This window comes from Perissodus microlepis, chromosome 17 (genome assembly GCF_051167445.1).
Source record: "Perissodus microlepis isolate ML-2025 ecotype Zambia chromosome 17, ASM5116744v1, whole genome shotgun sequence".
In the NCBI taxonomy this organism is placed as follows: domain Eukaryota; kingdom Metazoa; phylum Chordata; class Actinopteri; order Cichliformes; family Cichlidae; genus Perissodus; species Perissodus microlepis.
Window position 1 is genome coordinate 37,772,835 of NC_140477.1, and position 128,328 is coordinate 37,901,162.

The following is a 128,328-nucleotide window of genomic DNA, read 5'->3' on the forward strand; positions in this document are numbered from 1 at the left end:
AGCACTTGGGAAAATATTAACAAAAACATCAAATTTCATACAGGCGCTAATAATTATGTCCTCATCTGTGACTGTAAAAAGCTAAGTCCACCTGAAGATACAGTCGCTTGGAGAAGGTCCTGTAGCTGGTATAACGTGAAGCAATCGTTTTCCGTATGACCTTATCAGTCGTATGACCATAGGGGTCGGCACATTTCACCCAACCCCTATGGTGCCTCCTGCGGGAAGATGGGCCCATGTCCCCTTTTCGGGCTGTGCCCGGCCGGGCCCCATGGACTAAGGCCCGGCCACCAGACTCTCGCCCTCGGGAACCCTCCCCGGGCCTGGCTCCAAGGCGAGGCCCCGGTAACCCTATCCTGGGCAGGGTGAACTGTTCCCTTGATGATCTTTTCATAGGGGTCTTCTGACTCACTCTTTGTGTGGTCCCTCACCCAGGACCAATTTGCCATGGGAGACCCTACCAGGGGACTACCCCCAGACAACATAGCCCCTGGAATCCCTGGGACACACAAACCCCTCCACCACGATAAGGTAGCGATTCGTGTCTCTCACATCATCATGGAGGAATTTTGTCCAACACCTTACAGTAGGTCCTGATATATCATTTAGTCAGGTTAAGGTCTGGACATTAACTGGACAGTAGCTACACTTAAGAAATATGCTGCTTAGGATCATTGTCATGTTGAATGTTGAGTTTCAACCAAGAGGCGGGATGAAAGGAGTCCACTTTGGACTCATCTGTCCAAAGAGCAATGATCTCTAAGTCTTGTGGTTCATTCAGATACAATGCTGTGCCCAAAGGTTTTCTCTTGGCAGTCGTTCCAAACAAGCCCTATTTGTTTAATATTTTTCCAATGTCATGAACACTTAGCATCCTAACCCAGGCCTGTATAGTCTCAGATGGAAGCTCTTGGGTGTTTGTGTTAATAAACAGCTGATTGTCACCGGGCTGCTACTCATTAACATGAATCACTGAATCAATAAACTGGATTTACCTTATTAGTCTACATTTTCTTTCTATTTAAAATACCAGTCTATTCGTTTCCTCAACACTACACAGTGATGTCTTTGCTCCTACCATGACCGACTAATTCTAAAAATAAGACACGCTGCAGAGAACATATTAACAAAGCAACAGAGATTTTTCTGTTTTGCCAACTCACAGGATTGTTAGTGAGCTGCAGCTGGGTAAATTCGTCAGCAACAGCTGTAGTTATAGTCAGTGAAATTAAGGATCAGAAAATAAACTTTTACACTGCTGATCATGATTAAAATTGCTGCTCTGGGGTTTTGGAAATTATACTTTTCTGAATTTAGACTCAAAAGTGTTTGCAACCCCAGAGCATTGGGAAACACTTGGTTTATCACATTATGGCTCATTAATTTGAATCACCAAAAATTATGAGGAAATTTCACCTGTAAGTAACTTTCATCTTAACACACACTGCTTCCTAATATATATTCAAGTGCTTTGATGAATATGCACATGATATTATAAATATCTCATCACTGCTTATTTTTATTGCCTGCATATGAACGCACATTAAGAGACACCTTCAATTTTTTTGTGCATAGTTTAACAACAATTGTAAACTTTGTGATAAATATCAACATTTTGATGGATGTTGTAGCTGCTATTATCATGAAGAACAATAAACACACACATTTATCCACACCCTCCCTGTCACTGCATAGCCTTTAGTTTGATTGTCTAATCTAGCTCCATTACAGTCTCCTGCTGTGGAAGTCATCTCAAGGTCTTCTTTAAATTTTTCCCCTTCATTAATTGTAGCGTCCATGTGAAGACCCGAGTCAAATCCCCAACAGTTCGTTTCACAACATTTAACAGCCGCTGTGTTCCAGTGGCTGATTCTGCTATTACGCCTCTTATGTTTTTGTCATTACAGCTGGAGCACTGCAGCGGGAGGACAGCAGGACTCTTGTTATGCTGCAGGTCTGGTAAATATAACATGTAATATTCCAAAAAGAATGGAACACATTTTTCATAGTGAAATGGACTGGTTCTTTTATAGGGCGTTTCTTCTCTATCTGAGCACTCAAAGCGCTTTATACAACTAATTATTCACCTTATCACTTTTTCTAAACTATTAAGTGCTTATTGTCTAACATTCATACATATTCACACTCCGATGGATCGGAGAGCAATATGGGGTTTTATTGCTGTGACAGCTTCAGTTCAATTCAATTTAATTTTATTTATACAGCGCCAAATCACAACAACAGTCGCCTCAAGGTACTTTATATTGTAAGGTAGACCCTACAATAATACATACAGAGAAAGCCCAACAATCATATGACCCCCTATGAGCAAGCACTTTGGTGACAGTGAGAAGGAAAAACTCCCTTTTAACAGGAAGAAACCTATTTGTTTGCTGTCTGTTTTTGTTGTAGTCAGTTATAAAATTTTGTAACCTTGTAATAAGCATTTCTTTCCATCCACAGAATTCTACCTGACTAAATAAATGGGAAAGAGACACTCTACTGAGTACAAAATGATATAAAAGCTTTTATATCAAGAGTGTTTAATAGTGTGCACCACCATCCTTAATATTCTGGCTTTTGCACTTGCCTGATGTGGTTTTCCACTTGGAGTTTGCCTCAGGTTGTGGTTGTGTGCAGTGGAATCCAGTCTAGGTTTATTCACTTCAAAAAACAAAATGGTCTTAAAAGTTAAAACTCAAATGAAGTAGCTTAGAATATTGAAGAAATGATCTGGAGGACCACACGGGGAGGACACCGTCACCCTGTCTGTCTCAGAGAGACCACCCCTTTTACATTCTGCGTTATCTTTACCATAATAGACCAGCATTTGTGCAGTGCATCACCGCTCACAAGTGCACAAATCCATCTGTTACAATGATCCCGAGGTCTCCAAGCACAGCACTGTCCACTTGGCTTCGCTCCCACAGAGAATTGAACCCCTAGGACACCTGCTGCACGTGGTGGGCCCACAACAGGGCGGGACTCTGTTGCCTCTCAGTTTGCTCCCACCAAGGCCCCATGAACTAAGGACCAGCCACCAGTGGGGCCTCAGTAACCTTCTTTCCCTAACCCTTCTTTTGCTCCTCATATGGCCTCTCCCAGAAATAAATGGCCTTTGAGATTCTACTTAACTCCATAAATAAATAAGATTGAACTGATTTGAATCACTAAGGCACACAAGCACATCCAACATGGTTAGGTGGATATTTGCAGTATATAAATATACAGAGATAATAGATCTAGCACTATTGTGACTGACTGTCATATTGGGACAGCATCACAGTAATCGTGACTATGTCTATGAGACAGCTGCCTGTGAAGCCCTGTGGTGGATTTACTATTTTCTACAAGGTCGACTATATAATCATACAAATGATGGCTATTTTCCTGATCATCATTTTAAAACCCTGTGAATAAGCTACTGCACACAGGAAGGATAAATGACAGGATGGAAAGTGCCATGAGGTAAAGACATCACTGCACTACACGGGAGCCGTGTCATTTGCATCATGCATCTCTATTGTTTGCTTCCAGTCAGCGTTCATCAGTCATTCCACAGCAGCCTTCAAGCTCAATAGAAAATGAAGGAAGCAGAGATTACTACAGAGTTTTGCAAGGTGCTGATAGGACGTAAACAATGTGGAGGGAAGAGGACTGAGGAGGAGGGACGGGGAGTCAAGGTCATCATCCTACCATGTGCTCATGTATGCTCAGATAATTGTTTCTATTCTGGGTGGAGTTTAATAAAACAATGAGTCTAAAAGTCTGATTATTTTTATCAGATGCATAAAGTAATATTTAAAGAATTGGTTCTCAAGTAGCACTTTTTGTATTCAACCACTCAAAGCGCTTCATACAACATGCCACATTCACTTTTGTTTCTACCTCTAAATGATCAAACCACCAAATTTCTGATTAGAAGATGACCTGCTCTACCTCCTGAGCCACAGCCAATGCTAAAAGATAAAAGTGAGTAACATTTCTTTCTTTTCCCAAGGTAGAACACTGCACAGGCACACTGGTGCATATAAACAAAGCTTAGCATGTCAGCATCTTCAGTCAGTCAGCCAACAACTTTTAGTAGTTCCGAATTAAACAGCTGACGAGGTTGCGTCATTGCTGCTCTGAAACTCTGGAACAGTCTTTTTTGGAAGCCCGTTTCCACCACTAAAAAAAAGTATCCATAATTCGAAATTTAAAGTTATTTTTCTCGAAATTTCAACTTATTAACTCAAAATTTCGAGAAAAGTAACTTGAAATTTCGAGTTAGCGCTGCTAATCAGTAATCTATGTGAATGACGTAATTTACTTGTTACCCGGAAGGATATGGCGCAGGGGAATGCACACTCAAAACCGGATCGTGAGCTACCAATGTATAGCAACAAAATGGAGAGTACGTTTGTTGAAAGTAACGCCATGTGATTCAGCTAGCAACACATGGATTTCAGCATTTGTGAAGCCATGCTGAAAATACTCAGCAATTTGTGCATTCACGACTGGCTGTAATACTGGTAGCTTAGCTGTAGCATTTGTAGCTGAGGGCTTCAGCTTCTGGGTAACAAAGAAATTACATCATTCACGTAGAACACTGATTGGCAGCGCCAATGGATACTTTTTTTTTGTGGTGGAAATGGGCTTCCAAAATCTTTCCTTATAGATCAGATCAGATTAGATTAGACCAGATTGGATTAGATGGCCACCTCACAGGCATCTCAAGTTCAATTGACGACTGCATCCTCTATAAACATGACTCCAGTATATCATTAAATAACTGTGAAACAAGCCCAACTCATCACCCCTCCTCCCCCATGTTTGGCAGTTGGTATGATGGATTTGTGCTGATAGGCTATAGTGCAGTGTGTGGGACCCAAAATAAAGTTTTCTTCGCTTGCAGGTGAGTGAATTTTGCTAGCAGTGTGAGCGTGGTTGACACTGGACTGGGACAAAAAATCGGCCCGGGCATTTTGACTAGAGACCGGCCCCCAGGTATTATAGGAAAAGCCATAAAGCCTTTGAAGTGATGTACAGTCTTGTTGGTACATGTATGAGCTCTATACATTTTACATCAGATAAAAACTTTGGTTGTAAGATTCAGATAATTATTTAATAAAAGCGAGACATTTTAAATGAGAATAACAAAGAAAAGTATTTCTTTGTGCCCCCCTTTCCCTGTTAATGCCCTTCCTGGCCCCCTGGCAACACTTTGCTAGACCCGCCCCTGCACAGTTACCAGCTGTCAGCTACTTAGAAAAGGATCCTGGTGTTATTTGTCTCTCAGAAACAGTTCATAACTTCAACTCATCCATGTCACCTAAAAGGTAAACCTGTTTCTCCATCACCTGTTCAGCTCTGATGATTCAGTAAGGACATCTCCTGGTTTCATCTTCATGTTTCCCTCTCACCACATATCCAAACCGACATCATGACCAGCAGCTTTACAGCTGTGGCTCCAGCAAACATCAGCTGATACTAGAAATTAATATTAAATAAATTCTAACAACAGCTGATCAAACGTGCTGCTGTTGTTTAGCGCGACATCAGCTGGTTTCCTCTTTCTGGCGCAAAGTGGGCGATAAACAAACAAGAGAGAAAAGCCGATCAGCTGATCATTGATCAGTTTCATGATTGAAGTAGAAACAGGAGAGGGAGGGGGAGAGAATGAGAGAAGAAGAGGCAGCTGACAGTGTAAAAACACAGAATAACTCCAGCTTTGTGTCTTTTTCATTGTAGCTGAAGTCCGGGACAAACTGTTCCTTTTCACCTCAATACGCAACACGTAATATTTTCTCTGAATACGGGACGATTCCATTTTTTACGGGACGGTTGGAAACTCTACTAACTAACCTTATGAATAAATAAAGTTCACTATCAGTAACATCATAGCACCCACCCAGTCATGCTAGCTAGCATGCAGTACGAGTTATTGTAACTGACTGTAAAAAGTCAGCACAATGAAAATAAACTCCACCTAAACTTGGTTTATATCTGACCAGATAGACTGCAGGTCATAACTTCTTACCTGAAGTTCAGTTCACCTGACACTCGGACCAGCGGCCGCCTCGGATCTCTACTCCTGCCTCACCTTTCCCTCATCCACCTGCTGGCCTCCACCACTTGCTAATGTTACTGAATCTGTGGAAGCTCTGCCATAGCCTCCGTCAAACAAATGAGTTATTTTTACACATCTGCTAGCATCTGGCCAATGCACAACCTTTCACTGTTTATACCGTTACAAAAAAACAAAATAACCCCATCAACCCACCAGGCAAATGCCCGGTATGCCCAATGGCCAGTCCAGCTATGGGTTGACATATGACCTGGTTGCTGGGTTTTTCCTGTTTCCCTGGACATTACATGTTCTGTCCTTGGGGTGAATTTGTTGGGACCCCTGGAAAGATTGTTTCCCACTTGTGAATAATCCTTCTCATTATTGGAAGATGGACCTTAAATTGTTTGGAAATGGCCCAAATTGATTTTCTGAAATCACTGCTAATGTTTTGTCCTTGGGATTGTGTTAACACGTCAAAATACTCCAGATCAGAAAACTGTTGTTACAGAGAGAGTCCGATTTACTGATTATCCCTGTTGTTATAACCTCAGGATAAAAATGCTCGGAAACTCAAGTGCCAGTTTTAGGACGTTTACTGACCACTTTTAGAAACAACCACAGCTAGTCGCACACATACAGGAAAACTGTCCCACACATAACATTCCGGCAGGGAGAACCCTGAAAATCCTCTGAAGGTTCCGGGGTGCAACGCCCCCAAACATACATTAACAACAACACTGTCTATAACACCTGTAAGGGTATATTCTGATACTACGTACAAGAGAATACGGTGTCCTTTCTGTTTACCATGACTGCAGTTTGAAGCACTGCCATTTTTTGCTTTCATAACAGCTTTGGATATTTTCCTAATCAAAAATACAAACAAACTTGACAAATAGGTGGATCCTTTATTACTTAATAATACCTATAATGAACGTATTACAGAATATGTAAAGGCCCCGCTGACTGGTAGTCTTGTTCTGCCTGGTAGTAGAGGTGGGAATCACCATACATCCCACGATACGATATTATCACAATACTTAACGCACGATAGGGCTGGGCGATATGGCCTAAAATTCATATCACGATATAATCTGAAGCATGTGCGGTAACGATATATATCACAATATATTCTTTTCTTCTGTATAACGTATTTTCCACACTATAAGGCACACTTAAAATCCTTTAATTTTCTCAAAAATCGAGAGTGTGCCTTATGTATGAATTCTGGTTGTGCTTACTGACCTCAAACCGATTTGGGCAGAAATCTGTTAAAAAATATTTTAGTACAACTTTGGTAAGCCGCACTGCTTGATGGATTGTCAGAGCATTACGGCTGCCGTAGTGAGGAGCTTCGCGGAGTAATCTGGGTCCAAAACTCCGTCAGCTTCAGGTCCCAAAGTCAAACGAACACTGAGAGTTAAAAACGGTCTAAATTCTTTCATCTTTAATTAAATCATCAGCGTTGCTGCTTTACCAGGTGTAACAATTAAGTTTAACATCCAGGCATCCATGAAAACAGAATTTATTAAATTTAACGGAGTTAGAAGTTAGCAGGAAGTTAGCTCGCCAGTTTCCGCCTAAACATTTCATACCATGTTCTGACAGAGAGATTTCTGAAACTAATTCAAACGTACAGCTCTGCTACCACTTCCAACATAAATGAAGACAGAAAACTAAACAGCAGTGGCGTTTGCAGGGTTACTGAAGTTGGACTACCTGGTATATAATGTTGTGCTACGTGATTGCTAGCGACACAGCTATGTTAGCATAACATTAGCACAGTGAAGCTGGAGGATGAACACCAACTTTTTTTCCACTCGATAAAAGTTAACGTGAGGGATTCTGGTGGTCAGGGACAAATGCAATCGCATAGCAGGATGCTATACACGGGCCAAACTTCAGTCAGGAGAACAACTGAGATTATTCATCCACAATACGAGGTTAGTTATTAATATACTGCAACAACGTGGGAATAGAGCAGCTGCAGAGAATTCAACATTAATGAATCAATGTTACGGAAGTGGAGGAAGCGCAGTTTTTGGCTTTCCCCATATTTCAAAAGTGCTTCATCTCTTTGCTATGACTGTCGCCCGCCATAATTTGCAGATGATAATGGTTGTAGCCGCTGCGATGCTTTCGACCAAAACAGGTGCAGCTTGATGACATCATCAACATGCACTATCGCGATAGAGCGATATAGTCAAAATCTCTATCGTTGGCCAAATTTATATCGTTTCTATTGTATATCATTTATATCGCCCACCTCTAATGCACGATACGATATTATTGCAATTTTTTTAAAATATTTTGCGATATTCAGATTCTGTACATAAAGGTAAACTTTATCAATATTCATTTTATCTAATATCAAAGTCTCACACTCAGTCTTTCTCTCATTTCAGTCAGTTTTATTGTTGACAAACTGAACGGTTTGTATTACAGTCTAGTCCAACTTAACTGAATGCAACCATCTGGTACAATTATAGCTATTCTGAACTATGCAATTTATGAAACCTATGCAGCCCATTCAGCAACTGAAGAATTTGAAAGTAAATTAAAACAAAATATAATTTTACATTAAATAAAAAAGTTTTAAACTTAATTAAAATAAAACATGTCTTAAATTAAAATAAGTAAACTGTCATGTTTATTGCTGCCATAAAAAAAGTTAAACACATTTGGACAGTGAAGGAATGTCAGGATTCTTGTTTAGAAAAAGGAGCTGATCAACATGCTCTGAAGTCAGAGCATGTTCCAGTCCACAAAAACTTTTTTTGTAACAAAATATCGATTTCTGCTGTCCCTGTATCGATACATTATTAGCAAACAAAATATCACGATACTACACAGTATCGCTTTTTCCCCCACCCCTACCTGGTAGCAGGTTGGGCAGGACAGAACAAGCCCCACGAGGCCTGCTTTTGGCCATTTCGAGTGATATTACATTTTAATGATTCATATTTTGCCACAGATATAATGACCACCTCTCCCATAGTGAACCCAGGGCAGTTGCCTTTTAGAATAGCATAACATAAGCAGACATTTTGGATAATTCATATAAGCCATGCCTGTAGCAAGAGAGTCATGCACAAGGTCAAAAATCTATTTAGATGTTTCCTAGCAACTGGGCTGCCATGAAAAAAAAAAAACATACACCCTGCAAGAGTTACCATTAGGCTAAATAATAAAAATGCTTTAAAATCTTATCTAGCTGCTAAAAGCTAAAAGAATTTCCAAGAGCTCTGTCTGTTTAGTTGGAGCTGGAGTGGAAATAATTTATAGTCTGTACGAGCAGACATGCTGATAAAAATCCCAGTCAGTGTTCTTAACGCTCCTCCAATACAGGAACGCGAGTCTAAAGCAACACGAGCAGCTTGTCAACACTCTTCATTTCTGCCTTTGATGTCTCCCAGTTGATGAGCGGCGCGCTCGTCGGCTGAGATGACCCTGTCTCTGCTAACCTCTAAATGACTCTGGCGATCGCTGAGCTTCATCTAAAACGCAGCAGCAGCTGCATTAACACTGAAGACATCCTGAACGGTAATCACAGAAACACAGAGCTTCTCACTGAGAACAGATGTCTGTTATTCACCTTGGTCAAGTGATTCATAATCAAACATCACTGTTTAAAGGATTTGTAATAACAAATACTAATCAAACATTATTTGCCATCACCACATTATTGACCATAATTAAATCTCAGACCACATAACATCAGGACCACTGACAATGAACAGCAAGGTCATGTGACAGGCTGTCTATAAAGACAGTATGTGCAAGTCTGCCAGAAGCAGGGAGACCAAGGAGAGGGCTGACTGAAGCCCTTTATGCCCTTGTCCCAGATTTTGCACCTTATTTTAAAGCGTTTTAATCAGACACAGATGGAAGGTGGGATAAACATGGATACAACTGCTTTCATACTCTATTCATAAATACTTCCTGTTTTATGCGACAGCAGAATAAGAGGATAGAGGTGGCTTTAACAAATACATCACATCTGTTTGTCTTTCAGATTCTCATTCATGTCATTTTACCGCACCTCCCTAAACACCAGCTGAATCTGAATTTGTCTTTCACGCCATTCTTGTTCCTCATTTTCTTCCATGAGGCAAAATTACTACAACTGTCTCAGGTGAATAATGATTTACTTATCACCATGGCAACGCTGACAAATCGCAACAGAGTGTTAAAAATACAAGTTGCATGTAGGTCACATGCTTCGACACGAGGATTTCCCAGATCCCAGTGGCCCACATCGACACACAGACGCTTTCCTGAGCAGCTCATGCTGCTTAGAAAAAACACCACAGACCTGAGTCACACATGATGGAAAAACTCAGACTGTTTGCACTCTCTGCATGTGTGCTGGTTGGAGATGTGATGAAAAAAACAAACATGTCAGCGGAAGATAAGAAAGTGAATTTCAAGGCAGCTGATGCCATCAGACAAGCAGGCAAATGCTAAAGCAGCATGAAAACAGGCTCGTAGTGCTGCTGATAGACAGGATAAGGGCAGCTGTGTGTGTGTGATTAGCCTGCTCAATCCACTCACCTCTCTGTCCCCACCAACAGCACATGCAAGACAATGAAGGGAGAATCTGGGGGCCAATGATGGCGCCCCGTTACCATGCCAACCGGAGGCGGTGCTTTTCTATAAAAAGCCAGTAGTTACTTTACATAATTCCAGTCACTTTGGGTTTTCCACCCTGCTCCTTGAGACTAAGGAGCTACGTTACCGAAGCAGGTTTAAGGAGACACGTCCAATTGCAGCAACCACGATGCCAGCGGCTCCAGCGTCAGCAGCTGTGTCATCTCCACAGGAATGGTAAATGCACTGATTCTTATACAGCACTTTTCTACTCTCCCGGAGTACTCAAAGCGCTGTATACAACATGCCTCATTCGCCCAATCACACCCATTCTCACAAGCACTTTATCTGTATGTAGTGCTTTCTAAGTACACACACATTCATACTCCGATGGATGCATCGGAAAGCAAGTTGGGGTTAGTGTCTTGCCCAAGGATACTTGACATGCAGACTGGAGGAGCCAGGCATCGAACCACCAACCTTCCGATCAGTAGGTGACCAGCTCTACCTCCTGAGCTACAGCCACCCCCAGGAGCCTTTTCATCTTCATTCTGTTTGTGGGTGATGACTGGAGACATAGCGCTCTGATATCACATCGTACCCACCTCAGAAACCACAGGTCAAACGTTACCGTATGGCTACACGATGTACGATTTGGGGCAGGCGGTCACAATTTATTCACTTCTGAGTTCGAGTTGACCACATCTGCATTTTACTTGTAAGACGGAGAGGCCTCAAACAGAGAAACAGCTGTTCTTCACGGCGTTGTTTGTTGTGAGTCTTGTAAGTTTGCCTGCCTCCACGTGTTCAGTCATTCTATCAAACAGACCGTTTTTGATATTTACACTTTAATTTCCCTTACTTCATTTAATATCAAGAGGATTTAACTGCTTGAGCAACTTTGTGTGTCCAGAGGCAACATGCAAGCTGTTACCATTCAGGTCATATGTGGAGAGAGAATGATGCTGCTAGTCTTTGCTGTAGGAGCGACCATGACTTAGTTTCACTTTTACAATCACAGCCTGATTATTCTTTGAGTCACAAGACAAATTTTAGTCTTTATAGTTTTTACTTTAAAAACACTAAAAATTCCTACAAAGTATTTAAATGTTTCAAATCCATTCAGGATGGGTCTGTGGTCTTTTGAGTTCTCAGAATCGGCTGTTTGGGCAAAAGAATGAAAACACCAGCAAGTTTGATACCATCATCGGGAAGCTCGCGGTTCTCCAACAGGAGATTGAGAGACCAGCGTCGGAGTGTTAAAGAACAGCTTTGAAATTCTCATGAGTTGTCACAAAGAAAGAAAAATTACCATCATAATCCGGCTACCCCTTCGGCGCCAGCTGTGGGCTCAAGGCTGGAGCCGAACAAAAACTCCCTGATAACGACTGTGTTGAGTCTGTTCTTCCCATTCCATGCAAGACCACCTGGGTTGGCTGGAAGACTGTTTCAGCTGAACTATGGACACGCACACACATACATATACTGATACTGATAAGCACTCACTGACGCATCACCCTCCCTACCCCGGATCCAACGCCACCTCCAACGCTTACCTCCCCTCTGATGTGGACATCGGGTCAGTTGGAGGCGCAGTCGAAGATCCCAGAAGGTCCCAGATCAGATGTACACACTGGAACTCTTTCCCATGTTGCTGTCTGTGTTTATTGTGCTATGGTGTGTTGATATCTGTGCATTCCTGTATTATCCTTTTGTGTTACAATGTTTTTTTCCTCGCTACCTAGCCTGACCTGTCTCCCCAATGTGATGTTTGTGTATTGTATGTACGGTCGGCAAGGTCTGTCATCTCGTTGTGCGCAAAAGACCTGCAACTGACAAATAAAGGCTATCTCATCATCTCATCATCATCACATCACTGTGACGATTTTCATGCCAATGCTACTATTTTCATCTACATAGATGACATGTCACTAAGGCTACGTTCACTCTGCAGGTCTTCATGCTCAATTCTGATTTTTTGATCAAATCCGATTTTTTTGTCTGCTCGTTCACACTACAAATAAAATGTGACAGCAAACGCGCTCTAGTGTGAACGCTCAAAGCGCCCGCATGCGCAAAAGAAGACGTCACACACAACGCGCTCTGTTTAGACCCAGACCAACAGTATTGTTTGACTGATGGCCTTAATATAAAGACTTCGGACTTTACGTTTCCCAATTTTGCTTTAAGTTACAAAGTTATTTTGTTATTTTGTTATTTACATTTGGCCTAATAATGATCCTTATTGCTGTTTTAGAGGAGCGGTGCTTCAAAGGATAGCTGCAGATTTCTGTCAGAATCTCGGGTGGGTTCCTCCGGGGTTTTCACACAGCTGAATAAACGTCAAACAGAAAATGATTAAACAGAAGAGTTTACGTCAGCGCCCGGTTATATTTTAGATAGCAAGGAGCAGACGGCAGTTTCACTCCACCGAGGGAGCCTGTGACGTACTACCCGGCTTTCTTTACACCGCGAAGGCCGTGTCCTCAGGTGGAAGCAGCCTCTGAATTTGGACACCCCCGCTGTTTCCGGGCCGGCCAATAATAACGGTGACATTTAACGTATTTTATCCGATAAATAAACCCTGTAAAATATATTTACCCCCCCCTCAAACAGCCTTTTTGAATGTCTCCCTAGTACGGCCACAACACCTCACTCTTGGAGCACTTTTGTGCCACATGTATCGCAAACCACGTCTCAGCTGTTTGTGGAGGTAAAATACGTCGGCACAATTATGCTCAGCCATTGTTGTGCGTGCGCACGCCAAGGGGCTGCGAGACATTTATACAGCCGTATTTTGCACATGACTATGAAAGGCGGAAGAGGAAGTAGTTCCTTTGAATGTAGACAATCCGAATGTTATAGTTTCTTTCCACTGTGTTCCTGTTAATGATAAACTACAAATTAACCCTAAATTACTAAAATATCGATATTTTAATGTGAGAATTGATTCTAGAACATAAATGACTGGTATCGGAGGAATCGATATTTCAGGATCGATCCGCACATCACTAACGGGTAGGCTCTCACTTGACCTCAGAGTGTCGGAGTTTATAGTAATATAGTTTGCCGGTGTTCTGGGAATCCATCCTACCTGACAAGCCATCCTACCCGTTTTTTCTGCGCATGCGCACAACACGAAATTAAGTGGCGAACCGTCCTACCTTTGTTAATCTGAGCTAGAAGCATACTCTGACGGGTGAAATTAAGTGCCAAACCATCCTGGCTTAAAGAATATAAGCTACAAGCATACTCTGATGGGCAACGTTAAGTGGCAAACCGTCATACCTACTTTAATTTGTGCTGGAATTACTCTGTGACAGCAGAAATGTGCAGAAACTACCTACGGTAGGACGTTTTGCCAAAGTAGGATGGTTTGTCAGAACACCGGCCCCGTTGTAGCGCGGCCGTTTCTTTTTCACTCCAGTGTCGCAGAGAGAGCTGCTCGAATTATTTCCACCGGTGCAGTATAGCGCCTCCGGTGCTGGGGTAAGCTGTTCAAACTATTTTTATTAGCACTCACAATTAGAGGAGGCTAAGGTTATATTTATCCTTTGTTTTAGGGTTTGATTGTCGCCTTCACCTCTCCGTGGCGAATCGTCCGACCTTTTATTGGAGAATTGAGACGCCTGCCTAGTCACTGTTTGAGGGCTCCTCCTCAGTGGAGCTGCTGTCTTGGCCAGTTTCCAGTTTCGTTTATTGCCGGGTGAACTGTTGTGTTATTTTGCTCCTGCTGTTTTTGCCTTGCCTCGTTGGGGCGTTGGATTTTTTTTTTATTGTTGTTTAGGGCTTACGTTTCTTGGTTTGCCTGGTTTTATTTAGCCCATTCTGGACTATTGTCTGCACCCCTGCTTCTGTGGCTGGCTAGAGTGATCTTCAAATATTGCCTCCGCTGGCTTCTCCCAGTTTGCGGGGAACTACACCGGACTGATCCAGGCTTGGACAATTATAGCCAGCAAAAGCTGTGGTTTGATTCAAGGGGAGTCTCCAGTTTGCGTTATGTGTGTGTGCGTAGTTTCTTTTATTAAAGCTATTAAAGATTGAAGAGTTAGGTTTTTATTTAGTTTTGTTTTTTATGTAGCAAGCTTGACGCTCAGTGTCCTTTTATTCTTTTAACGTGTTGTTCTGTGTTTTATTTCAGTGAACAGAGGACGTGCCAGCGGCCCTGGAACCTCACGTGGTGGGTCGTTTTCACACTTTCCTTTGTACAGCACTGGGTGCCGGCTGTAGTGATTTTCTTTTTCTGTGGTTTTTCTTTTGGGTCCATGGCTGCTGGTAAGTCAAAGTTCCATGATTGTTTTATTGTACCTTTAGGACACTGTCTACAATAATGCTACATTTCTTTTTCTTAATATTTTACTCTTTATTTCTTCAGCTATAAATAAAACTGTATTAATATTGGAGCCAACCTGCCTCAGTGTGCATCCTTGAATCTGTGCGGCCTCTTTTATTTGCGTTAATCTATTTTTCTTAATTATATATTTCCTGGGGGTGAAGTTCCCCTCGGTGGCGTTGTCGTCTTTATTAGTTTTTATCCAACCCCACCGACCACTTGGTCACAACTGCACAACACAAGGTCCATAAAGACATGGATGAGCAAGTATGGAAGAACCTGACTGGCCTTGTGTCCAACATTAGTATCTGACCTGATATTATAATTATTATAGTATAATTATTGCATTTAATCAGGTAAACTGGCAGAAAAGCTACCACGGGAAAACGGTAAACAACCAGAACGGTCAAAGTTGTATCTGAGTCAGTCAGGCAGTCCTATAAAATTGCAGAAACTCGAACACACTTTTTGAAAGCTGTTTGCTTTGGGTCAGTAGTACGTATCATGAAATGAAGGAAACTGATACGAATAAAAACCTTAAAGCATAAGCAGCAATTCTTTTTGGGGACCTAGGCAACTTCACATGTTTCCCAGTGCTGTCTGACAGAGCTGTAAAACCTAATGTCATGAAATTAGTATTTTATCCTTTGCATGAAAAGAATGACAGTTTAACACAGTGAAGCTCAGCTTCCTCTCCAAGTCACGTTGTGCAGCTCTGTAAAGTCTTACAGTATTCCCACTCAGTGTTTTGGGCTTTTAGTAATTTTCTGGGGGAGGAAACAAAAGCAATCAGTGGTACTTGTGGGACTGTAGTGGGAACCAATGACTAATATAGCACATAATCCGTCTTTCTTCCAGACTAATATGCTTGCTCTACAGACTATTTTTAGCCCAGCACAATGATTCATTGGTGAATAAAAGAATAATATTTCTCAATATTTCTTTGACCTCACACTTCTAATTCAGATTAACTGAGGACGAGTGCGCTGTAAAGTTTAATCGGGAGGCGTTCTTACCTGCATTCTTCATCAACGGCCAAACTGCAGCTCCATTGAAGCCGTGAGGATTTCTTCACATCACAGCTTATTAATCTCACACTGGTGTTAGCCTGCTGGCACTGACTTAATGAGCCAATTAATGTTAAACAGAGAACTCGAACAGATTAGGGGCAATTCATATAAATGATTCCTTAATTGTGTTGAACATGTAGATATACTGTACACGCTCCATTCTTTCATTACAGTCAAACTTCTTTGGATGTTTTATATCTTTTGGATATAAAGGTTTATGCTCTAAACGAGGAAAAGATTATATTTCCTGGCAGTGCTTCTACATAAGTAAGAAAAACATACTGACTGAGCTTATGGGATGTCTCAGCTACTGGTCAAAGTTGCTGAAATGACAATGTTGGAATATTGTTACTAAGAAACGGAACATCAACAGATTGTGATAAAAGAAAATGTAGCTCTTGTTTTAACACATAGTGTATATTACAAGGAGCTTAATAATATAAGATGGAAAAAAAAGACAAATTTAAACCAAGAAATGCGAAACTCGGTTTGCAAATATAACTAAAGGCTTAATACAGAGAGCAGAAAATAAATCTTTACAGCGTCCTCTGGGTCTGGGATTCGGTTCCCTCTGGCACAGCTGGCTGCCGGCAGAGCCCGCGGGCACGCCACTGCAGCCCCCTCTGGCTTCTGCTCCATGGCTGCTGGGTGACCCCTCGTCTGGGGCTCACCTCAGCCCTTCCCAGGAGGGTGGCACGGATGCCCCTCCAGTGGTCCTCCTTGGGCTCTTGCACTCTGGGGTCTCTGGATGTCTGGGGCCTGGATCTCCTCCATAGCTGCTTCATGCCCTGGGGGACGGGGCTATGGCTCCCCACATCCTCTAGCAGATTGTTACATGGAGAAACCTTTGGAATACAAGCGCGCTGATGCACACAGGTGTGCACACAGGAGTTCACAGACACAAACTACACCTTTCTTAGTTGCTACCTCAAAGCGCTGTCGGTCCTGCGTGCTGCACAACAACATTCAATATTTAGTATTTACTGTTAGTTACATTTATTTAGGTTATTGCAATGATTTTGTGTGTAATATGTTGCTCTCTTTTTTTGATTTTTTTTTCTCTCAACAGGTGATCCCGCAGATTTGTTTTTTAAATTCTCTCGCTCTCTCGCTCCCTCTCCCCCCCCCCTTTCCGATACCCCAGTCATGGCTGTCCCGTCTGTAATACCTTAAAATAAATAAATAATAATAACAAAGGTGAATCAAATGGACCGATACGGCAAGGCCGTGATGATCCACTTTGTAACGTTGGGTTGTGTTGCGTGGTTGAGAGGAGGCGGCAAAACACCTAGCAGGCTAGTCGGAAGAACACACACCCACGCTGGTATCGGTAATCCACGGTGGTTCTTTAATACGCCTTCTTCAACAACCATATAAAAGCCCGGCTGAACGGCTGCGGCTCAACAACATAACGCCCAGCGTCCATACAACCCAAGCGTTGCAAACAAAACAAAACAAAAGGTCTGGAGAAGAAAACATAAATCCGTCCCTCGTTAAGCACAAGCGTGCAGGCACGTGTCCTCATAATCCCAGAGAGAGAGAGCAGTGGCACAAACTGATGACACCATCAACCCTCGACTTGGGTGTCTTAAAGGGACACCACACCATTGTGACTGTTACAACTTGGTAAAGTAAATCCGTTGGGTATCTTTGTTGGCCTTCATTAAACAATTCTGACGGCTAAAGAACCAAACGGTACAGGCAAAAGAATTACAACGTCCAAATCTTTTTCTCTAAATATAAATATATTATTTATGGAATTCATTTTGTACTCACATTTTTGTACAGGGCTCTAGACTAACTTTTTGCCACGCACCCATATTTTTCTACCGCATTGCTTAAAACGCAGGTTTACATGTGCACTTTTTGGGGTGGAAAATTGCTGTCCATAAAGACAATATTGATTTGTAAATGATTAACTAACAATCTTGTGAACACAAAGTTTTTTATTTGGAGCACATTTCTACAAGGAAGTCAAGTTACTGAAAAAGTGCTTGTGCTTAAAGTGCTTTGCACTCTTTGGTAATATTGTAGACAATGTTAAACGTAATCATCACATCAGCCTCCTCTGACGACCTGTTTGCTGCTGTCTGTTGCTGAAAGGCAGTGGGGAGAGGGGACACTTGGGCAGTGCATTTATAGCAGCATATAATGTGTTTTCTGGATACACTGCTGCTTTTTCAGCATTCAGAGATTGATAGCTCTGGCTATGAATTTCAGACGGATCAGGCCTTAACTCAAGAGCCTTAACAAATAATGTATCAATAGTTCTTTTCATCTTTTCTTATTACCCACAGCTACATCCACTTCTGTCGGGCCTAGGCTGCTCACTAGGGCTGGGTATCATCACTGATTTCTATAATCCATTCGATTCCGATTCACGAGATCCCAATTTGATACAATTTCACCTCAGACAGTCAGAAATATTATAATTCTGATCATTTATCAGTACTGACACATGTGAGACTTCATCAGAGGTGTGAGCATCATGGCAGATGCCTTTGTGTCAAAGTAACTGAGGATAAAACATAGAAAAACATGAAGGAAAATTTCCTGGCCTGGCTTTTTATAGCAGGTAACCTTAAAAATATTCTGCAATATTGCATAATTTTAAAAAGTATACATTTCTTCAGTATTGAACAGCAGAAATTAGCCTGTCTTGTCTGAGGACATTTACGTGTAAAAAAAAAAAAAAAAAGACAGTGGCCAACAGCGCTGTAAACAACGGATGACTGGTAAACTGTTCTTGAAGTACACGCAGAGAGAGAGAGAGCTATGCAGGAAGTGTGATTTTAACGTGGTGGAAGCAAAACAGTAAAAGTCAGAGTGAATTCATGACAACATTTATCAAATGTGAATTGTAGTTTGGATCTTCTTTTGCTGCTGGTTCAGTGAATTTTGGTGAGAGACAAAACCTGCAGCTCAGAATCTGGCACAAAAAAGACGTAAACACAAAGCGCGGACCCGCCAACGCATCAAAATCAGTGAGCTGTCAGCTCTCAGCCCCAACGGTGTGTCCGTGTACGGGCCGTCGGGTGAGAAAGCCGAGAAAGAGAAAGCTGATTCTGATAAGTCGGGTCCGCGCTCTGTGTTTACGTCTTGGTGTGGAATCCGTGCACCTGCTCTCATTTACTGTTTTAGCTGTTTCTTGAAATAGTTTTGTCCTTTGGCTCTTGATGAACACGGTCGCACTTTTATCCTCTCCCTTTCCCTTATCTTTCCTGCTTGGCTTCTCATGTCCTGTCATGTTCTCATGATGGACAGATGTCATAACTGGAGGGTCATGTGCCTGGCGGGACTGTCGAAACTGTGAAGGAAACCGTGACCTAAGGCAAGCTGATGGCATAAGATGTAAGTACAGCTCCTCCGGTTTCGTATGCAAAAAAAATTTATTGCACTAGCTTACGTGGTTGCAGTTCTACGGGGGTTTAAAACTAGTTACGCAAAACGGAGCATGCCCGCTCCAACTGATTTTGAAGGTTTAATCCCACTGGCACGTCTTCCATGGAGGAAGCAGAGTCTGGGGACGAAGGGGATGACCCACCAATCTCTGGGGGCGCCTCTACAATGTTGCGTGGAGATCAGGGGCAGTACCCCTGGACTGGCAGACTGGGGTGGTGGTCCCCATCTTTAAGAAAAGGGAACAGAGGGTGTGTTCCAACTACAGGGAATTCACACTCCTCAGCCTCCCTGGGAAAGTCTATGCCAGAGTGCTGGAGAGGAGAGTCCGTCCATCCGTCGAACTTTGGATACAGGAGGAACAATGCGGTTTTCGTCCTGGTCGTGGAACACTGGACCAGCTCTTCATCCTCTCAAGGATACTTGAGGGTGCATGGGAGTTTGCCCAACCAGTCTACATGTGTTTTGTGGACTTAGAGAAGGCATTCGACCGTGTCCCTCAGGGGGTCCTGTGGGGGGTCCTGTGGGATTGTGGGGTGTTTGGCCCATTGCTACGGGCCATTCAGTCCTTATACAACAGTTGCAAGAGCTTGGTCCGGATAGCCGGCAATAAGTCGGACTTGTTGCTGGTGGGTGATGGACTCCGCCAAGGCTGCCCTTTGTCACCGATTCTGTTCATAATTTTTATGGACAGAATATCTAGGCGCAGCCAAGTGGCGGAAGGCTTTCACTTGGCTGGTCTCAGGATCTCATCTCTGCTTTTTGCAGATAATGTGATTCTGTTGGCTTCATCGGATGATGGCCTCCACCTGGAACGGTTTGCAGCCGAGCTGTGGGAATGAGAATCAGCACCTCCAAATCTGAGGCCATGGTACTCAGCCGGAAAAGGGTGGAGTGCCCACTCCGGGTCAGGGACGAGTTCCTGCCCCAAGTGGAGGAGTTTAAGTATCTCGGGGTCTTGTTCACAAGTGATGGGAGAAGGGAGCCGGAGATCGACAGACGGATTGGTGCGGTGGCTGCAGTGACGCGGACGCTGTTCCGGTCTGTTGTGGTGAAGAGAAAGCTGAATGTAAAAGCGAAGCTCTCAATTTACCGGTCGATCTACGTCCCTACCCTCACCTACGGTCACGAGCTGTGGGTAGTGACCGAAAGAACGAGATTGCAGATACAAGCGGCGGAAATGAGCTTCCTAAGAGGGTGGCTGGCCTCTCCCTTAGAGATAGGGTGAGAAGTTCGGCCATTCGTGAGGGGCTCAGAGTAGAGCCGCTGCTCCTCCACATCGAAATTAGCCAGCTGAGGTGGTTCGGGCATCTGACAAGAATGCCTCCTGGGTGAGTTATTCCGGGCTTGTCCCACCGGGAGGAGGCCCAGGGGCAGACCCAGGACATGCTGGAGAGATCTTACGGCTGGTCTGGGAACAAGCCGGAGGAGGTGGCTGGGGAGAGGGCGGTCTGGGCTTCTCTGCCTGGGCTGCTGCCCCCCTGACCCGGCTCCGGATAAGTGGAAGAAAATGGATGGATGGATGTTTGTGTGTGTGTACATTGTATACACATTGTATATATATATATATATATATATATATACAATGTGCGCAATTTTGTATGTTTTTGGGGCGGGGGGTTACCTCCGATGGGTGCTCTTTTTCGCTTTTGTTGCACTCGCCTTGCGTGCCGGTCCGAGTCTGACCGCTGCAATCCAAGCCTGACGTCTTTGTTTAATAATATCGGATGAAATACCTCCCGTTGCCTCCAGGAGGGGAAGCGATGAAAAGAGAGCCCATTTTCCAGCTTCTTGCCTTCCCTATCATGTGACCTAACGTTGCAACACAGCACGTACGAACCATAGCTGAGGCTTCTGTGTGCTTCATTTGTCCTACTGTCATGGCGGGAGGGGGCGCCCTATATATATATATATATATATATATATATATGAAAAAAAAATATGATGACAACATAACAAGAGTTACAACACTGCCAAGTTTTCATATCTGCATCTTAAAGGAGCACACAGAGTTGTGGTGAAATGTATTCCTGACGTTCAGGTTAATGCTGATTGTCTACATGTGAGTCCAGCATGAAGGTGGACAGCAGCTGTTTCGTAGTAACTTCTGCTTTACCTTCACCAATTTTTTGTAAACCATTTCAGGGTTTCATTCATAAACAACCATGATACCTACTTTAGTTGTAGAACTGAAGTAAATAGAATAATGTACGCATAAATTATGTTTACCTTTTTAAAAGCTTTTAAAAAAAAATGTATGTATAAACACAATTACTGTGAACAGCTGTCTAATAACTGACCGAAACCAAGCCAAACCTCTCCACCTTAACACAGACTGTCTGCTGACATCATCTCTCAGGGACGTATTTCAATGGTTCGTGTCAAGAACCTACGTCAACAACTTTCTTCATATTTACTCAAAGACAGATGCATGGACAAAAACAAAGAGACTTCTATCAAACCAGCAAACTTTTAGAATTGCAAGCTTTGAGAATCTTAATGTAGCTAAATAAGAGATGATGATGGTTTTAATGATGATGGTGATGATCTTAAGTCATCACACATGATGCTAAATGATGCTTTGTGACTTTTTGTACATAAACAGTAGGGCTGCCACAAACGATTATTTTGATAGTCGACTAGTCACCGATTATTTTTGCGATTAGTCGACTAATCAGATCATCATCCATTGGACGTAAAACGTACAGCTTATTGCACCAGCAGCATCTGCTCTTATATAACTATCATTAGCTTACAGCTTTAAGTGTTTAAGGTGCTAACTAAAAATAAAGACAAGATGATAGTTTATTAAATTTTAATGAAATCTGCAGATTGTTTTGGTGAAGTTTAATAAACTCCTTGCTATCTAAAATATAACTGGACACCGGAGTAAATTCTGAAGCATCTGACACTTCTGATGATCAGCTGTCTGCTTGACGTTTATTCAGCTGTGTAAAAACTATAACTTTAATCTCAGCCAAACCGATTTACTCAGGAACAAATAAAATACTGAAAAAAGCCAAACAATAAAATATTTAAGTTATCTAAGTGAGTTATATATGTTTAACCTGAGTAGCGAAAGACGGCGGTGGGTTTGAAAACGATTTGCCGGGAGTCCGGTGTTCTCACGGCTCTAGTGAGCCTTGCCCCCGGCTAACTATCGAGCTAGTGGGTAACAGACGAATCCGAAAACGTCGGAGCGCTTTTGAAAATATGTGGTGTCTTGATAAACTGAGCAGATATTTGAGGTTTACGCAGCTACATTCTCGCCTGAAAATATGTTAAACGTTTATTTTGTGACCCAGAAAGAATAATAAGAGTAATATTAAAACTAACTAGCTGCCGCCATTGTTGGAAACTGAGCTGGGCCGCGCTGTGAATTCTGAGACACAGCTTCTTCTTCTTCTTCTTCGGGGTTTAACGGCACCTGGCATCCTTGTACATGCAGTGCTGCCATCTTCTGTTTCAGTCCGTTATTACACTCTTAAATCCTACTACTTATTCCTGCGTCTTTTGGGATCTTACAAAGCTTCAAACGATGCGTCGACTATTAAATTAGTCGTCGACGATTCTGATAGTCGACGTAATCGTGACTAGTCGACTAATCGTGGCAGCCCTAATAAACAGTGCCAGCTTTGCAGACTTAAACCCGTTTTCTGTTATTTGGATGTCATCTGGAAATTGCACACTGGCCTCCTACTGATACATCCACTGGTGTAAATTACAGTTTCAGGTGAGCAATTTTAGTTGTTTTAAAAAAGACAGAACTAAAATGTGCTTATTACTACAAGTGAGGGCACCATGCTTAAGGGTGGTATGGTGCAACAGTGGTTGGCGCAGCTGCCTCACAGGAAGAAGGTCCTGAGTTGAGTTTCACCACCAGGGTGGGTTCTCTCTGGGTACTCTGGCTTCCTCCCAGTCTAAAGACATGAAGTCAGTGGGGTTAGGGTAGTTGCCCCTAGGTGTGAATATGAATGGTTATCCATTTGACTGGTGCTTCTTGCCCTGTGATAGCTGAGATAGGCTGCAACTCTGATAAGTAGAAGAAGGTGGATGGATGTGATAAGTAAATAAAAATACAACTAAGAAATGATGTTTCTGGAGCTTTCATGTAAGCCATATAAAACTGTCATTCTGAGCAGTCTTAACTAAGACAGTAGTACATCTAACTTAAAATAAGTCCTCTATACAGTTTTATCTTGTACTTAAACTTGTGTGTACAAAAAACCCACAAAAAATCCTTTGTTAGTACAACATACAGTTCATATTCCAGGTTTTTAAGGAATCAGTTTGCATGTTTTTGTCTCAGTGACGTTGACTAGTTAGAATTCAGTGTCACATCAGAGTTGCTAGTTCCAGCTTTTATTTATGACTATATGCTTTTGTCTGACCGACTCAACTTGTTTCTCGTGTGCTGTCCCCCTCTGTCTCTTTTCATGCACACATGTGCTTTTGAAAGCCTCTTGCAGAGCTTACCTGAGGAGGTGGACAGTATCTTTTCACATATTTGTTAATCACTTGGAATTTGGTCCCCGGTCATGCTAAATGAAGGAAGTGAGCTTGAAAGGAAACTCACATAGGTAAAAACAGTCAGATAAGACAGATGGACCCTGGTAGGCATAGAAAATTTAAAAAAAAATCTACAAAACTCAAAGGGAAAAAAAATCATCATCATCATGTCATCTTTTCACACCACATAAACGTGCCATTAGTGAATACAAAACCAGCTTTGAACTTAACAGCTAAACTATGGGTGGTCCTTGTTTGTCTGGAGCCAGACCAGATAAAATTTCAGTTAGTCTTCTCCGGCTGTGGATTTAAAAGCAAAGTGATCCCTCTGTGGTCTTTTAATGCTGCCACCTTACAAACAAACATTACTGGGAAAAAAGAGACAACACCAATAAAAAGTCATCATTTTATAGGTCAGACACACTGGAAATGGAAACCATGAAGTTTACTTTCTGTGCCATCTCACAGCATGCATCACAGGCGACCTATATTCTCACTAATGCAGGAGACAAATGTGAGGCATGTGCACTGCCCAGAGCATTACACAAACCATGATGGACCCAAAGCAATTCTGTGAGTCTGGGCGATTACACACTGGTCCACATAATAGAAACCCATTATCAGAGGGCCAGAGAGGAATGACAGGGGAGGGCAAAGTGGCCCAGCAGATTAATGAGATTGCCATCCAGTTTGAGGACACCACCCTCTGGTCCAAGCACAAACATTTATCAGAGAGCAGAGAGGAAAGAGAGACGTCAACAGACTAATGGCAGAAAAAAACACTTTCAAAAGGTTTTATAGTTTAAAAACCTAGATCGATAGATAAAGCTACTGCTATGTTTGAGAATGCACTCTAAAACCAGTTTGTAAGACTTAAAGATCAAATAAGCAGACTCGTTTATCTCATGGTTAGAGATTCATTTGAAACTCTAACCACTTCAGAAAGCTCTGTTAGCTCCAGTTCTGCATTCTGCTTCTGAAATTCTGAGCAGCCCAAAAAGCTTTTCAAGTACATCCATCTTTGTTTCTGTCCTGAGCAACTTTCAATTCAATTTTCAATTCAATTTTAATTATACAGCACCAAATCACAACAACAGTCACCTCAAGGCGCTTTATATTATACAGTAGACCCTACAATAATACATGCAGAGAAAAACCCAACAATCATATGACCCCCTATGAGCAAGCACTTTGGCGACAGTGGGAAGGAAAAACTCCCTTTTAACAGGAAGAAACCTCCGGCAGAACCAGGCTCAGGGAGGGGCGGGGCCATCTGCTGTGATTGGTTGGGGTGAGAGAAGTAAGACAAGATAGACTATAATGTCTATAGAGTGTGCTGTAGCGTACAGTGTACGCTGTAAACTGACTGGTTTCCTTTGCATCAGTCTGCATCTCCCAGTTACTTTTTGTGTTTCCCATACATTTTTTCCCCAGGTGGCAAAAAATGTGCGTTCTCTTTGCAAGCTTGTAACCAGCGTGCTCTGCTGTCAAGAGTGAGTATTGGTTAATGCTCATCATGTGACTGATGCAAGGCGGCTCCTTCTATTTAGCCAAACTGTGATTAATATTTAAATGTTTTTGTTGAGGAGCGTCAAAAAAAGGCATTGGGGCTTCCATCAGGAAAGGAGCAGCTGCTTTTCTTTATCTATCTGCTCACATTCTTTGAACCAAACAGCTAATCGCTGTTCATACACGCACTGTGATCCGACTCTGCGTGTGACAAAGGATGATTATTTTCTTTGTTCCCTGATTGCCAAGACTCTGGAGAATAATCATTTAAAACCAAAGGTTATTCTAATAGCAAAGGGTTTGGCTTAGGCTGATCCCAGACAATGACTGAGTTGACATTTGTTGCTGGGGCTGTTTGAAAGAGTAACTCTTATTCTGGAAGAATAACGTGAGGTATGCTGGTTTCGTCTATGAGCATAGTTACCACAGGTTGTGACTAGGGGTGGGTTTTGATTATCGATTTATCGATTAAAATCAATTCTGGCTTGGATAATGTGATATCGATTCATTAAAATCCTGAATCGATTTTTTAATATAAATTTATTTTGCCCAAAACGCCAGAATCTCAGGTTAAACCTCACAAAATTTAAACAACCACCAAACATTTAAAACAGTAAATGAGAGCAGGAACACAGATTCTGCACAAAGACGTAAACACAAAGCGCGGACCCGCCGACGGATCAGAATCAGTGAGATGTCGCCTTTCTCACCGACGGCACAGACACGGTCGGGGCTGAAAGCGACAGCTCGCTGATTCTGATGTTTCGGCGGGTCCGCGCTTTGTGTTTACGCCCTTTTTGTGCTGATTCTAAAGCTGTTAGTTTGATCTCTCTCCAAACAATATTGACCAAACCAGCAGCAAAAGAAGATCCAAACTACGCTTCACATAAACATCGTCATGGATTCACTCTTAGTGATAGTAGTGATGTGTCGGTTGCGAACGAAACGGCTCTTAGAGCTGACTCTTTGAAGTGAACAATGCCGACTCCTTATTGGGAGCTGTGGGGTTTTTTTTCCTTTCTCACCCTCTCTCTCACTCTTGCACTTTTTTCCGCTTCACTCCTCACGCAGTCTTGTGCTTTGCTGGGCAGAGGGGGGAGGGGCGGTAGTTACACTCGCAGTAGCACAGGAACAGAGCGGGAGGGAGAGAGAAAGAGAGCCAGGGTCACATTAGAAAGGTATAGTAATCATCCACAACTACTTTCAGTTGCACATGATAAAGGATTCAGAAAGTTTATTCATGCAGGTCCATATGACAGAGAATGTGCATCTTCTTTTTGTTTTCATATTATAATTTATATTTAATTGTGTTGTGGTTTGCAGTGTTTTGTGTTGTTTCATTTTAAATTTGTTTAAAAGGAAAAAGCTGAAAATGTAAATAGTTAAAAGTTGAAATGTGACCAGTTGGTTTTTGTATTATATGATTTATTTATTGCCTAGTTCTTCCAACTGAGCAACACCCGCCCAAAACCACCAACTCAGATTTCCTTTGTTACACAAATCAAGAGAGATATTTTTGTCCTGTGAAATTGTAATTTAGGTCTTCCCATGACACAGCAGAAGTGTTGACCCACTGTATGTCTGAGTATTCAAGTCAAGCCTTTGATCGCAGTTATGTCATACATGTTTGAAGCTTTGTAATGAAACAGTCATAAATAGCACTGATATAGTTGGCTGCTTAAAAGAGGCCTCCCACGTCACCCCTGAGGAACATCACTGTAAGGAAATGCATCAGAAGATGCCAGTAACAGCTGATCAATGGCTGTATGAAAGGACATCAGTGACACTGGAGTTATATCCACACAAAGCGGCTTTGTACTCGCTCAAAAATATGTTCTCAGGCAACATTATTATTATTATTAAAATTATATGAAAAGTGATCCTCTTTAGTTTTTTGCTGGTTGCTGCTGATCCAAAAACAGACACTCACTCACTGTGGCCAGCTCAATCAACCTACAAAACTGGTCAAATTCACTTATGAGCTCCCAAAAATGCTTAAATACACTTAAAAATGCTTGTGACAATAACTAAAGATTATTGAGAAATAAGGAGCGTGAGTGTGAAGCATCTGCTTTTTCACAGAGATGTTTGCAGAGATAAAAGGATAACATTGCAAAGATCATATTGAATATTTCTGTATGCACTTGATTGGTTGTATACTCTAAAGGTATCGCAGCATTAACACATGAAAGCTGATGAGTCCAATAGCCTCTCTGTTCTAAACTAACCGCTAAACTGTGATGGTATTTGGAGTCTGCAGTCAGCTGACCACTGAAACCTGACTACTAAGTGTCTGACACTGCAGGCTGACCAAGACTTCACTCCACACTACCCATCAGCTGAGTCAATGGATCCACATGGATGAGACTGGATCCAGATTAGTTCGTGTCATTTACTCAAACAGCATCAGGGAATGTTTCCAATTTTCTTCTTCTATTATTTTGAATGTATTTTGTAAAGTTATGATGTCAAATGTGTGGTGGAACGAACCGGCAGCTTTTCCAATCTCACTATTGACTGAACATGCTTTAGACTACAGGCCACATCTACGTTCATACGGTGCCTGAAGTGCTTGTGTGCCTGGTATCTGTGGCCAGTTTGGGATCACCACGTAACCTAATGTGCGTGTTAGGTTACTGTGAGAGGAAATCAGAGAACCCAAAGGAGACCAGGAAGAAATTTCAAATTTCACACAGAAAAGTCGGAACCCTTGTTGCTGTGAGCTGACAAATATCGCCCTGTTCCAAGAGCTTGCTCAGATGGATCATTGGATTGTTGTTGTTGTTTTCTGTATTATTGTAAAATATAAAGTGCTTTGAGAAAACTGTTGCTGCAATTTGGCACTATATAAATAAAACTGAACTGAACTAAATGATGCTTTTCAAACTTATACTTTCATTGGTTTGATACATCAACACTAATTTTACAGCACTTCAGATAAAAACACGGAAATGTAACTTTGGTGACAAATCCACCTTTTTGGACAAACTATTATTTTCTCTCATGTGATGATGAAGTTATCAGTTTTTACGTGTATTATCTGCCTGTTCCTCTTTTTTCTGGCCACTGTGATCATGCTTAGTTTGACTGGACTGTCATATCATTACCACAATGTGGCTGTCCATTTGTCCTGTACAGTCAGGACTCTCTGATGCTAACATGCCTCCCTATAAATACAGCTCTGTGTAGGAGTTTAACTGCAGACAGACAGGTGGACATACAGATGGATCATAGCTAAGATTACAGAGTGGATTTTCAAAATAAAATTCACATTTAGAGGGAGGCAGGTTTCATGTAGGTTGAGCAAAGTCTTGGATGGACGAGGTTTGGGTTTCACATCAGGGCCCCTGATGTGGCACTGGATGAGGTTTTTAATAAGGAGGTGCATGGCAGGTTAAGCTTCTAGTATGGCTGTAGCAGGGTGTAGAACAGCTCATCTGCTCATCAGAAGGTTGGTGGTCCAGTCCCCAGCTGCTCCAGTCAGCTGCTCCAGGCAACATATAACAGGCAGGGAGCCATTCATTCATAGCACAGCTGGATGATTGTGGATGGAGCTCAAAGACATGCTAATATGCAGCACTCAACATTTCATTTGCTGGAGTGACAGTGCTGACATCACACAGCACTTCCACCCCAGCCTGTCCTGAGATACAGGTCTTTCAATCCCCGTCCTGTTTAATCCAGTGGAAACAGCGTGTTGTATCCAGGCAACAAGTTTGTTGCCAGGTGACAGATACAGAGGTCCTGAGACCAGAGACTGCATGTAACAATTCCATATGAGTAAGGCAGAGCATCAGTCACCTACTGCAGCTCACACATTTCTTTGAAAATCATGCTTTGATCAGCTTTACCCATTAAACCAAGCAATGCATTCACATGCTCCGGCCTGCCTGCGAGCAGAAGAAGTGGCAGTAAAAGTCAATGGCAGGAAGCTGATCTCTGCACCTTCTGTGAACCCTTATCTGCTTGCCTAATTGCCACATGGAATCGTGATGTTCGCAGTGACAGCTTATCAGAGGAGATATATCTGCCAGCAAATATGAAAACAGCCATAAGTGGTGGGATTATCAAACATGTTTCTGCCAACACACTGGGCCTTTCATGTGGCAGCCACAAGCAGAGATAATGATCATTTCCAAGAGCTTCAGCTGACAAATCCACCACCACCATTAAAGGCTTTCATTCTTGCCCAGAGCTGTGTGGGGAGACTGTATACTTTTACTTTGATTTAGATGCAGCCGCTTTAGCGGGGGCCATTTGTTTCCTCAGGCATGTTTATGTCAAGTAAGAACTCGGATTTGTTAGGCAAATATTGGAACTGCACGCTAGTTTACTGCTCCTTCTGTAGGTGAATCACCTGCTTTAATAAGCATATATTCTGTACACATATACACAGTACTATGGAACCTTTTAGACTCTTGTCTTATTGTTTTGGTTTTTCACATTTTTGCTTTCAGCCACCTATTTTTTCATTCCAATGAAAATCCCGTGTGCTGTCTGCAGACAAATCAAAAATTTAATTAGCTGGAAAATCCTCCAAAGAATCTGGGAATTGCTTTGAAAAAACAGGAAAGATAAACAGGAAAGACTAAGATTGATCATGACTTTGAATGAATGAGTACTAACATTTAAGCACAAGTGTTAAGAAAGCAAGACTCCTCACTCAGCAGCTACAGTCATGAAAAAGGAAGTTCTCACTGAAAAGCTACACTACTACCCAATTTTTCCACTTTTTTTAATTGAAAATGGTGCATTTTAATGTCTAATTGCACTCTGAAATGAAAGCATAGTACAAATAAGCAGTTGGCATTAAAATAGAAACCATGGAATCAATTTATAGGCCAAAGTGTACTCTAATCTTTGACTCATCAGTAGCAGTGTGTATATATATACACATATATACTAGGGGTGCAACGATACACAAAATTCACGGTTCGGTTCGATACTTTGGTGTCACGGTTCGATATTTCTTCAATACAAAAAAAAATGTTCATGCCTTTTTAATTTGTCATTTATTAAAATTATAAATATATATTTTAACTCAAAAGTACAGTTTTTAAATTTAATGTTGCTGAAACAACAAAGTAATAAAAAATAAATCTATCTGATTGAGGAATCCCTCATCTTTGGAAAAGAGTTTATTACAGAGAAATGGCTCTTTCCAAAATTAAAGCTATACTATAGAGGGTCACGTGGCCAAGCCTTAAGATGGCAGCTTAGCGGGGTCGCTCTCAAGACAGTGTACAAACTTTCCATAAAAAACCCTTGTATATGCTGTTACTGTGGTCTGGAATATACGGCACTGACATGTCAAAAGCTTCATCTGTGAAACAGTGTGAAATCTTTACCTGAAGACGCAAGACAGGCGCTATACCATCAACGTCCGACACAGATGCTAACATGGCTAGCATAGCCGAAGTTTTGGATGAACTCAAATCACTCCGGTCGGATTTTGGAGCCAAGTTGGACAGCATCGATATAAGACTGACTGGAATGGCGAGCGCAGTGACTGCACTGGAGGGTAAAGTCTCGGAGGTAAAGCAAGACATATTGAACCAGGGGGCTCATATCAAAGAGGCCGAAGCCCGAAGTTGAAAGCACACTTGAGAAAACAGAAATGTCACTGAACTCAGCTATCAAACGAATCGCACTTCTTGAAGCCAAAACAGATGATTTGGAAAACCGCGGACGACGAAAGAACCTGCGCATCTTCGGGATAAAAGAGGGAGCAGAGGGGCAACAATCACTCTTCGACTTTATTAACATCATGCTACCTAAGCAGGCACGTGCAGAGGGGGGGGCTAGAGGGGCTTGAGCCCTGGCCCCTTTCCTGATGGGTGCCCAAAGTGCCCTTTTGTTGAGGCAACTTTTTAAAAAACAATTATTTATTTATTTTTTATATGTGTGTGTGCGTGCGGAGTCCTGTCTGTGCCTCTCAACAATAATATTTAACTATTAGTCACAGTTTTGCTAAATAAAAGGATCTGGCTTGCATCAGTCACATGATCACATTTAACCAATGATCGCCCTTGACGGCAGAACGCGCTGGTTACGAGCCGGGAACGAGCTCACAAAGAGCACGCGCATTTTTTGCGGTCCGGAGCTGTAGGAGAAACACAAGTTAACTCAGAGACACAGACCTATGCGACAAAACCAGTAAGTAGGTGTACAGCGTACACTGTAGTGTGTAGCACACAGGAGTATTGGCTTATTATGTACACATTGGTAAGCTGTCTTGTTGCAACTGACGAACTGAAACAAACGAGCGTGCTGTGTGTGCAACAGCGTGACAAACATTACCTGTCCTTTTATTAACTGCACAAGTAGTGCTGGTCACAGCTGCTGGCTACCTGTGTAAGGCTGTCATGGGTCTGTAGCTCTGTCACCGTTTTAGGGAACATATTTAGTTTTAAAGTAAGTTTCTGGGCTTTTCCTGCCTTTCTGGAGGGATTATATTTCACTAAAAAACGATCTAATATGCATGACCACATAATTATGCATTATTATAATTATAATATATTAAAAAACACACGCTGTATTTTAAAGAACATACATTAAGAAGCAGATTATATTAGATTTATATTTTAAATAAGACAAAATTTGGATTTTACAGCAGTAAAATGATTGTATCTCTACAGTTTAAAAATGTAATAAGCTTTGCCTCTGCACAGGGTGGATAGTGAAACAAATGGAATCATCATAATGACATGATTTCATATTTATTACTTCCCCCTCCTCATTGCTTTATTATTGTAGCTCTAGTAATAAATAATAATGTAAGGATTCTGGATCAGCACCGTGATGGAAACTTGTGCCCACAGTATACACAGTATTCTGAAGAAGGTCTAAAATGTCACTGTGTGTGCATGTGTGTGTTTTATGTATATGGATTTTTAAATGATTACTCATGATATAACATCGTCCAGACATGCCTGGTAAGGACATGAGGAGGAAACAGTAGGAGCTGTGTGAGGCTACTAAAGGCAGGGCTATAACATTTTTCTGTCATCATTTTATTATAGATTAAGTGCAAGAGTTGTTAGGTGTGGATAATTAGATTATAGTTTATTGCAATAGCAAGTTGTGCCTTGTTCTCACATAGACAGCAAGTGGAGAGTGATTGCATTTTGTTATTATCTCATGACACTTGTTTAATCAGCTACCATCTCTCCTATGGACTTTTTAATGTCTACAGTCTCTGATCAGCACAGCCCCGCCCTCCAGCACTATCCACAGCAACCCCTCAACAGCAACATTGTACCCATCAGGTAAAACATCGGCTACGTTTGCTTTGCCTTGTTGCCCATATTAGATTCTTGATGAATATGTGCTGTTGTTATTCAGCCTGGTTCAATGTGCCCCTTTTTAACTTTGAGCACCCGCCCCTTTAAACCTCTCTGCACGGCCCTGTACCTAAGTGGCTGGGGCTAGCGCCCGACAAGTCATTCACACTGCAGCGAGTGCATCGCACGCTTGCCTCCGGGAAACCAAACCAGAGCAGAGCGGTGCTTATTCGTTTCTTAAAATTCCAAGAGAAGGAACTGGTATATCGGGAAGCAAGAAAACAACAAATTACACATGAAGGGGCCAAGATCACATTTGCACAGGATCTGTCTGCGGAGACTGTTTGGATCCGACTGGGATTTCACCCGGTTGTCAAACTGTTTATTGATATCAATGCCTTCCGTGGATTCCAGCACAACCCATGCAGACTCAGGATCCTGTACGGTGGAAAGATCCACCTCTTCTCAACACCTCAAGAAGCCGAAAAATTCTACAAGAATCTGCCGAAGGAAACAGCAGAGGATGCTCATCACCAGTGAGTCGGTTAAACAACAGGTTAACCATTAAGACACTCCATAAGACTGCTTCAACATAACCGACCAGTAATTGAGTCACTGATATGAGACAGATAAAATTTTGAGCTCGAATTTATGTGGGACTTATGTTAACATAACTGGGCGTTTTTAAGCGCATATTCGTTCTAAGTTTGATCGCAATCGTTTTTGGGTTGTATATTAACAGCTGAACCTCAACTAAGTCTTTTTGTTTTGTTTTGTCCTACCAAGGGTAAACTTTACTTTATTATGGGGGAAAAAATCAGTATCATTATATGGTTAGTGTACACTGTCTGATTTATGGGGTTTTGGAGAGGTCGCGTTGACTAGTTACTCCTCAGTGATGTGGATTAACGCCCTCCAAATAATTTGTTCAAGGGAGGGGGGAGACATTTCCAACAAGGAAATGCAAATGTTCAATCAGAAATTGTTTACAAGTTTTTTATCTGGTATGTGTGAGTGTGTGAATGTATGTGCAAACCTGCTTCTTCAATTTTTCCTTTACTTTGTTTTTTTAAGTAAACAGTCTGACAATATTTTATGGAGAGGACAACTAAAGAAAACATTTTGAATGTTAACATTACGACCTGGAACGTTAGGGGGATACGGAAGTTAGTTAAACTGAAACAAGTATTAAACCGACTAAAACAGTTTAACTCTAGAATTATTTTCCTACAAGAATCTCATCTTACTGCATCAGAGATACATTTATTAACCAAAAGATGGCAGGGTCAGGTATGTCACTCTTCCTTTACTAGACATGCCAGAGGAGTCATTACTCTTATACATAAGTCAATCCCATTTCAAACTACGAGGGTGATTACAGATCCAAACGGGAGATATGTAATTGTGCAGAGCCGTATCTCCATGTTAGAAATAAACCTGATAAATATCTATGGCCCCAACAAGGATAACCCATCCTTCTATGAAAATCTATTTCTCACAATATCAACCTTGGAGGGCCTTTATATCATAGGAGGGGACTTCAATTGCGCCCTGGACCCTAACCTGGATAGGTCATCTCAAGCTGACACTACTCATACCCAGACTAGAAAAATACTTTTTAACTATATGAAAGATTTGAGAATAAATGAGGTCTGGAGAACAAGGAATCCAAATAACAGGGAATTTTCATGTTATTCTAGTTCTTATCGAAGTCATTCGCGGATAGACTACTTTCTTATCTCTACAGAGTTACTACCTTGTGTTGGGAACTGATGGTATAACAGTATTGTGATTAGTGATCACGCAGCAGTATGTCTATCAGTTAGATTGGGTGAAGTTGATCAAGGTGTAAAGCGATGGAGGATGCAAACATTTTTGTTAAAGGACCCATCATTTGTCAAATTTATAGAAACTTGCATTGATCAATATTTTCAAATAAATAAAGATGAAACCACAGCTAGTTTTAGGTGGGAAGCATTTAAAGCTTACATAAGAGGGGAAATTATAAGCTACAGTAGCAACAAGAGTAAGCAATATAACCAAGAATTAAAATCGTTAGAAAGGCAAATTAAATCTAATGAAACAGAATTTTACCAGAGCAATGATCCCACTAAACTAAACAATCTGACTATTCTAAGAGCCAGGTATGATAAATTAACAGCAGAGAAAGTGGCAAAAAGTTTAATGTGGACCAAACAATTATTTTATGACCAAGGAGAGAAGGCAGGAAAATTATTGGCCTGGAGGATAAAAAAGATGCAAGCAGAAAAGGCCATCACCCACATAAAGTCCAAATCGGGTATTATAACAACAGACCCTTTAGAAATAAACGAAAATTTCAGAGAGTTTTATCAATCTTTATACCAATCTGAATATACAGGAAACAGAGAAACACAAGATGCATTTCTTGATCAGTTAAAATTTCAAACCCTCTCAGAAGAGGATAAAACAGCCCTTGATAGTCCTTTAACAATAAAAGACCTGTCAGAAGCCATAGACAACCTGAATAGCGGTAAAACGCCTGGCCCTGATGGACTTCCAATGGAACTCTATAAAACATTTAAAAATAAATTAATGCAGCCACTTCTTAACATGTATGAGGAGTCATATAAGTCCGGAATACTCCCAGACTCACTGAGATTAGCTACAGTAACCATTTTATTGAAGCCAAATAAGCCTCCGACTGAACGCTCCTCTTATAGGGGAATTAGTCTTATGGGATGTGATACAAAGATTTTGTGTAAAGCACTCTCTAGGAGACTAGATAAATATGTGCCTAATTTGATAACAGACGATCAACAAGTTTTTGTTAAAATGAGACAAGGCTATCATAATATAAGACGTGTCCTCAATGTACTTTATGAGAAAAACAATAGGGAGGACACTGCGCTGCTATCACTAGATGCGTGCAAAGCTTTCGATAGAATAGAATGGAATTATCTCTTACAAGTGCTCCCCAGATATGGACTAGGTGAAACATTCCTGAAATGGATCCGATTATTGTATACACATCCAACAGCACAAGTTTTAACTAATAATAACGTATCAAAACCCTTTAATTTACAGCAATCAACCAGGCAGGGCTGCCCTCTGTCACCAATTCTCTTTGTGTTAGCAATAGAACCTCTGGCCATAGCTGTGAGAGCAAATGCAGGAATATCAGGGACAAGAATTGGAGGAAGAGACCATCTAATTTCTTTATTTGCAGATGATATTGTATTTTTTGACTAATCTGAAAGATAGTATCCCTAATTTAGTAACATTAATAAAAACATTTGGAGAATTTTCAGGATACAAAATTAACAATTCTAATTCAGAATTAATGTTTCTTAATGAAGAAGAAAGAAGAAGCCCTGTGGTGGCCACCCCATTTAAAACAACTACAACAGGCTTTAAATATTTAGGCATTAGGATCACCCCAAGCCTCAAGGACATAACCTCAATAAATTATGATCCCCTTGTAGAAGAGGTCACGGAAACGCTAAACCGTTGGACAAACCTGCCTGTATCTATGATAGACCGGATAAATATCCTAAAAATGACAATTTTACCCAAATTTTTATATTACTTCCAAACACTTCCGTTGCCTCTACCAACTTCATTTTTTGACAGTTTAAACAAACTATTTAACCAATTTATTTGGAATAATAAGAAGGCAAGGCTCCGCTTACAACTACTTCACTTGCCCTATGAAAGAGGAAGTCTCCAAGTCCCCAGCCTCAGATGGTATTATATGGCTGCCCATCGGCCACCCATTATTTCTGCCCAACAACACCTCCAGCCTGGGTTGACATTGAGCAAAAATCTGTTCCAGATCTTCCTTTACACACTTTTCTATATTCTTCAGACACTAAGACATTAAAAAAGAACACAAAGAACCCTTTCTTGAAAAATACAATTATAATTTGGCATGCAGCTCATAAATATGTGGGCGATCCTCCATCGCTTTCGCAATTTACCCCTATTTGGGGAAATGAAAAGTTCACGCCTGGTAAAAGTGATGGAGGATTTAAAATATGGAAAAATAAAGGCATTCAAAAAATTAAAGACCTATATGCAGACGGCATGCTGCTCACATTTGATCAGTTATGTAAAAAATATTTAATACCCCCAAAGCACTTTTTTAAATATTTACAATTGAAAAACTATTTGTCATCAAAACTGCAAAGGATTGCTGAACTTCCACCATTAACAAAAATAGAGGAGTCATGCATTAAGAACACAAAAGGGAAAGGTTTTCTCTCTATATATTATAATTTACTGATGCTTTCCTCCAAAGACTCAGCAGCAGATAAGCTGGATGCTTGGAGAAGCGAGATCCAAGAGGACATAGATGAAAACGACTGGAACCAGGCTTGCTTAAAAGCACAAAAACAAACAATAAACACACGCTTTAAACTACTGCAATAAAAATGGCTCATGAGAACCTATATAACACCTGTCAAGCTTCATCATATGTCCAATGATATTCCGGACATCTGTACTACATGTTTAGTTGAAAAAGGAACTCTTCTTCATTGTCTATGGGAGTGTCCTAAAATCCAGGACTTTTAGAAAGATGTTATCAAATATCTGTCCGAAGTGTTTAAGGTAAAAATCCCTTTAAAAGGAAAACTCTGTGTACTTGGAATATATCCAAGGGAATTTAAGCAATCGGAAAACAAAACTAAATTACTGGACTATGGACTACTTCAAGCCAGAAGAGCCATTGCGCTATGTTGGAAGAGTATGGATGCTCCCTCCATGGGACTCTGGAAGAAGGAAATTGCAGTCTCTCTAGGCCTGGAAAGACTAACATATATTGCCAAGGGCAAACAATGGGACTTTGTGAACATGTGGAAGCCATATATGGATATTTTAGGGAGTGGAGGTGAAGGACATTTATGAAAAAGAAGGAAAAGAAGAAGGGAAGGAAGGGAAAATCTTGTCTATCCTAACCCATTGTATTTTTGTATTACTGTGAGAACTATGCTCATTTCTACATTTGAATGTGATGTAGGCAGGTTTGATGTATGGATGGGTGTGTGAATGTGAGGGTGTTCAACATTTGTTTGTATTGTACTATAAAAAATTTAAATAAAAATATATGGGAAGAAAAATAAAAGCTATACTATACGCTTCTTCTGGGCTATATTCTCAGCAGCATATTAAACATATCAGGTCCCCATGAGGAGAATCCTGTGCTAACGGCTGTCTAAATGACTCGGGTAAAGTTTGTAGCATGCGTGCTTGTTGTCTTTGTCTGCTTCCACTTGTCTTTGCACGAGGATGCTGTCGGAGTAAATGTGCAGTCATATTCGTTGTGTTCCCACTAGTGCTGTCAGCGTTAATCTGAAATGACGTTAACGCCACAACGCGGCAAATCTCCGTTAACGAGCTACCGCGGATCGCCCCGGGCGTGGGGCTGGACGACCAACACGTTAACAAGCTAACTGCGCTAACACACTAGCTCCCACCCATGTAATTGAGCATTGCGTGGCACATCTGACATACTGTTTTACTTTAGTCCATGACGCGCTTACCTTCAGGGTCATACGTCACATGAAGACCAAAATAGTTCCAAACGCCAGATCTGAATGAGGGTGGGGGAGGTTCAATTAGCCATGTTGCAAGGAGAGCTTAGCTTCTGTCTGCTAGCTTGCCCAGCGCTCAGTGAATCTGCGTTCGACTACTCCGCCTAGGCTGCACTGTCGAGCGCAGATCCACTGAGCGCTCAACACAGACAGCATCGTCAGAAGGAAAGTTGATAAAATAAATGAAAAATTTTGTATTGATCGATACATATGCGTACCGAACCGAAAGCACTGTATCGAACGGTTCAATATCGATACGAGTATCATTGCACCCCTTATATATATATGTGTGTGTGTGTGTGTGTGTGTGTATATATGTGTATATATATATACACATATATATATATATATATATATATATATATACACATTAGAGCAGGGCGATATGACCAAAAATATTTATCACGATATACATTTGAAAATTTGCGATAACGATATAATTGACACTAGACAAAATACTTTACAACTCCACAACTTTATTAGTGCAAAAAACCCCATCAATGTATTTTCACTTAAACAAGCAGCTGTTTTTTTTTATCAGAATCAGATCAGAATTGTGTTTATTGGCCAAGTATATGTGCAGACACATACAAGGAATTTGGTTCCGGTAGATGGTGGCTCTCAAGCACAGCAATGTAAATCACACACACACAAACACACACACACACGTGCCTATATATACATTACACATACATACACATACATACACAAAGCTGTGTAAACCAACTATAAATAACTAATCTAAACTTATATACATAAAATACAGAAATGAAATGAGGTGCAAGAAAGCAAGCAATTTATTTATATAGCACTTTCAGATCAGCCACCAGCTGAACACAAAGTGCTGTACACTTGACATGCCAAAAATGATACATTGAACATGTTAAAAAATAAGAAAAATAATAATAATAATAATAATATAAGATAAGTAAAATATATATTTAAAAAAAAAGGTTATTAAAATGACATTTAAAATAATAAAATTAGCACAAATAGCAAAAACAATAATAAAATAGTATAAAAAAAATGATGATGTGAATTACATTTAAAACAATAAAATCAGGGTCAGACTGTGTCATAAGCCAAGGAGTAAAAATGGGTTTTAAGACGTGTTTTAAAAGTGGACAGTGAAGGGGCCTCTCTAATGTGCTGGGAAAGATTGTTCCACAGATTAGGAGCAACAATAGAGAAGGCCCTGTCCCCTCTGAGCTTTCTCTTGGACCTGGGTACCTCCAGGAGCAGCTTGTCAGCTGACCTGAGAGACCTGGGGGGTGAGTAAGGATGCAGAAGCTCAGAGAGGTAAGTTGGGGCAAGACCGTTTAAACATTTAAACACAAACATGAGAATTTTAAAATGAACTCTAAGATATACAGGCAGCCAATGGAGTGAAGCCAGGATGGGAGTTATGTGCTCTCTTTTACGAGTTCTGGTTAAAAGTCGTGCAGCAGAATTTTGGACCAGCTGCAGACGAGAGAGAAGATGCTGACTAACTCCACAATATAGTGCATTACAGTAATCTAAACGACATGAAATAAAAGCATGGACTACCGTTTCAAGATGCGGCCTGGATAAAATAGGTCTTACCTTTGCCAAGCGCCTTAGATGATAAAAACTGGACTTGACAGTAGCCCTAATTTGACTGTCTAATTTAAAATCACTGTCCATCTTAAAACCCAGGTTTGTAACAACAGATTTAAAATACTCTGCCAGGGGTCCCAAATCAATAGCGGAGGGTTCACAAGGTCCACTAGGACCAAACAGAATCACCTCAGTTTTGCTGGAATTGCATCTTAGAAAGTTTAGGGACATCCAAGATTTAATGTCTTCCAGACATGCTAAAAGTGGCTTAATAGAGAAGGCCTCTTTCTGCTTCAGAGGCAGATAAATCTGACAGTCGTCAGCATAGCAGTGGAAGGATAATCCATGCCTTCTGAGGATGGTTCCCAGGGGCTGTAAATATAATGAAAAAAGCAGAGGCCCTAAAATTGAGCCCTGCGGGACCCCAGACTGAAAAGTGGCAGAGGAAGACTCATACCCTAAGAAGTTAACACTAAAAGTTCTGTCACAAAGATAAGACCTAAACCATTTCAAAGCAGTACCACGAATGCCTGCAAGATGGTGCAAGCGAGACAGTAAAATGTTGTGGTCAACAGTGTCAAAGGCAGCTGTTAGGTCAAGGAGGACAAGAACAACATGATTACCAGAATCACAGGAAAGGAGGATATCATTAAAAACCTTTAAGAGTGCTGACTCCGTGCTATGAAAGTTTTTAAAACCTGATTGAAAGACCTCCAGGATACCATTCTCATTTAAAAAATCCATTAATTGGCAATGTGCAATTTTCTCTAAGATTTTAGACATAAAAGACAACTTGGAGAGAGGTCTGTAGTTAGCCAATACAGTGTGGTCCAGGGCAGGTTTAAGCAAGGGTTGTACTACCGCATGCTTAAAATTAGCAGGGACTACACCAGATATTAAACTGCTGTTTATAACACTAAGAACAGCCTGGCCTATGCTAGGAAAAATCTCCTTAAAAAATTGTGGTGGGACAGCATCATTTGGGGAACCAGAGGGCCTCAGGTGGCCGACCACATCCTCTAAATAAGAAAGAGACACAGGCTCAAACTGGTTAAAAACAGCAGAGCAAGGGATCAAGACAGAGGGGTCAGACTCAGGGGAAGAAATGAGAGCCCGCGTGGCTGCAACCTTCTCAATGAAAAAACACATAAAATCATTAGTTTATGAGAGGCCTCCAAACAGCCACTTTGTGGAGCATTTAAGACTAAGTCAATAGATTTAAATAACACACGTGGATTGTGACTGTTGGAGGAAATGATCTTAGAGAAGTAGTTTCTTTTAGCCTCTTTGACTGCATCCTGATAGAGGCGCCAGCAGTCCTTTAGGATTTGAAGAGACACCTGCAGTTTGTCCCTCTTCCATCTGCGTTCAGCTCTACGACACTCCCTCCTCACAGTCCGAGTGGCGTCATTAAACCAAGGATCAGTTTTAGCCTTGGGCTTCCTGGTTTTTAATGGTGCCACAGAGTCCAGGATAGTAAGACAAGAATATTGAAACCAGGAGCTGAGGTTCTCTGTGTCCAAGGGAGTACGATCGGCAGGGATAGACAGCTGGTTAAAAGCAGAGGAGAACTGGGCAGCAGTGAAAGGGTTAATAATCCGACAGCGGCGAACAGGAGCGCTGGTTTGAACTGTAGTGCGTGAAAACACAGCATCAAATAATACAGCCATATGGTCAGAGAAAGCAGTGTCAGTCACTTCCACATTAGACACAGGTAGACTGTGTGACAAGACCAGGTCTAGTGTGTGTCCGTGTTCATGTGTGGGACCAGGTACGGACTGGACCGGATTAAAAGAGTCAATGAGGCTTAAAAACTCCTTCACCAGAGGTTTGTCAGGACAGCAGACATGGATATTAAAATCTCCCACAATAAGAACGTGATCGTAGTTGGGCAGAATCCCAGCTAGAAATTCTGAAAAGTCATTTATGAAATTCTTATTGTATTTAGGGGGACGATAAATAACAGCAAAGAGCACAGAGTTAGAGCGATTAACTTCAAAACACGTGAGCTCAAAGCTGGAAAACGAGGGCTGTAAAACACACTGTTTAGATTTAAAATCCTTTTTAAAAACAACCGCCGTACCTCCTCCTCTCCCTGATGTCCTTGGTGTGTTAAAATAGGAACAACCTGCTGGTAAAAGTTCAGATAAAGTACTGGACTCACCAGTATTAAGCCAAGTCTCCGTGACACACATGAAGTCTAGTTTCCAGGAGGTGAATAACTCATTCAGAATAAAAGATTTGTTCACCAGCGATCTAGTGTTTACCAGCCCAATCCTGACAGGAGCCGGGGATGAGGTAAAAGCCCCAGCGGCACAGGGAGTCCGACACAGCGGCCTCAGATTGCGGAGGTTCGCCCGGCGCACGTTGAGCCGAGGAGAACAGGGGTCACGGAGGAGCGGCGCATCATCCTGGCAGACCATGGGGATGAGGCAGGAACCCACGGGGTCCAGGAAACGTCGGTGCACAAAAACTCCAGGAAATAATCTCTGTATTCCTTTGACGGTAGTGGGATGGTGTGCTAAAGAGATCTTGAGTTCTTGATCTTGAGGTGGAATGAATACTACAGAATGTACATAAGGTGCAGCTGCAGTCTGGCAGTGGGAGCAGTGTGACAGTTCAACTGTTTAGAAGGGAGATGGCGAGGGGAAAGAAACTGTTCCTGTGTCGGGTGGTCCTGGTCTGCAGGCTTCTGTACCGTCTGCCAGAGGGCAGCAGATCAAAAAGTCTGTGTCCAGGGTGTGAGGGGTCTGTGATGATTTTCTCTGCCCGTTTCCTGGTTCTTGAGAGGTACAGGTCCTGGATGGAGAGCAGGGGGGCGCCGATGATCCTTTCTGCTGCCCGTACAGTCCGCTGCAGTCTGCTCCGGTGCTGTTTAGTGGCTGCTCCATACCAGACTGTGATGGAGGAGCACAGGACAGACTCAATGACTGCAGTGTAGAACTGGACCAGCAGCTCCTGTGGAAGACTGTACTTCCCCAGTGTTCCCCAGACTAATTACATGGTTTCATTATATTTACAAAAATCTTTAAAAAGCAATTTATATATATATATGTGTATACATATATATATATCAGATATATATATATTCAGTAAAATATGTTCTATCTATATAATCCTAATACATTCCTTAGAAGGCATAAGAAACATAGATAGTGTGTCGTCCATCCATAACCTGTTCAGGGTCACAGGGGGGCTGGAGCCTATCCCAGCTGTCTTAGGGCAGGAGGCGGGGTACACCCTGGGCTAACACACAGAGACAGACAACCATTCACACTTAGAAGCGAGACTTTGTAAAACAAAGTGTTAGCGAACCTCAACCAACATTTGTGTCTTCAGATTTCAGGTGTTTGGCCTTTGCAGATGTTGAAAGCACAGCACAGGTTTCAGAATTTCAAAAAAAACAAACATATATTTGATTCCTCTGAATCAAACGTGTTTGGTTTTTGCATAACTGTCAAACTAATTTTAATACTAGACAAAGATAACCTGAGTAAATATAAAGTGCAGTTTGTAAATGATGTATTCATTTATTAAAGGAAAAAATGCTATCCAAACCCACCTGGTCTTCTGTGAAAAACTAATTGCTGACGTGTGATCATTGTACTGATGCATGACCTAAATGTGCTTCAGCTTCAGGGCATGAGCCGATGGTGGAACATTCTCCTTCAGGATTTTCTTGTAGAAATCATCATTCTTCAGCTGACATTTAGGATTCCTGTTTAAGACACCACTCGTTGAGTAGTGGTGTCGCAAAAAAAACCAAACCCCAAACAAAAGCAGGAACTGACATTTTCATCAGTGCAGAGATGTTTAAGTTGTAGATGAGGATGTCATTTACGAGTACACTCTGTCCTAACCACCTGCATAATGAATGACAAATGTGAAAGGTCTAACGTGGTGGACGTTTATCATTTGTGGTGCTCAATGGATGAATATGTACCTATATTTATTTATTTTTCATTGTAAAAACAGAATTTCTCCTTTACATTTTCATAATCACGTGTGCCTGATTCTCGCCCTCAGGCCATATGTTTGACACGCCTGAGCCAGGCGGACTGTGTACATTTGTACCAGAGTTATACAAATTAAACAGGACACCTGTGACCTGGTAGTTTAACCTTTACTGTAGCAGGTAGCACTTCATATGCATGCAGTTTTGCATTTTTCAGTTTAATTCTTTTATATTATACGTTTTTATATATGCTGTACAGAACGGTTAAGGGTTCTTTTTATATACAGCCTTGGACTAAAAAGGCTCTCCACTCTTGCAGAAGTTGGAACATGGCTGCCATCTAGTGGACACTTCAGCACTTTTACATCTGCCATTCAATGCCTTTGTTTTCTTTGAGAAGCCCCACTTGGTATGAATGTCAGTACAGGAATCCTGATCCGATGATACTAAAACTCACCTTATATAACATTTGTGTTATTTTGTGTTTGGAAGCGAGTGCACAAAAAAAACCCTACAGTTTTTTAATTCTTTTACCTGAGTCACCACTTTTATTATTTTCCAGACCGAGGTGCATCCATGAAAATAATAACTCAAGACCTGTTTGTATAATGACACTTACAGCAACAAATGGTTATGAATTTGACTATCACAACATCATTTTGTTGAGAAGGACTGGTTTTAAAAGGCAAAACAACATTTGAACTGCAAAAGCTCCAATCAACATGTTCATGCTGTAACTATTAGTTAACAGAAGCGCTGCTTTTATTGCTAAGGTTTCAAACAAAAAACAAAAAAGGACACCAGTGTGGATTTTGAATCAATCACATATTCAGTGCTTTCAGTGTTTCATTAACATCGTTGTTCAGACAGCAGGCCGTTTTCAAAACACCTCCAGGTCTGCAGCGTTGTAGACCACTGCTGTCTCCTCAGTGCCCACAGCAGCTTCCTCTTGAGCCTCCTCGTCTTCTGCAGCTTCCTCCAGAGACTCCAAAGCCTCGTTGGTATCACTGGCAAAAGTCTCTCTGGAGACGTCATCATGCTCCTGCAGGTTTAGGGTGCCGATGGCCTGCTTCATCTTTTTGGCCACCAAATGCCGCCTCCTCTTCTGGGCAGCCTTCTTGCTCTTGTACTCCTTGACCTGTTCCTCAAAGAATATCTGCTTGATCTGGGCCTTGGTGATACTGGGGGTGTTCTTCAGCAGGTTGAGATACACCCCACCCGGTGTCCGGCGCCTGCTGCCGTCCACGGTGTACACACCACCACTCTCCTCCAGGGTGGCGGTCTCTCCGAGAAGTTCTATGGCTTTTTTCTTCCCAACTACTTTGACAACTCGAGTGATCAGCTCCTTTTTGGGCTCCTGCAGCCTGAACGCAATCTCCTCTATCACCTTATCATCTGGGTCACCTTCTGTGATCTCATAGCGGCCCTTGATGTCCATCTCTGCTCTGGGGCCCAGTCGCTCCTTTGCAGGTCTCTTTCTCTTTGCATCACCTCCTGTGTTCTCCTCTGACCCCCTACCCTTCATGTACTCCTCCAGCTCAGTATCCAGCATGCTCACTTCTCCTCCTTCCTTTGACTGCGCCTCCATCTCCCTCTCCTTCTCCATTATCTTCCGAGCTAGGACGAAATTATAAGTCTCCACATTCCTGGTGGACATGCCAACACCATCCATGCCAAATACGCCAAGTTCTGCAGTGATAGCGTCCTGGCACTGCTCTTGTACTACGGAGCCCCAAATGTTATTCACCTTGCGGCCACCCGTCGTCCCCTGGGCGGGCACAGGGCTCGGCCCTAGCCGGGCGCTGCATGCAGGCGCCTGTGGAGCACTGGACACTTTCTGGCGTTTCCGGCGCCAAACAGCCGCCTCCTCGTCAGAGGACTCCGGGTCACTGTCACTAGACTCTGCCGTCCTACCTGTGCTGCGATAAGCTGCGGCTGGAAGTGTCTGAGCATAGGCTCTGTTCTGGAAAGACTGGCCGCAGAAAGCCGGGGAAACCTGGGGTCGAGCTTCTTGTGCTGCTGTGGCTGGCCCCATCTCAGTATCCGAGCTGGACCCAGAGATCTCTCCATCTTCCAGGTCACCGTCCATGAGATCTCCGCCTCCCGCCATTTCTTGTCTGAAAGCCACACCGAAGCTAATGGCCATACACTCCTGTTTTATTACATCGGCTAAAGTTGAGGCCACTAATTAGCGTGAACAGCTAACGCTGCACCGTTAGCGGCTAACGACACCGTTGAACCCAACAGAGAATTAATTAAGTCCGGGTTACAGAAGAAATACCTCCAGTGCAGGCTACAGCAGCAGGCTTTCTGCTCTGTATACAGCTGGGCTTCAGCCTTGTTCTACTATTTCAGTCACACACTGAACTGCTAGGAAGAGGCTGACAGACCAACTTGAAACTCACAGAAAAAAAAATCCGCGCTAGGCTAAACCGACACTTCCGCCTTCAAATTCTGACACCCTTTCAAAATAAACAAAAGCGATTAAACGTTAGAATGTTCTTTATAAACGCTACAGAATCACGTCAAATATGGTTGAGAAGTATCCTAAATGTAAATATATATTACTTCAATACTTTATTTACAGCTAACGTGCAAACCAATAGGTCACATAGGCAGTTAGTCGTGTGGCAGCAATTTTCATATTTCCATATAATAGGTTGATCAATGTCTGAAATATAAAGCTATTTGTTCAGGTGTGTTTATCTTTATTTTTTATTGATTTAAGGAGAGTGTAAGAATAGATTTCTTTGTGCGGTTGTCATCAAATCCTGTGGTATTTTTTACCTACTATGAAAAAAGTAAGTCGTCATCTCCGGCGGATGTTGCGTCAGCAGAACGGCACTGTTACAGATAAACAATATGGCAATGTCCGTACAATGCCTCACGTCTGCTGGGAGATTTTTCTTACAAAGACATTTACTGAAGAAGAATTCGATAAGCAGGGTAAGAAGAATTGATTCATAGTCATGTTTGGAGTTTCTCATTTAATTGATATGCCCGTGACAGCTGCCAGTGCTCAGTGTTATAGAGGAAAAGCTCTGCGCATGGCCGGCGTGTTTGCGAACAGTTATTTAAGCTAGCTTAGCTATCACGTGATCAACTCTTACTGTGATGTTTGGATGTGCCCTGTGTAACAGAACCGCCAATGGGGCAGATTTATTCATTATCGCTGACTGGTAGCAGCAAACGTAACGCTCCAAGTTTTGAAGCGTCATGATGACTGGCTGTCCTTCTCCCGTAGTTCACTGCTGGACCGCACAGACTCTTGGCTACCCAAGCTGCTCACCAGGTGGCGCTAAATGTTCCTGAAACCAAGGTGACTGCTTTAGAGAACGGACTCCGGGTAGCATCTGAGGACTCGGGGCTCCCCACCTGCACAGTAAGCTGGAAGTAAACAGTTTAAAACAGGCTGCTTTAATACATGCACGTAAATATGTTGTTAAAATACCATAACCATTGTGAAGCAGCCAGCCAAATGTAATAGGCATGACAAAAAATGTTAGCATCTGCTAGCTTTGCCACTACAGGCTGAGATGTGGGGTTGTGGTACAGTAGCAGCAGTTTGTGGAAGCGGATATTAATTCCTGCTTTGTTCCAGGTGGGCTTGTGGATAGATGCCGGGAGTCGCTATGAGAACGAGAGAAATAACGGCACAGCGCACTTTCTGGAGCACATGGCATTTAAGGTGAGATGGCAGCTACGCAGCAAAGTTTTTAAAGCAGTGGTCTTTATTTGAATGTATCTGCCCTATGCAGAGAGGGAATAATGCATTCTAATAGTTCACAGCAGTATAATAACAAAATAATGACATAAATGTAATATTTCAGAGTTTCTTTATAAATGAAAATAACATTCAAGACTTTGTTCACTTTGTCTGTATAAATGTGTGACAGGGCACCAGGAAACGCTCTCAGCTTGATCTGGAGTTGGAGATCGAGAACATGGGGGCTCACCTGAATGCCTACACATCCCGCGAGCAGACTGTTTACTATGCCAAAGCTTTCTCCAAGGATCTTCCGAGAGGTACGGGAGGGCAGAGGGGCTGAATGTTACACGGCAACATCTCAAACGAAAAACCTGGAATGTGTTAAAGCACAATAAAATATCTCTCTGTGCCAAAGCTGTGGAGATTCTGGCTGACATCATCCAGAACAGCACGCTGGGAGAGGCGGAGATCGAGAGGGAGCGAGGGGTGATCCTTCGAGAGATGCAGGAAGTGGAGACCAATCTGCAAGAGGTGGTCTTTGATTATCTGCATGCTACAGCGTACCAGTCCACAGCGCTGGGAAGAACCATCCTGGGCCCCACTGAGAACATCAAGTGAGACCAAACACCTAAAAACACAAAGTACTCTGAGGTTTGCTGAAAGCATCCTGCACAGCTTAGCTTCCTGCTGTGTGTTTGTGACGCAGGACCATCAACAGAGGAGACCTGGTGGAGTATATCACCGCTCACTATAAAGGACCCAGAATAGTGTTGGCTGCTGCTGGAGGTTAGAGCTGTTTTCTGCTCACGTTTCGTTAACATTTTCTATAAACCTGCAACAAACACTCACTGATGCATGAGCACTGCTCAAAGTATGCAATAAATTCTGAACCAGAGTAAAGTTGATCTGATCTCCAGGACTCGCTCCCTCTCTGATCAGGTGTCTGTCATGACGAGCTCATCGATTTGGCCAAGTATCACTTTGGAAAACTTCCCAGCAGACATCAAGGCGAAGCCCCGGCTCTTCCTCTGTGCCATTTCACAGGAAGTGAGGTAAGGCTAACTTTAGTTTCTCACTACTGCATAACGGGGCGTCACATCAGCACAGAGCAGCTACTGTGTTATTTAAAGAATGAGATCGAGTGTATCAGAGTAACACGGTTGTCTCTAAGGTGGATGCAAATGAAGGGTGATGGCTCAGACCGGTCCACGTCTTGGAAAATGTTTAAAACACACATATTACTTAAGATGCCTTAAATCCAGTTCAGGTGGGTCTACAAGTGAATATGACTTTAGTCAGATGGCACGTGAGTTTTCTGCACACATTTTTTTTTTTAAATATATTTTTATTAGGATTTTTTTCATAGTAACAGACAATGACAAAAAGAACAAGTACACAAGAACCAGAACAGAACTTAGCTCAGGCAATACAAGATTCTGAGGCACATACAAACCACAACCTCTCCAGGAATCAAAACAAATCACGGTAAGATCGGTAAGGGAAAGCCTCTGCACACGGTTTAGATTTTCAGTCGGACTTGGATCATCCAGTGTGACTGCATCATGCAGGTTCATGCAGGCTGTGCTTTCTAGTTCACACGGCATCAGGCTTTCATTAATGGAAACCTTTTAGATGAAGAAGGCGATAGATGTGTCGGATATTCCCTGAAATGAACGATTATACTGCAGCTGGACATGCTCGGGGAGACGATGAGATATCGTTTAGAGGAGTAACCAGAACAAGTTTGCTTTCAGGTTGTATTTAAAGTGGTTTAAAAGACGTGTAAAAACAGTCATGAATTCAGTTTCTATATACACGTATGCATGCTGTCGTCTGCTGCTCGTCTCACAGATTAGATTTGCTCTTTAACCCAGCTCTGCCTTCAAAACAAAAGCGTTGACAGTTCCCCACTAACTCCTGCCGGCCTGTATCACAGCACTGAGAACTGTAGATGCTTCCAGTAGAGCTCAGTTAAGTATTTGTGTGCTTTCCATCATTCGTTGACTGTGAAACTGGTGCAGAGTTTCATTTCAAGTTATTAAAAAAGCTTTAATTTGGTGAATGCTTCAGGACTCTGTTACGGTTTCAGATCCGAGTGCGTGACGACAAAATGCCGCTTGCTCACATCGCCATCGCCGTGGAGGCCGTCGGATGGTCTCACCCCGACACAATCCCACTCATGGTAGCCAACACGCTCATTGGAAACTGGGACCGCTCGTTTGGTGGAGGCGTGGTGAGTACTGAGGAAACCTTGGATGCGGCACGTGTTGTTTTCTCTGTGCTGCTGCTAAATGCTCTTCCTCTTCTTCGCCATCTTTAAATAAAAACTGACCACACATACGTGCTCAGCATTTATTCAGCGAACCGTTTGTTTCTATGTCCTCTGAGTTTAGAACCTATCCAGTAAGCTGGCTCAGATGGCCTGTCAGGGGAACCTGTGCCATAGCTTCCAGTCCTTCAACACCTGCTACACAGACACAGGCCTCTGGGGACTCTACATGGTGTGTGAACCCGGCACCATCAACGACATGATGCACTTTACTCAAATGGAATGGTGAGCGCGCTCAGATCAGTTTAGTCGTCAAAGTTTTAAAGAAGGTTAAACCTGCTGACTGAACGTGTTTAACGCTTGTGTGTCGCTGCTTCCTGTCAGGATTTCTCTTTGTACCGGTGTGACGGAGAGCGAGGTAGCTCGGGCCAAGAACCTGCTCAAGACCAACATGCTGCTGCATCTGGACGGTAAGGCAGCGTGACTGTAGAGCGTGCAGTCGTGCGGTGCCTGGTTTCACGTGTTGATCTGCTTCCTCCAGGATCCACCCCAATCTGCGAGGACATCGGCAGACAGATGCTGTGCTACAGTCGCAGGATCCCTCTGCATGAGCTGGAAGCCCGCATTGATGTGAGTCGACAGATTCTTCTGCTCTGTCAGTGACTGTTACCGGAAATCCAACTGAGGGCTGCGTTTTGTACAAGTTCATTACTCCGTGTACTCTTAGTATCCAGCAGCTACGGTTGGCTCTGTTAGCTTTCATTTTTACAGTCGAACAGTCTGTTATTGCAGCTCAGACTGAGGCCTGTACTTCACTTTTTATTTACCTGGTAACCATGGTAACCTGTTTAGACAGATTATAGTGGCGAGACTGTGTCGTGTCTCCAACACCTCCACGTTGATGCGTCCTTAGCGCGTGGTGTCGCAGAACGTCGCAGCTGACTTCCACCTTTGTGACTGTTAAACGTAGAAAAACTGCAACCAGAGGAGGAAGTGAGATCCCAGGAACGTTGAGCTTTCTGGCACTCGTCACGTGTGCTTATTGCTGCTTCCATATTTAAAGTTAAATACATCATAAGAGTATATTTTTCATAAGGCCAGGTTTCTTTACATTTAAAGCAGTAAGACCAGAACAATAACAGAGTCACAGTGATAAACTGAGGTTTTCTTAGCCTTACACAAAGTAAATCTGCTAACGTCCCAGCCAGTGTCTTTAAGCATGACCTGAAATAATGTTTGAAAAGCTCTTTTTGCCCTGATCCTCCACCATGTTTGTCTCTGACTCTCCACAGGCCATCAACGCCAACACCATAAAGGACGTGTGCACCAAATACATCTACAACAGAGCTCCTGCCATCGCAGCTGTCGGTACGTTTTCAAACACGGGACGCCTGCAGAGGCTGAACTTAACGAAACTCAGTGTACGATGAAAGGAAGCCGGCGGCTCAGTGTGGGGAGTGAATCCCAGTTTGAACTCTGCTGTTGATGCAAGTGATCGTCACTGTGACGGCTGAACTATGCAGACTGATGTTTTAGCTTTCAGCCCTGATTTACAATTTTAATCAGTTTTCTGTCGCCTGTAAAGAAAAGAATGGTTTATCACAACTCTGGGTTTAAATCTTGAGCCAAAACAGGAAGTGAGCGTAGCTTCAAGTGTGACGATGCAGTCAGTCAAAGATCAGAGCGTCTCTGGAACTCAGTCTGTGTTCAAACTCGTGTTTCTGCCTGATGTTAAAGCAGATAAGCAATACGTTTGTTTGTTCTCAGGTCCAATCGAACAGCTGCCCGACTACAACCAGATCCGCAGTGGGATGTTCTGGATGAGAAGCTGAGCAGGACCACGCTGAGGAAGTGGACAAAAGAAAAATTTAAGTCGTGTCACGTTATTTTTTCCTTCTTTTTATTATAAAATAAAGACCAACACAATAATGTTAAAATAACAGATTCTATTAACGCGTGGTTCTTGTCATTTTTTATTTTTGGCTGCCACTTGTTCCTGAGCAGCTTTCTTGGCTTTGACCATCTCCACCAGTTCCTGTCAGAGGAGAAAGGAAACGTGTTAGCTCCTCAGTTTGTCGCTGCAGTAAAAACACCTTAATGCAAAACATGAGCCTTCTGAGCACAGACCACGGCAGCAGCATACCTTATACCTCTTCATACAGTCCTTCTTGCTTCGTCCACGCACAGCAGCTGCGATCTTCTCCCAGCGCTCAGGCGTGTTGACTGGGTAGGTCTTCAGGGCTTGTTCTAGAAGTTTCTGCTCCTCTGTGGTCCAGGGGGCAGCATTCCCATCACTGCCTGAGGCTGAGGGGCCACACGTGACAACACAATCGTCAGGAACTCTCAAAAGCTCACACCGCGGACGACTGAATGTTTTCATTACATCAGCTACTAAATAATGACTGGGACAAAAACGAGCCATCTACAGTAGCTGTGCCCCAAATAGAGACCAGCTCAGCTGCAGTAGGTGTGGTCTAGGGCTGCCACAAACTGTTATTTTGATAGTCGACTAGTCACCGATTATTTTTGCGATTAGTCGACTAATCAGATCATCATCCATTGGACGTAAAACGTACAGCTTATTGCACCAGCAGCATCTGCTCTTATATAACTATCATTAGCTTACAGCTTTAAGTGTTTAAGGTGCTAACTAAAAATAAAGACAAGATGATAGTTTATTAAATTTTAATGAAATTTGCAGATTGTTTTGGTGAAGTTTAATAAACTCCTTGCTATCTAAAATATAACGGGACACCGGAGTAAATTCTCGAGCATCTCACACTTCTGATGATCAGCTGTCTGCTTGACGTTTATTCAGCTGTGTAAAAACTATAACTTTAATCTCAGCCAAACCGATTTACTCAGGAACAAATAAAATACTGAAAAAAGCCAAACAATAACATTTTTAAGTTCTCTAAGTGACTTATATATGTTTAACCTGAGTAGCGAAAGACGGCGGTGGGTTTGAAAACGATTTGCCGGGAGTCCGGTGTTCTCACGGCTCTAGTGAGCCTTGCCCCCGGCTCGCTATCGAGCTAGTGGGTAACAGACGTCTCCGAAAACGTCGGAGCGGTTTTGAAAATATGTGGTGTCTTGATAAACTGAGCAGATATTTGAGGTTTACACAGCTACATTCTCGCCATGAAAATATGTTAAAAGTTTATTTTGTGACCCAGAAAGAATAATAAGAGTAACATTAAAACTAACTAGCTGCCGCCATTGTTGGAAACTGAGCTGGGCCGCGCTATGAATTCTGGGATAGGTTGGGCCACGAAGTATACACCCGACCCATCCTTCAAATCTGGGGAAATGAAGGACTCATTTGTCGGAGTCTTCGAATTTGTACAGTCTTCGTCGTGTCGCTGTAACGTAATCGGCCTACAAATGCGGGCACAGGAGGATGCGGTTCCTGAATTTGGACGCTGTCACTACCGGATCCGTACCGGAAACTTGATCGGTACCACGCGTGCGCAAATCTTACGTCACTTCCTCTCGTTGCCAACATTGCGAGAGTTAATGTATTTGAATGACTCGGTTAGCGCCCAGTTAGCTCTTAGCATTTCTCAACAGCTCTGCCTCCTTTTCGACTACCGGGACCTTTAAACAATGGAGAATCGTTTACAAACAAATTCATGCTTTTCTCGTCCCCCGATTGAACAACAGCGCCGTAAAATAGAAAGAATGGCGCCTACTTACAGACTTAATAATACTGACTTAGCAATATGTCACGTGAAGATTCATCAGCCAGATTAAGTGTTTACTGACAACTGACAGTGACAGCGGACATTATCATCACTATTCCAACAATCCTCTCCACACAGACGAGCATAAACACACTCGACAATCACTAAATCAAACTTAACACGCGTTTGTAATGACGCTAATTCAGTTTACAATAGGGTTCATTCGCTCGGTCAGCAGGTGGCGGTATCCTCGTACACTGTACTGTACGGTCCAACTTTGCACATGCGCAGTAAGGACCGGGGAGTCCTGATCCGTAACTATCGTTTTCGTTTTTGTCTACATTATATTGAAATGCTTCATTATTGCAAACAATTTAAGAGATACTTATTATTCTTAAAATCTTAAGAGATACTTTGACGGGTAACTATCGTAAAATTGGCTCTGATATGGTGCAGGAAAACGTACGGGCATATTTAAAGTTCAAAGGATGTTAGTAAGATCACCGACTCGTTACACTGTAACATCTGTGTGTTTGATCACAGCGAGCATCACTGGGATGTGTGGTAGCCTGTGTGCTTATGCAGTGAGCTAATGTGTTTCAGTCATTTCACAGAGAAGCGCTGAAGTGTGCGTGTAATCTATTACTGACACGATCAGCACAGGGAGGAGACGTACTTCATAACATTTGATCCACAGCAGTCTCTGACATTCTGCTTGGTGATGGAGCCAATCAGAATCGATCAGGTGTGTGTGTCTACCCCAGCCTCACTTACCATCAAACCTCTCTGAGGGCACAGCGTTGTCGATGGAGGGCGGCACTGATGTGTGCTCCTTCTTGAACTTTTCAAATGCTTTTCTATTTATTTCATCTTTCTGCACCGGATCTGTGGATGAGACCGTAAACAGCAGCAGGTCAAAGCATCCATGCGCCTACAGATAAAACCGCGGTAAGCTGAGGTTTCTTTGTGAGCTTACCGAGTCGTTGCAGGTTCTTGGCTTTGTTGATGACGTCTTTGGCCGTCCTCTTCATGCCGCTGGTGGAGTGCGTGTTCATATAGTCAGCAATAACCTCCCACCTAGGAAACACGAAACAAGCTTTATCGACACACAGTTCCCCGATTGACGCCGGCTGTAATTTCGAGCGCTCACCTGGCGTTGGTTCCAGCAGGGAACAGGTTCACTGCTTTTATGAGCAGCTGGAGGTCCTCTTCGTTCCAGCCCTTCCCCCCGCCTGCTCCCCCGCTAGCCTGCTCAGAGCTGCGAGCCGCCTGCCTGGCCTGGATCTCAGCCTCCCTCTCCTTCTGCAGCTGAGCATTCACCTCCTGCACCTGAGGAAACAGCAGCAACGTGTTTGTCGACGTGCTGGCTCCTGATGGTGTCCGGCTTCAAACCTGAGGCGCTACAAAGAAAAAGTTCCTCTACCTGCTTTTCCACTGCTGCCTTGTTCTCCTCCTTAGAGCCCGAAGCCAACTCTTCATTGAGGGACTGTAGGCTGGAAAGAAACAACACACATGCGTCACATCTCATCAAATGCACTGCTGAAGCTTTATGAAATAATAATCTTAATAAATCTTAATTTAAGCCTGTAGTTTGGCACATCGTGTCAAACCAGAAAGTTCTTCACAATGTAATGAACCCACAGGCTCTTCTGTGTGCCAGAGAACTGCTCCTGCCTGCAGCTACAACGGCAGAGTTCCTCTCCAACACTGAAAGCTTTCAGCTGCAGATGAGCAAACCTGACCGATGTTTCACAGATGATATCCCAGGTCGTTCCTTTCATTTACATGGTAAGCTGTTTAAATGTAACCAACATTATTAACAGCTTTACGCTCATCCAGGATCATCTCATGGTGGAAACCTGAATCCAGTTTGTTTCTTCAAAGTCGAGCAAGAAACCAAAAAGCATCATGCTCTTTGGCGACAGCGGCCCGTTGGCGACAACTTACTCGTACCTTGTTAGTTCCAGGCGGTCACAGAGTTTCTCCACTTCCTCCATCATTTTCACGCTGTCAGCCTCGTTGTTTGCAAAGTAGTTCCAGTTCTGTGGAGAGGAACAGCATCAGATAGTGAAAATGCACCAAGCAGCAGCACACAAACACGTCTGACACTGTAGGCGCTTACCTTGCACATGGTCCGGAGTTTCTGCCTCTCCTTCTTGATGGCCTTCTTCTGGATCTCCTTCTCTTTCTTGGCCTGCTGGGCGGCCTGCTTGGCTTCCTCTTCCTCCTTCTCCTTTGCCAGCCGAGCTGCCTCCAGCTCCGCCCGCCGGGCCTGTCAGACACACAGAACCTGAGCCTGTGACCAACTGAAGCTCAGCATCTTCTCACAGCATGAACTGAGCAGCTTTAAGAAGCTTCTTTGACTCCGAGCTGGGAAATATGTGTATTACCCACAGTGTGAAGCACTGAGTGGTGTTTTTGTCCAAACATGACAATAAGAAAACCAAACTGTCCAACACTGCTCACTGCTCAGATTCTGGTAAACAGAAGCGAACACTATCCACTCTTTAAATTTCATAACAGCTCCAGGTTAAGCTGCTCCTTTGTGATCCAGGTCACAGAGAGGATGGAGGAATTACAGCACCTGAACCAGGACAGGAGGCGATGCCTGTGTGAACATTTGTCCTGCAGTAACCCTCCTTCATTTATTGATTTATTTTCCCTTTGTCACGTCTGCACTGGCAGGAATAAACTCAGCATGGATTGTTTTAATCACCTCGTCTAACTAGAGGAGCAGCTAATGTAACACGAACGTCGCAGCTAACAGCACAAACCCAATGACATGATTCTATGCTGCTAGCTTTACCGTCGGACGTAACAGTCGCGCACCTTTAGGCCAATCGACCCTCGCCGCCGTGAGAGTGACACCTACCCTCTCCTTCTCTTCCTGCTCTCTCTTCTTGGCCTCAGCTTTGGCTTTCTTCTCAGACTCCTTCCTGGATTTTTCTTCTTCTTTGAATTTCTTTATTCTAGGGTCGCAGCCGTAGGCAGTATCTGCAGTGAAGCATGACAGACGATGAGTCACACTGCAGCCTCTTTTTACAGACCATCTCTGTACGTGCAGGAGCTATTTGCTCAATACTTCAGGGCTTTGTGTTGCTAATGAAGTGTGTGACTGTACCAACTAGTGTTCGTATTCTGTTCATCTCCTCCTTCTTCCTTTGAGCCCTCGAAGCTCGGTTCTGCTTTTCAATCCATCTCCTCTCATCACGACTACACGGGGGGAGAGTTGACGCGTTAGACGACAGAGGGCTAACACCTGCTTCATCAGGTGTTAGACGACAGAGGGCTAACACCTGCTTCATCAGGGCAGACGGGAGCTTACCATTCAGCCTTCTCCTTTTCCTCTTCATCCAAGTATGAAAATTCCCTCCAGGAGTCAAAGTTGTACCTTTAACCAAAAAGAAAAGAATGAACCATTACCCCGTGTTTGTCTTGTTTTTCATTCAAAGGAGCATCTCTCACTCTTCCACTTACCAAAAAGAGTAAAAATTATCCACTTCTTCAAAAGAGGACTCCACGGTTCCAAGTTTGGGCACATGTTTCTTGGAAGACCATCTGGCATTTCTCTCAAAAACGGGAGCAAATCCCTCAAAAAAGTTCTCTTTCCCTTCACTCTTGGAAGGCACAGAATTGTCGAAGGTAGGATCTACACTGTCGAAGGCTCTCCTCTTCACGGGGTCGGACAAGATTTCCACAGCTGAGGTTCAACAGGTGGGTCAGTTAGTTCAGGAGACTCCAGAAACAATGTCTGTGTTGACGATTAGTTGCAGCACTGCGTACCTTTAGTGATGCAGGTGAAGTAGTCATTGTCTCCTTCCACGATCTGCTCCCCTGCAGCTTTCCTTTTGTCGGGATGGTGCTTCAGCACAATCGATTTGTCTGCGGATAAACGGCAGAGACTTGGGATCAAACTGCGTCATTAGAACAAACCAGAAACATGAAACACGCGTGCAGGCGGGAACATACTCACGGGCAGCTTTGATCTGTTTCTGTGTCGCCTTGTACCTCAGGTGTGGGAGCCCAAGCACAGCATAGTGATCTTGATTCTGACAGGTTACAGGAGAGTATGCTGTGTCACATGACAGTAACGCTCAACGACATTATTACAGCTCTTAAACTCTGGAGTCCCTCAGGGTTCCTGTTCCACTGACTCTGTTAGCACCAACAGTTACACCTGTTATCAGATCACTGCTTCAAATAATCACTTAGTCCCAACATCGTACAGTAAATACGGGTTTACTTTAAAACATTACATCTGCACCGTCTTCTACAATCCACGTGCGGCCTTTTCGTTCCAGATAAACTCTAAAGTCAAAAGAAAAAACTCGCCTTCACATGAATCCCGTCTATTTGTAACTAATGCTCTATTTTTAATGTGGAATACATTTCACTACAGGAAGTGCTCACTGTCGTTTGTAGCGATGAACCAAAACCGTTTAAGTTTGCGAGGCATTTCAGAACTCACCTGTGATTGGGTTTTTCAGCTTCATCTTAATGCAGTGAATCGAAGTCTTAGTGGCACTGACTGCAGGATCTGGCACAGGTGTTAACACCTCACCATGAGATCATTAAACTAATGTTCTGTGACTCACAGATTAGATGCACTACTGCGCTCTAAGCACACGGCACCGTAACCACTGAAACGTCAGGTCGGACTGAGAAGCACAACCAGAGTCCCCGAAAAGCTTGAAATGGATAATTGTGTGTTTCAGAAACATGACTCAAAGGACTTCACGATGAACCACATTTTAATCTCAGACAATTAAATGAACGACACTGAAAACGCACGCTCCGCTAAGAGAACGAGGCAAAAGCAAGTCCAGTATGCCCTGATCGGCGCCTGATGACGTGCTGCATGTGCCTGGTGTACAACAAACCCAAAGCCCTGAAACAGCAGAAAGTAAAGAGTTCGTCCATCAAAGTGGATTGTTTTCCTCTGTTTGGAAAGATTTTGGACTCAGGGCAAGCAAACACCGTTAACTGATTCAAACACACCACGAAAAACAAAGCAGCGGTTGCTAACGTGAATTATCATCGACTCAGGCATCATTAAAGCACGTCTGTGCAGCGTGTCAGTGCATCCATCAAACACACACACGGCCAAAGATAAGCGTCCACTTAAGACAGTGAGTATCAAAGGCTTTGGAAAACTGGCTGTGCCGCAAAACACGCACCATCACCCGTTCAACTGAATAGTTTTTCCAGACTGTAAACACATCACAGGGAAGTGGAGAGGGCTGTCAGGAACCTCACTCTGAAATTCCCAACACATTCTACTTTGCTTACAGAGGGTGCCCTCAGCTCAGCTGAACAAACTCCCCATCATGTTTTAAGAAACAGGATCACAGCAGAACTTTGATGAGTTCAGTTTTTGTTACATTTCAGTAAAAATGTTTCATTCATATTTTTTTGTCTCCTAAGACACAGAAGAACCGTTTAGTACAGATGTGAAAGCAGGGATCTCTTTGCAAACAGCTGAGATGTATTGTCACATACCTTCCAGTCTTTAGGATCAAGTTTTCGGAGCATGGAGTACTCCTCCAGCTGAAACTCCTCATCTGCAGACTCCTCTGAGGACTCCTCCTCTTCCTCCAGCTCCTGGAAGGAAGATGACACATTTCTGTTTCTCCTCCTTATGTAGGCCTCGAACCACCGACCCACGGGCTCCACCTGAACCTGTGCAGAGGCTGTGAGGAGGAAGAGACATTTTGGTAAATTAAACATCTTTGCTCCCTTTTTTGTTACCACGACACTGTAAAACTAAGTGTTTCTGTACTTCGAATCATTACTTATCTTAAACTTGAACACCGCCAAGAGATTTTTATCAAAGCCTCAGGCGTTAATTAGCATGTTAGGGCTAAAGCGTTTGCAACTTTTCAAAGCTTTACATTAGAAAGACTCCAAGGTGGAGGGCTCTGGCAGCTACGGCTGTCTTTTATGTACAGTCTATGGTTGACGGCTGGGAAACTAAGAGGAAAACTAAAAGGCTGTTTGGCAGCAAAGAGCTTCAGAGAGACTAAGCAGACTATGCTCAGAAAGGGTTTTACTGCCAAATGTTGAGCAGGTTTACAACATTAGGAAATTGCTGCGGTACTTAGTGTGAAACATGCTGTAAGACAAACACTTAAATAAACACAAAATAAAAATTAAAAGTGCTGAGCAGATTGGTATATACACGAATGCAGCTGATGATCAGTGCAAAAATGGAGCCGATGCAGAGAACACAGGACTGGGTCATATGCTTGAGGTGGGAACAGTCTTATGGTTATTGAAGAACTGAAGCAGAGCTGCAAGCACAGTGCAAGTGTCACAACCATCACTGCCCCAACCATGGTGGAAAGTCTCACTGCAAACTCAGGATCCTCCAAACAAGAACTCCCACAGCTGAGAGAGGTCCCAAAGGAAGCGCTCCCAGGGACTGACTCTGAACATGTCGCCTCTCTCTTGCTTTGTCATTTTAAAGCTACAAAAGTATAAAATGCATTATTACTGGAGGTGAATCAGCCCTCACCGAGCAGCACCGACATGTGACACGCTGTGCGGCGACACCGTCACAGTTTAACGGCCGTCAGTCAGTAACAGGGAGTGCTGCGTGTGTCCACCTTCACTCCTGTCAGAGTCACGGGTGTTCAGCCCTTACGTAACAGCCAGGTAATGCTCCACATGAAAGGCTGTGAAATTCCAAACTAGTCTGTCATTAATAATAATAATTATAAGCAGAAGCCAACTAACCGGTGAAGCTGGTGAGACGCTCTGGCGGCAGCGAGTGAACCCGGCGACAAACGCCGTTTGGATAACCCGAGACACAACACGGCTAACTAATACAAACGCAGAGACTTTACCGAGCTTCAAATTAGCCGGTAATGTTAGCCTGCTGTGTGCTCTGTTTAGCTGCATGCTAACACGCAGAGCAGCAGTCAGTATGTAAGAGTGCCTGCTTAACTAGCTGCCTCCCTCTGACCTCCTTCAGTGCTTACCGGCAGCTGCTCTGTAGACAACCGTTTCATCCCCATCCAACGCTTCCAGCAGCATTTTCAAAGCAGGTTACGCGAACATTCAGATGCCCGAATGATCAAGTGAGACCTTTAGAAAGTGCTACAGTCTGTGGCCCGCTCTCTACCACATGGGCCTCCTTTTGCCACTGCCAATCCGAGAACGAGCTCTGCTGTCACACCGCTAAAACCTCCGGGTGTATCATCGCGCCTCGTCACTTGTAGTTCCGCCGTTTTTGTTTTGGTATTTATCTGTAGATTAAAACCTGGCCCCGCTAGCTAAACATGTCACACAGTTTCTCTCATAATTAGGATGTAAAACTGATACGCACAAGATTCCTGTAGCCCCCAACAGAACAACATGATAATAATATATTTTTTTAAACCCGTAAAGCTGGTACAGTCTCACTACAATTCCCGCTTGTGTGTTCCGGTAAGTTGCGCATAGCGGCGGAAGTCCAAAGCTGCTGTGTAATTGTAGAGTTTAGCAGTGCCGATTGTTCGTGACTAAACAGTTTGTTCACACATTAGACATGCCGGACTATCTGGGAGACGACCAAAGGAAGATTAAGGAAGAGGAGAAGGATGACTCCCCTATTAGAGGTATATCTAAAATCGTTTATTTTAAACCCTAAGATATTATTTCCCGAAAGGAAGCGTCGATATCAGCTAGCAGCATTGCTAATGTTAGCTTAGCTCGTTGAAAACAGTTTGCTCCTGCTGAATGTATTTGTTACCATGTTGTTATAAATATGATGTGTTGGTGGTTTATACTGCATCGCTCAGTCCGACAACAGTGTCGGAGTGCAAACGCATTCATGTGATTGTGATTCTTTTTTAAAGCTTTGGATGAAGGGGACATCGCTCTGCTCAAAACATATGTAAGTATGGCTTTCAAACTAAACCACGACACCAAGCAAGTGTCAAGGAAATGGAAATGATTCCACAGTGAGTGAATGTGTTGTTTGCTGTTCACCACCAGGGTCAGAGTACCTATTCCAGACAGATCAAACAAGTGGAAGATGACATTCAGCAGCTGCTCAAGAAGATAAACGAGCTGACGGGTGAGCGACGAATTCAGAAGTACATTTGTGCCCCAGCAGGGCAGTAACATGTTCTCAGTAAGCTTCTTACTGGACTTGGTGATTGTTTAAAAGCGGTCATAAGCAATAAAACGGCATTTATTTGAAAAGCTCATTTGCCGAACTAACTTTCTAAACCTTCAAAAATTCCAGCTTAGGAGGCCACTTGTGTCTGACCAAATTTCAAGTACTGGGTCAAAATCAGGGGTTTTACTCCGGCTTTCTTAGATTTTCTTTACTTGGAATTCACCATTACAATTTATAAATGTATTCAGATATTCTCAGTTTCATTTCTAACAACCAACAGTAGTACAGGAAGTATTTGGTAGCTCCATAGAAGTGGTTTACACATTAGGCTGACAAGTGGAAGGTCGCTCGTTGATTCCAGCAGGAGACGCAAATCAGAAAAGGCTTCTGAACTAAAAAGGCTGATCCTGAATGAATTTTGTCGCATCCAGAAACGATACAAAATCAGCAAGTTTAGCGAATTGTGCGTCCCAAGTTACAGACACAATGATAACTGCAGCTGCATGGTCCTGTGCATATTAACTGATTATCCTGCAACATGCACAGGACTCAATAGCACTGTTGCACAAATACATTTGGACATTTAAGTTTCATTAGGTGCCAGTTAAATCTCATGTATTTTCACTCCTTGATTTAATTATTTGGTGCTTGCACGGCCTGTTACTTCAGATGCAGCTGTCTAGCTGGCCTTTCCTGGCCACCCAGTGCCAGCCTGTACTCTGGGCTAGTTTAACACACAAAGAGAGATCACCTTTTCTGCCACAACCCACAGCTATGGGGCCAGTTTAGATTTTAAAAAGGCATGTCTAGTTGACTTTAACTCTGAAAAATGGAAAGGGCTGCATTGTTGTTGAAAATGGATCATCTTAAATTTGGAACGGTTGTCCAGCTTTATCAGAGGAGTATATATGGACGGTTTTGGTACTTTGGAGGGCTGCACAAGATGCTTTGTGTCTGATTTTTGTTTTTGTTTTTTTAATTGCACAGGCATCAAGGAGTCTGACACAGGCCTGGCTCCACCGGCTCTCTGGGATCTAGCTGCTGACAAGCAGACACTGCAGAGCGAGCAGCCGCTGCAGGTAGCAAGGTAAATGTTCGACGTTAACATCACCAAAATGTAAAGTGTGGTGTTATATCGCTGATCTTCCCTTTGGGATGTTTCGAGCGACATTCCTGTTAATCTGACGTGAATATTCTTAGCTTTCCTACTTCCTTCCACAGCATTTCCATTATGTAGCTTCATGATTCCTTATTTTTTTCTGAAAGATGCACAAAGATCATCAATGCAGACTCTGAGGATCCCAAATACATCATCAACGTCAAACAGTTTGCCAAGTTTGTGGTGGACCTGAGTGACCAGGTGGCTCCAACTGACATCGAGGAGGGCATGAGAGTGGGGTGAGGCAGAAACATGATTTAGATGTGTTGCATAGTTTCCAGAAGGTTCCGTCAGCTGTAAGCTAAGTTTGGTGTCCTTTCTGTTTTTCCAGGGTTGACAGAAACAAGTATCAGATCCACATTCCTCTGCCTCCGAAAATCGACCCCACTGTCACCATGATGCAGGTTGGGAGGCGAGGATACTTTGTGATTGTTTGGTTATCTGTCTGCTTGCATGTGATAACTCCTTGGCCCACTTGCTTTAGGTGGAAGAGAAGCCTGATGTGACCTACAGTGATGTTGGTGGATGCAAGGAGCAGATTGAGAAGCTAAGAGAGGTGGTCGAAACTCCGCTGCTCCATGTGAGTGTTCCAAAGTTAGAACCACCACTGAGGCACGAGTGAAGCAACTGTCTTCTGCACATGGGAGCTCACTAGTCGTCTTTTTCTTCTCACCAGCCTGAGAGGTTTGTCAATCTGGGAATCGAGCCTCCTAAAGGTGTGCTGCTATTTGGGCCCCCCGGTACCGGAAAGACCCTGTGTGCCCGGGCTGTGGCCAACAGAACAGACGCCTGCTTCATCAGAGTCATCGGCTCCGAGCTGGTGCAGAAATACGTGGGAGAGGTGCGCTCACGAGAAGAAAGATTAGCTGCAGTTCAGATCAGGAAGGTTGATTCTCGTAAACGTCTGACTTTTCCTGAACTCGTTCACAGGGCGCCAGGATGGTGCGTGAGCTCTTTGAGATGGCCAGGACCAAAAAGGCCTGTCTGATCTTCTTTGATGAAATTGATGCTATTGGAGGTTAGTCTTATTACTTAAAAAAAAAACATCCATTGACGTGCAGCAGTCCTTTTAATCCAGCGTGAAGAGAAATCCATTCTGAGTGTGAGCGTGTAACCCTCTGAACCTGCCAGGTGCTCGTTTTGATGACGGCGCCGGTGGAGACAACGAGGTCCAAAGGACCATGCTGGAGCTCATCAATCAGCTGGATGGTTTCGACCCCCGAGGCAACATCAAAGTGCTGATGGCCACCAACAGGCCGGACACGCTGGACCCGGCCCTGATGAGGCCCGGACGTCTGGATAGGAAGATCGAGTTCAGCCTGCCTGACCTTGAGGTGAGTTTCAAACTGGACTGTGTTACACTTCTCTGATGTAGCTCTGTCCAATTCAACCATCTTTAAACCCGCCGTTGCAGGGTCGCACCCACATCTTCAAGATCCATGCCCGCTCTATGAGTGTGGAGAGAGACATCCGCTTTGAGCTGCTGGCTCGCCTCTGTCCCAACAGCACCGGTAAGACTGCAGAGCAGACGTTACTTCCTGTCGAGTCACAGTCTCCCTCAGCTGCGTCTTTATGTTTTAGTGTTTCCTGCTCGTGTGGGTGTGGCATACATCAGCTGTCCTTTCCTTCAGAATGCTGTTGTCATAGAGACACTAAACCAGCAGTCCCCAAACCACGGACCGGTACCGGGCCGTAAGAGTTGAGGCTTGGGTGTGAAATGTATGGTTTTCAGGGGTTTCATCGTTAACGCGATTTCCCGGTGTTTGGTACCAGTACTGGTTTTATTTTGTTTTATTGATCCGCGACATCATAAAGGCCGGTCTGTGAAAATATTGTCGGAGATAAATAAAAAGTTGGGGACCGCTGCACTAAACTACTTGTTTTCTGAGTGGCTTCCAGTATTTTTCCGATTTGTTTACCGACTTCTTGTTAGTTTAGAAGAGTTCAGACCTCTTAGTGTTGTACTGATGTATGACCACACGGGGGCAACCTGTTACTTGGAAAGGTTTCTTATTGCCTTTTATAAACTTGGGAGTATGTTATGTTAAAGTAGATGAGTCTGAGGCAAGTCTTGGCTGTCCTTTAACACGATCCTGTATTTCAGCCAAGTCAAACTGTTCTGAATGGCTTGCCAGCGTGGGATAAAGGTCGTCTACATGCAGGTTTAATAGTTTCTCAGCTCTCTGAAAGTCTGAGCACTCTCTTAAATCGTGCTTCCTTTCAGGTGCCGAGATCCGCAGCGTGTGCACCGAGGCAGGAATGTTTGCCATCAGGGCCCGCAGGAAGATCGCCACAGAGAAAGATTTCCTGGAAGCCGTTAACAAGGTCATCAAATCATACGCCAAGTTCAGCGCCACTCCCAGATACATGACCTACAACTGAGTGTGTGCTTGTGTCTGATTTGGCTTTGTCAAAAAAAGAAAGTCAAAAGGATTTTGTTTTGTTGTTATTGTCGTTCACTAAAAAATAAAAGTTATTCCAGATTTCAGTTTCAGTGTTTAACAAAATAAGCACAGGGAGCTTGAAAGGCCTCCTGTGTCGTTCACTAACAGCACAATTAAAGCTGTCCACTGCATTCATATATGAGTCATATACCAATGCAAGTGTACAGTAACAGCAACATGACACTGCAAACAGACCGGAAAGGTCATTCCAGATCAGAATAACAAAAATCATACTGACAGATTATAGGTAACAATTTGGTACCAGCGTGATAATGAGGTGGTCAGTATTACATGTTTACAACACAAGGCCTCCAAAGGTACCTGCTAACATTATCATGTAGACAAAGCTGCAGCTTTAAAAAGTACTTCAGCAAACAGTGAGAACTACAACATGACTAAAGTGCAACGTCAACACTGCAGAGAAATCAGGCTGGACGCCACATCCTGAAGGTTCTGATTAAAACGATGTTCTTGCTGCTTTGGAACTTTAACAAGACTGAGATTCTTTAAGTGCACCGAGTGTGAAAAACACTCCTGATATTTCAGCTGAAAACAAGTTCACAGTGAGGTTGTGAGAGCGCCACCACGTCCCATTCCTGTGACTTGTTCTCAGTTACGTCACATCCTCTCAGGTCATGTCGCTGACCGCAGCCACAGACGGGTGAGAGTTTGAGTGCTGACAGTGAAGCACGGCGTCGTGGACGGTGGGGAACAGGAAGTCTGTGGTCAGGTCCTTAGTGAAGAACTTCAAGGTGTCCAGTTCAGCCAGCAGGTTTCCTGCAGAGAAACACGCAGCAGGCTCAGTATTTACATCAATGACAACAACCACTTTCAAACCATTTGAACACAAACAGACTGTAGTGAGGGAAAGACTCGCTGCAGCGGGGCTAATAAACGTTCTGTGCAGACACCGAGACATTCCTGCAGTGATACCTTTGTTCCATTTACAGGGCACACAAAGCAACTAAAGCAACCTGCTGTGTTCACTTCTTGGACAGCAGCTTTGTTACAGTGTGAAACGAGCCGCTGCAGCTTCATCCCTGCCTTCTTCTGGCTAGCCGCCACTCTGAAAACATCCTGAGCGCTCGTGAGCTGAAATACTGAAAGTGAACTGTAAATATATCGTGTGACATCATGTTTACCATTTGGTTCCAAATGATATCTTCTCATTTTCAATCCCAAATGTGCAGAACAGGAGTGTCCTGTTTGTTACTGCAGGAATGGCTTCAGTCTGTGAACCACAGGCTGTGTCTGTCAGGACCCACAGGCTTAATCATTCAAACCAAAACTTTCAGAGTTCTGTCATAGCGCTTGTTGCCTGTTTCCATCCTTTACATTATGACCCCAGTGTGTGGAACTTGTCTTTATTATGGGTCTCCACTTACAGACCTTATCATGTTCTCATTCATGCAAACATCGAAATCAGCCAATCACATGGCAGAAGCTCAATGCAGACATCAGCTGGAGTTCAAGGCGAGCATCAGAATGAACATGGCATGACTGTAGATATCAGACGTGCTGAGTGTTTTAGAAGTTGCTGGGACTTTCCAACACAATCATCTCCGAGGTTTACAGAGGACGGTCTGAACAAGAGAACGTAACAGGCGAGCAGCAGTTCTCTGGGAGAAGATGCTTCAGTGATGTCAGAGAACAATTGTGTCGAGCGTGACAGGAAGGTAAGAGTGACTCAAATAACCACGTGTTACCACCAAAGAGCTTCTCTGAATGCACCTCGTGTTGGAAAGCAGATGGGCTACAGCAGCATCAGACCACAGGGCGCCACATCGCCCAGCTACAAACAGAAACCTGAGGTTGCAGTATGCACAGGCTTTCTGTAGCAGACTTTGGTATAAACATCATAACAGCATGGATTCCTCCTGCATTGAATCAGTGGTGCTACAGTGTGAGGGATATTTCCACGTCCATGCCTTTCTGACCACAGTGTACCAACTCCTGCAGGACGATGTGTAACCAAGCACCAGTCCTCTTTAACTGGTTTCATGAACAGTTCATGGTCCACAAGTAGTCCCCACAGCTATTTGTAAAGATAAGAGGATAGATGGATGGATGGGTTTTAATTGCGTTTTGTACGTAGTGCGTATAAAACAGAGCATGTGTACAGATATTTTCAGATCTAATGAAAAGTCTTAATAGTCACTTACTGTTGCAGCCAGCTATGACCACCCGGACATCTACGGCGGCATACTCTTTAATGACCTGCACAAACAGGTAACAGATAAAAACAGATAATAGTTTTAGTATTTGGGCTCCACACCATGAAACGGTGACTGGAGTTCAGTGAAAATATGCAGCTGGTGTTCCTGTGCAGTGCAGCGCTGGAGAAAGGGCCAGAACCTGTCTGATGGCTTTAGCTCCCACTGAGTCGATGAAAGTTGCAGACGTCCAGTCCAGGATGATGGAGTGGACTGTGCTGAAAGGCTCAAGGAAGACCGCCTCCTCTGAGTCGCCATGTGTGTCGCCAAACTGGCCGTTCTTCTGATCCTCCGCCACGTGGCTCTGGGACAAAACTTCATGAGTCACTGCCTCATCCTTGTACTAGAAACAAAGTAGCACCACAAAACATATTATATACACACACACGACCGTCACATGAGTGTGTATTTAACCTGTTGACAAAGCTCAAAGTTTGGATAGACAAAAGAAAAACAGCGACCCACCTTGGCACAGATTTTCAGCGGAGACGACTGATTGCTGTTCGTCTTCTCTCTTTTTTTTTGGGCTTTCCGAGCAGCTTGTAAGTGTTCAGGGTTTAGCCCCGTCTGTAAAGATCAACATAATCACAACAGAGCTGTTAACATCCAACTCAGCACGTCATTCTTCCTCACTCCTTTACCTCTACCGTTACCTCACGTCTTATTTTGGCATTTTCTCTGATAATTATTCATATTCATGTCTCTCTTCCACAGCATGTCTTTATCCTGTCTTCCTTCTCTCACCCCAACCAATCACAGCAGATGGCCCCGCCCCTCCCTGAGCCTGGTTCTGCTGGAGGTTTCTTCCTGTTAAAAGGGAGTTTTTCCTTCCCACTGTCACCAAAGTGCTGCTCATAGGGGGTCATATGATTGTTGGCGTTTCTCTGCATGTATTATTGTAGGGTCTACTGTACAATATAAAGCTCCTTGTGGCGACTGTTGTTGTGATTTGGCGCTGTATAAATAAAGTTGAATTGAATATGAAAAACAAAAATGAGAACTGAAACAATGTTTTACAAAACAAACACATATCGACGTCTTTACTTTTAAACTTTAACACAATAAGCATGACGCACATGATCAACTGCTTTCAGTAATATCTGTGCTTCACCTGATTTGTCACAAAACAAGCGTTAATCTTGCACATAGATAACCTGAGTAAAAGCAAAATGCAGTTTTCAACGTGTGATTTCATTGTTTAACCAACACAAGCTATCCAAACCTGCACCTAGGTGAAAACGTAATTACCCAGAATTCATAGTTCCATCAACTGTCCAAGCTCTGAAGCAGTAAAGCAATGACCCTGTTACCCTTTGCAGCTGATCGTGGCACCGTGTTGCTTTTTGAGCTCTTGTAGCGTCTCTTTGTGTTATTGAGGCGATCAGGCACGGCTGTGACTCGTAAACACCGAGCTAAATCCATGATCTTACAACGGGACTCTTTTCCCCTTTAAGGACTCAACATGCCACCACAGAGACTGATCCCTAGGAATCAGGTGTTGCTGGTAAAGCTGGCACAGTTACTCCTTAGGTTAAGACTGGGAGAGGCTGGGAATATTTCCCACACGGTGCTTGGATACTGGATAAACCTTTGTTTCAATTCACACAGTAAAGTTAAAATGTATTCTTTGCTCTTAGTTATTTGAACACATAAAAAAGCAGAAATGACGTAGAAACGTTTTCACTGAACTGTTGAAGGTTCAGCTGTAACGTGAACAGGCTACAACTGCAAACCTTCGTTTGTAGCCAACACAGTGAAAACACAAGCAAACGGATTCCTGCTCATCTCAAAGTAGAGCTCTGCTCGTATCTACCACCAGATAATTACACGCTCACGCTGCTCCTCTCAGACCGAGTCAGGGAAGACCCAGTGATAATAAGTGCTTCACACGTTTCCCCCACAAAAGGGTTTCTGTTTGCTTGCACACACTCAAACACACTGCTACCTTCTCCTTGAGGCTGTTCACATACAGGTCACTGTTAGCAAAGTAGATTGAAGAGTTGGAGTGGAAAATCTTAATCCCCTCATATTCAGCCGCCTGAGAACACAAACAGCAGGCTTGGTCAGTGTGGATGTTTCACACGGAGCAGGTTTCTCTCCTCACACATTTACCTCTTCATACTCGTCGACGTCACAGTAGAGCCCCGTGTTAGCGACGTGACCCAGGATGGAAGTTTTAGGGCTGGAAGAGGAAGGAAACAGCTCAGAGCACAAATCAAACCTGCTCTTTGAAAACTCTCACAGCTGCCTTTAAGCTTCAGTTCAAGGAAAAACATGTCCGTATCATTACCTCTGTGTCCTGTATACGACTGTCAATATGGCGAATGTGACGGCCACCAGGAGGCCGTAGTCCAGTCCCAGCAGCACAGAAGCGATAAAGGCGATCACCCAGATGGCCTGAGAGGACAAAAAGGAAAGTAACATGAAACTAGCATGAAGAGGAAGCGTTTTGCAAGACCAAAGCAGTTTTACATAAGCAAATGTCTTCAGACGACGTGCATTTATCTGATCGTTTCCACTCCTGCACATCATAGTCACGCTTCTGTCTGCAAGCTCAGCTTCTCCACCGTGTATTCACTCGGGTTCACATACACACCTCTCAGAACAACGGTGCACTTTAAGTCAGCTAAGCTTGGTTTTAAAGACTGACCAGTTCAATCTTGCTGGTCCTCCACAGACTGGGAATGTCTCTGAACTGCTTGAACATCCCTATGAGGTTGACCATGATGATGGCAGCCAGCGCAGTCTGAGAAACACAAGCAAACGAGAGCCAAAGAAGACATTCAGGTGTGTGCGGTCTCACGGGTAACGCCCAAACGTCAAACAGGAACTCACCTGAGGGAGCGGCTCGAAGACAAAGCCGACGGCCACCACCACCAGCAGCACCAGCAGCGACGCCAGGAGCCCTGCAATCTAAAGCACACATAAAAAGCAATAACTCCATCAACACACCTCTCACTCTAACAACAGCTTTACAGCACCAATTTAGATAGTGTAATCGCTCCTGCAGCTCGTGTGCGTCACCTGTGTTTTGCCTCCTGTGCTCTCCTGGACCAGACTCCTCGACATGGAGCAGGTGACGGCAAACGTTTGGAAGAAAGAGCTGATGAAGTTACAGAGACCGAGTGCAATGAGCTCCTGAAAGTGGACACGTGGAGGAAAACCGTGAAAAAGAGAGGAAAGTCCTTCTGCAGCAACATTTTCACACGTCAGCTTTGGACAATTTCAGGAAAATGCGACCCGTATATTTTCCACAGTCGTGCTTTGCTAAATGCGTGACCTGCATTTATGTGTCAGCTATGTGTCACTGGAGGACACGCTTTGCTCAGTCTTCAACGAGTAGTACAGTCAGGCAACTATACAACGCTCCAAACAACTCAGTGTTCAATGAAATGAACACGTTCCAACAAACTGGAACAATGAACCTTTTTGTGAGCAGCATTTCCAATATCAGCGCGCAGGATAAAAATATAACTTTACAAGATTTGCAGCAAACAGCTAGAGGACGTCCCGTCATCCAGAAGACCCAAAGTGTCCTAACCAAACATTTAGTCACACACAGTGCCAGAGGCTCATCAGCAGCTCCCCCCGTGGACACACTCACCTGGTTGCCATCCACACTGTAGCCATGTTTCAGGGCAAAGATCTTGGCCAGCGAGACGTCCATGGAGAATCCTACAATCGCTATAGCAAAAGAATCTGTGACCAAATTGGGCAGCAGCGAGATGTTTGGGGCAGCCGGAGGGCGAAGCCTGTAACCAATAAGTCAACATCTGTATACCTCTGTCACATACGTGTAGAGAACACGAGCTTAAACCAAAAGACACTTAAACAAATCTATAGAGTGTGCGGCCTACCCTGTCGGTATGTTCCCAACCACATGGACCTTGTATTCCTTTGATAACGACAAACCATAGGAGATGCCCGTGGACACGATGACCACAATGATCTCTCCAGGAACGGGAATGGGCAGCTTCTTCTTGAAGCGCTCGTTGAGAACTTTGATCACGTAAAGGAAGATGATACACCCAAGCCCCAGAAGGAAAGTGGCAATATTGGTGCTGGTGATTCTGCTGAGCACTGCTTTGACACTCTGCAGTGACAGAAAGGTAAGTGTTAGCGATTCATTGACCATTCTGGGAAGGAGAAAGACAGGGCCTCTCAAAACTCACATAAATAGCAGAGAGAAACCCAGAATAACGCTGCGTTTCCACCCCCAGCAGGTACTTCAGCTGGGAGATGACGACGTGCATGGATGCTGCTGTGGTGAAGCCTCGCACCAGGGGCTCGGTGAGGTAGATTGCTACAAAGCCAAACCTGAGAAGACCTAAAACAATCTGAAAGGAACGCAGAAGAAGAGGGGGGTCATTCTGTTTTTGAAAAACAATGTTTCATACAGAAACATTTAAAATCGAGTTGATACATCAACAGTGATTCAGACATGCTGCTGCTGCTTTGGATAAACAGTGAGATTAGCCACGGCTGCTCTGCAGGTGGGAGGCTGACCTGGATGAGTCCCGCCAGGGTTGTGACCATCACGGCCACCTGGACCCTGCTCTTATCACGAAGCTCCACGTTGATGGCATCAGATGCGTTGGATCCAGTAGCATTGATATTCATAAACATGCTGTCTGGTGCCTCCCTCACAGCGACGCCCCCAATCATCAGACTTATGACAGCAAAGGTACCTGCAGGTCATCGACACAAACGCAGCGCTATGATAGGCTGGGGTCAAAGCTGATGTCGAGTACAACGAGCGCTCAAACCCAGCACAGAAACTGCAGACTTGTGCTCGCACCGGCCTTTCCTCTCACCGGCCTGTGACGGTAAAGGCCGTCCTGCCTCTCGTTCTCTGCCAGAGGGGACCGTCATCATTCCCACAGCAACCTGATGTCAGGCCAGATTTTAGCCAGCGGTGATTTACAATCTTTGCAGATTAGCTCCTCAGCTTCAAAGGGTTGAGCAGGTCTAGTTTATTGGACCCATTTGTTGGACGGATTTAAACTGACAATTGAGACAAGCGTGACAGCGTTGGAGAAAAGAAAGCAGCCAGATTGGTGAGACAACTGAGGCTGGGTTTAATGAAAACTCAGTCCTGCTGCTTATGTCAGTCTTTACGTAGTTAGAGGCAGCGAGTTTTACAATCCCAGTTCTGGAAGATGTTAGAAAGTGAAGTTTTACAACATCTGTCAAGCTCAGATTTTAAAAACCTTCCACAGGAGACACATTCTGAGGGGTTATAATGTTACAGTTTTTGCTGTTTTGTTTTTACATTTATTAAACTTTCAAATTCACAAAAATGATGTGGGTACATGCTGATTATCACTTAGGCTACGTTCACACTGCAGGCGAAAGCGCATCAAATCCGACTTTTTTGACCCTATGCGACCCATATCCGATCATGGTGTGACAGTGTGAACGGCACAAATCCGATATTTTCAAATCCGATCTGGGTCACTTTCGTATGTGGTCCTGAATCCGACACATATCCGATGTTTTAGAAAGCGACTGCTGTTTGATGGTCATGTCGCATTAAATCCGTCTTTTACGTCACTGACACAAGACAGACGCCAATTATCAGCGCCCGAGAAGACATCGCGAACGCTTCCTGGCCATCCAGTGTAGATGTCAGTGAAACTGCTGGGAAGACAACGTTGGAGAAACGTGAACATTTTATTTGTTCTGTATAATCTGCGGATTCTGACAGCAATCTGCAGCTATCCTTTGAAGCACCGCTCCTTTAAAACAGCAATAAGGATAATTATTAGGTTATCCACATTATTATGTAAATAACAAAATAACTTCAAGCAAAAATTGGGAAACGTGAAGTCCAAAGTCTTTATATTAAGGCCATCAGTCAAACAATACTGTTGGTCTGGGTCTAAACAGAGCGCGTTGTGTGTGACGTCTTCTTTTGCGCGTTTGCTGTCACATTTTATTTGTAGTGTGAACGAGCAGACAAAAAAAATCGGATTTGATCAAAAAATCTGAATTGAGCATTAAGACCTGCAGAGTGAACGTAGCCTAAGAGACTAAAAACATTTAAACCTGCTGGGACTGAAACCACCCATATGGAAAAGATACATATAAATCTTATAAAGTTTGTATCTGTCTTGTGTGAAACTTGCATGAAAAGCATATAAGAGTGAAAACAGATATAAGATCCCTTGAAAAATTATATAATGAAACTTGTATGTTTTGGATACTTACTAAAACAATATATGAAAGTAATGAGAAAGTGGCCACTTTCATGAGTAATCACATATAAGTTTTTACTATTTCTTTTCCATATGGGCAGAGCACAAGGTTAAGCCTCTGTGGACAGTATTTACTTTAAAGGTAGAGGTCAAAGGTGACATTTGGATGCAGATTTTTTTTTTATTAGTCGTTTATTTATCCAGGTAAAAAAATCTCATTGAGATTAAAAATCTCATTTCCAAGAGAGACCTTGGAAATGAGCCCCAGCATCACTTCCTCAATGTTAATCAGAATTTTAAAGACATTTTAAGAACGTTTGAAGATCAGGTAATAACGTCATATTTACAGTCCCCATAAACACTCTCAGTGAGAAGGTAAGCAGCATGTATACAGCACTGTCTGTATAATATCAATACACATGTATGAATGACAGTTTAAGTTAGAAGGTTTTGTCAGTTTTTAACCAATAAAATCATTAGTGGAGCTTGAAGACCTCGGTGGATGTCAGTCAAATATGAATGGAGTCTTAACATGACGTCACTCCCTCCACACACACACACACACACACACACCTCGTCTATCACGTGATAACGGGGTTTTCTTATTTGCTTTCAGAACCTGCACCTGTAGGTAGAGTCGTCCACCCTCACGTGCACACAGACAGAACCACAGTACAAACTACTGCAAACAGAAGAACAAACTGTAACCTACAGAGCACAGCTGTGACGGGATCATCTGTGGGAGCAGAAGCCTTCGTCTGGAAGGCAGAAACTGAATCTCACTATGCAAAGTGTGAGAACATGAAGCACTGTGGTTTAGTCTGTGGGACCACGGAGCTCTTTCTGCTCTTTCTGTTCTTCACAGAGAAATATCCAAACCATCGCACATACGAAGAGGACCACGAAGGTTTAATAAAAGCACAGTTGGCTTTAACAAAATGAAACGTAATATTTTTATCGCACCTGTCCTTTTTCAGGAAAACCTCTCCCACACACAGTTGCACTAAACCAAACATCACTGCAGCACTTTGGTGCTGTTCATCAAGTGTGTGCTTTCTGATTAAAAGGCTCATCTGTGTCTTATTCTGCCATAATGTGACGTGTTGTTTCCTCACCATGTGACAGTTTTACAGGAACACTTCCTGTTTGCGAGGTGCTTCATTGGGTCCAACTGTCAGAGGGACTCATAGGTCACAGCTGGCATTTGAGACTTGGACCCATTTCAAGGAAAGGAAGCTGTCACAGGGTGAGGTCGCTGAAATGTCACAATCCTCCCGTGAAAGCTAAGCACACAGTTAGCACGCATACAAACATTTCCTCCACACCTGAATCACTGTGTAACCCAGTGCACCTCACAGTCACTACAGACACAGCTGTGTGGAAAATGACTCGTCGCCTGCAAGACTTTGATGTGACACCATTAATGTGGATTAAGAAAAATATAAAAAGCTCAACCATGTAAAAATGACATCATCTTAACTACATTTGTCTTTTCTCTCAAAAAGCAAGCGAGAAAAGAAAACAGCTCGGTGCGTCTGAACGTCACCATGTTGGTGTTCTGAAAGCAGACATGAGGAACAGAGGGGGAGCCAATGAGAGACAAGTTCTGGACAATGAGAGTCAGGCTGGAAACAAATCAGCTATAGTTTCCTATCCTCATAATAGGCAGCAAAGCATTACTGGAAATACTGTTAGACGTGAGGAAGCAGCCGTGGCAGAGCACACAGCTGCAGTGAAACACAGGAGCTGGCTTCCATGGTTTCTTTATTCCAAACGAACATCGAGCTGGAAAATGAAGAAGCTAGCACTCAGTGCCACATCCAGGAAGCAGCAGTTTCCTTCATATACAATCATTTTCTTCTTATACATCTTATTTAAAATCTTCTTTCTTGGCGAGAACCTTAACACCAACTTTACATTTAACACTAAACTGAAAGGAAACGTCAGACCGTGTCAGGGTGTGTCTGTTTGGATCGATTTCAAACGATAAATAAATATTTTGATAAATATTTAGGTCGGGGCATCACCGTGGCGACGGTACCTTTAATTTCTCTCCTCTGTACATGTAGCTTCAACAGCAGAACATGAAATTTTCTGTTGTGTGTGTGTGTTGGGGGCGGGGAGTACATAAGAGGGCGGAGCTTATGGAACAATGACGAGCATATTGTAAATGTTTTCTTGTGCGTGGGCAGAGCCGGTCACACAGGGCCATGAGGTCAGAACAGAGACGGCTCTCTCACCTACTGATATGTGTCTGGACGTGCCAAAGAAGGTGTACAGCAGGACCGGGTAGAAGGAGGAGTACAGACCATAAACAGGAGGCACCGCAGCCAGCATAGCGTAGGCTAGTCCTGTGGAGCAGGGAAGATAACACGTTTCCAGATAAACAATCCTGGAGGTTCAGTGACTCCATCACAGTGTCAAAGTGTCAGCGATGCCAAAACAGAGTCAGCATGAAGCAGAAACTGCTCCTCTGGAGCCGCAGCCGGCCCTGCTCGCAGCCTCCGTGCTTCACACGGCGCTGCTGCACGGTTCACTGACCTTGTGGAAGCTGCACGACTCCCGTGCTGAGACCTGAGACCACGTCTGAAAAGAGGTACTTCTTGACTGGATACGACGGCAGCCATGAGAGAATAGGCATGAAGCTCAGAGCTGCTGCCTTGGCCTTCTCTGAAGAACACCTGTGGATATTCAACACCAATCAGATTTTTAAAAGCCTCCACAGACGATACTCTGACCACACAAAGTTTTTCTGGAGTCGGTTTTCATGTTGTTGGCTGCAGGATTCAAGAAGCCCCCTCGTGTTAGCTGAACTTTGGTATGACTCGTGCTTCACAATATCACTCCTATACCTTTAATAGCAGCACCACGTGATTTACACTGGTTAACAGATATTTGTTCATTCTTACACCACAGAAATATCATTTCAGTGATGTAGCAATATTTGTTCTGCTGTTACAGATTTAAGCCCCAACACAACTTCACCCTCACTCTGCACTACAGCCAAGAGTTATTTAAGAAACATCAATGTTTTACAACATTATGACACGTTTGTTGTTCCCTCTGCAAAATGACAAGAAAGCATCTCTATAAATGACTCTTTAACGTGTCACTGTGTCGATTCCCTCCCTGAGCTCTGCCACACCCTCTGCCTCGCCCCCTGCGTCCTGTGGATGGTTATGAGTGCAGACCCGTTCTTCACTAACTCCCGGGTTGCTCGCTGTACGGTTCCAATGCACATCTCTGCTTTTGTATGAAGCCTCCTCCTCCTCAGCTCCCCTCAGTAAGCCCTCCCACCTGTCTCAGTCCCAAATTGCCAGCGAGCTGGCATCAGCATGTCATTTCCCAGCCTTGTTCGGCGACTTGTTTAACCCCGACTTCTCCCCCTTTTGCTTGCACTTTGAAACATTTGCCCAGCTGCATCAGTTCCCAAATAAAAAGCAGGGACAGAGGATCCCGAGTTTGTGCAGTTTAGCTCTGAATAACTTTTTCATTTGTTTTTAAATGTTAGAATGCAACATAATCTATTTGAAGATCAGTGTTGGAGCTTTTTTGCATTTTAATATGTTAAACGTCTTATTTTTCCACTCATCTAAAGGACATTCGAAGGTTGCACATCAACTCCCACAGATTTCCCACTGTCTTCTGGCTTCAGTTTATACAGCACACTGGGATCTTGTGTGTGGATCTATGTCGATGCTGATCTGTTCAACGACACGTTAACAGGAAATGTCCAGAGAAAGACTTACTGGAACTTTTCTGCCAGCTTCTGACAATTTGTGGTGGTGTCTTCTTTGCGTTTAAGAAGCTGTGCCTGGATCAGAGTTTCATTGTAGACAGGACGCTCGATCCTGTAAATCAGCTGGGAGTCTTCATCCTCTCGAGCTGCTGCAGCCACCACTTCTTCTTCTTGCTCCATGGTAGAGGCCGGAGGGCTGACGTAGAATCTATGTCCCGTGTAGTTTATCTCTCCCGCTTTTTCTTCTCGGCTGGTATATCCTCATTCCTTAAACCTTTTCAGAGCAAGCGGGGACAAGACATGACAAGATAGTTATGATTTCTACAAGCATGGGTGACGATAATAAGAAAGCCCTTTGCTATGACGACAAAGATTTCAGTTTGATTTGCAAAGCTGCAACTTTCGAGTAAATATTTGGTCTCTGACCAGCTTATGTAATGGCTTGCATTAAGTCTGATGTACTGGGGGAAAGGTTTGCTGAATAAATCATACGGCATAGAGTTTCCTCAGGGTGGGTGCGCAGTGTTTTACAGCTACAGGCAAACCTCTCTCCCAAAGGTCTTGCAACCACACGTCTTCATGGACCACGATCGAGGAACAAAGCCATGCATGTGGGTAACGTTTATAAAAGAGGAAACACGTAGCTGGTCTGGTTAAGTACTTGGATTACAGCTCGACATGGTGCCTTCAAAGTCAATCCAAAAAAACAAAAAAATCAAATCTCTGGCTATGCAGATAAATAGTGAATGAAACTACTGTGATACTGTGAGAATAGCAGGCGACTGTTAGAAAGGTTAGAATACAGTTCTGTATTTGATATTTACATTAATTATTTATTAAATCTATAGACATTATTTTAAATATAATAATATGCAAATGAGTAACACTTGCTTGTTTTTCCCGTGTGTGGAACAGGTCCTGAACATTAACAGTCACAGGTTTTATATATCATGCAGAATCTCCTGTTCAGTCATTCTGGCGCCGACAGTTGAACGCCTCGCGCTTCTTCCCATTTCCTCTCCTCTGCTAGCTCGCTCACATCACATTGTAAAAAGCAGCTTTGATAAATTCAAAGCGGAGACACGAAATTTTAATTAAAGGGCCAATATGTGCTACAGGTACGACGGCGAGCGTAACTACAGCAGCTCCCGTGGCTGTGACAGAAGCTTTCACCTCCTCACAGGGAAACACGCTAACTCAAAGATACTAGCAAAGATACTTCGCTCACCTCCATCCTCCTTGTTTCCCTCCAGCTGCTAAGATGCTGTCGGCTCCAGGAGAACACAAGTACATAAACTGACCTCTTCGGTTGAAGTTTAACAAGGGCAACGTCCTTTAACTAGAGCACCAAACGCTGACGATAAACCACAGATAGAATGTGCGGACAGGATGAGTCCCTCTGCTTAACACTTTCTTGCAACTTCCGGTCCGCAAGAACGGGAGTAGCTCTGCACGCATGCGTTGTTGTCTTTATCATCCCACTTTGTAGTCCTAAAACAAAGGGCAGGCCTACTTTATGTTCTTGCTATGCTTTAATATCAGTGCTAGAAGACAGGAATGAAAGGGGACCTTTACATTTTAGCAGTTTTTGTCTAAAAGGTTTTCCAAATCTGGCATTTCCTGTTCTCTCTCAAGATAAATACCAAATATGGCAGGCACATTTATTACAGACACACAACACCGCTGTAGACACTCATCTACTGGAGTCAGAGTGGGAGCTCTCGTGTTTGGGGACAGGGGGTGGATGATGAAAGCAGAAAGTGTTTGACGTGTGGCAGGCTTGGCCCCCTCCTCCCGGTGCCGTGTTGTATCACCAACACGTGCTGCAAGCCAGGATTCGGCTTTGGAGTGAGCACTCGTATAACTGCAAATGAGGAAAATGACTTTAGTTGAAGTTTATTTATGGTCTGTGTGAAATCACAAGACTGCAGTCAGAGAGAAAGAGCGCTCAGAGAAAGCTGCCGTGCTTTCAGGGAGACTGTGAAGTTACTAAAGATGAATCCGTCCTCACTCTGACCGCCAGCTGTACTCTGCGCAGCCGCAAACTGTTTGTATGCCTAAAGAAAAGCCACGTCCAGTTTATTACAGGTGAACTATGCCTTAACAGCTGTGTGGACAAATGTGTCTTTTTTGCACTGAAAAAACTCTGGGTGGTAAACATCTCATGAACAACAGCAGAAAGTCACACAGCAGTCTGAGTATAACCAAATATCCCAGCTCCAACAGAGTCATGCAAAAAAAGTAGGTTAAACAAAATGTCTGTGAAGGTTCTCAGTCATCCAGGTCATCGTAGTCAAAGGAGCTTGCAAAGAAAAGCGTCTGGACTTCTTTAAGTTTACTTGAAGACGTTTCACCTCTCATCCGAGAAGCTTCTTCAGTTCTAAGGTCAAATGGTGGAGAGTCCCAGATATAAACCTAGTGGGAGTATCCCCCCACAGAGGGACAAAAGGACCCCCTGATGATCTTCTAATCGCCTGAGCCAAGGTGTGAAACTGGGTGTGGGTCCCAATCAGCCAGAGTTTCGGGTGTGTTCATTGTGAAACCTGGCCCCACCTTATCATGCGAATTCCTGAGGTCAGATGGCCCAGGATGTGAGTGGGCGTTAAGGCGTCTGGGAAGGGATCTCAAAACTGGATTATAGATGGCAGAGAGTTGGTGTCGTAAACCCCCGCCTCTGTTCAACGATGGTCGCTCACAGTGGACATAGATGGCTTCTTTCACTCCTGTGCGCTGTGCACATTGAAGAGAACGGCAAACTCAACATCGAAGTTTACCGGAAGCCCACACACACGGACCAGTACCTCCTCTTTGACTCCCATCACCCTTTGGAACACAAACTTGGAGTAATTAGGACCCTACACCACCGGGCAGAACATGTTCCCTCTAAGCCTGAAGGAAAAAAGAAGGAACACACACATGTAAAGGAAGCACTCAAAACGTGCGGCTATCCTAAATGGGCGTTCTTAAAGTCAGCAAAGAGGCACAGAAAAGAAGACCAGACACCAACGAGGGAGGATAAGAAGGACAGACGCAACAACATTGTCATCCCCTATGTAGCCGGTGTATCAGAAAAACTTAGGAGAGTTTTCTCCAAGCATGACATCCCGGTGCATTTCAGACCCAGCAACACGCTCAGACAAAAACTGGTTCACCCGAAAGACAAAACGCCAAAACACAGACTTAACAATGTGGTGTATGCTGTACAGTGCAGCGAGGAATGCCCAGACCTCTACATTGGAGAGACCAAACAGCCACTTCACAAGCGCATGGCACAACACAGAAGAGCCACCTCCACAGGACAAGACTCAGCAGTCCATCTGCATCTTAAGGATAAAGGACACTCTTTCGAGGATGCCAATGTTCACATTTTGGACAGAGAGGACAGATGGTTTGAAAGAGGAGTGAAAGAAGCCATCTATGTCCACTGTGAGCGACCATCGTTGAACAGAGGCGGGGGTTTACGACACCAACTCTCTGCCATCTATAATCCAGTTTTGAGATCCCTTCCCAGACGCCTTAACGCCCACTCACATCCTGGGCCATCTGACCTCAGGAATTCGCATGATAAGGTGGGGCCAGGTTTCACAATGAACACACCCGAAACTCTGGCTGATTGGGACCCACACCCAGTTTCACACCTTGGCTCAGGCGATTAGAAGATCATCAGGGGGTCCTTTTGTCCCTCTGTGGGGGGATACTCCCACTAGGTTTATATCTGGGACTCTCCACCATTTGACCTTAGAACTGAAGAAGCTTCTCGGATGAGAGGTGAAACGTCTTCAAGTAAACTTAAAGAAGTCCAGACGCTTTTCTTTGCAAGCTCCTTTGACTAGGTTAAACAAAGTTTGTTTGTCCTCTGCTGCACAACCTCTGCACAGGGGTGTGCTTGCTCGGGTTTAACAGGTATTGGTCAACGTGAAATGGCTAGATAGAACTTTTTTTAGTATTATTTTTTTAGTATTTTATTTTGAACTAAGTGAAAATAAAACCAGAGAAAACTCTGCTAATAGTCAGTTAAGTTGCTGAAGCAGGGACCGAGGGTGCTGCGGTGGCGCTCTCAGCTGAGTTTAAGTGGCTGGTTTGGCTTCCACTTTCCCCTCATGGATTATGGAACTAACTCATGTTTAAAAGTGTATTTTTATATTTAAATGTATAATTATGAACAATAAAAGTATGTATATATATGTATAGAAGCTCAGGGACCTGAAGTGCAACAAGCAAATATCCCTGATACCACAGCAGCAGCACCCTGATCATATTTTCATGTCATTTGTGCATAATTATAACTCTACTGTGAATGTTGCAGCACAAGTTGACACTCACCAGACTTTGCAACATGTTTCTAATTTTTTGCTATTTTGCTGAGCCCATATAAACTGTAGTCTCAGCTTGTTGCCACCAGGTGCAGTCTTCTGCTGCTGCAGCCCATCTGCTTCAAGGGTCCATGTGTTGTGTGTTCAGAGACACTGCTTTGGTTGTAACTGTAGTTTTTACTTGAATTACTGTTGCCTTCCTATCAGCTCAAAGGAGTCTGGCTGTATTCCTCTCAAACTTAGCAGACTGATCATGTCTGCATGCCTAAGCATACCGAGTTGCTACCATGTGATTGACACATACACATGAGTGAGTGTATTCTGTGCTATACTTTTTTTTGACCGAGACAACAGAGACAGATACACAACAAGATTAAATCAGAGATAAGACAGAGCAAGACAAGGCACACTGGAAGTCCTACGTGACATGTACAATGTATACACAGAAACGTACACACTGCATGTAAGTGTGTATACAACTGAATGTGGGTACTTTTGTGTGCATTTCTGGGAGGGGTGCATATGGGAAGAAAACAAACAACAGATAAATAATCATGCATAACCCTCACCTGTCATGAAAATCGCCAATCAACTTTAACTCGGCTACTTCTGAAAACCTGTTCTGACAAGATCATTTCCAGCGTTTCATGGTTGCCCTCATTACCATCCACAAAAGAAAACGATGTAATCGGCCTATACTCATTTTGTTTGAGGTAAAGGTTTCGTAGTGACAATAAATATCAGTTTGATGCTTTGTAGCAGCATATTTGTTTAACCTGAAAGAGGTCAACGTTCCCTGCAATGATTAGGTGTCAAATTTCTATACAAGTTCTTAAATGTTTAGCAGACACGAAAAATCAAATGAAGTTTATGTGTAAGTTCAATAAGGAAGATCTGTAATGACTCATATGCCTGCTTATCTGTTCTTTACATCACTACCACTTTCCCACGTTTTCACTCTCAACCATTACTCCAGGCCTCAAGGGCCGTTGTCCTGCAGGATCGAGCTGATTTAAACGGCTAAATGACCTCCTCAACATGTCCTGAAGTTCTCCAGAGGCTGGTAATGAACTAGTCATGTGATTCAGGTGTGCTGACCCAGGTGAGATCTAAAACCTGCAGGACACCAGCCCTAGTGGCCCGGAGTTGGACACCTCTGCTCTAGTCCAATCTTCTTCTTGCCTGCCTTCTTTGAGCCAATCAGTCTCCTCATTCTCCCACTTAGACTCTCATTCGTGCAACCCACCGCCTTCCCATCTCCACCTCACAGACAGCTCAGTCAGAGCTCCACCCAAGCCTTTCATTTCAGTCAGTTGCAGTGCAGTGTGGGGTTTTTGTTTTGTTTTTTCTAACCATATGTGGACTACAAGTATGGGTTTTCTGGAGAGACTGGCAATGTAATTCAAACCCATCTTCTTCACAAAGGATCCACTTATGATCACTGTGTACGATTTGAGAATCATTCTTCTCAATCAAGCACAGGCGGCGGACATGGCAGCTGCTGAATGACTCATTAACACAAAGAACTGTGTTCATTCCAAGATAATCTCCAGTGAGCCACTGGACCACACACCTGCCCATCATACAGTAAAAACCTACGAGGCGATCGTGGCTCAAGAGTTGGGAGGTCGCCTTGTAATCCAGGAAAATCACCTTCATGTTTTTCTGTGTTTTATCTTCAGCTACTTTGAGAGTTGGGAGTTCGCCTTGTAATCAGAAGGTTGCCGGTTCGAGCCCCGGGTTGGACACTCTCGATCATTGTGTCTTTGGGCAAGACACTTCACCCGTTGCCTACTGGTGGTGGTCAGAGGGCCCGGTGGCGCCAGTGTCCGGCAGCCTCGCCTCTGTCAGTGCGCCCCAGCTGTGGCTATGATGTAGCTGCCATCACCAGTGTGTGAATGTGTGGATGACTGCATGTGTAAAGTGCTTTGGGGTCCTTAGGGACTAGTAAAGCGCTATACAAATACAGGCCATTTACCATTTACCATTTACGGGCCATTTACCTCTTGGCTTTCAGTGGTTCCAGTATGACACTGAAACCATACTTGTTTGCATCTTGTACATGAAAACGTGATATCAGATTACTGAATTAAATGTAAAGTTTCTGACAACAAAACAAAGACAGGCAGACCCCGGCTGAGAACCAAATAATGTGAACTTGGATCATGTTCAACTCTTATATGAGAAATCAACTGCGGAAAGAGGGAGAACCCAAATACAGACAGACAGAGGCAGGGAGTAACGATAACAAAGGCTGATTACCAAACATAGACGAAACAAGAAAACCAAACCAATGAACCAATGAAAAAAACCTAAACTGGAAAGACACTAGAAAACTTGGTGCACGGAAATACATGCTCTGACCAAGGACTGAGGAAGACAGAGACGACACTGTGGGGTGAAGAGCGAAGTGGAAACACATGGGAACATGGCAGGAACAAATTAGACGTAACGAGACGGGGGAAGCAAAACTGAACACACCGAACACAAGAGACAGTCAAAATAAAACAGGAAGTACAAACACTGAAACTGTGACTAAGATGTGTGGACTTGATTCGAGCAGACATGACAGAGAGACCTTGACAAAGACAGAGAAAGGAGAAGCAAAGCCTGAAACAAACACAGAGGACGCGACAGAGTCTCACAGGAGACACGGGGATGACACAGAGGAACCTAACTGACAAGAGACCAGAAACACCCAAAAAGACCCCAAAAGAACGAAACCCAAGATTAACTCTGTAAAACTTGAACCAAATCATCTTCATTGTGCAAAAGAAAGAATCAAGACATTGACACCTGAAACAAGTCAGTATGGTGTAACCCACCTACTCACGGTGCAGGAGTGCTTTTGGCTGGTCTGGCTCTCAGATCGCTGACTCTGAGCGAGCCCTTCATTTTCCTCACGTTAAGGTTATATACTGTTGTTCACAGGAATGTCTAAAAATTCAGCGCAGCATCATCACACAGATTAAACACAGTGTGCATAGAAAATGTTATTATTTTTGTTTATTTATGTTATTTTTTATTCTTCTGGACAAACAACATAAAGGGGACGTGGCTGCTGACCCAACTGGTTCCATGGATGGTTCTCCAAATTGTAACAGAACTACAGCTGAGATAAGAAAACTAAGCATTAGATGCAAGAATGATGTGCAACCACATTATAGAAGAGATTATACAATATTTTCTCACTGGGTACTGAAAGATGGGGAATGTCCATGACATTCAGTCCACTTTTTGACAACCCTTGCTTTACACTTAAAGCCGCCCACCCTCCTCCCTTGGTGGCGCTAGTGTGCCCTACCTTGTAATTACCTTAGAAAAGACTACACGTCTCTCAACTGCATCAATATGTGGAATTTTTTGAGATTGTGATCCCCTGTTGGTGATGGAAGGAGATTACAAGCAATAGCAGGCGGGCCATTTCTTGACCATGGGCTAGCTAGAGTATAAAGATATAAGAACAAACCAGTCAAGTGAACAACCAAATGATCTCACATGAGCACTTGTTTGGTAATTACATAGCCATGAAAATAAGAACTTAAAAAGCGGAAGTAAATGCAATTAACGAAAATTATTTAAAACAAGCAGAAAAAAATGCAGCTTAATTGTTATTTCATCAAGATCAGTTCCTGGTGGACTTTTGACTGTACCAAGCGTCACAGCTGGGGTCACAGCTGGGGTCTTGAAGTGATTTGCTTAGCCCCCTTTTATGACCTTTGGCTTGAAGTACTTGGGTCGTTGATGCAGTGTTTATGTGTTTATGGATTTTTGACTCTTGTTTATTCAGTATTGTTTACTTTCTACTTGTGTTTCCTAGTTTAGTGTCTTGTGGTGAGTTTATCAGTACATCTAGTTTAGGTGGTCTTGGTTGTTTTTTGGTCCCTTTCATGTCTCTGTCTTGTCTCTGTCTTGTCTCTGTGTCTTTCCCTCAGCATCTCCCTGTAAAGTCAGTCTTGTGTCCATGTGTTTTGGCCAGTCTGTCTCCTCAGTCATGTCTCTGGTGAAGAGTGGATGGAGTGGCCTTAAAAGCAGGATTGCTGCCGATGGCTTGCAGGTGAGGCTGGGCCAGCGCTGGTGGCCGACTTTGCCCAACACAGGCCAAAAGCACCAGAAGCACAACACTTCCCTGGACCATGACGTTAACGTGCTGGGTGGCACCAAAATTGCCCTCAAAAGAATCCTGAGTCAGCTGTGAGTAATTTACATGGCTGCTGACTTCCTTGGATTTAGTAGTCATTTCTCAAGTGTCTTCTCCAGATTTAAACTAATTCACTATTACCCAAGTACCATTAAAAGTTGACAGGGCAGATATTTACATGAAACTGTACTGCACTGTCTAGAGTGCTGAATGCATACCTGGAGGGTCAGCACTCATTTACATCTATTAGTTCTAGAACTGGTAGACCAGGTAGTCCATTGAGCAGCTGCCCAGCCAGGGAACACCTGAAAAATGCAGGTGGAGTGTTGACAAAGCAGCCTGTGAAACGTATTAGATTCAGACATTCTCACAGATAATGATTTGAAAGCGCTCCTGAGCCTGCACTTGATCAACTTGCTTCTTTATTAGTCCGGACATTGTCAGAGCTGCTGTCCCCTTTTTGTCATCATTTGCACTTTCCTTGCTAATGTATTACTATGTTATTACTTTTCAAACACCATCTCCTCTACATCACACATGTTAGCCAAGGCGGTTATGGAGAGGAAACTCATCTGCAGACTGGAGATTTATCAGCCACCAGGTCACTCTTGGTCCGTCTGCGGTCTAGAATATAGCCCCGGACAGACACGTAACATGGAATTCATCATTTTCTGCCTTCACATGAAGCATATTTTCCAATAAATGCTGTAACACTTTCCTTACTTCTGTCTTCGATGCATTGTTGGAGGTCTCTGGAGAAAACTAAAATGCCATCTAGATACATAGTTGAATTCAAAAAGCGCTTCAGTATATCATTTACTGAAACTTGGCAGACTGTTGATGCATTGGTTAGCCCAAAAGGCATCACTTAACCCTTTGACACATAATGGTCACTATAGTGCACAGCAACTCAAAGGCTGTTTTCTTGTATTTGTGCCAGTGTTGATGGTATACTTGCACATAAACCACTACATTGGACACTGATGTGTCACTCCATACACATCATTTGTCCACCTAAGTGGATGGTTAAAGTGGATTTAAAAAAAAATGAAGTTCAAAAATGTTTTTTTTATGCCTGAACATTAATAAAAATACTTGAGAAAAAAATCCCCATTGAGGTTGTGTTTTGGCCTTTATTTCAACAAAGAGAAACAAAAAGATGGTTGTATGATTCCTGCGGTGAGTAAATCAAATTTGACAAATTTGGTAGGTTTTGATTGATTTTGATATACCTTTATTAGTCCCACAAGGGGAAATTTCATGCAAAGAGATTGCTTCTCTTTCAGGAGGAAGGAGGCTCCAGAGCTGGTTGGAAGGAGGGGGAGCAGCAGATCAATAGTTGTATGCTTTGATGGTGGTTCCACCATCACTATTGCATTTGTTCTCCCACTTGGTTGGGTTTAGTCCATTTTTGGGGGCTTTTTAAAGCATCCTTAAATTTCATCAAAACACCCCTAAAAATAACAATAACAGTAGCAGGAGGATTCATATTTTCTGACATCGTCTTCCAACGTTGCAATTTCCCAACTTGTCTACTGAAGACAGTACAGCTTGTCCAGTGTTCTTGATGTCATGATAGTGCACTCACATAGAGGTGTTATTACTGTTGTTAATAATGACAAGCCTCTGTGGAAAATAATATGTGCTGCAACATTAGGAGGAAGACGAAATGGTAAATTAGATTGAAAACAGTTTAGCTGAAATCCAGTGCGTGGTTAGCACAAGGCCTTCAGGGATCAGTTCAAAATGAATGAAACTTAATAAAGGGCAAGTGTAGTCAGGCTGTCACAGTTTATGTGGGCCACGTCACTTCTGAAACACTCCCATGAGGTGAGGTAGGCAGAAAAGGAGCTGCTGTCAGTGAGCTGGAGTCTGTAAGTGCTGCTCAAACATTTACTGTTAAAAGTTAGGGCTCATATTTCGGATGCACCAAGTCAGACATTCATGCATTCATTTTCTTGTGTAGGCGTAATGGAAAAATAAATTCATTACTCAAGTTAACAAATGTATTCAGATCATCGAGGGAAAGAAAAATCCCCACAAATCGATCACGTTGAACCATTGAATCATACGTCATGCTCAGGCTTAAACAGCAGCACAGTCTGTTTCTCCTCTGAGACTGTGCATGCAGGTGATAATGAGTAACCATGGTTACAGGTGGATGCTCGCTCTGAAACTCTGATGATTCCTCATAAAAGATCTCAGGTTGTTGTTAGCAGACATTTGTGGGAAATAAATCAAATATAGAAAAATAGAGCACAAAGACAAAAACACTGTAAAGAGTGATTACTGAAACCAAAAGAAAAGGGAAACATAAATGACCAAAAGAAGTGATGTGATGTGAAGATAGACGTCATTCATTCATTCATTTATTAAACCCCCCAAAATATGACTATCCAGAGTTGGGACCAGGAAGCAGAGTTGCAGTCTTACACGCCTCTCTGCAGCTTCTCTCCTCCTGCTACCCCCCCAAAAACCCATCTCCATAGAGACTGTGTCAGCTTCCAAAAAGACAAAAAACAAACTAAAAACCAGCAACAAACAACTTAAACATAAACAATTACAAAGAAAGAACAATACAGTATCCACATCTGAACCAAAGAGTAAAACAGTGAAATGTGGATTATTAAATATTAGGTCTCTCTCCTCCAAGTCTCTGTTAGTACATGACTTAATAATTGATCAACAAATTGATTTACTCTGCCTTACAGAAACCTGGTTGCAGCAGGATGATTATGTTAGTTTAAATGAATCAACACCCCCGAGTCATTCTAACTACCAGAAACCTCGAAGCACAGGCCGAGGGGGCGGTGTGGCAGCAATTTTTCACACCAGCCTATTAATTAATGAAAGACCAAGACAGACTTTTAATTCATTTGAAAGCCTGATGCTTAACATTGTCCACCCCAGCTGTGAAACTCAGAAACCAGTCTTACTTGTTATCATCTATCGTCCACCTGGGCCTTACACAGAGTTTCTGTCTGATTTCTCAGACTTTATATCTAATTTAGTTCTGAGCTCAAATAAAATAATTATTGTGGGTGATTTTAACATCCATGTAGATGCTAAAAATGACAGCCTCAACATGGCATTTAGTCTGTTATTAGACTCAATTGGCTTCTCTCAAAATGTAAAAGAACCCACCCACCACTTTAATCACACTCTAGATCTTGTTTTAACATATGGCATAGAAACTGAACATTTAACAGTGTTTCCTGAAAACCCTCTCCTGTCTCATCATTTCCTGATAACATTTACAATAATTGATTACACAGCGGTGGAGAGTAGATTTTATCAAAGTAGATGTCTTTCTGAAAGCGCTGTAACTAAGTTTAAGAATATAATCCACCCACTGTTATCATCTTCAATGCCCTGTACCAACACAGAGCAGAGCAGCTATCTGAACGCTACCCCAACAGAGGTCGATTATCTTGTTAATAATTTCACCTCCTCACTACGTACGACTCTGGATACTGTAGCTCCAGTGAAAACTAAGGTCTCTAATCAGAAGTACCTGACTCCGTGGTATAATTCTCAAACACGTACCCTAAAGCAGATGACTCGTAAGCTGGAGAGGAAATGGCGTGTCACAAATTTAGAGGATCATCATTTAGCCTGGAGAAATAGTTTGCTGCTTTATAAGAAAGCCCTCCGCAAAGCCAGAACATCTTACTATTCATCACTGATTGAAGAAAATAAGAACAACCCCAGGTTTCTCTTCAGCACTGTAGCCAGGCTGACAAACAGTCAGAGCTCTGTTGAGCCAACCATCCCTTTAACGTTAACTAGTAATGACTTCATGAACTTCTTCACAAATAAAATTTTTATCATTAGAGAAAAAATTACCAGTAATCATCCCACAGATGTAATATTATCTACAGCTACTCTTAGTACCATTGATGTTAAGTTAGACTCTTTTTCTCCAATTGATCTTTCTGAGTTAACTTCAATAATTACTTCCTCCAAACCATCAACGTGTCTTTTAGACCCCATTCCTACAAAACTGCTCAAAGAAGTCCTGCCATTAATTAATTCTTCGATCTTAAATATGATCAACCTATCTCTAATGGTCGGCTATGTACCACAGGCCTTCAAGCTGGCTGTAGTTAAACCTTTACTCAAAAAGCATCTCTAGACCCAGCAGTCTTAGCTAATTATAGGCCAATCTCCAACCTTCCTTTCATATCAAACATCCTTGAAAGAGTAGTTGTCAAACAGCTAACAGATCATCTGCAGAGGAATGGCTTATTGAAGAGTTTCAGTCAGGTTTCAGAGCTCATCACAGCACAGAAACAGCTTTAGTGAAGGTTACAAATGATCTTCTTATGGCCTCTGACAGTGGACTCATCTCTGTGCTTGTCCTGCTAGACCTCAGTGCAGCGTTCGATACTGTCGACCATAATATCCTATTAGAGCGATTAGAACATGCTGTAGGTATTACAGGTACTGCACTGCAGTGGTTTGTATCATATCTATCTAATAGACTCCAGTTTGTGCATGTAAATGGAGAGTCCTCTTCACACACTGAGGTTAATTATGGAGTTCCACAGGGTTCAGTGCTAGGACCAATTCTGTTTACATTATACATGCTTCCCTTAGGCAGCATCATTAGAAGACATAGCATACATTTTCACTGCTATGCAGATGACACCCAGCTCTATCTGTCCATGAAGCCAGATAACACACACCAATTAGTTAAACTGCAGGAATGTCTTAAAGACATAAAGACCTGGATGGCCGCTAACTTTCTGCTTCTTAATTCAGATCAAACTGAGGTTATTGTACTCGGCCCTGAAAATCTTAGAAATATGGTATCTAACCAGATTCATACTCTGGATGGCATTACCTTGGCCTCCAGTAACGCTGTGAGGAACCTTGGAGTCATTTTTGACCAGGACATGTCCTTCAACGCACATATTAAACAAATATGTAAGACTGCTTTCTTCCATTTGCGCAACATCTCTAAAATTAGAAATATCCTGTCTCAGAGTGATGGTGAAAAACTAGTTCATGCATTTATTACTTCCAGGCTGGACGACTGTAATTCATTATTATCAGGAAGTCCTAAAAACTCACTGAAAAGCCTTCAGTTAATCCAAAATGCTGCAGCAAGAGTCCTGACAGGGACTAGAAGGAGAGAGCATATTTCTCCTGTTTTGGCTTCCCTTCATTGGCTTCCTGTTAAATCCAGAATTGAATTCAAAATCCTGCTCCTCACATACAAGGTCTTAAATAATCAGGCCCCATCTTATCTTAATGACCTTGTAGTACCATATCACCCTATTAGAGCACTTCGCTCTCGCTCTGCAGGCCTACTTGTTGTTCCTAGAGTATTTAACAGTAGAATGGGAGGCAGAGCCTTCAGCTTTCAGGCCCCTCTTCTGTGGAACCAGCTTCCAGTTTGGATTCAGGAGACAGAAACTATCTCTACTTTTAAGATTAGGCTTCAAACTTTCCTTTTTGCTAAAGCATATAGTTAGGGCTGGACCAGGTGACCCTGAATCCTCCCTTAGTTATGCTGCAATAGACGTAGGCTGCCGGGGGATTCCCATGATGCATTGAGTTTTTCCTTTCCAGTCACCTTTCTCACTCACTATGTATTAATAGACCTCTCTGCATTGAATCATATCTGTTATTAATCTCTGTCTCTCTTCCACAGCATGTCTTTTATCCTGTCTTCCTTCTCTCACCCCAACCGGTCGCAGCAGATGGCCGCCCCTCCCTGAGCCTGGTTCTGCCGGAGGTTTCTTCCTGTTAAAAGGGAGTTTTTCCTTCCCACTGTCGCCAAAGTGCTTGCTCATAGGGGGTCATATGATTGTTGGGTTTTTCTCTGTATCTATGAAGCGCCTTGAGGCGACTTTTGTTGTGATTTGGCGCTATATAAATAAAATTGAATTGAATTGAATTGAATTGAATTGAATTGAATTGAATTGAATTGAATTGAATTGAATTGAATTGAAGTGGAAAGGGCCCAGTAACCAAATAAGCTGCCAGCTGATACATACCTGTGGCTGCATTAAATGTGGCTGGTGTTCAGGGGGCACTTCTACTGAGCATTTAAGACATACAATGAGCTTCTCTGCAATCTGCTATGTCGTGAATTATAATACAACTTTTTAACTCAACTTATAAAGTTGGTAAATAACACGAGTTCACAAATGGGCAGAGAGCAAAGTCAAGTAATGTTAAAGCGGCTCTCTGCCCAGTTCTGCTTGTCCAGGTGGATGGAGTGAAAGTGTGATTTTTCTGTCTGTACTCAATAATGCTACTTCAGCTGATGATTGATTTGGGGGACCTGAGGGAAAGAATGTTACACCTTTCTCCTCTTATTTGCTTTAATAGTTCTTCAACTTACTTTGGAAAGTTCTGATCAACACGACTGAGCCGTTTGTTATTCTAACTTTGCATAACGCAGCACTGCGGTGAACTCACAGCTACACTCTGTGCCATCATGTCTGTTCTGGATGCTGATGGTTTTCTCTCTAACACCAGAACTGCCCCCCTGTGGCAACACACAGGAACTGAAATGTTCAAAACAATCAAATAATCAACACACTGTCAGTCCACCGAGGACAGTTTGCCAACCTGGTTTTTCTCTCTATTTTTCCCAGTAATCTAACATCATCTATGGATCACTGTTTCCTGATGTGTTAAGAATAGTTTTCATTGTAATCCAGTGACGTGCAGTGACTTTTACAGAACGGCAAGCAGAGACGGTGTGTATCTTCGACTGTTTAACAAGACAAATTGGACCAGGTTAAACAATATTGTTTCCTGCTGTACGTCTTTGATTCTTTAATGTATGCTGACACCCTCCTGCAGCTTACTGCAGTCTGCTTGGCTGTCTTCGCTGTATTTCTTCCACAGGCAGATTTGTGGGTCAGATCTCGTCGAGTGTAGAGCTGCTGAGCCCGGGCTTGCTTTGCACACCTGTAAGTCATTTGCTCATCTAAAGGCTCTGTATTTAGGATCAACTCTGACTGTGGGTCTCTGCCAGCTTGTCCTGTTACTATGTGGTAAATTGTTGTTTAACTGTATCTTGTTCCTGCTAAGTAGTAAGTCCTGTGTTTTCCTCGTAGTCTAACTACTGCCTTGCTGGTAAAACTGGGCAGTATATCCTCCATAACTACAGCCTTCTGCTACTTTCCAGTAAACCACTCTCTTCTGGTACTCACCTGCCTGCCCACCCTCTCTTTTTCAGATTCCAGCCTGCCCGCTGACATTCTGTCTCTCAAAAATACCTCCCCAAAGCTAGTGATGGCCAAATGTAGTTTTGAAGCATTTTGTCCATTTGGTTAACAAAGAAGTTTATTTCTCACAGCTATATGTGCCCACAACCCCCCCTGCTGATCAAAACCTTTATTGTCATTTTAACAATTTGTGATGGCCTCTTGGTTGTCAGCTGGGAAATAATCATTGCCAAGAATAGAAATAAAAACACCTCAGTTTGATTTTGTTTGGTTCACTCATTTGTCCAATGTGATTTTGATTAATGTATGTCTGCAGGGAAGGGGTAGTGAAGTGGGTCGAGGAGGCAGTGTCAGAGGCCAGTGAGAGGTTGCCCTGGGTCTGGTAGCACCTCGTTCTTTTGGGGCAACCCAGGCGCAACTTGGGCACGTGCGTGTGGTAAACCCCGGGCGGAAGCATTTAAAACAATGCGGTTCTTTCACACCAGCTACACTAGAGGACTATAGCTGGTCTGAACTTTCATGTTCAGAGAACACTCTCAGGTATATCTTGAGGATCTGAGTGTTCATGTGATTTATATTCTTTGCTATATATATGCAACAACGTCCAATGTTACATGTTAGTCAACTTCATTCACATTAATTAACCTTCAGCTTTCGAAACTTAAGTTTTCATATTTCCTTGAACCACTTGAATGCACCTTTTCTAATTCGTGTTTTACCGGGGGTCCGCGAAGGCGCTTCGTTGGCATTTTCCGGCCTCCGATTGGTTCGATTTGTGTTATTTGCACCACGTGACACCAGACATGGCCGCCAGCGAGCCGAGTAAAGACGGTAAGTGTGACTTTTTAAACGTGTCCGCGGCTTTAATGCTGATATCTGGTGGTCTGCGTGCAAAGCTTTGGGTGTCGGTGACTCTCCGAGTCTGTGGGAATTCACAATCAGCAGAAAAAAGGCTAAAAAAAAAATCAGAAAAGCAGGCGGGAAACCGCCCGGCTAAGCTAGCAGGCTAGGAAATAGCTGGGCTGCTAACTCTGATTATACAGCAATCTCTATATTCAGTCAGTACACTCAGTCTGACAGCTGTGAAGTTTATTCAGGATTTAACAGCGTGTAAAGTCTGAGCTCGATTAATGAGTTATTTACTTAATTAATTAATTAATTTTTTTAACTTTTAGATCATAGTTTTGTCCCCACGGGTGATGAAAATAATTGTATACAGACAGATTTTTGTAGATCAGAGGGAAATGCTTCTTCATGCCAGGCTGTACATTCTCGCTTCCGCTTGGTTTTGACTCACCTGGTCTGGAGTAGAGTGTGTGTGTGGTATATAAGGTGTAGTCTCTCTTCTGCTTTCTCAGGTAAGGACAGCATTCTGGAGCCGCTGTGTGTTTCCCTGAGCAGCCGGCTGACACCTCCAGCCCTCCCGGTGTTCAATGTCCCGGCTCCGAGCCGCTGGTCTGCCTGTTCTGCTCTGAGTCCGTCCCACCGCCGCAGAAAGACGTCCTCCTCAGACACCTGCTGATGGAGCACAAGCTTGTCATCGCCGACGTCAAACTCATCGCAGACGTCCCAAAGTGCGAGCCACACATGCTCCGGCTCACTCGTTTAACTCTCGGGAACACGTTTGGATGTTTTTAGCATTTGGAACTCGATCATTTCACCAAAGACTTACTGTAATTATTTGGGGTGATGGGGGGAAACCCTTACCTTACAAGTATACATATATACAACAAGTCCAGCATGTCCACGCCTGTTAGTGTGCTGCTTTTATGAACCGTGACGAAGTGTTTCTGTGCGCCGGTAAACCTGGCTGTGAGTCGGCTGCGGTTTTTACTGACGAGTTTCCTCCATCAGGTACTTGCTGTACTGGAAGGGCAGATTCCTCGAGCAGCCGGTCACAGATTTCTGCAGCGTCATCAAAACCAACTCCACGGGCCCAGTCGGTGAGTTCACTCAAACCCACAGAGGACCTGACCTTTCAAAGTGAACCACGTACACTTCCTCCAGCTCTGATTAATGACTCATTAAAAACTCTTCTTCCTCGCTGACCTGACAGAGGAGCAGGAGGACTACTTCCTGCTGTGTGACGTCCTTCCAGAAGACAGAGTCCTCCGAGAGAAGCTGCAGCAGAAACGACTGGTGAGGAGACGTGACACTCGGAGCATCCTGAGTGAATCTTGTGCTGCTGGAAGTTTCGTTTCTTTTAAACTTTATTTTGAGGCAAAGTCTGAAAATCAGGAAAAATCAGAAAAATTGCAGATTTGAGTGATGATTTTACACGCTTTGTGTCGTTGTAACCTCTGCACTTTAAATATCTGAGCACTCTGAGGTAGTTTTCTGAAGAATTCCTCTGAGCTCTTCTTCTGTGCTCCCACAGGAGGAGGTCCTGGAGCAGCAGCCGAAGGAGCGAGACGACAGCAGCTTCCATCGTCTCTGCATGTTCTGCAGCGAAGAGTTCACGGGAAACAGGTAAAGCGCCGCAGGATTCCCATCAGTCCTGGAAACCTCACGTGTGTTAGATTAAAGCAGACAGAAGGTAGAGCTTCCTGAAATCATGTGACTTAAAGCTTCTTTGCTTCCTGTAGTCATCCTCTTATGATCCAACCCCCAAAAAGCTGCTTTGAGGCATAATTCCATAAACATCATTCAGTGACATGTCTGAACCTGAACCAAGAAGCTGATCTGAGACCAGTGCAGCTCCTCATCCTTCTTCCTCTTCTGCTAAGGGTCAGGTCTCAGACCTGTGCAGGTGTGCGCTGGTTCATGAATGGCATGAAGGTGTGACTGGCTTCTCACTGGTGTTTACCACAGTTCTTGTGTGGATCTGTGTCTTTACCTCCAGTTAAGCTTCCATCCATCCATTTTCAGTCACTGTGTTGGTTCGCAGATGCTCGGCCTCCCTCTGCACAGGCACCACCTCCAGCTCCTTGTGGGAGGACGCCGAGAGACATAACCCGTGTCCGCTCCGGGTCTCCTCACATTTGGACATGCAGCGGCCCATGGCGAGAGAGGCTGCTTCCCTCTGTCTGCCACTATGGGCACGCTGCGTGGATCTTGAAGTCTTGTCCAAATGGGAACTTCTGGACGAAGCCCAAAGGACTGCAGCGCAGTGCTAACAGTGATGATGTCAGCTGATGTTTTCTTTTGTTTATTAAAAATGGCTCCACGTGCTGTTTCCAGGTCGTCTCTGCTGAACCACATGGCCAGAGAGCATTCCTTCAGCATCGGACTGCCGGACAACATCGTCTACTGCAGCGAGTTCCTCGACACGCTGCAGGACAAACTGGACAGGTACGCTAATCGTTGCTTTTTATTCACAGCGTTAAGTTTTGTTTTGCTTCGCGCGCCTTTTCATTTTGCTGCCCTCGCTTCAGTCTGCAGTGTCTGTACTGCGAGAAAACGTTTCGAGATAAAACCACGCTGAAGGATCACATGAGGAAAAAAGCTCACCGCCGCATCAGCGCCAAAAACCACGAGTACGACCGCTTCTACGTCATCAACTACCTGGTAAAGCCCAGCGACACACTCGCCACACGCTTCCACGTCAGGATAAACGAAGCAGTTCTGTAGAAGCAAACGCACTACCTGAATGTATTGTTCTGATTTTAAAGCGTCCCTCCTGTCCTGTCAGGAACTGGGAAAAACGTGGGAGGAGGTGCAAAGCGAAGATGACCGTGAGCTGGCGGATGATGAGGATGAGTAAGTATCCTCATGTAGCTCTGTGAGGACGGCATTAACTAAAGTGTCCTGATTCATGTCATACAGACTGCTCTGTGTCGTGTTAAAGGCAAAAACCGGGCCGGGCTGCACTTGCGTGTAATACCAGTTTTTACCACCAGATGGTGCAGTTAGTGGCTGTAACGTTTATTTTAAACCAACACGACATCACCAGTCTGAGCACGCTTGATCTCCAGCGCTAACCAGGTGCTGAACCAGGTGCTGTGAGCTCGGGGTAGCTGTGGATCAGGAGGTACAGCGAAAGGTTGGAGGTTTGATCCCCGGCTCGATCCCAGATACTGAACCTCGGGTTGTCCCTCCTGAGAATATTCTTATTTACTGTGTCAGCCTGGATACAAAAGTTTAAATCAAGTCCGCTTCCTACTCCTCCTCTGATCCTGCGTGAATGCTTTCAGTCTGCTCGTTTCATCTCCGCATCGTCCGCAGTGATTGGTCGGACTGGCAGGCTCATCCGGTCTCTGCGGTGTGTCTGTTCTGTGATCACCAATCGGAGACGTTGGAGCAGATCTACGCGCATATGAAGGTACGGGAACGTAGAAGTTTCAGAGAAGGAAAATATCGTTTTCTGCGTTTCATCCCTGAAACGATTCTGCAAAGGATTCTGGGAGAACGGAGACAGTGCACACTAACAGGAAACGATCTGCTTCCTGAGGTCTCTGCAAACACATGAATCCATCGTAAGCACAAAACATGGATTTTACTCAAAAAGTGCCCTCACACACAGATGGACCGAAGCTGAAGAGCTTTTAAAATGAAGCGCCTTTTATTTTGAAAAGTTTCCAAATAAATACATGATTGTCAAAACTTTAACAAGCAAATAAAAATGTTTCCTCGTTGTTGGGTCTGTGTTTCCACAGGCCCCGCTAGTTTAGAGACTTATTCATCATGAAGAAAACAAGACATAACAGAACATCTTCAACCGCTTTTTCACTCGCTAACGAGGGAAGTCTTTGGTCAAGAACCAGCTCTTGGAGGTCACGCTCCTAACCTGTCTCGGGCCCGAAATCCTTCAAAGAGCAGCTGTCCCCGTAGCTATTTATTGACATCACAGTTACAATACACAATACAACACAAGCACCTCCCACCGTAAAACCCCCCAATGGTTCTAAGACAAGGCAGTGTGTGTGTGTGAGAGACCTCCTGCTGACCAAAAGGATCATAAAAGCAGGAAGCTTACAACAGAAGAAACAGATCTGTCAGGATGCATCTGCAATAAAAGCTCCCCCAGCACAGAGTGGCTGGAGAGGTCAGAGACAAAGGAACGTCTTGATCCTATAGATTGAACTCAGACCTTACAAATTTAAGAAACACGATGACAACATTCAACAATTAGACTTAACACTGGTGAACAATAAATAAAATCTAGGATTCGACGTCGACTGCAGTCAGATTTTTGTCGTTGATTAAACGTTCTGGTTTAAAGTTAGAACCAGTTTCCCAAACGTGACTCTGCTCACGAGTGACGAGTTTACCTGAGAGGCAGAAAAGTTTCTCTCTGCTTTCTGGTTTTGTTATTTATGAAGTCTGTAACGAGCGTCGCGGCGTTGCGTGACCCTGACATCTTTCTGTTTCGTGATTGTTTTGCGGGAGGCTCACGGCTTCCACCTCCTTAAGACCGAGCTCAGTGAGTGAAGTCTCTGTGGTAATTCGAGCGCAGTTTTCTTCTATTTCTTCCTTCTGAGTGTTTCTAATGTTCTGTCCTCCCTCAGACCTCAAGTTCTACCAGCAGGTCAAACTGGTGAACTTCATCCGGCGGCAGATCCATCAGAGCCGCTGCTACGGCTGCAGGCGGATGTTCGACTGCCGGGCGGACGCCCTGCGTCACATCGCGGCTGAAGGTCACGTGATGAAACTGCCAGAGATGTCCGCCTGGGACCAGCCGCAGTAGGTTTAACGAAGCGCCTGTGATCCGCAGAATTAACCAATGAGAGCGCGGGCTTTAAAGCTGGCGTACAGCTGCTGATGAACGTGGTCAACGCCACAGATGTTTACACTACATTTGGAGTATTTTTATCAGCTGATGAAAATGGCGTCCTTTTTTAAGTTGGGACTAATTTGAGCCTGAGCACTAAACTTCGTCTCGCTCCGCAGGTATTACTTCCCCACGTACGAGAACGGCGCTCTCCTGTGCACGCTCTCTGACAGCGAGGAAGGCGACGGTGACGAGGAGCATCGCGGCGAGGAGATCCCGGTCATCGCGGAGGACATCTCTAACCTGAGAGCGCTGAAACAGTCCAGCGTCCTCAAGCAGCTGCTGAAGGAGCGAGGAGGCAGCAGCTAGGACCACAGACGGACACGTGTCATACGTTTGACTCAAAGTCGTCTCTGACGTCGGCTGAGCTCAGCTCACGGTGACCACATCCCACATGGCTGGAACGCAGCGGCACGGGTTTGAGTCCGGCCCGTGGTCTTTCCCTCTCAACTATTTCCTGTACGTCTCTACTCAGTAAAGATAAGAAAGTTTAAAAGAAGAGTCCTCTCCACAGCTGGACACGCGGACGCCGTGATGTCCGCTGAAACGTAATTGCTCTGCCTCGTGCAATGAAGCTGAAACATGCGTTTTCTTGAATATGAATTTTATTACTCGAGTAAAAATGATTTTCTTTTGTAACTTGTAACTGAGCTGGATTCAGTGCTGTGGTGGACGAGCAGCTCATCGTCAAGAGAAGACGAGAGAACTCTTTATAGTCATTGCAGAGTCACACTAGGAACAACAGTACTACACAATTGGAAACTGTCCCGCGTCGGCACTACGCACAATCAATCAATCTTTATTTATAAAGCACTTTTCATACAAAGATGTAGCACAAAGTGCTTTACCTGCTTAAAAGCAGCCCACCCCGCCCTCCAGCTCACTCCCAACACAAACAACACAACACAGGAACTTGATAAATGAAACGAATGAGTGTATGTTTTACTGCACATTGTTATTATTGTTGTTGTTGTTGTCCCCTCAAAAAGTCCAGGGACTTCTCGTGCCTGAAACATCTGTCCTACTTGGCGTTTCTGTTGTTTTTCTGCGTCGCGTTGCCGAGCGACACCTGCCGTATGGTGGAGCCGAACTGCAGCGCGCTCAGAGTTTCCACCGCGTCCTTCGCGTCCGGGCTCACGTTCACGAACGTGCAGCACTGAGGAGAGAAACGAGAGGTCGCTGCAGGAACTCACTGCTGTCAAACTTCCTGTTTTATCCTCATTTCTGACTCTGGCAGGCCCAGGCTGTGTCCCAATCCAGCGACCGCACGCGTACTACGTACGGTGCGTACTATAAGTACGAGAAGTGCGGAAGTGAGAGGCTTGTGAAATGGGACGGTCTAGCCTTCGTCGTGCTGTTCAGGTTGCCTAGCAACCATGATACTAACCGCGAGAAACGTGTCATACGGCTTTGTTTGACAGAAATGAAGGAGAAAAATGTTTTGTTGGTCATTCATTTTTGTCATGACATCACTTTGATTAGTTGAGTATCTGAGGCTGAGACCACAGGACTGTAAAACATGATTGTTGGGCTTCATTTCTGTGCTGAACACTCATTTAAGATTAGTTAGTAAATAACAATTAGCTGATGTTGTTCATGAGACTAAAGTCATCTCACTGTGGTAATGTAAATATAATATGGCCAATATTATAGTATTGTCAGATTATTATGATATATATATATTACAGGATATATTACAGCAGTGAGCTTGAACTCTGGGTCAGAGATTCAAGTTGCAGTTATTTATATTTCCTATCACCTTAAATGAAGTCCTTGTGTTTGGGCTTCCTAAAGACCCCAACCTTTCCCTTGATTTTATGGGACCCCTAACTTCCGAATGTACTTCCTCCATTAAGAGCCTCGGTGTTACTTTTGACAGTGCTTTTAAATTTGATAAACAAATCAGCTCCGTAGTCAAGGGATCTTTTTATCATCTACGTATTTTAGCTAAAGTCAAGTCCTACCTGTCCAGGAACGATCTAGAAAGGGTGGTCCATGCTTTTATTACTTCACGGCTGGACTACTGTAACTCCCTTTATGCTGGTTTAGATCGTTCCTGTCTGCATCGCCTCCAACTGGTGCAGAACGCTGCTGCTCGCATGCTGACCGGCTCCAAAAAGAGAGACCACATCACTCCGGTCCTCTGCTCTCTCCACTGGCTCCCAGTTGCTTTTAGGATTGATTTTAAAATTTTACTGCTGGTTTTTAAGGTTCTTAACGGTACTGCACCTCCTTACCTGGCGGAGCTTCTTAGCATTTACCGCCCCAGGAGATCTTTGAGGTCAGCAGACCTGATGCTTTTAGATGTTCCCAGGTACAGACTAAAGACTAGGGGAGAGAGGGCTTTTGCTGTGGCTGCACCCAGACTGTGGAACAGTTTACCTCCTCACATCAGATTCTCCACAAGCCTAGGAACCTTTAAAACTGCTCTTAAAACTCACCTCTTCTCATTGGCCTTTAGCAAGGTTTAACTTATTGTTTTAATCTATTGTTTTATCAGTGAGGTGTTTTATGTATTTGTGTTTTATTGTATTTTATATTTGTATTTTATTGTACAGCACTTTGGTCAGCCTCGGTTGTTTTTAAATGTGCTTTATAAATAAACTTGACTTGACTAAATCTTCACTCAAAGACAAGTATCTTTGACAGTGTATCTATAGATGTATTATGTAACAAATATTGTTTGTTTAATTTGTTGGCATTACTAAATTTGGCTCAATGCTTACACATATGTGTAAAAAGCAAATGTACGAGCTGTGATAACTGTGTCTGATAGAATGAAGAGTCGACTGATATATGAAATATTCCTTTATTGGGGGAGAAAATCAGACCATGTCATAACTGCTTTAAGTCACACAGAATAGATATCAGAGCCTTAAACAGGCTGACTTCTGCTAAATGGGTCAAACTGGGCAGAAAGTCTACAAACACATAACATCCTTATGGAATATGATGTAACACTATAGATCAACTTAGCTCAGAATATATAAAGCATATAAACAATTACAGCAATATGATGCAACAAACACAGCAGCTGCTGATCCAAAACACTCAAAGCTTCGTAGAACTGAAACAGACATTTATTTTTAGCTCCATTCTGCTGCTGATACAGACTTTAGGTTTCTGAACATTAAACTTGTTGCTGCCTTTCATAGTGTGTAACTTGAAGGCCCTGAGTACTTTCTCCCACACTGAAAACACTGGATGATCACATTATTTGAACATTACCTAATAAGACTGATTCAGGACAGACAGTGATGTTAAACTTTCCTAGCAGTCCTTCACAAACAGGGAACAGTCTGTCTATTCTCTCCATCTGTCAGCTGCTGCTGGCTCTTCCTCCTCCTCTCCCTCACACACTGCTGAGTTTGTCCTGGTGGATCATCAGGGCTGCAAAGCCTCACAGATGATGTGCAGCAGTGGGTCCCTCAGTCTGTCCTCACTCTGGACACTTGCAGTCGTCACACACGGAAATCAAATGTGTGAGAAGCTGCAGGATTCAAACACAAGTGTAACTTATAAACACATGTTCATACTTTTATTCCACAATCAGAGAGAAAGAAACAGAGAGAGAGTGCAGGACAGACAGACAGGTGACAGTCTCAGGTGTACACACTGCTACACAACAGCACCAGAGAAGCAGGATTTAGTGTTTGTGTTATTACGAGTGTAAACAAGAAGAGTTCCCAGATGGTCCAGTGGACACATGTGTGACTGCTGTGATTAAAGCATCTTTCTTTCAGCTTAACGAGTGAACCGTCAGCTCGTTCAAACACACGTTAAAGTCCGTTTGGCTCGACACCACCGAAAGCGTGCTGCTGCAGTCTGCTGGGGGGGCATCATCAGAAACAAGGATGCAAGGAGAGGAGACAAACTAGTGAGGAATGCTGGCTCTATAATTGGAGCTGCCACACGCACACACACACACACACACACACATGCACACATGCACACACACAGACTGTGTGAAGCTCGTCTACATTATATTTTCTGATCTATCATACAGCTTAAACTTATTCCTGGTTATATTCTGATCAGTGCTGAGCAGTTAAACATGATTAACTATCAATGAAATCATGTATGAATTATGATTCTGTGATTAACAATGAATACACTTAATGTCACTTCTCATTTTCAAAATCATGTCGTTTAGCTTTGAAATGTCTGCATTTGTGAATAAAACATTTTCTTAGTAACAACATTTGTTAAGATCCAACCATGCAAAATATGATTTTTGCCATTTTTCAAGTGGTCTTAAAGCTTTAATCAGGACTGTATCTGATATCACTTCAGTTTAATGTGAAAAAGCTGCATCAGTGTTTTGCTGGGATGTGTCTGCTCCTCTGGCTTTCCTGTTAGCAGTGAGTGCAACGATGTCACAGAGGTTTTAGTGCAGCATAAACTCCAGCAGATATTTTTGTCACTCTGGAGCACATTTCAGGAAAATAACAAGAAGTAAATGAAGGAAACCGACAGAAGCCGACAGGATAAGACGAGCGTCGTATCTGAGACAATAACCAGGGCCGGACCGTTTCTGACAGCTGCATCATTTTTATTGTGCAAAAACACGGCAGCAGAGGACGATTTGATTTTGTCTTGGGAATAAATCACTACTGGAAATCACAGGACTCAGATCAACACACGTCTGCTCTCCAGAACCAGGACGACGTGCTGAGATCACGGTGGGCGACAAATGTTCATGATAAGAGATTTTTTAGTTTTGTGATTATTGTTTAGTTGTAGCTTCATTTAAGATAGGAGAGCTCGTGAGTTGGAACCAGATGTGTAGAGGAATGCGGTGACATACATACTACATCCTGAGTTAACGGTCACCCCCCTCTCTAACTCTCCTTTTAAGGAAATGTTTAAGTTTCTATACATACCAAGCTATCTCCTATTTCAACAGACAAGCTAAAGGTTTCTCCTATTATGGAAACGTTTTTGTATACTGAACATACCACTCCCACTTCCTTGAAAGCTCACTTGGAGTATAAATAAAGAATGCGCTGAGAGCCCTGGGCGGTTTTTCTGTCACATCTGTTGTGCGCACTTTGACAGCAGAGCAGATCGGACTGACCGCCCATGCGCATGTAAAAATTAGATATCTGAGTGTGACTTCATTTGCCTTTCTAATAACTTTTCTCTTCACATTTTCTTGGTCCTTCGAGCCGGATAGGAAGCATCGGCCGCTGTGTCCTGCCGTCGTGGAAAGCTGCACTGAAATCTGTCCTCTAGGTAGGAGTGAAAAAGTCCAGGGACGCTAAAATTCGATTCCTGGCCAGTGTTTTATCAAGTGGTCCACGACGCTGGGATCCAGTGGCTGACTTTCAACATAGCCAGAGAATCTTGGGAAGGTAAAGGAAGTCACTCATTTACACTCGCGTAAAACGAACTTTGGTCTCACCCGCCGAAAGGGTGTAATTAGTCTAATCCACTGCACGGATTTGTAAAAGCGCTGGGGTGATCCACCGAACGGATTTGTAAAAGCGCTGGGGTGATCCACCGAACGGATTTGTAAAAGCGCTGGGGTGATCCACCGAACGGATTTGTAAAAGCGCTGGGGTGATCCACCGAACGGATTTTCAAAATAAACGCGTTGGACTGATCCGCCGAAAGGATTTTCAAAATAAAAGCTTTAGGACTGGCCTTCCGAAAAGGTCTGCGCGATTGTGTGAAATGTCTGTTTAAATGTTTGTGTTTTCTGTGTGTTGAGAGTGAATTGATTTAAACAGCACAAATACGTTGCTGAATCACTCTCATTGTTATTGTCATTTTATTTCCTGTCAGTAGCTGAAGTACTGGTGACAAAAGAGAACGGTTGAGTTCCGCCTCATAAAACTGACACCGCTCCACTAATTAGAGTGGAGTAGAAGGGCGTAGTCAGTAACCACTCTTTAAGTCTAATACCAGAGAAGGCTCTGCAGTTCTGTTTTAATGGGTAATCAGCCCACTAAGTTTACTGTTGACGAACAGTGGTTAGGAAAAAAGTGTCCAGGCGCCGGACAAATCAGTGTGCAAAGATGGAGAAATTCTAAAAAGACTAAATGAGAATGTAGCCCATCTGCATTAATACAACTTAAAGAAGCATTACTGAAAGAAATAGGAGAGACAAAATAAAGAAAGAAAGAAGGAAAACGCACGTAAGAATTAGAATATTTCCAAGCATGGAAGAGAGAGGCAGATAGACGATGTGAGAATAAACAAAAGAAACAAGAAAAGAAGAAAGAAAAGGCAGAGGTATTAGACCCCCCACCATATGCTCCACTCGCTGCTGCGAGGCCGACCCCCACTTTTGCTGCTGTGAAACCAGCCCCCACTTCCGCTGCTGCGACCCCCCTTAAACAATCCTGTGATCCGTTCAGACCTCAACCTGGTCCTTATGCAGAGGCACAAAACATGTTAGATAAAATAGCACTAGGTGAAAATCCACAAAAAAAAAAAAAAAAAAAAAAAAAAAGGAAAAGATCGCTACGGAGGAGATATGGGAGGTGATGTTGATCCACCTGGTCCTCCCGGCATTTTTCCCATGATAGCAGTACTAAACCCCAGATACGGCCATCCCGCAGGGGAAGGTGGAGAAGGTGGAGAGGTAACAGACAGGGACAGAGGAGGATTTAGAGGAAAGGGCCAGAGATATGTAGGACAGACAGACTTACGCGAAAGAAGTGAAGAAAGAGATAATACGTGCTGGAATTGTGGCAAGGAAGGGCATTTCGCCAGAGATTGCAGACATAAAACAGACAAACGGCAATATTCAAATGAATGACTAAATGAGAAAAAGCCAAATGAAAATGATAAAAGTGACGCAGAAGTATTTACTGTCTATCAATTAGTGTCTGAAGTAAAAGGCAAACCTACACTGACAGTATATGTTAATAGCAAACCAGTGCAGATGTTATGTGATACAGGAGTATGTAAAACCGTTTTGAACAGAAGACCACAGGAAGTACAATTCTCAGAAGATACTCTAATAGTAAAATCAGCATCAGGTCACACTACAGTGCAGTGACTAATAAAACCCTTATTAAGTGAAAACTAGAGATCAAAATAGTTTAAAGTAGTTTAAAAAGGTTGGAAACAGACCCCACCGAATAGATATAAATATAAGAAGTACAAAAATAAAATAAATAAAGACAAAATTATATTAGAACTTATTTTTACCGTATTGAAACTAATAATAGGAAGGATAACAACCTGTAAGCTGATATTAACAATGAAACATAGTTGGCATGACAATCATGCCCAGAATGTATAAAATCAATAAAAGGAAATAATTCACACGAAAACCTTTTAAATAAAATAGAGAGGTGCATAAGGTACATTAGGGCTGTGTCATTGTTCAGCCAAGGAAAGTGTGTGAAAAGGTAAATGTCTCCAGCTTGGGAAAGGGTGAAACTGCAGATCACCCGAAGCCCTTGATGGATACAAAATAAAATATAAAATATATAATAATAAATTGCTTGGTTCGTCACGCAACAGAGAGAATGAATGTGACTGAAGGTTGGATCTGAGATGAGACAAACAGAAGACCAGTCTAAAAAGTAGGCACAAACCTGTTCAGAGAAAAGCAAATTTGTACAGATTGGATGAATTCTAAATGATCTGTTTGCTGAGTAAGATGATCCTAACTATTAAATTGGCTCAGTAGTAGTATAGTGGTATACACTAATAAAATATTGTAGTATACTATTGTCATAATATAGAAAGACAAAGATGATAATATTAATAATGACATAATATTAATAATGAGAAGCAACCTAGTCAGTTATGATGTGAGGTGGATGATTGTTATGAAGTAATCTGCATCAAGCTTAAGGTTTGCTCAAACTCAGTATAATGACACATGAGATGAAGAAAATAAAGAAACTATCTAAACTAATTACGTGCATAGAGGCACTTAACCTGCTTAAACATCTGTCATTTATCCTGGATAAAATATTACTGAGATATAGAGCACACCTATAATAACAACTAATAAGCCAAACCCTGTAGACAACAGCTAAAGCTACAGGATTGAGAAGCTGAATTAAATACGTGGACACCGCTAAGTTGATGAGCATGTTACACATTTTCTTTTATTTTTATTTATTTGTTTTTTAGAGCAGAAGCTGCATTAAAAGCCAACACACGCAGCTGTCTGTGAGCTCAGTTTTTCCCTCACACTTCTGCTCTGTTTCAGTAGCAGCATTTTTCTTTTGTGTTCTGACTCATGTATGTTTCCTGTTTTGTTTGATTATTTTATTTTGTTGATTTGGAAGCGAATTTGTGACCATACTTGTGGATCACAGTGACACATAGTGATTAGGCATATGATTTACAAATGCCTAGTTTTAGAACTGTGAGCAATTCAAAGTTTAAAAATATATATATAAAAAAACCCTAACTTCAAAGTTTGAAATGTGTGAGATGGGTGAGATGGGTGGATTCTTTGAAAACCTAGAAATTATCTAAAAATGCATTAAGTGAAAATGTAATGTTGCATCTATAGAGAAGACAGAAGAAGCATTCAGTTATTTAAAAATAGGCATTACAGACAGATACAGTTTTAGCACTGCCTGACTATGATAAGCCTTTCTACTTACGTGTAGATAGAGGAGCAGGTTATATGAAAGCTGTGATAACACAGGTATTTGGAGAAAAATAACACCTGTTAACATTCCTGGTGAAATTTAGACTCGTGTAAATTAGACTCTGTAGCGTCAGGCCTGCCTGCATATGCAAGGCTATGCAGCCGCAGAAGAGGCAGTAAAAGAGTCGGCTGCACGTATGCAGCCATATGTGCATATGAATTGCACGTAGGCCAAAATATAAATATGTACACTGACAGCCAGTTTGTTTTTTCAGCAGTGCACCACTTTGCCAAAATTTGGCATAACAGAGGTATGGTCACCTCTACGGATAACCCCGTGCAACACGGCAGCTTATTCAAAATCTTATTGGAAGTGATTAGCTTGCCAAAACAATTGGCACTTTGTAAATGTGCAGCACATCAAAAAGACAATTTTATTGTCACAAAAGGAAATAATTTTGCAGATCAAACAGCAAAGCGGGCTGCACAACAAACGATAACGCTTCTAACATCCGAACATTGTACACAAATACCACTTGATGTACTAAAAACCGAACAAAAAGCTGCAACAATCACTGAACAGAACACGTGGCTGAAATGTGGAGCACAACTGAAAGATGACTTAATGGTCTGTGATGGAAAACCAATATTACCAGAGTCGTTACACAGGACAGCGGCTGTAGTGACACATGAAGTAATACATGTGTCAACAGGAGGGAAATATAGTATAGATAAATAATACTTTTACACTATAAATTTTGAAACTTCAGCGAAAAATTTGTAAGAACATGCCTATTCTGTCAAAAACACAACTCACAAGGAAACTTAAGACCTAAGAGAGGCCAGTTCTCCACACCATCCACATGGATTTTATTGAATTGAATGAATGTCAAGGATTAAAATATGCCTTAGTGTTCATAGATGTGTTTTCAAACTGACCAGAGATATATCCAGTGAAAGCAGAGGCAATCTTCATTGCAAAATGTTTATGTAATCATTTTATTCCAACATATGGTATCCCTTCTCTGATAAGATCAGACAATGGGACACATTTTGTCAATGATGTGATCAGTAAGGTCTCTGAAGCACTAGGATTCAGCATAAGGAATCACTGTGCTTATCATCTATGGAGTGCAGGGTTAGTAGAGAGAACTAACGGCACCATAAAACAGAGACTCAGAAAATGTCTGAAATAGATAAAAATGCAAAGAGTTTAGTTTATTTAAAAGGCAGTGTGTGTGAGAGGATTATGAAATTATTGTGTGAATGACGTTACATTTTAGATTAGAAGTTAGTAGAATTACAGAGGGTTTGTAGACTGTAAATACAAAATGAGTTTGATTAGCCTGTAGAAACACAAAAGAGAGTAACAGGAAGTGTGTGTGTGACAGGAACTTTGCATGCCCATATAAGGAGTGAGCACCCAGAGAGAAAAACAGAAGAGACAGACTCAAGCCAGATGAAGCAAATGGAGGCTTTAAGAAAAGAAATGAAAACGATATTAATGGTATGGTTTAGTGTGTCAATATAGGTCACAAATAAATAAAGGTGGACTTTTCTCAACCTAGAATTTTGAGCATAGCAGCAAAACCATAGATTAACATAATTGGGAGAAAACAAGCCAAAGTTTGGCTTAAAATTTTATAGCTTGACCTCCCACTTGTCCCGATCCTGAAAAGAAGCTCAAAGGACAGTCAATCTCCTGATGAAGACCAACAGAATATCGTGGAATTGAAGAATTAACAGCAGGCTGGTAAGAACAGTGTGACATGACTGTTTAAAGGCACTGAATGTGATATTTTGCCTGGCTGGGACTTAATCTAAAAGGAAGAAACAGAGAAGAAACAGATTGTGTTTGCTGGAGATTTAAGACAACAAAGGACACTTTGAGAAGGGTACAGGGGCCAGTGGGAAGGTGAAGCCCAGAGGAGTATAATTGGGTTGAAATTGAAGCCTGAACTTATGATGGTGTTTAGAGATGTCCACCAGATCACAATAAAGAGGTAAACAAAAATAGAAAACACACATATATAAAATGTTACATGTGAAATTATTTTTGGAGAGAATTAGAAGTAAGATAGTTTGAATCAGACCTCAGTGAAAAGATGCATGAATTGATGAAAGTGAACCAATAGATAAATCTGTTAGAAAGACAACTTTAGTAGAAAGAATGGCAAAACTAGTAGAAAATAGGGATATTGTTTTGAACTGCCGTGCGACGCTTCTCAAGTCTCTTGCAGATTAAAACCAGGCGATTGGGTCCTTATACGAGTACTCCAGAGAAAGAATTGGAACCCATCCCGGTGGGAAGGTCCATACCAAGTACTCCTAACGACGCCAACAGCTTGCAAAATCGCTGAGAGGCCCTCTTGGATCCACCAGAGCCATTGCAAAAATGGAAGTGAGTGACAGCACAACCTAAAGACACCACCACCCCGACTCTTTGGTGATCTACAAGTGAAGGGAGGGCTGATTGGGTATATCCCGCCTTCTACTTCTCGCCTGTAGTCTACTCACCAGAGTAAATCGGTGTGTCTGGTCATCATGAAGATTATTCTGCTTACCACCTTGGCCCTGCTGTTTACAGCATGGACCCTGATGCACTTAAAGGATCAAGAAGCCAACATGCATAGAAGGGCATGGACATATGACAACTCACACCTGGCTGAAGTGACACAGGACCACATCCATCCCTGGATGAACAACGCCTGGTATAGATACATATATAATCGCAAAGAAGACAAAGATTGTTATATATGCTCACACATGCCTGCTACAACACAGCATGCTACATTATATGGCAGACTTATGAACATGATTCAAGTGACATGCGCAGCAAGCTTTGCCAGTCTAGGTTATCAATATTTAGGAATTGTCCTAAACCACAGCGACCTCCTGACTATTGGACTATAGTTTTGGACTGTTTTTAAATGCATCGACCAGCATCAACAAAGAGCAAAATCAGGAAATTGATGCCATAAGAATAACTGTTATGCAACACAGAGTTGCCCTGGACATGATCTTGGCAGAAAAGCGCGGACTGTGTTTTGTTTAATATAACTTGTTGTACATATATTCCAGACAATGTGCATTCTGATAATATGACAAATGCTCTACAATTACTTAGAAACGTTCAACAGGCACAGGTAACCGATTGGGCAAATTCACAAAGTAATTGGTGGGATTGGTTTATGAGCGGCTCATGGAAAACATTGATGTTTAAGGTTTTAATGTTTATTGGCCTAATACTTATCATGTTTTGTATCTTTACTACATGCATTATCCCCTGTGTAAGAGGAATGGTATCAAGAATGATATCTCAATCTCTTGTTGCATATGTCACTGTGCCAGACGAGGAAGAAGGAGAAGACGATAAGTATGAAACTAATGTGATGAATGATTATGTTTGAATGATACACATTTTATGACGACCAGACTGAAAGCACTCACAATGTAGGGTCTGTGTCTGAAACACATTGATGTATTTGCTTAAAATCGCTACAAACAGGAGGGAATGATAAGAGATTTTTTAGTTTTGTGATTATTGTTTAGTTGTAGCTTCATTTAAGTTAGGAGAGCTTGTGAGTTGGAACCACCACAGGAAAGGAAAGTGGAACCAGATGTGTAGAGGAATGCGGTGACATACATACTACATCCTGAGTTAACGGTCACCCCCCTCTCTAACTCTCCTTTTAAGGAAATGTTTAAGTTTCTATACATACCAAGCTATCTCCTATTTCAACAGACAAGCTAAAGGTTTCTCCTATTATGGAAACGTTTTTGTATACTGAACATACCACTCCCACTTCCTTGAAAGCTCACTTGGAGTATAAATAAAGAATGCGCTGAGAGCCCTGGGCGGTTTTTCTGTCACATCTGTTGTGCGCACTTTGACAGCAGAGCAGATCGGACTGACCGCCCATGCGCATGTAAAAATTAGATATCTGAGTGTGACTTCATTTGCCTTTCTAATAACTTTTCTCTTCACAGTTCATCAGCAGAACGATGAGACAGAAACACAGAAGAGCCGTTTGGAAAGGCAGGAGGTACAGTGCTAACAGGCTGCAAGAAATATAAATACTGACTCACGTCTGTCTCTATCAGTACTTATCATTCAAAAGATACGACACACGTGTACAAAGAAGTGTCCAGGTTCATCCTGACCATCAACCTTTCTGACTGAAGGGCATTTCTGCCAGCAGGACTTCAGATATAAGCCGTGACGTGAGATATAAGACAATAACACTATCAGTCATGGTCTGGCATTCCCAGAGCACAAAGCTCAGCAGGACATAAACAGTGTGGAGTCATCAACATCATCAACAGAAGGAAAAGTCTGGAGAAGTCTTCCTGCAGGTCCTCACAGAGACGCCAGAGAGCTGCTCAGAGAGTTCAGAGTGAGCTGAAGGATGAAGGTCAGACCATAACATTCCTCCAAAAGGGCCTTCATGGACCTGCAGCCGAGAAACCGATGCAAAGTGTTTATGCAGGTGAGAGAAGTTCACCTGAGGGCTCTTATTCAGCGTGCATGCCGAGCGCTGAGAGACGGAGGTTGTGCTGCAGGCAGACGTTTGGACGGCGACTCAGACTTCTCTTCTAGACGTCGTCAAATATTTGTCTACGAGATGACGACGAGACAGGTACCGTCCTCCCGAGTGCACAAAAACACACAAATGAACACAGCAGCACACAAATCCACACGTCTGTGGACACGTCAGGACAATCTATAATCTTCCAACACAAAAACATACACTGAAGTAAACACACAGAGCAGTAGCAGATTTTTTTTTAATGTGTTTTATTTATTTTCATTTGCTGCTAACTGCCTTGTTTTCATTTGTAGTTTTTGTAGTAGGAAGAACTACAAAATCTACAAATAAAAAAAGTGCAGTTAACAAATGTAGTGCTCTCCACTATGTGAACCCCTCAGCTGAATTTTTAGGTTTTTCAGTTCAAGCCAATGAAATGAAATCCAAAAATTCAACCCCAACAATCAAATGATCCCCTATGAGCAAGCACTCTGGCAACGGTGGAGAGGAAAAACTCCCTTTTAACAGGAAGAAACCTCTGGCAGAACCAGGCTCAGGGAGGGGCGGTCTTCTGCCATGACTGGTTGGGAGGTGAGGGGCAAAATAAAATCAAACATAAAGGAGAGCACAGCGTATTTATGACAGGTCGGTGGACTGTGGCTCGAGTTCAAAAGATGCTCGAATCCCGCCTGAGGTGGTATGGACACGTGATTCGAAGCGATGAGAACTCAGCAAAAACGACTATTAAGGATCGACCCAGACGGACGCCGGCCTCGAGGCAGACCGAAAAAACGGTGGATGGACAAAATCAAGGAAGACATTAAGACCATCAACGCGTCACCTGAGGACGCCTTGGACAGAACCAAACGGAGAACCCTTTGCTGAGGAGCGGACCCTGCACCAGCGGGAACAACGCCAGGATGAAGGTGGACTGTGGCTGGAAAAGATCATTACTGTTTTTAAAGGGTAACTGGTCCACATCCACAATTACAGTAGAGCTGTAATTGTGGATGTGGACCACAATCCACAATTGTCGATGGGACGTGTGCATGCAAGCACACGCAAGCGATCCCCGCTCTGTGGGGTCATGATAATAATCATGACCCCACAGAGCGTCATGATAATAATCATGAGCCCACAGAGCGTCATGATAATAATCATGACCCCACAGAGCGGGGATCGCCTTCAGATTTTTGGCTGAAGGCGATCCCTTCAGCCAAAAATCTTAGAGGTGACCCAGAAAGCAGCTGCTGACTACGAAAGGTTGTCAGCCTCCTCAGGTCTAGGAGGTTCTCTTTCTGTTGTCCGTTGTACATGTACCGCTTGGCCCTGAAGATTTTCCAAAGTTTTTCTGAGTTCTGCGTTCTCTTGCCTCAATTGTGTGTTTCTTTGCTTGAGTTCTGTGTTTCTTTGCTTGAGTTCTGTGTCTTCTTCCCGGAGTTGTGTGTTTTCTTGCCAGAGTTTTGTGTGTTCTTCACTGAGTTGTATATTATCTTGCCAGAGTTGTGTGTTTACTTGCCGGTATTGTGTGTTTACTTGCCAGAGTCCTGCGCTGTGTTGCCTGCATTGTGTGAATCGTTGATTTAATTCTGTGACAGCTCTGTCTTCTCTTCTGAGTTGTGTGTTCGCTTGTCTGAGTTGTCTGTTCTGTTGCCTGAGTTCTTCGTTCTGTTCCCTGAATTGTGTGTTCTGTTGCCCGAGTTCTGCGTTATCTTCAATGACGTCTGTGATTTGTCTCTTAACTCTACATAGAGCTTCAACTGCCGTATACTGCAGCAAGTCTGACTGATCTCTGCTTCCAGATGGATTATTCGACGTTCCCTGTGACATTTCTTTGGAGGTTTGAAGCTCAAAAAAGTTAAATCTCTGAATGATTTCAATGCAAAGGTCAGCTTTGTCTAAAACAACTGGCTCCTTCTGATGTAAACTGTTAAAGGACCTCCTCTATTTAAGGACTTGGTGGGTGTGGCAGAGAATGTGATGTCGCCGTGACGTCACAATGATCCTTTGAGAAGATCAAAGGATCAAAGGAGCGCTGTGGATCATTCTGCGCATGCTCAGATCAATGAACGGGAGAATTATTAAGTGTGCCAATGTATTGGCACACTTATTACTATTCGACAGATTTATTATTCTTATTATTATGACTCTTGGTAGAGATTCGTCGCACGGTTTTCCCAAAATTCCCAAAAAAAGACCCCATTTTCCCCATTCATTTCGATGGGGAAGGGCCCGAAAAAAGGCGCCAACACAGGCCACTTTGAAGGCCTACCGCTCGGCCATACTTTGTTGTAGAAACGTCATTTAAACTTTAAACGGGTCACAAGATTTTGGACTTTTATTGCCCAAATCCTCGTTGCGATATCTTTTACTGTTGGTTCACAAGAGCAGTTTAAGTTTTAGGAAAATTAAGATTTTCACGGAATGTTCGCGCCACTGTCAACTGCCATAAAACTAGAGTGTGGACAATAATTTAAAAAATTTGTTTTTCTCGTCCTGTCCCACCCAAACCGTTTGCCCTACATCTATAATTTATACATCAAAACGTAGCTATCGTTGTCTTCTTTCATCCAGTGTCTTCCTCATTGAGATCAGATTTACGGTTTTCTCACAAATGCCATCAAACAAATGCCATTCAAAAACTGCTCTCAATTTTCAGCTCAAATTTAACATCGAAGGGTGTCTTTACACTGTTACCACGTCAGTATAATACACTCTACAGGCATTTTAATATGTTGTAGTCTGGAAGTTTTCTCTTGGGAAGCATTTGTTTCAGAGCTTAATTCCTGTTTGCCCATCTCTGTGTCTGACCCTAACTGCAGTGTGTGTGTGTCCCATCCCCTCCTGCCACACACAGGAGTTACTATAGCAACCGGCCCTAACAGCTGAGTACAGGAACAGCTGATGACTCTCTGCTTAAAACTCAACAGTTTTTTGCTCCAAACACATACATCCTGATGTCTTCGGACATCTAATCCGGCAGTAGCATAGGCACACTTAAAATTTCTTCAGAAATTTTCGCTATCTAGTTTGTAAATACTTTGCTATCTAACAAAGGTGCTTTTAGCAACAGCTGGTGGTGATCAGTGGCGGAGCGGGGGGGGTGGCTTACTGGGCTTAAGCCCGGGTTGTTTTGTCAGAAGCCCGGGGTCTTTTGGAGTGTAATTTTTTCATAGTTAGATGCCTGGCTGACAACTGTATAAAGCAAAAAACTACACACAATATTCGAAGCACATAGTGCACACTGTGGGAATTTACGACTGTGCGTAAATCCCCCCTAATATTGGTATGACCCGAGCTCAGACACTAAGCGGGGGGGCAGCTGCTGCCTACGAGTGCGCTGTTGGAGAAACGGAGCCAGGCAGACAGAGGAGAGCTGAAGTTTGACCAGGTACCAAAGCAAATCATTCGTACTGTACAAATAATGTAAATATGACGGTGTATCACGAAAGATTGATATCAAACTGATCACTTGACCCATATTACGTTACTTGCTCTTCTTTTTTTTTTTTTTTTTTTTTTTTTTTGTGTCCCGTTTGGATCTTTAGCCATCAGAATTGTTGTCTTAAGGCCAAGAAAGATGCCAAGCGGATTTATTTTACCAAGTGGATCATCATGGCCTTGTCATATTGGTCCATTTGATTGACCTTTATTATAATTATGTATTTATTTTATTTTCGGTTGCTACAAACGGGACAGACGTGACTGGGGGATAGGACAGGGAGAAAGAATGAAAGAAAGAGAGGGAGAGAAAGAAAACCAAAGGGGAGAAGAGACGGTGAGAAGGGGGGGAAGAAAGGAAAAAACAAACAAACAAAACGCCTGGATCACCTGTATGGAGAAAAAAAACAGAAGAGAAAGCAAACAACAAAGAGCAACATAATAAAAACAGCACCATCACAATAAACTAGCTAGCAGTAGATAACAGTAGATACTAAATAATAAACGATATTGTGCAGCACGCAAGATAGACAGCGCACAATGTGCTTTGAGGCAGCAGCCAAGAAAGGTGTAGTCCGCGTCTGTGAACACCCGTGTGTACACCTGTGTGCATACCTGTGTGGATCAGCATGCTTGTATTCCAAAGGTTTCTCCATGTAACGATCTGCTACGGAGTGTGGGGAGCCATAGCCCCGTCCACCAGGGTATGAAGCAGGTATGGAGGAGATCCAGGCCCCAGATATCCAGAGGCCCCAGAGTACAAGGACCCGAGGAGGACCACCAAAGGGGGGGGGAACCGTGCCACCCTCCTGGGAAGAGCTTGCTCTTCAAGTGAATCAACAAATGGTGAAATGAAAAGCCGAACAACAACAATGCTGTTTCTTTAGAGAGTCTTAGCTTACATGTGTGTTTATTTCATATTTTCAGTTGTTTCCCTCCACGGCTAAATAAATCGGTTTCAGTAATGCACTGATATACAAGAATGGACATAAGGGGCTTCTTTCAAAGAAAAAACTCTGGTAGATGTTATTTTATATATTATGCTTTGTATGTTGTTCAGTATATTTCTATGCAAAACAAGAGGAACTTCAATACACAGCAGTATATTCACAGTTTAAACCAGATATTTACACTTTATGGAAAACACAAGAACATTTTCTTTTACTGTACAACATCAATTTAGAGTAAACTTGTTTTGTTTTGGATAAATAAATATTGAAATATCTTTTGAATTAGTTAAATGTCAGAATAAAGAGAGACAGAGCTTCTATTTTTATCACTTTCATCAAATGTAGGAGCACATGTACACTAAGTTTATTGTTAATTAATAAGAAATAAGAAACTCCAGACGTGTCATGATCCTGGGCCATATTGGCCCAGCATTCTTAGTTTTCTTGTATTTTTGTATTTTGCTCCTTATTTATGCCGTGGTTCCTAGGTTCTGTTAAGATGTTCCTTATTTGGTTACCTCTTGTGTGCTCCTGTGTATCTGTGAGCCCTCGTCTCTCCTTGTGTTTTATTCCATGTTTTCCCCAGCCCGTTATGTCTGTGTTCTCCCCGTGCTCTCTCTCCTCCTGTCTGAACCTCTGTGTACTTCCTGTTTTACTTTGACAGTCTCTCGTCAGTATGTGTCATGTTGTGTTCACTCCTGCCCTGTCTCGTTATGATTATCTGTGTCAGCTGTGTTCCCCGTGTGCTCCCACTTCCCTCGTTAACCCTCTGTGTATTTATGTGCATGTCTCCCTCAGTTCAGTGTCGCGTCGTCAATGTCTCCTCCCCGAACCTGCGTGTCTTTCTGTGTTCCCTCGGTCTTCTGTTAGTATTCCCAGTTTAGTTCTGTTTCGTTTTAAAGGCCTGCAATAAAGCAGTGATTTTGAGTTCAGTTCCTGTCTCCGTGAGTTTTGCGTTTGGGTCCTCATCTGCCTCCACACAGCCAGTTCATGACAAGACGATTCCATTCTGAGCTGAAGAAGCTTCTGATAGGTTAGTAGAGTCCATGTGAGTAAATTGGTGGCACACCTGTGGATGCATATAAGGTAAAACACAGAGCCTGTTTCTTTGAAATGGGAAAATCAAGAGATGTCAACCAAAACACCAGAAAAAGAATTGTGGAGCTCCATAAGTGTGGCTCAATTTTGAATACAATTTGGTGCCATTTACAATTAAGAAATACAGACAATTTCTCTCTTTACTCTTAAAGTTAACAAATGTGTTTTTTATATTTATCAATCTAAAAAAAATAAACATTTAGTCTGATTTGATGTTACAATTAAAAAAAGTGTTTTATCTGAAGAGTTTGTAAATATCTGGTTTCAACTGTATATTTGATGATTGTCAGCACAAAGAGGGAGAGAGAGGAACAGAGAGAGAGGGAGAATGAGGACAGAACAGAGATGAACAAGAGCAGGTGAGACACATGTTAGTCAAATGGTTGTTTACCAAAAGTATCACCGTATCATAGGTCCTCATGTATCTGTACCTAGTGTTTCTTTTAAGGTTTGTTATTTTTCAAATTCTACATTTATTAAGTTTTGCAGCTTGTTTGCACAACAAGGATAAATAATAGTGTGTGTGTGTGCGCGTGTGTGTGTGTGTGTGCGTGTGGCAGCTCCAATTATAGAGCCAGCATTCCTCACTAGTTTGTCTCCTCTCCTTGCATCCTTGTTCCTGATGATGCCCCCCAACAGACTGCAGCAGCACGCTTGCCGCAGCAGACTGAGTGCTGCAGATGTCAAGTGACATTTCTTAAAGAGAGGCTCTGGCCCTTTTGAATTCTACTCTCTACCTGACAGTCCTGAATGTCTGACCATCAGTTTGTGCCCTGAAGTTCAAAAGCACTCCAGTTATACAGCAGCACCATGATCAGCAGCAAGTCGACTTCTCAATGAGTCCAAAAACAGATGAAGTGTTTGGAGTGGCCGAGTCAAAGTCTGGACTGAAATCAGACTGAGGTGCGTCAGCGTGACCTTAAAAATGTGTCTGAATTCCAACAATCTTCCAAATAAGAGTGGACCAAGATTCCTCCACAGTGATGTGAAAGACTCACTGAAGGACCACAAACACGTGACTGCAGTTCCTGCTGCAGAGGGTGGCATAACCAGTGATTAGGTTTAGGGGGCAGTTACTTTTGCACACAGGGCAGGTTTGGAGAGTGTTTTTCCCTTTATAAATGAAACCATCATTTCAACAATACTTTTTGTATTATCTTTATTATCTTTGTCTAGAATGGAAACAAGTTTTATCATGTAAAACATGTATCAAACAGACCTTCTTCTCAGCACTACACACCCACTCTCCTGTTGGCATATGTCTGCTGTTTCCTCTTCACCAGTGGATCAATGGATTCATGTAAATGTTGAAATGTGAATGACGGCCATGAGAATAATCTAAATGTACATCCACCACATGGTCAAATATTACTGAACTGGTGGTCCAAACCTCCACAGGATGCCTTTAAGCAGTCGGGATCTGTCTGTGGAACAGTTTCAAGGTTCATTTGTTTGGATCACCTGGAGAGTTTCCCTCCTGCAGGGTTTTCCTCTCTATCAGCAGTGCTTCCATCTGTGCAGCCCGTCCAGTTTTCCCACCAGAGGAGGCGACATTTCAGGGGTGGTTAATCATTTTTGATCTATTCGCACTGCAGCACAGACTCTACTCTCACCTTTCCATGTTTTAGACATGCTGTGCTGGATTCCCTGCTTCTTTCTGGGCTTTTTATTTTGGGGCTCAGCTCATGGGGTTCCCCAGACAAACGCCCGCCCCGACGTCACAGACCAGGAGCTGTTCTGGGGTTCTGACCAGTACGACTTTGCTATAGTGCTTCCTGCTGCTGGGTTGGAGTGTTTCTGGCACTTTGCTCACCGTGGAGAGAGATTTTACTTGAACTTCATGGTAAGAAGAAAACACTGTGTCAAGCTAAGTGAAGCCACCTGACATGTAGTCTGTTTTCCCACAAATCTGCAATGCACACTCACTCACCTGGAAAAAAGAAATATGTATGCAAAAATGCTCTTCATCGGTTACAGCTCAGCATTTAACAGCATCATCCCCTCAAAACTTGCCTGGGAGCTTGTTGACCTTGGGCTGGGAACATGTATCTGCAGATGGATTCTCTGCTTCCTCACAAACAGGCCCCAGGTGGTGAGAGTTGATAAGCAAACTTCCTCATCACTCATTTGAAACACAGGAACGCCACAGGGATGTGTGCTTAGCCCCCTCCTATGTTCCCTGTTCACACACCCCACACTTCACAGGATGCACACAGAAGCTGTCCTACAGTTTCTCAAGTAATCTCTGCACTGTGCATTTCATTTTTAGTATTATAAAAATGAAAATAAAAACTCTACTGTACTAACTGCCACCTTACTTCCTCTGTTTCATTAGTTAGATTTGTTCCAGCCGTGTTTCCACCTGTTTCTCATCCTCTCATTATCCTGTCTATTTAAGCCCTCAGTTTGTCTCTGCTCATGCTCACGTCATCGTCAATGCCTCGTGCGTGCGCCCTGTAGATGTTATTAGTCTCATCATTGAGACTCAACTCTTCAGTCGGTTTCAGCACCGTTCTCTGAAGGTCCCACCACAGCTTCTCAGTCAGGCTGAGGTCTGGACTGACTGGAGCATTGCACCACATTTCTTTTTCAGCCTTTCTTTTGGAGATTTGGCACTCTTCTTGGTATCATTGTCCTGTGGCTGATGGCCTCACATCTGACTCTAGAATACATTTGTATACAGAGGAGTTCATGGTTTACTGAGTCACTGCACGGAGCCCAGATCATCATCCGTCCACCACGGTGCTGACAGCTGGTCTGACGTGTTTCGTTTCGTCCAAACGTGCTGTGGTGCTTTATGGACAAACATTCAATTCAATTCAAAAGTTATTTTCCATAGCACATTTAAAAACAACAGATGACATGAACGCGACGCCCGTCACGCTCGTGTCCGCTCTGCTCCTCTCGTGAAGAGAAAAGCAGAACTAATATTATTGTGAAACGAGGCCGATTCTACCTGGGGCACAACACGCTGTCAGAGGACGCCCATCGCCATCACAGTCAAGGTAGGGATGATTTCTTATTGATTTATTTTTAATGTGTCTGCTCCAATAAGTCCAGTAGGTGGAGCTATAGCACAGGTGAATGGTTGTAGGTGAAGCTGTTGTGACGTTATTGCCTTGAAGACTGAAGCAAAGATCTGTTTCCAAAGTCTGTGTTTTTGCTACAGCTCCAAATGTTTCAAAGCTTAAGTTACATATATAGGGAAGTGTTTTTATACAAGATGGTGAATAGTTTTACATTTGTACTTTCAATAGTTTCTTGCATCACCTCTGAATGAAAATGTCAGCTGACAGCTGGTATCATGACCTTCTTTGCCCTCTGAGGAGAGACCTCTTCAAACATGTTACCGTCTGAGTGTGTCACCGCAGCCCCACAGAGCCTGCATGCTGCAACATGCAAACCTATTTCAGGGTTTTCAGTTTTATTCCTGCAGCACTTTATAGAAGCACATTTATAGCCTACTCTCAGAAAAATTATGGTTCTTAAATGGTTCTTCAGATGTCTTCGTGGTTCTTTAAAGAACCATCATACGTCAAAGAACCTTTTTATTTTGTAGATGGTTCTTTAGGTATTACAAATGGTTCTTTAAAGAACAAAAGGTTCTTCATCCTTAGCTAAGTTTGATGGTGTAAAATGGCATAAATATTTATTCACTATAATGAGGCTGTGAATTATACTGTGTGTTTTGTTTGTGTGCATGTGTGTGCGAAGGGGGAGGGCGGGTTACCCTTTAAGAGCAGATGATAGGAAACTGAATATTCAAATAAAAGTTAGAAATACTTGCTTAAAAATATACTGGTGGCAGGGGTGGGGGCCAAAGCCTAAAGACCCTACCCCCAACACCCCTAACCCCGCAAACCCATTGATCACAAATAATGTGGTAAATAATATGGAATTTATATGGACTATGGAGTTTATCATTAAGAAGTTTATGAATGTGATGAGTTAACAAACAGTAGACACAATGCACACATTCAAATACTCTACTTTAGTTTTAAATTTTAATAAAGTATTACTATTTTCTGCTTCAAGGCATTACTTTTGAGGTTATTGTATATATTAGAAAATATAGCATAATGATAATACTAGTTATTGTAAACTTTACAAACCACCCAGCAGTATGTAAAGTCAAATTATAAAATACAAGTAAATAACAATTGCACAACAGAATGTCAGTGTAATGAACACACACTTCGTTTTGACAAAGCACACTGCTTAGGTAAATGATCTGAGTACTTGTTCATCACTGAGCAATTTGTTAATGTGTTTCGAGCCAAATAAATGACAGGGGGAGAGAGAGAGAGAGAGTGACGTTAGAACACGTCAAACTATGGCAACCTCCCGAAACAGAGGGGAGGGGGGGTCAATCGTTGGGATGCGCATGCGCAGACAGATTGCGCGAGCTGCGGGCCACACACTCACACACACTGACAGACGCACACACACACACACACACACACACACACTGACAGACGCACACACACACACTCACACACGCGCACACACACACACACACACACACTATTATTTATCCTTGTTGTGCAAACAAGCTGCAAAACTTAATAAATGTAGAATTTGAAAAATAACAAACCTTAAAAGAAACACTAGGTACAGATACATGAGGACCTGTGATACGGTGATACTTTTGGTAAACAACCATTTGACTAACATGTGTCTCACCTGCTCTTGTTCATCTCTGTTCTGTCCTCATTCTCCCTCTCTCTCTGTTCCTCTCTCTCCCTCTTTGTGCTGACAATCATCAAATATACAGTTGAAACCAGATATTTACAAACTCTTCAGATAAAATACTTTTTTAATTGTAACATCAAATCAGACTAAATGTTTATTTTTTTTAGATTGATAAATATAAAAAACACATTTGTTAACTTTAAGAGTAAAGAGAGAAATTGTCTGTATTTCTTAATTGTAAATGGCACCAAATTGTATTCAAAATTGAGCCACACTTATGGAGCTCCACAATTCTTTTTCTGGTGTTTTGGTTGACATCTCTTGATTTTCCCATTTCAAAGAAACAGGCTCTGTGTTTTACCTTATATGCATCCACAGGTGTGCCACCAATTTACTCACATGGACTCTACTAACCTATCAGAAGCTTCTTCAGCTCAGAATGGAATCGTCTTGTCATGAACTGGCTGTGTGGAGGCAGATGAGGACCCAAACGCAAAACTCACGGAGACAGGAACTGAACTCAAAATCACTGCTTTATTGCAGGCCTTTAAAACGAAACAGAACTAAACTGGGAATACTAACAGAAGACCGAGGGAACACAGAAAGACACGCAGGTTCGGGGAGGAGACATTGACGACGCGACACTGAACTGAGGGAGACATGCACATAAATACACAGAGGGTTAACGAGGGAAGTGGGAGCACACGGGGAACACAGCTGACACAGATAATCATAACGAGACAGGGCAGGAGTGAACACAACATGACACATACTGACGAGAGACTGTCAAAGTAAAACAGGAAGTACACAGAGGTTCAGACAGGAGGAGAGAGAGCACGGGGAGAACACAGACATAACGGGCTGGGGAAAACATGGAATAAAACACAAGGAGAGACGAGGGCTCACAGATACACAGGAGCACACAAGAGGTAACCAAATAAGGAACATCTTAACAGAACCTAGGAACCACGGCATAAATAAGGAGCAAAATACAAAAATACAAGAAAACTAAGAATGCTGGGCCAATATGGCCCAGGATCATGACACGTCTGGAGTTTCTTATTTCTTATTAATTAACAATAAACTTAGTGTACATGTGCTCCTACATTTGATGAAAGTGATAAAAATAGAAGCTCTATCTCTCTTTATTCTGACATTTAACTAATTCAAAAGATATTTCAATATTTATTTATCCAAAACAAAACAAGTTTACTCTAAATTGATGTTGTACAGTAAAAGAAAATGTTCTTGTGTTTTCCATAAAGTGTAAATATCTGGTTTAAACTGTGAATATACTGCTGTGTATTGAAGTTCCTCTTGTTTTGCATAGAAATATACTGAACAACATACAAAGCATAATATATAAAATAACATCTACCAGAGTTTTTTCTTTGAAAGAAGCCCCTTATGTCCATTCTTGTATATCAGTGCATTACTGAAACCGATTTATTTAGCCGTGGAGGGAAACAACTGAAAATATGAAATAAACACACATGTAAGCTAAGACTCTCTAAAGAAACAGCATTGTTGTTGTTCGGCTTTTCATTTCACCATTTGTTGATTCACTTGAAGAGCAAGTAACGTAATATGGGTCAAGTGATCAGTTTGATATCAATCTTTCGTGATACACCGTCATATTTACATTATTTGTACAGTACGAATGATTTGCTTTGGTACCTGGTCAAACTTCAGCTCTCCTCTGTCTGCCTGGCTCCGTTTCTCCAACAGCGCACTCGTAGGCAGCAGCTGCCCCCCCGCTTAGTGTCTGAGCTCGGGTCATACCAATATTAGGGGGGATTTACGCACAGTCGTAAATTCCCACAGTGTGCACTATGTGCTTCGAATATTGTGTGTAGTTTTTTGCTTTATACAGTTGTCAGCCAGGCATCTAACTATGAAAAAATTACACTCCAAAAGACCCCGGGCTTCTGACAAAACAACCCGGGCTTAAGCCCAGTAAGCCACCCCCCCCCGCTCCGCCACTGATCACCACCAGCTGTTGCTAAAAGCACCTTTGTTAGATAGCAAAGTATTTACAAACTAGATAGCGAAAATTTCTGAAGAAATTTTAAGTGTGCCTATGCTACTGCCGGATTAGATGTCCGAAGACATCAGGATGTATGTGTTTGGAGCAAAAAACTGTTGAGTTTTAAGCAGAGAGTCATCAGCTGTTCCTGTACTCAGCTGTTAGGGCCGGTTGCTATAGTAACTCCTGTGTGTGGCAGGAGGGGATGGGACACACACACACTGCAGTTAGGGTCAGACACAGAGATGGGCAAACAGGAATTAAGCTCTGAAACAAATGCTTCCCAAGAGAAAACTTCCAGACTACAACATATTAAAATGCCTGTAGAGTGTATTATACTGACGTGGTAACAGTGTAAAGACACCCTTCGATGTTAAATTTGAGCTGAAAATTGAGAGCAGTTTTTGAATGGCATTTGTTTGATGGCATTTGTGAGAAAACCGTAAATCTGATCTCAATGAGGAAGACACTGGATGAAAGAAGACAACGATAGCTACGTTTTGATGTATAAATTATAGATGTAGGGCAAACGGTTTGGGTGGGACAGGACGAGAAAAACAAATTTTTTAAATTATTGTCCACACTCTAGTTTTATGGCAGTTGACAGTGGCGCGAACATTCCGTGAAAATCTTAATTTTCCTAAAACTTAAACTGCTCTTGTGAACCAACAGTAAAAGATATCGCAACGAGGATTTGGGCAATAAAAGTCCAAAATCTTGTGACCCGTTTAAAGTTTAAATGACGTTTCTACGACAAAGTATGGCCGAGCGGTAGGCCTTCAAAGTGGCCTGTGTTGGCGCCTTTTTTCGGGCCCTTCCCCATCGAAATGAATGGGGAAAATGGGGTCTTTTTTTGGGAATTTTGGGAAAACCGTGCGACGAATCTCTACCAAGAGTCATAATAATAAGAATAATAAATCTGTCGAATAGTAATAAGTGTGCCATTACATAGGCACACTTAATAATTCTCCCGTTCATTGATCTGAGCATGCGCAGAATGATCCACAGCGCTCCTTTGATCCTTTGATCTTCTCAAAGGATCATTGTGACGTCACGGCGACATCACATTCTCTGCCACACCCACCAAGTCCTTAAATAGAGGAGGTCCTTTAACAGTTTACATCAGAAGGAGCCAGTTGTTTTAGACAAAGCTGACCTTTGCATTGAAATCATTCAGAGATTTAACTTTTTTGAGCTTCAAACCTCCAAAGAAATGTCACAGGGAACGTCGAATAATCCATCTGGAAGCAGAGATCAGTCAGACTTGCTGCAGTATACGGCAGTTGAAGCTCTATGTAGAGTTAAGAGACAAATCACAGACGTCATTGAAGATAACGCAGAACTCGGGCAACAGAACACACAATTCAGGGAACAGAACGAAGAACTCAGGCAACAGAACAGACAACTCAGACAAGCGAACACACAACTCAGAAGAGAAGACAGAGCTGTCACAGAATTAAATCAACGATTCACACAATGCAGGCAACACAGCGCAGGACTCTGGCAAGTAAACACACAATACCGGCAAGTAAACACACAACTCTGGCAAGATAATATACAACTCAGTGAAGAACACACAAAACTCTGGCAAGAAAACACACAACTCCGGGAAGAAGACACAAAACTCAAGCAAAGAAACACAGAACTCAAGCAAAGAAACACACAATTGAGGCAAGAGAACGCAGAACTCAGAAAAACTTTGGAAAATCTTCAGGGCCAAGCGGTACATGTACAACGGACAACAGAAAGAGAACCTCCTAGACCTGAGGAGGCTGACAACCTTTCGTAGTCAGCAGCTGCTTTCTGGGTCACCTCTAAGATTTTTGGCTGAAGGGATCGCCTTCAGGCAAAAATCTGAAGGCGATCCCCGCTCTGTGGGGTCATGATTATTATCATGACGCTCTGTGGGGTCATGATTATTATCATGACGCTCTGTGGGGTCATGATTATTATCATGACCCCACAGAGCGGGGATCGCTTGCGTGTGCTTGCATGCACACGTCCCATCGACAATTGTGGATTGTGGTCCACATCCACAATTACAGCTCTACTGTAATTGTGGATGTGGACCAGTTACCCTTTAAAAACAGTAATGATCTTTTCCAGCCACAGTCCACCTTCATCCTGGCGTTGTTCCCGCTGGTGCAGGGTCCGCTCCTCAGCAAAGGTTTCTCCGTTTGGTTCTGTCCAAGGCGTCCTCAGGTGACGCGTTGATGGTCTTAATGTCTTCCTTGATTTTGTCCATCCACCGTTTTTTCGGTCTGCCTCGAGGCCGGCGTCCGTCTGGGTCGATCCTTAATAGTCGTTTTTGCTGAGTTCTCATCGCTTCGAATCACGTGTCCATACCACCTCAGGCGGGATTCGAGCATCTTTTGAACTCGAGCCACAGTCCACCGACCTGTCATAAATACGCTGTGCTCTCCTTTATGTTTGATTTTATTTTGCCCCTCACCTCCCAACCAGTCATGGCAGAAGACCGCCCCTCCCTGAGCCTGGTTCTGCCAGAGGTTTCTTCCTGTTAAAAGGGAGTTTTTCCTCTCCACCGTTGCCAGAGTGCTTGCTCATAAGGGATCATTTGATTGTTGGGGTTGAATTTTTGGATTTCATTTCATTGGCTTGAACTGAAAAACCTAAAAATTCAGCTGAGGGGTTCACATAGTGGAGAGCACTACATTTGTTAACTGCACTTTTTTTATTTGTAGATTTTGTAGTTCTTCCTACTACAAAAACTACAAATGAAAACAAGGCAGTTAGCAGCAAATGAAAATAAATAAAACACATTAAAAAAAAATCTGCTACTGCTCTGTGTGTTTACTTCAGTGTATGTTTTTGTGTTAGACGATTATAGATTGTCCAAAATGTCCTACACCTTGATGTTGGTGGGGTTCCAGAGGCACCAGCAGCTTCAAATATGTGTTTGCTGCTTTGTAATGGCCTTTTAGCAGCTGCTCTCTTAATGGGATGTATTTGTCCTGCAGAAACCTTCCTCGTTGTGCCTTTATCTGCACGAACCCGTGTGTGCTCTGACTCAGCCACAGATCTCCTAACGTCGCGGTGATCGCGATTAAGTTTTCATGAAATATCTCAGGTTTTCACTACGTGTCCAAGGCATTTAGCTATTTCACACTTTTCAGCAGCAGAGAGATCCTTTTATTTTTCCATATTGTTAACTGTCAGTTTGTTCATTTCCTCAGTGTTCTTTAGTGTTAAAGTGTTAGAGTGAAGCACAGCCGTTTCTAAAGTGTCTGCAGGCACTGACGTGTCCACAGACACACACTGATGGCTCAGCTTTCCAGCCAAATGGCCTCGTTAATAAAGAACTGACCTGCTTAATGTACTGCAAAGCACATGCACATATAATTCAGGATCACTGTAACCTCAGTGGCTTTTAATAAACTTTATTTTGGAGTTTCATATTTTGATTTAGATTTTTCTAGCCATTCACATTTATTTAATGTGATAAATTAAGTTTTGGGCTTGTGTGGCACTATGGTATAGATGAGTACATGAAAATTGCAGCCTCCCATTTTATTTTTATGCTTCAAGTCACTTTCTTTTGGGGAAAACTACCGTTAATGTCTGTAATATAAGTTCCGCCAGCAGAGGGCGCTCGGTGTCTTACGCATCAGTAGCCAACACCTCGCTAGAAGAAGAGTGGTGCCGAGCTGGCGCACAGAGTAGTTCCTGTTACCTGCTGTGTGTCTGTTTTTACAGGTAAGCTGGGTTGCAAATAATACATATGTGATAGACAACAGTAGCAATCGAAACGTAAAAGCTAGAGAGCCAATTCACGAGTTTAAGGGTTGATAACGATGAATCACCACCAGCTGTTGCTAAAAGCACCTTTGTTAGATAGCAAAGTATTTACAAATAATTCTCCCGTTCATTGATCTGAGCATGCGCAGAATGATCCACAGCGCTCCTTTGATCCTTTGATCTTCTCGAACGATCATTGTGACGTCACGGCGACATCACATTCTCTGCCACACCCACCAAGTCCTTAAATAGAGGAGGTCCTTTAACAGTTTACATCAGAAGGAGCCAGTTGTTTTAGACAAAGCTGACCTTTGCATTGAAATCATTCAGAGATTTAACTTTTTTGAGCTTTAAACCTCCAAAGAAATGTCACAGGGAACGTCGAATAATCCATCTGGAAGCAGTGATGAGTCAGACCCAGTGCAGCGTACGGCAGTTGAAATTCTACATATTATGGTTGGTCAAAACTTAGACATCGCTGAATTTAACACACGCCTTGAGGAAGAAAACAGACATCACAGGCAAGAGAGCATTCAACTCAATCG

At 43.0% G+C, this 128,328-nt stretch overlaps 5 protein-coding genes, 1 long non-coding RNA gene and 1 pseudogene across 6 annotated transcripts; 4 read left to right on the top strand and 3 right to left on the bottom strand.

The window, feature by feature from the left end:
* Positions 1–44,368: 44,368 nt before the first annotated feature.
* Positions 44,369–46,307, bottom strand: phax (phosphorylated adaptor for RNA export). The gene has a single exon (XM_084911042.1). The coding sequence runs from the start codon at positions 45,995–45,997 to the stop codon at positions 44,732–44,734; it is 1,266 nt and encodes a 421-aa protein (XP_084767168.1). The 5' UTR covers positions 45,998–46,307; the 3' UTR covers positions 44,369–44,731.
* A 361-nt stretch (positions 46,308–46,668) lies between these two features.
* On the top strand, positions 46,669–51,769 carry pmpcb (peptidase, mitochondrial processing subunit beta). The gene is made up of 13 exons (XM_084909328.1): positions 46,669–46,797; positions 47,096–47,233; positions 47,453–47,539; positions 47,748–47,877; positions 47,976–48,174; positions 48,267–48,346; positions 48,500–48,612; positions 49,650–49,793; positions 49,954–50,114; positions 50,214–50,299; positions 50,371–50,459; positions 51,122–51,197; positions 51,597–51,769. The coding sequence occupies exons 1-13, from the start codon at positions 46,714–46,716 to the stop codon at positions 51,659–51,661; spliced, it is 1,452 nt and encodes a 483-aa protein (XP_084765454.1). The 5' UTR covers positions 46,669–46,713; the 3' UTR covers positions 51,662–51,769.
* Positions 51,708–60,866, bottom strand: dnajc2 (DnaJ (Hsp40) homolog, subfamily C, member 2). The gene is made up of 16 exons (XM_084909327.1): positions 60,493–60,866; positions 59,012–59,202; positions 57,486–57,561; positions 57,296–57,394; positions 56,990–57,212; positions 56,838–56,903; positions 56,634–56,725; positions 56,385–56,506; positions 55,635–55,784; positions 55,466–55,554; positions 54,936–55,005; positions 54,663–54,841; positions 54,489–54,589; positions 54,287–54,397; positions 51,973–52,133; positions 51,708–51,864 (listed from the first exon to the last, which is right to left on the bottom strand). Exons 1-16 carry the CDS (start codon positions 60,545–60,547, stop codon positions 51,796–51,798), a joined length of 1,854 nt encoding a protein of 617 aa, XP_084765453.1. The 5' UTR covers positions 60,548–60,866; the 3' UTR covers positions 51,708–51,795.
* A 69-nt stretch (positions 60,867–60,935) lies between these two features.
* On the top strand, positions 60,936–65,258 carry psmc2 (proteasome 26S subunit, ATPase 2). The gene is made up of 12 exons (XM_084909330.1): positions 60,936–61,110; positions 61,351–61,388; positions 61,490–61,571; positions 62,604–62,703; positions 62,883–63,014; positions 63,107–63,179; positions 63,260–63,355; positions 63,452–63,616; positions 63,706–63,793; positions 63,907–64,109; positions 64,190–64,286; positions 65,000–65,258. The coding sequence occupies exons 1-12, from the start codon at positions 61,041–61,043 to the stop codon at positions 65,155–65,157; spliced, it is 1,302 nt and encodes a 433-aa protein (XP_084765456.1). The 5' UTR covers positions 60,936–61,040; the 3' UTR covers positions 65,158–65,258.
* slc26a5 (solute carrier family 26 member 5) lies at positions 65,205–78,806 on the bottom strand. Its single transcript, XM_084909326.1, has 18 exons — positions 78,597–78,806; positions 77,379–77,642; positions 76,171–76,310; positions 75,870–75,980; positions 71,939–72,120; positions 71,605–71,769; positions 71,290–71,525; positions 71,037–71,184; positions 70,457–70,570; positions 70,268–70,345; positions 70,083–70,178; positions 69,723–69,829; positions 69,545–69,614; positions 69,378–69,470; positions 67,898–67,999; positions 67,575–67,775; positions 67,382–67,436; positions 65,205–65,996 (listed from the first exon to the last, which is right to left on the bottom strand). Exons 2-18 carry the CDS (start codon positions 77,546–77,548, stop codon positions 65,848–65,850), a joined length of 2,217 nt encoding a protein of 738 aa, XP_084765452.1. The 5' UTR covers positions 77,549–77,642; positions 78,597–78,806; the 3' UTR covers positions 65,205–65,847.
* A 14,994-nt stretch (positions 78,807–93,800) lies between these two features.
* LOC146370071 (zinc finger protein 277-like) lies at positions 93,801–101,347 on the top strand (annotated as a pseudogene).
* Positions 101,348–116,581: 15,234 nt separating this feature from the next.
* Positions 116,582–119,986, top strand: LOC146370072 (uncharacterized). The gene is made up of 3 exons (XR_014797397.1): positions 116,582–117,244; positions 117,600–117,668; positions 117,949–119,986. It is a non-coding gene; the product is annotated as an uncharacterized LOC146370072 (long non-coding RNA).
* Positions 119,987–128,328: the final 8,342 nt, after the last annotated feature.

Coding starts and splice junctions, on each gene's coding strand:
- slc26a5 (XM_084909326.1), bottom strand. CDS start 77,548: ATGGAGCAAGAAGAAGAAGTGGTGGCTGCAGCAGCTCGAGAGGATGAA. Junction 71,770..71,938: donor CCCTGGCGGGACTCATCCAG/GTCAGCCTCCCA, acceptor CGTTCCTTTCAG/ATTGTTTTAGGTCTTCTCAG. Junction 69,615..69,722: donor GTCGTATACAGGACACAGAG/GTAATGATACGG, acceptor TTCCTCTTCCAG/CCCTAAAACTTCCATCCTGG.
- pmpcb (XM_084909328.1), top strand. CDS start 46,714: ATGGCAATGTCCGTACAATGCCTCACGTCTGCTGGGAGATTTTTCTTA. Junction 47,234..47,452: donor CGGGGCTCCCCACCTGCACA/GTAAGCTGGAAG, acceptor GCTTTGTTCCAG/GTGGGCTTGTGGATAGATGC. Junction 48,175..48,266: donor GGCCCCACTGAGAACATCAA/GTGAGACCAAAC, acceptor TTTGTGACGCAG/GACCATCAACAGAGGAGACC.
- psmc2 (XM_084909330.1), top strand. CDS start 61,041: ATGCCGGACTATCTGGGAGACGACCAAAGGAAGATTAAGGAAGAGGAG. Junction 61,572..62,603: donor GAAGATAAACGAGCTGACGG/GTGAGCGACGAA, acceptor TTAATTGCACAG/GCATCAAGGAGTCTGACACA. Junction 63,617..63,705: donor TGCAGAAATACGTGGGAGAG/GTGCGCTCACGA, acceptor ACTCGTTCACAG/GGCGCCAGGATGGTGCGTGA.
- dnajc2 (XM_084909327.1), bottom strand. CDS start 60,547: ATGCTGCTGGAAGCGTTGGATGGGGATGAAACGGTTGTCTACAGAGCA. Junction 57,395..57,485: donor GAAACAGATCAAAGCTGCCC/GTGAGTATGTTC, acceptor GTTTATCCGCAG/ACAAATCGATTGTGCTGAAG. Junction 56,904..56,989: donor GATAATTTTTACTCTTTTTG/GTAAGTGGAAGA, acceptor TTTTGGTTAAAG/GTACAACTTTGACTCCTGGA.
- phax (XM_084911042.1), bottom strand. CDS start 45,997: ATGGCCATTAGCTTCGGTGTGGCTTTCAGACAAGAAATGGCGGGAGGC.